Raw genomic sequence first — 143,529 nt, 5'->3', positions numbered from 1 at the left:
AATTCTCCATTACGCAAGTGCTGTTTGGTGCTAGTCGGTGCGCAATAAATCAGTGCTTACAGAGTGTTTAGACAGCTCGATCTCAAACATAGTATTTACATTAGGCCACCGGCCTATTAGAAGTATAGAAGTATAATGCGTGCTCTCCGACTTTTTGACATTATATCCATTTTCTCAAAACTGATTAAAAATAAAAATCTGAAATCTTAAAATATTAACTGTCATGTGAATTTATTGGGAGGCGCATACGATCATAATTATCCTTTAGGCCTCTGTGAATATAGTTTTTAAACGTCATAATTTAAGTTAGAAAATGAATAATAATTTTGAGAAAATTCTTCTGACATAATGATCAAGGGGAACATGAGGATAGCCTACCTTTCCAAGCTGTTTTGTTGTGCTAGCCTAAATTCCTGTTAATAATACGTGGGGACGAAATAATTAAAAATAGTGCATGATTTATTGATAAGGAATGCACTATTTAAGATTTCACTTTTGAAGAAAATATTTCCATACATTTGCAAGTATTCCATAATTTCAAATTATTGAGTCGTTTTGATTCTACTGTCGTTTTGATTTAGAACCAGATAATTTTGTAATTATCCATGTACGTTTGCTCATGCACCTTTGATGATACAGGTGCATTGTTTGGGTACTTTTGGATAGGTCTGTAGAACACACTCCCATTGGAATAATAATGAAATTAATGTTACTGTAATCTTCATTATTACTGGATTATCCCTTTCATCGTGTGCCTCAGGGGGCATGAAGGTTTTATCATGTTTACCAACATGCAGGGGCCAAGTTCTTGAGAATGTGTATGGAAGCCCCATGGAGATTTCTCAACTCTACACACACAATGTTGATCTCATGACTCTCATGAGTCTCAATCAACAGAAACGTTGACAAATGTTGGCAAATGATCCATGGGGTTTTTTTTCCAAACAGGCACTGGATAATGGGGATAAACTGGATTTGGGGCAGCCGTGGCCTAGTGGTTAGTGCTTCGGACTTGTAACCGGAGGGTTGCCGGTTCGAACCCCGACCAGTAGGCACGGCTGAAGTGCCCTTGAGCAAGGCACCTAACCCCTCACTGCTCCCCGAGCGCCGCTCTTGTTGCAGGCAGCTCACTGTGCCGGGATTAGTGTGTGCTTCACCTCGCTGAGTGTGTTTCACTAATTCACGGATGAGACCAAATTTCCCTCACGGGATCAAAAGAGTATATATACTATACTTATACTAATGATGCTGGGAGGAAAACATCATGCTCCTCCCCTCTCATGCTACTGAGGCACGTGTTGATTGGCTGGGATTGTCTCAGCTGGAAGTAACCACTGATCTTAAAAACACATGTCACTTATGAAACCATAGTTATTCAGTCCACTTAATTACTGTTTCATAGTCCAACCCTCATGGCAGGTAGAGGAATGGGATTGAAAAAATGGGAATGGAATTGTAGACTGTGCCTTTATTGGCAGTCTTGATGTGTCCTTACAAAATGGTGAAGCAGAAAACGCATCAGTCCCCACTGCTGAATAATTGAGAGACATTGATTTTACAAAATGGAAATGGTCTTGGAAAGCAGTGCTCCCCAGACCAGGCCGCCCACAGAACATGCAGTGCTGGGACACTAATGGTCTGCTGTGCTGGGTGAGTGTTAGGGGTGTTGCCAGACCAGTAATGATGCTCCTAGCTGCTTGGAAATCACAAGTTTCCCTGGATACATTAAATATTACTGATGAAACTGGGAGTCCACAAGCAACATTAAATCCACTGCATGGCAACCTGAATGTTCAAAGAGAATCCTCCTCTTTTTCAATCTTGTGAGAAAAACACATCTCCAACAGGACCTAATGTTTTCAATTGTCATACATCATGTTACTGTCTCCCAAACAAAGGGCCATGATACTTCTGATTAGTCCAAACCCTGCAGCAGTAATCCTACTACAGGAACCTGTAATACTAGGTAAGCAGATCTCAGAGGCTTCATAATCCTGGGTCTGAAAGCTGGCTTGGCCGTTTTTCACCAAAATATTGGATTGTTCATTTTGAACAAGTTAGGAATGCATTTGCTCAAGAATTACTCAGATTTAAGACACCACAAAATGTCACTGTACTGTACATGACTTAAACACTCTTTCTCTATTTTCATGCTTCCTACTGTACACGATTTCATGTCACTTTGTATTTTTAATTTCAACCAACTTCTTATAGATCTCCCTTTCATTGCAAGTAAAACAATTTGAGCTGTACATAATATGAAATTGTTATGACTGTCATTATTTAGTATTATATTTATAAGTACCATTTTGTGCTGGTAAGCACAATATTTATTAACCCTCATAGGGTGTTCGTTTTTTTTTGTTACACAGGAGGTGCTACTGGGTCTAGTGGACCCATTGCATTTTAGGCCTTTTAATTCAACATAATCAAACTTTTTTTTTTTTTTAAATACTCACTAGATGGTTACTTCATCCCAATTGCAAGTAATATAAACAACACATATGTTAAATGTGTTGCCTTTACCTTTGTGAAATCACAATTATGAATAGAAGTGCCACTCGTTTTTGTTTATTTTTGTATTAAAATATAACAAAATAAGGAAATGCATCATAAAACAGGCATAACTGGAAAATAATCAACAATTGTACAAATGAAACAAGTTTTATTTATTTGAATTTTATTAGAAATGGAACATACTCAATAACATCTGTCTGAACAACACATTGAAGCCATTGAACATGGCAATTTTATACCAGACTATACCACACATGAGGGGCAGAGTCTCACTGTGTGTGTATTGCATATGTATTTTTTGATAGGGATGGCATGAAAAGGTAAAAAGAAGAATTGATGTCTTGTGCATGGAGTGACTGCCAAGCATGTAGGTCCTGGTAGCATCTGAATCACATTGGTAGCCATGCAGTGGGGTTCATTTCTTGAGCAGGAAGACCATTCAATTCTACCATTTTTTGAAATCCATATGTTGTCATTTGCAAGATACTGACAATCTAGTCCAATGTCCGGCTGCTCAATGGCTGGTTCGATGGCTGGCTCCTCAACGGCTGGTCCTGCGGCTTGCTGCTCATCGGCTGGTCCTGGGGCTCGCTTGTGTTTCGGAGCTGGCTGACAGGCTGGTCCTATGGCTGGCTGCTCACGATCTGGTCTTGAGGCCTGCTTGCGTTTTGAAGCTGACTGACAAGCTGGTCCTGTGGCTTGCTGCTTATTGGCCGGTCCTGGGACTGGCTGCTGGTGGGCTGGTCCTGAGGTTCGCTTGCGTTTCGATGTAGGCTGACGGGGTAGTCCTACAGCTAGCTGCTCACGGGTTGGTCTTGGGGCTGGCTGCTTGCGGGCTGGTCCTGCCTGCTCACAGGATGATCCTGGGGCTAGCTGCTTACGGGATGGTCCCGGCTGCTCACAGGCTGGTCCTGGCTGATTGCGGGCTGGTCCTGCCTGCACACGGGATGGTCCTGGGGCTGGCTGCTCGCAGGCTTGTCCTGGCTGCTGAAGGGCTAGTCCTGAGGCTCTTTTACGTTTCGGAGCTGGCTGATGCTTATCCTCCTCTTCAAACTCAGTGTCGCTCTGAATTTTCAGAAATGTTATCCTCATTTCTTTGAAACTATTTGCTCTGCATCACCATCAAAACCCTCTGACGCACACACACACAGGACCTGATTTCCACACTTTAACTAGTTCAGGGTCCAGTGTAGTGTTAATTTCGTCAGACGAGACGAGAGGAAATATGTTAGATCAATCGACCTTTTTTTCATGACTAAGGCGAGGCGATGGCGAGGCGTCAGTAATGTCCTGAAACACTGACTAAGACTATCTTAAGATGCATTATTGTTGACCTAAAAAAAGACGAGACTAAAATGTTTTTGCATGAAATAAAAACTAAGATAAAATCTCCCTTCATGTTAGCCTACAAAATGAGAAGACAGAATATCTAGCTGTTACGTTTTCAAAATATTCGAATGAGTTCATACATAACAGCTTTCCTGTAGGCTAGTCTACGTGCTGCTGCTGCAACCCTGTGGCTGCAACACGAAACTACATGGAACAAGAACACTGGAGATTTCTGCCAGAGTTAGCAAGCTAACTACCTAAGCTGTATGCCACAATACTACATACCCAGAAGTTGGCCTTCTCTCATACAAATTAACATCCCCAGAATGTCCATACGAAAATGTTCAGCATGTAATGTCAACTATTCATCTAGTTAGACTGATGATGCAAAGTTTGCTAGCAAGTAAGCTAATATAGAAAGTTAAGCTAGCAAGTTAGCTATGGCTAAGATGGAGAGTCTGTTTGGGGGAATGTGTTGTGTTTGTAAGCTATATAAGCCATCTAGCTTGGCCGAGTAAAAACATTAATAGTTTGGCCCTCGACAGTGTTTCTCAAACTATTTCAGTTTCAGGACCACTTAACTAACCCTAGCTAAAAAAAAAAAAAAAAAAAAAAATTAGACCTACTTCAACAGTAGCCTATAATTAGTCTATAGGCCTACTCACTGAACCACCTTGCTTATTGTCTTTGCACTTTGCTTATTGTGTCAGAGGATTCATTCTGTATGATTTAAACTGGCATATCTTACATAGACAGTGTTGCAGAACTGTTTGGATTTAACTACAAGTTATTTGGCAAACAACTCATCTATATTATATTTTACCACGTCTGCTCGCGGACCACTTGGGATAGCTTGCAAACCACCAGTGATCCCGGACCACACTTTGAGAAACACTGGTCTACTGAATATGACAGTGGTCCAGTCAAATCTTTACTGTCTATTGTCAAATCCCAGCCGAGCTATAACTGTAACTTCGACTTACCTGTGCATGTAAACATACTGACTGACAAAAAATCAGAATGAGTAATTATAACAGACGAGTAGCCCTGTGGACACACAATATTGTTGGAAAATTGAGATGTGTGAAACACTAATGGTAATCAGAAATAATTTGTTATAAAAAAAAGACTAAAATGTGTTGACTAAAACTGACTAAGACTAAGATACCTTTAGTTTTCTTTTGACAAAAACTAGACTAAAATGACGAGACTTTTAGTCGACTAAAACTTGACTAACAAAAATGATATTTGAATGACTAAATATGACAAAGACTAAAAAGGACATTTCGTCACAAGACTAAGACTATGACTAAATTAAAAATAGGTGACAAAATTAACACTAGTCCAGTGGACCCGAACATCCTGTGTGTAATATAAATGTGAAGGGGGTATGCAGGGGGTTCATTGAAAATGTTTTCTGATTTATGTTCCTCATAGAAAATGAGCCAAGGCCAATGAATCTTAGTTTAAAAAAATAATTATTTGTATCATTTTTATTAAGCTAAAAACTGAAACAGACCCGAACACCTTATAAGGGTTAATTGGCACAAGGCTCAATGTTTAGATAGGGGCACAGATTTTACAAATTTGTAAACGCATAACGCAAGTGTTGAGGTCTCTGTCAATGCTAATTTAAAAAACTATCCCCATAATGTTGTGGCCTGTTGATATTAGTAACAGTGTTTGATGTCAAGACTACCTATGCATGACTGGTTTCTAAAAGCCTGGGTAATGTTGAGAGCACAGCATCTTGCCTTGGCTCTCCCTTCAAGCACTTTTTGATCTTAGATCTGTGTCCCACACCAACAATCAATAGTGAGGGCACAGAAACTCACATTTGTGCATGTGTACGTGTGTGTGTGAGAAGAAGTGGAAACTGGGCACTGGGCGTATACTTGTATGGATCTTTACTTCAATTACAAAAAGTTTATTAATATTAACACTGTACAGCAAAAGCCAGTTTATTTTCATGAATCCATTAAAATCTTGTAGTTGATCTTAAAGTCATCATATACCTGTCCAGTTAGCTCACTTGAATAATGGCATGAAAAGGCACAGAAAAAACTGGATATTATTAAAAAATTAAATTATTAAAAACTCCCTGAAAGAAATAATTAGGAGTACTAAGTAGATATACATAACCAACCACCCCAAACCATTTGAATTCATCTTTAGAGGAACATTTAGCATGCAATTCGTGTTTATTTAAAGGGACTCAGATAATTTAAAAATCAAATTTGCACCAAGTTTTACCTCAAACGTAGGCCTAATCACCAATTCTATCAGTTTGCTGTCACAGTGTTGGCATGTAGTTTGTCATATGCAGTAAATTGTCTTTACTAGTGTTGTAATGCCAACCAAATCAATTCAAAAACACATCTTGAATTATCGACTATATATATGCAGAGTAAAAAAATAGTGTAAATGTAACTCCCGCCCATCTCTTTAAAGAAAAGGGGCTTGAAAAACACACTTGCATGTATTTTGCTTGCCATTTATAAAGAACAATCATTTAAACCTTCTTAAAACGTCTTATTTATTTAAGTTTCATGATGTTTCAGAGGAGATCTGAGTTGCATTGTATTATAATGCACTGATTTATTGCATTGCAAAATGTAATTCCCTATGATGTGTGTGTGCATCAGGGAAATAAAGTTGTAACTTTGCATTTAAGTAGTCTGAACTTCTCCTAAAAAAAGCAAAGAAAGAAAGGAAGAAAAACGCATGCACTCCAAAGAAATCGCAGGTTTAGAGGGTGAGGGGGAGAGTGGCTGAGGAGTCCATCATGGCTCCAAAATTTGAGGTCAGGGGTCATTTAACTTACTGTTCGCAAGAAAGCAAAACAAAAACACTGGGTCCAGTGTGATGGGTGGGAAAGCTTTTGAGTCCAGTGTGTCCCATCTGGTGTGTGTGAACATCCACTCATGGTTCTCAGAACACCAGCCTGCTGACAGTGTTGAAGCCTCCTCCTCCTCCTCCGCCGCCGCCTCCTCCTCCACCTGACGGGCCGCAGCTCCCGGGGGGTTCGTTGTCGTCTGAGCCGTTGGGCTTGAATGAGCAGGAGGCCGAGGCGGCCTGCAAGGCTCGTGTGCGTGCGGTCAGCTCCTGCTCCTGCGGACAACCAGAAGACAAGCTACTGAGGCCAGCCGCAAAGGGAGTCGGCACATTGATATTTTGTCTTGACCACTGAGTAGGGATGTAACGGTATGAAAATTTAACCTCACGGTTATAGTGACCAAAATTATCATGGTTTTCGGTATCATCACGGTATTTCTAAAAGTGTGTTCAATATGTTCAGAAAGCACTGATGGGCCTACACAAGCTGAAATAGTTTCAAAAAGTGTCCCGTTCACTTTTTTCTTCATGTTTAATTGGCTATGTGCTTATAGCTTAACTTACCCTACCATAACTTGGAGATTGCTATTTCTGTTATTTGGATGTAATGAGAGACCAAAGTAAGTGTTCAAAATAAAACTTTAGGCTATTATATTCTCCTCATAACGTGAGTGGAGTGGATTTAATGTGGACGCGAACATAAAAAGACGCAGATTGGCTACATGATACAGTGCACGTTTTGCGGTGAAAAAGTTCCGCCTTTTAAAATCAGGAGTAGCCTAATCCGAATCGTGGTTAAAACCATCAATTAGACAACAGAATCAGTAGGGTGCCAGTTTTGTTCCATTGTACCAGGCCTACTGTATGTCAAAAGCAGGCTCAGATGAAGCTGGGAAGGATTAAACACACGGTCTCCACACCGCGGTAATCAAGAGTGATAATCATGATATTTGAAATGAAAACGGTAATTATTAATCGTCAACATTTTTATCGCGGTTTACCATTATACCGGTAATCGTTACATCCCTACCACTGAGATCTATATAGTATAGATGAGGTGGTGAGAACTTAAGGCTCAATATGAACAGTGGCAGAGTTACAACTGCATAAGAACTGGTTTAAACAGTAGCCAAAACATGACTGTCAACTGGTGTCAATGAATGATGAACAGAGCTCCAACTCTTAAAAGGATATTCTAAGCATTCTTCTATGGTAACCAAAGAGCACAATTTTACAAATTCAGCATCTTGTTTTTGATAAGATGCCACCAATAGTATATAGTGTTAATTTTGTCACCTATTTTTAATTTAGTCATAGTCTTAGTCTTGTGACGAAATGTCCTTTTTAGCCTTTGTCATATTTAGTCATTCAAATATCATTTTTGTTAGTCAAGTCTAAAGACTAAAAGTCTCGTCATTTTAGTCTAGTTTTAGTCAAAAGAAAACTAAAGGTATCTTAGTCTTAGTCCGTTTTAGTCAACACATTTTAGTCTTTTTTTTTTTAAAACAAATTATTTCTGATTACCATTTGAGTCAAATAGTGTTTCACACATCTCAATTTTCCAACAATATTGTGTGTCCACAGGGCTACTGCGTCTGTTATAATTACTCATTCTGATTTTTTTGTCAGTCCGTATGTTTACATGCACAGGTAAGTCGAGCTACAGTTATAGCTTCGGCTGGGATTTGACCATAGACAGTAAAAGATTTGACTGGACCACTGTCATATTAAGTAGGCCAGTGTTTCTCAAAGTGTGGTCCGGGGGATCACCAAGTGGTCCCATGAGCAGGCGTGGTAAAATATAATATAGATGAGTTGTTTGCCAAATAACTTGTAGTTAATTCCAAACAGTTCTGCAACACTGTCTATGTAAGATATGCCAGTTTAAATCATACAGAATGAATCCTCTGACACAATAAGCAAAGTGCAAAGACAATAAGCAAAGTGGTTCAGTGAGTAGGCCTATAGACTAATTATAGGCTACTGTTGAAGTAGGTCTAATCTTTTTTTTTTTTTTTTTTAGCTAGGGTTAGTTAAGTGGTCCTGAAACTGAAATAGTTTGAGAAACACTGTCGTAGGGCCAATGTATTAATGTTTTACTCCGCCTCGCTAGATGGCGATATGTAAAACACAACACATTCCCCAAACAGACTCTCCATCTTAGCCATAGCTAACTTGCTAGCGAACTTTCTATATTAGCTTACTTGCTAGCAAACTTTGCATCATCAGTCTAACTAGAAGAATAGTTGACATTACATGCTGAACATTTTAATTATGGACATTCTGGGGATGTTAATTTGTATGAGAGAAGCTTCAACTTCTGGGTATGTAGCATTGTGGCATAAAGCTTAGGTTGCTAACTCTGGCAGAAATCTCCAGTGTTCTTGTTTAGTGTTGCAGCCACAGGGTTGCAGCAGCAGCAGCAGACTAGCCTACAGGAAAGCTGTTAGCATGATGAACATTATATTTTACATGAATATTTTGAAAACGTAACAGCTAGATATTCTGTCTTCTCATTTTGTAGACGAACATGAAGGGAGATTTTATCTTAGTTTTTATTTCATGCAAAACATTTTAATCTCGTCTTTTTTCGTCAACAATAATGCATCTTAAGATTGTCCTGAAACACTGACTAAGACTTTACTGACGTCTCGTCATCGTCTCGTCTTAGTCATGAAAAAAAAGGTCGTTGACGAACATATTTCCTCTCGTCTCGTCTGACGAAATTAACACTAATAGTATACACACAAATCCATCCACACTGCACTTTCCAACTGCCTGAACGCAGAAACACTAGCCCCTAGCATCATCTTGGGGTAGATGCACTACACTGACATGATCCAATCTTGCAAGGCAGTCTTATTATCATCATGAAGTTTGGCCCATATAATATCCAACTTGGTCAAGGATAACCAGCTTTTGGAAAAAAAAAAACGGGGAGCTGCTAAATGACTTGTAAAACAGCATAAATTCAATCATTTTCCCAATTTCTCAGTCACTGACAACTGACACCCACACAACTGGACAAATATTTGTCCAATTGCACTGATGTAGAGGAGCATGTTGGGTGTTAAGTCAGGACATTTCAGCGGCTCTGGCCGGGTCCTGAGTAGCGACCGCTCACCTGCAGGTAGAGTTTGTTGTCTTTGGTGATGGCGTCCATCAACTCCTTCTGGAGCGGGGGTTCAACGCCAGGCCTCAGGCCGTTGGTGGGGACCCCACTGCCTTGGGGCACCTCGCTGGAGCCCTGTTTCCGGTAGATGAGCACGTAGGCTGTGTCCTTCGGGAAGCGGCTGGTAACGTTCTGCACCGAATTGAAGGTTGTGAAGGTCACCCTGCTGTCATTGAACAGGATCCAGTCCCTGGCCGACGGGTCGTGTGACCCCTCCACCTTGCCACTGCCCGAGGCCAGTTCGGATTGGCTGGTGCAGCCGAGTCCTTCCTGTTCACCGCTGGAAGGCGTGAGGTGATTGGCTGTGCAGGGGGAGCTGTCCTCGTAATCGACGGCGCTCATGTTTCTGCCGTACGTGTAGTAGTGGCCGCTCTCAGAGGAAATCCCCGAGTGCATCACAACGGAGGTCAGAACGTAAGAAAAAGTCTGCACCTCGGTTTTGCTCTCGTCGTCTTCTCTTGGCGCGTCCATCACGGGTGCTCCTCTGTTGACGTTCCCGCGCGTCTTCCTCACCCCGGGTCTCCCCCATTCGTCCTCCTCTCTGCGATGGCTTGAGCTTCTTGGCCTGGTTCTCTCCGCTGTCAGGCGAGCGTGTGGCGGTCAGCACGCAGCGCGAGGGTGCCGCTGCCGGCGCCGTCTCCTGTTGGTGCCGAGGAGTAGGCTGTGCGTGCTCCAGGTGGACAGGCAGGCGCATGCACAGCGGAACGCGCACGTCGTCCACAATCTTGCGGCGTAGCTGGCGCGCGGCATCGTACGAGAAGCGCAGCAGCGTGAGGATGAGGTACTCGGGCGCCGCCACCACACGCACGCCCCGCTCGGCACGCTGCAGCGAGCCACACCGCTCGCAGAAGTAGCAGTTCTCCTCCTCCAGGATCTCCGGCGCCAGCAGATAGTCCACCAGGTCGGGCAGCGCAAGCGGTGGCCCGGTCCGCACCGGAGGTGGGGGGCTGTGACGGCCGGCGCCAGGTCCGACCCCCGCCCCAGCGGGCCTATCCCAGGGTGACACGTCTCGCCGGGCCGCTATTGACGCCGGCCAGCATTGCGGCTGTGCTGGGGGCTGATCCCAAGGGCAGAAGGGCCAGCTTTATCAGTCAGTAAATGGCCTCCTCGGACAATACTGTGGCAGCTGGCGCAGCTTAATGCCCAGTGGGACAAGCGTCCGCCAAACATGCGCTCCACCAGGGTCGGCCCGTCGGTCACCGGACCGCCATCAGGGGCAGCGTGGGGGGTTTGCGCAGCACCAGCGTCTTGAGTGAAGCTAATGGACTGCTCAGCACCAGCGTCTTGAATGGAGCTAATGGACTGGTCAGCACAGCGGTCTTGGTGGAGCTAAGGGACTGGGCACAAGCACCAGCTGCCTTGGTGGAGCCAAGGGACTGCCCCCGGTGGGGCTGTAATGACGGCGCCAGGTCGACCCGTCCAGCGTGGCGGGGCCTATCTCCAGTAAACGCGGTCGCCGCCGCCATTGGCCATTGACGCCGCCGCATTGCGGGCTGTGCTGGGGCTGATCCTGGGGCGGGCAGAAGGCCAGCGAGAGGTCAGTAAATGGCTCCTCCTTCTCGGACACACTGTGGCAGCGAAGCGAATCACCGTGGACAAAGCGTCCACCAGCGCTAAACATCGCAGCTCCACCAGAATTGACCCGTCCCGGTCACGGACGCCATCAGGGGTCGGCGTGGGGGGGCAGCGTGGGGGGTTTGCGCAGCACCAGCGTCTTGAGTGAAGCTAATGGACTGCTCAGCACCAGCGTCTTGAATGGAGCTAATGGACTGGTCAGCACCAGCGTCTTGGGTGGAGCTAAGGGACTGGTCAGCACCAGCGTCTTGGGTGGAGTTAAGGGACTGATCAGATGGAGAGACCTCACTGTGCTTTGGCTTAGCCTCTGCCAGGGCTCGAAGTGCTTTCTCTTCCTCATGTAACCTGCATACAAAGACACAACCAGATACAACCACCATCGATAAAATGAACATACATTGCATTTGGGCTATTACTACTGCTGATCTTCAAGTGGCCTGCTTCACAAGTCTGCCATTTACTGACAATCTGACAGCTAATGTTGCTTTCCGTTTACAAGCTCTTATTGTCTGGTGTGTTGGAGGCTCTCATGGCAGCGTGTTTGTGGTTACCGGTCTAAAAGGAAGCGCAAGTACTCAGAGCAGTCCTGCTGAGAGCCCACAGTAAACCAGGGAGGGCGGGAGGCCTCAAAGAAATTCCTGGGTGCGTATGCCGCTCTCTGTGGGAGAGGAAAGAGAAAAGGTGAAATACCTGCTGTTTCTTTCAGCAGTTTATACAGAGAATGGCTCCAAATATCACTCTGGAACTCTATAGTGAAAGGTTTTAGGTGTAAAAGCTCTGACTTTTATTTGTCAGGGAAAAAAATAGATATGTATTGATAATGTTTTGAGCAATACTGTGTGTCACCTGTGTGTGAGCCAGAAACGCAAACAGGAGCTGCAGTTTCTTCATCAAAGTATTGCTGCCGTTCAGCTGCAGTGATAACACATGCCGCCTGAAACTGGAGAGAGAGAGGGAGATTATGAGTGCAGTGCCAGAAAGTCTTCATGAGCAATGGCCTTCTATGGCAGGAGAGTGGCCATTGATCCTGATCCTGCTTTGACCCAACGGTACTCACTCGGTGGCCATGAAGAGGGTCTGGATGACGCTGTTCATGTAGCAGGTGTTGCCCAGGTTCACCAGGCCCGTCTTCCCTGTCTCAGACTTCCCAGCCAGCTGCATTAGGCCCGGGGCAAACAAGTTGGACTGGGATGTCCAGGCACTTTGGTTCAGGATCAGCTTGATCTTCTCCTCACTTGGCTTAGGTAGGTCCTAAACAGAACAAGCAACAGTCTCCATTGTATTTTTTTTTTTTTTTTTTTTTTTTTTCAATAAGATGTGTTCCATGGATCTGGCCATTTCAACGCACTGGCAAAATCTGGCTTTAAATTGCTGGCTTTCTAAGTGAATGTGCACTTTTTTGGTCAACACATAATTTTTTAACATGCTTCAAAGTACAGTAGATTTATTTCATGATCTTTAGTTTCCTTACTTTAATGGCTTCCAGGATGCTGTCGTAGAGATCTGGAAAGCCAGAATACTGGTACATCATGCAGTGGATGAGCTCCGTAAACTGTAGAAGGAAGGCCTTACTAGTTGGCAGGCCATCACCGCGCAGGCTCTGAACCAGCTGGACAACATGGGGCACCACCTAGGACACGGTCCAAGAACACACACATCAACTAAATGCTGGATGTTCATTCATCAATTTTCTATTTTCAACAGTAGACAACAACTAACAGTCTCAAATCTAAAGACAATTGGCCCACAGGATTTTAGAGATTTGCTATCTGCACTAAGGCAGTTTAACTACGTGCAGGTGAAGTATTGCACTGCACTTTTGTGTCACGAGTGTATGTGATATATAACTGAAGTGTAGAGGTGTTCGCACATCTATACCGATTCTACAGGTGCTGGATACTAGAAATACTGAGTAAAACAAAAGAAAAGATATCCGCACACTGTTTCTAAAGCTCCCAGGTTAATGGTGGGTGATACTTGAGCTTTAGAAACAGTGTATGTGATATATAACCAGTCTGTGCACACAGAGATAGAAAAAGAGATCAGTGTTTCCTTTCCTTACGTTGAATTTGGGACGGTGGCCCGCCATGGCAAAACGAATGCCGCCATGGTATCCGAATTAAGGAAGACGCACAATGTAGTTACGGTTGCCTTTTAAATGATCGTGCTGATGTATCCTCTCCCGCTGACTATTGCAATTTAACAATAAGTAGAACTAGTCATAAGTTCTTATAGACCGTCCAGTTTCACTCCACATATTCCGCAGTGTTTCCTCTTCATTTTGTAGCGGTGGCCACTGCTTCAGAATTAGGGCTGGTGCACAATATTGTCCGGGTGCATGGTAGGCTATCAGTGCCCTCACTGGGCCCTCACTGTGGTGCTCACATCCTCAGTCAATCAGAGGTACCTGTCTAGTTTTATTCCATAAATATAATGTTTTTATAGACGTGAGTGGCATACGCTGTCAAGAGCATCTATTTACTATACCATAGGCTTATATCTGTCAACATTGCAAAAACTACAGAGGTCTCTCTGCTGAGTGTTGCACACTCAATCGGGATTCAGTGCAGGTAAAAGGTATCGACTTGTAGGCTAGTAACAAAGGTAAAACGGGATTATAGCAACTTTTGTGTTTTAGTGTTTTCTCATTGTCAACGTGAACTATGATGATGTCCATGTTTAGTATGTTTTTTAATTTAGTCAAGCAGCAACATGTGGTTAATACATGGGATAACGTGACATGAGTAAGACAGAAGATGGGCCTGTCTTTAGGAGCCTAGTCCTGAATCCGGGGCCTCTCAAATAACGTTAAAATGGTGTGATTGAAAAAAAAAAAATCCCAGGGCAGACACCCCCCGGACCCCCTGTGTTATTATTATTAGGCTATAGGTCCAAATTAAGCTGTAGGTCCTGAGTAGTCTAAGCCTAAGTTTTTTTTTTTTTTTTTAATGCAGTGTAATTTGTGAAAGAGCCATTGTGTTGTGTGTAAATAGAGACAGACTGACCTGCCCCCACTGCTAAAAAAAATCTAGAGGAGAAACACTGATTGCTCACCAGGTGGAAAGCCTCTGGGGAGTGTTGGAAACTCAGGAGCATGTGGGACAGAACCACCAGAGCCCCCTGCCGCACGATGGGGTACCACAGACGATTGAAGACCTACACACACACACACACACACACACACACACACACACACACACACAGAGAATAAATACATACACATTAAACAAACATTGCCTATTAGTAAGAGGAGAAAACAAAAAACAAAATCATCGACATAAATGGAAATCTGAGCACTTTCTATAGGCAGAACCTTCACCTGGACATATTCACTTTAAAAACATTAATTTATCAGTACAACCATCATGTCTTAAGCAAACATCCTGAAATTGAAAAAAAAATGAGGAGCAATAAGTACAGACTCTCTCAAGCGCACACACACCAGTTCAATTTTGAGCAAGGTGACGTCTATGAGGATAGTGAACTTCTGCACTGAGGCCAGTCCCTTCAGTAGAGCGATGACCCAGGTATCAACATGGTTAGCGAGGGGCCAGGACAACCAGTCAATCATCCTACGGGACAGAAAGAATGAATGTCATATGTGGTGAAGACCATTACTATCACAATAAACAGTGCACTTACAGGCCAAAGCAGTCACCACACTAACACAGCCAAAGCGACAACTGACCTATGAACCCAGTGACCTGGACATTCTGCCCTGTCTGTTGAGCAAAAAAACCCTCACAAAGAAAAGCCATGCGCACAGTCACAGTGCCACTGTGGAAACAAACAACCTCTGGTTCGAGCAAAACACCTGACAAATGACCATAGACCTTAACACAGAATCTGAAACAGTGTTAACACTGTTGATGAAGAGGGAGAGAAAAAAAATGCAAAAACAGGCATTTGCTCATTTTGGCAACAAGCCACAACAAAAACACACCCACACACACCTGCAGAGGGCCTTGGTCATGCTGGCGTCTTTGACGTTGTGGTCAGTGGTGAGGCTCTTGATGAGCACGGCGATCATCTGCAGGGGGATGTGCTGCACCAGGCTGGCCAGAGAGATGGACGGCTCAAATGCAGGGTCTGCAGCGTAACGGGGATAACGGACACAATTGGGAAGGATGACTTACAGTTGTAGTGGCCTGTAGAGTGTGTATAGATGTTTGTGTGTGTGTGGGGGGGGGGGGGGGGGTCCTCTAACCTGTGGAGGAGATGATGGCAAACACCTCCTGCAGAGAGGGCAGCAGGGCCGCAGGCTCGGCCTTCCAGATGCCCTGCAGCAGCTCGCTGACGCGGTTCACCTGCGCCACAAACTCCCTCAGGTCCTTCTCCTGGCTGGTGGTGCACTGGAAGTGGCTCATGGTGCGCACCAGCTGCTGGCAGAACAGCGCCCCCTGGCCCTTGTCACGGGGAACGCACTGTGGGAAGTCAGCGAGCAGCGCCGCTAGGCGGGCGCATAGCACGGGCTTGGGCCGCTCGCAGACCAGGCGCAGGACCTCCGTCTGGAGCGCTGCCGCCACCTCCAGCACAGCCGGGCAGCTGATGAGCAGGCGAAGGCAGCCGTGGAGGAAGTCGATGAGCGCCGGGTGGTGCCGGTCCAGGGGCCCATAGCCTTGCTGCAGCAGGCCCAGAACAAAGTCCTTGCTGACAAAGCGGGCAAATTCATCGCGGTGGTAGCGTGCATATGCTTCCTGAACCTGTCAGCCACACAGAAAAAAACAAACATCTCATCTCAACTCTCACATATCACATGAGCTGATGCTTCACTGGCAGAGAAGTGATCCCAAATGACACATAGGCTAACCACGATAGCCTTCCTTTTTCACAATCATAAAGCACTTTACCATGACTGAAAACTTGAAACATGTCACACATAGGTGGCAAGAGGAATAGTATTTTGCTTTAAGAGAGGGTGAGTGCATACCTGTTGCCCTGTCTGTCTCTGGAAAGCATCCTCGCCAAGCAGGATGAGGCGTGTTGTGAGGGCATAGAGTGCATGACACTGCTCCTCTGTCACCTCTTTCTCTGCCGCTTCCACCACCTTGCGCACTATGGCCCGCTTGACTGGCAGCGGGTGTGAGGAGGTCACGAGTGCCTCCAGGATCTTGTCCATGGTGATGGTGATGACAAGCCTCTAGAGAACAGCGCCAGTGTGGAGGCACATGAGAGAAACCTCACCTAGATATGATAGGGCAGAAAAGGTGAAGTGTAGTCAACATAGTCTGCCAACATACACAGTCAAGATAAATAAGATTCCTTAAGAGCCACAAACCATCCAAAAATGTGTGTGTGTGTGACAGAAGACAAATTGACTTGGCAATGCACTGAACAATAATGAGCTTATTACTTGAAAACTGATAAAGTGGTTTGCATTTGACAACAGTAAACAACATTTGTGACGTGCATCAGTCCCTCATACAACACTGAGTAACGTGAATCCAGACATTCCCCTTGATATGGACATATCGCATATGTGCTTCACTAAGCAAGGCACAACTACAGTCGCACTGGCGAAGCAATTATATCCGATGCCGAAAAAAAGAGTAAGTTACATGGCCATGGTGTATTCAATGTCGGTTTCTGAATCTGTTCAATAACGTTAGCCAAGTAGCTTTTCTGGTAGCCCAACAATAACTCTTTTTTTAAGGAAAGGGCAGCTGTTTCCCCACACTCAGCTCTAATTTCACGTCAAAAATATTAATTACCATGTATTGTCATTAAATCAACCACGCGGTATTTCCCGGTGACATTTTCAGTGTTTGTTATACCAAAGACCATTGATTACTAACCCTCTCTGGTTATACGTTAGCATGCTAGCTAGCTATGCTATCCTGCTAAATTACATCGAAGAGATGAGTACTGTATCGATAACGTTGATTTTTCGCTGAACTGAACACAACTACCAAGTTGAAAACAAACAAAATCTGTTGCTTTCTTAACGCGTTGACAATGTCAAAACCAATCAAATCAAAACTCAAATTCTTTAAATTAAGATTGCCTCGTCTGGTAAGTAAGTTCTATCACAGCTCAGAGGCGAAACAAAGCAGGCCATGGATGCCACTGACTTAGCAAAAAAAAAAAAAAAGCTTCCCCTCACTTGTGCCAATTCACGACTCATACTTACCAACATCTGCAATTTTCAAGACGTTTAAATGTTGTGTTAAACGACCATTGTACCGTCTTGAACGATGGATTGATATTTAACTTGCTGTTTTAATTTCTGTCAGTAGAATCGTCTGAATTTAACCATGGGCTCAGTAGAACCTGACGTCACTTACGGGGTCCATTGCTTGTCACTCAGGACCTCAGATTAGGACCTTTCTTTAATGCCGTTATGAAACGTCGCATTCTGGGTTCAACAATAGCAGGTTAAACTAAATCCTACAAAGAGTATGAATACCGAAATTAACCAAATTTAAAGCAACTAGATTTATGATAAGTATATATGATTAGACTACCTGATGTGGATTTTACCAAGAATTTATTGACTGTCCTCTGTGTTTTATGAGCTGGGGAGGTCTGAGGGGTATTCGTGGTTTGGGGACAAACGCTATGATGCGTCCGAGCAAACATTGCAACTCCATTAGGACAAATGAGCGTCTGGCAATGCTGCGCCGGACGCCGGACAGGGCGTTTAAATCATAATGTGGAACCAATAGCAGGTTAAACTAAACAAAGAGTACGAATACCGAAATTAACCAAATTTAAAGCAACTACATTTATGATAAGTATATATGATTAGACTACCTGATGTGGATCTGGTGGAACTCTCGGTTCGCGAACATTCTAATCACATATTTGTGACCGTAGCCTACTCCTCAACAGGTTAATAGCAAAAGTGCATTCTGAGAATGAGCCCCATTTAGTTAGTGTCAGAGTGACACCTGCATTACTATAGTACTGACAACCACAACTCAGAAGTGTCAAGCTCAACTTCTCGAAGTGTCTTAGCTTGATATACACAATTAAGTCATGTCTTGCAGTGACGCAGGGCACTTTCTGCCGTTAGTCCGGGGACTTTCCCCTAAGCTGAGTTATAGAAACTACGTTCTCCGACTGTAGCTTAGTTAGCAGATCTTCAGAATACCCGTATGACTAGAGGACATGGCAGCTCTTTAAACCACCCGAAATGCAAATACATCTTAACAATGGTGGTTTAAAAATGTACTTTAATTATTTTTTGTTTCAGACATTGTTATCCCGATGTAAAAGTACGCCTATAAACAAAATAATTTGTACAGTATTCGTCGTGTTAAAAAAAGGTTTAGTCTCTTTAGAGTTTCTCTTAGTGCGTTTAAATAGTGACGTCATTGTTACTTCCGGGGTTGTTGTTTTTTTACCCGTGTCACGGTAGGCTATTACTTTTTCGTTGGTCATTAATTCGAATAGGCCTACACTTTGATATCTAAAAGATGAATACATTCATTTGGAAAATCTCATTTGAAAAGTCCAACCCATTTCAAGAGGCTATAGCTAAACACTGACATTTAGCTCTCAATCTAAAACATTTTCCTCTGAATAACATGCAGAAAACAGGGCTTTAAAAAAATAGATAGCCTAATACATTAATAATTCAGAAAAACAGCTCTGTTTTTCTTAAATAATGTTTTTTTTACATTACAGTTTTTCTTGATCGCTTTACAGTTTTTCCTTGATCGCTTTGATGCTTGTGTCAACTCTGACCTCACGTTTAGTTAACACCCATGTCTGAACAAAAGCAGTCTGGCCAAAATGACACATCTTTATGGAGTCAAAATAGGGTCTTTAATATTGAGCTTGTGTAAAGCTGTTCACATGTGTAATAAAGTTTTGCAGCTGTGCAAAAGGAGTTCTGTATGTGCAAAGACATTTCGTACCGGTAGAAATAAAATAAATAAAATAAAATATTTTGTACATGTGTGAAAAAATTTTACCTGCACAGACAAATAAAAATAGACAAATTTCATTGAACTACGTATCATTTTTCATCTAAATAGACCTACAGTAAACACCTTTTGTACTGTTTTCTTCACCAAATAGGCAATACAGTACTTTGTCTGAATGTGCATTACATCCATACTTGCAAATACCAACACAGAACAGACATGGCATCTCTTATAATAATAATAATAAAAATAATAATAATAATAATAATGATAATAAGCTTTATTTGTATAGCACCTTTCATACACAGAATGCAGCTCAAAGTGCTTTACATTTGGAGCATATGCAGCTAACACACGACCAAATGGCAACGTTGCCTATAAATTGCAATTTGGTCATGGCGACATTACTTTCTGGCAACAACGCCATGACCAAATTGCCTGCAGGAAGTTGCCATTAAGTAAACAAATTACGTTGCCGCAACGTAGTGGCTTGGTAATTTTGATAACGTTGCCTCTTGGTACTGTGAGTGACGTTGCCACAACGTTGCCTACAGGAAGTTGCCATTAAGTAAACAAATTACATTGCCGCAACGTAGTGCCTTGGTAATTTTGCTAACTTTGCCACTTGGTAACGCAAGTAATGTTGTGGCAACGGAGTGTTGTGGTCATTTACTTACCGTGATACGTCAAACTTCAGAATTACACCAGTATTAAAGGCTGTTTCCATGTCCAGCACAAATGTTAGGTTTGAATGCTATGCTGGATATGTATGACAATTTCTAGTGTAGAATTTGTATTTCCATTTTATAGTGACAATAAAGGGCTCACCTTCAGACAGCAAAGCAAAACCCATAGGCCAACATGCTATCAAGTCAAACTATCTTCGAGCCGGAAAAATTAACCACTGGTTTGTATTGTTTATTCACTACCTAGGGATGACTCAATTCCCACAGAAACTATTTGTGCTCAACTAAGATTAATCCAGAACTACATAACAATTCTCAGTTCCACAAACTCTGACCCAGTTGAAAAAATAGCAATGACATATATTCAGATACAGAATTGATGAAGCATTTATTTTAAATGCATATACAGGGACCACATAAATAAATCACAACGACAATTCTTTCTATTAAAACAACATTTGAAGTCAAATTCATGCGTTTCACAAATTGAAGTGATGTACTAACAAACCACATTGTCGGGTAGGCATTGGTCACCCAGTACAGAGCATGAAGGCCTTGGAGTGGCTGAGGTGGAGAGTAGCTACAACAGTGACTGCTAATCAGAATCCAATCCTAATGTTAAAGCTGTCTAGTGCAATTTTGATCTCCCTCTTGTTATCCAATTACTGGCCACAATAACAGTCTTTTCTCCCAAAAACTCCACAATACTAATTTTGTAATCAAACACAGAGAAGTTAATTACAGTAAAAAATATTGTGTCTGTATGAAAAATTGCAGTGATAATACTCTGATGAGAGCACAAATGACAACATACTGCAATGTCATGAAGAATGGCCATGAAGATTATTTTTCCCTAACAGGAATCTTGATTGCACTTTGTTTCAATCACCTCAAAACAGTCATTGATCTTGAATTTTAGTACTCCGACTAATGTTGAATACATGCTAAAATCCTTTACGTCAATCATGTCACAAATTCTATGCAAGTTCTGCAAAACACCATTGCTGTTGTGAGGTTTTTTAAATTTGTTTTGTTTTTGTTTTCCATTTCAGAGGACAGCTACTGGCCACTCAACAACCCCACACAGAGGGCAAAATAAAAAAAGTTTATATTTTACAAAGGACCAAGACCACCAAAAAAGATGACTACACAGCATAAACTCACCTGCATACCCTACAACTTGTAGGTCCAAGGTCCTAGGTCAAGCTAAGCCTTATAAACACAATTTCCCACAGACCTCCATCAAAACACACAAAGTAGCACACAGAATAGCACTACATAGAAAGTAAGTTAACCCATCAAATGCTTCCACTTGAACAGGTAGACTAGGAATAATGGCCTGACAAGAAATGCGTTGAACAAGCTGGTGGCTGTATGGACAAGGCTTGAGGTGCAGCACAAATGAAATACAGCCATGGGTATATCATTTACTAATCACACTCTCACGCAGGACATTTTGCCCAATTAACAGAACTATATAAGATGCTATTTCAAAATACTATCGGAAACGACAAACAAAGACTGTGGTCGGCATCTCCCATTTAAAACAGTGATTCACAAGGCATATAAGGGACAGGGAAACACTAGACCCAAAAGGTAACTGCCCCCCAGTTTTCTATCAAGCTGAAGTTGTCCTTAAGCCGCAGAGGGGCTGGTTCTGCTGTTGCAGCTGAGTTAGGGTTGTCAAGATGTCCTTTTGCCTCCAGTCCTCTTTAAAATGGTGGATCCCAGCATCCTCAGTTCGGTTCCTGGAAATAAAAAGGGGAAAAAAAAGGTAAGAATTTCTTACTTTCTGTTCACATACATATATTATGCTGACAAACAGTTTAATAAAATATCCAGTGAAATGAAAAAGTGTGTGAGGGCAGCTATAAAAGAACTATAAAAGAAAGTGTCTAGCTGGCTTTGACAAATTGGTCTTGTTTTTATGCCTGTAACTCACAGATGAGTTGTGACCAAGTAATCTCCATGCTTGGTCACAACTGAATGGTTCAAAATAGAATAATAAACAGACTAAATTAACATACAAATTAATATATAGTAATAAAAATATATAAGAGGGGGGAGCATTAACCCTTTGAGACCTTGAATTTGTTATACATCCTATATCTTGTTTTTGTTTATTTTTCAGGACAGTCAGGGATTTGTACCCATCTGGGAAAATATAATGCATAGTCTCTTATGTCAGCCTTATCAAGAGAAACCATTTGTGTTTTCATGTCAGTAGAAATAAACAGGAAGCATGTCAGTAGAAATAACTTTTCATATTTACGTGGGATAGATTGGAATCTTGAAATATAAACGTGGTTGTAGGGAGGGAATGTGCTATTTTGGAATTTTACCCGGATACAACGAATAGCCTATTTTTTTATTGGATGTCGGTGGCTATTTATTTTTTGATTTGTCTGGTGAGTGGTGTGCTAGTTCTGAACCCTGCGAGAAATCCTCTTGTAGGCCTATCCCTGCGTCTCCTCTAGGCTACTAATTATGCAGATACCTTGACATCCCTAGTAATATTTCTGCGTGAGAAATGCAAGGTGTGACGTGTGAGCGTGTGAACTTGTTGAATTGCGTGAGACTTGAGAACCCTGCTTCAACTTTGAAGTGGTGATCATACAAATTATTAATGTTACTGCCCCTTTAAGATGCCTTCCTAGCCACGAGCTAGTATGAGTTAGACGCGAGCAAGTTCACCTAACGGAAAAAAACGAAAAGACGCAAAATCATTCATCGTGGGACAACATGCAGCACCAAACTATATAGGAATTAAACACCTTCACGTCTTTTCTATCACCAAACCGAGTCTGTTCTATCACATCTAAGCGACAATTTCGTGGTGCTTTCAATAGTATTGAAGACTGTTTTGGTGAGTTTCACTTTATTTCCTAAAGTGTAGGCTATCTGTAATAGCCTACTGAGTTCAATGACGATATTACAGAACATTCTAGCTTCTACTTTTGGCATCGCCAGCTAGAACTATGTGGCACAATTTGCATATGTGTAACACGCTTCCACCTAATTTCTGCGCCAGCAAAATTTTGTGTTCAGGGCTCAACATTAACTTTCTGAAGTAGCAGCTACTTGCCAACTGGGCATCCAGACATGGGCTTTTGGATACCGCTGTCTCGATATCCGGCGAAATATTCTTTGGACGGCGCCATTGACCGATTACCGGCCCCCAAATACACCGCTGTCTCGCTATCTGGCAAAAGATTCTTTGGACGCCACTATTTATGGATTCCGGCTCCCATTGACTTACACTGAACACATGTAAACAAAACGTCAATTATGTGCTCAAACTAACGCCGCTGACTTATGAAAACAACCATTCCACTTTGATACGAAACTACATAATTGTACAACATTTATACAAAAAAAATCACAGAATTTGGATCAAGTAGCCAAATGTGGAGAAATGTTACGCAAAGTGTCAACCCCTAACAATGTGCCCATTGCCCAAATGTATGGTCGACTAATGTCGAATGTCAGAGTAATGACATTGAAAAAGGTAACTTCATGATACACTTCAATTTATAAAGGTACGAAGTATAAAAAGAAAAACACAATTTATCAGATGGATTACCCAAATAATTTTTCATTTATTCGAGGGCACATCAATTCCCAGAACTATAATGGGTGTTAAATATTTAACAACCACTAGATGGCAGCATGACACAGCACATAAAGTACACATACGTGTCGCAGAGACCTGAAGGATGGCGTGGTTGAATATCCACTTCTCCTGCACTTCGGGTGTAATAGCGGGTGAATTGTATGACCACCAGATGACGCCATTTCACTGCACCTCGGGCCTAATAGCTGCTGTAACTTCGTTTAAGTAATAAGCCTCGAGGAGCCGACGGTTACACTTGTTTTAGGGGCGTTGTGCTGCGCAAGCCGGGTAGGCTACAGAAGAAGCCAATAGGCTACAGTCGCGTGTGTTTGTGGTGATTTATTCCATGTATTAACAAAATAATAATGTAACATTAAAGAAATAGCCTACATAGATAAAAAAAAAAACTAAACTAGATGTACCGCATAGCGCTACAAAATATGACCGCCGCTCAGTCCTGTACATCCGTTCCGCGAAAATAAATCACACTTCAATTTGTCTCCATATTTTACTCCATCCCCACTCTTGAAACTTTTGTGTATGCTTGTTTGGCATGCCTGAGTGTGTGTGCTGGCTGCACAGAAAGTAGCCTACTGGTGCTGAAAAGGTGAATAGATTGTAGAATAGCCAAAGAAGATGTAGCATTGTTATAAAACCTTTAAAATCTCAAAACAATCACAAGTAGGGCAGTTCATCACAGTTCATCCTTTGCAACTGGATTGATGAAAGGTCACTTACACCTGTAGGCTACATTGTATTTGAGAAAAGCAAAAGGTATCAGCATAATGTTATTTATTTATTTATAAACAAAAACATCTCTGTCAGTTCCATGCCGTTTTCAACAGCTATCAAAAACAAAGGTCATTTTTGGATGGATGGATTTTTTGTGAATGTTTCTTCTTCTACATAAGATTTTAGTCATCTTTAGTTCATGTAATACTTTATTGTCAATGCACAAATTAAGTAACAGTAGTCTGAAACGTTATTGTTAATGCACAAATTATGTAACAGTAGTCTGAAACGAAATGCTGTTTTACATCTAACCAGTGGTGCAAATAACTGACGTGTCCAAATGGGCAAAGTTAAAGTTGAAGTCCAAAGTTGAAGAGCTGTTGTCAGTTATTGTTCGTGCAAATATAGGCTGATTCATGTTCCCTTGCATTGTGTAACTGAGGTCCATGGCTAGTCTGGCTTTCACCAGACCAAGCTCAATCTTTTAAGAAATCAAAAAATAAATAGCGGGCAGATCAGGCTGGGTTCACCCAGCCTAGTCCATAGGCACCCGATATTGTTTAATTTTCCGATTGAGATATCCACGCTCTGGCTATTCTAAATGCAAAAATGCATCAGGGAGTTATGACAAAACTGTAACTAACAAACTAGATCCTAATAGAAAGCTGTTATCTTCCCTAAGCTACAGGTAGGCTTATAAGGTAGGCCTATTTACAACATAAATTGTCAATAGGCTATGCTGGCGACACAAATAAAATCTCCTTTGGAAACCAATGGCTTACGCCTTACAGTATCAAGCGGACTTAAACTGCTATATTGTGGCGAAAAGTTGTAATAAAATTCACGCAGCTTCATGAGTCAAGGAAAGCGCGAATGAAGTAGCCACTTCTAAATGGGACCCACTACCAGAGGTGGAAAGTAACGAAATACATTTACTCACGTTACTGTATTGAGTAGTTTTTCTATGTATTTTGTGTTTTTTAAGTAGCTAATAAAATTGGTATTTAAAATTTTACTTGATTACATTTTGAGTGAAGTATTGTACTTCGCTACATCAAAAATCCCATCCGTTAAGACTAACGAAAACAGAAAGGGAGAGAAAAAAATTGCACCCTAAACCACTAGCCTAGTGATAATGATCAGCATGTAGCCTACAACAGGACATGAATCAAGCTGGCACCATGCAGTCTTTCTGAAAGTGATGGAGATGGAGTTGGATCACGAGATGCATCAGATTACATGTGCAGCCTAACCTATGAAAGTGTAGGCTATTTTCCGCTATTTCAATGGGTTGTCTCAGTTCGTTTTAACACTAATGATTGCGGAGATATTCAAGCAAACACCATGGGATTTCGTGTTTTGACGTTTGTGCTCACCTTTCTTTGGTAAGAAGATTATTAGCAGTTGTTTCCCCTCATTTTGATGTCTCTCTTTTTCCTGTTTTGGCCTTTGTTTTTTTGGTAACCTGACTTGGCTTTCTTGGAGAAAGACATTGCACCAGCAGCACAACAATTAGCGGTCTAGCCTACTACTAGCGATGCTCAACTAATGAACTAAAGATAGATTATCTTATGAATCGGTCAGGCAGACTAAACCATTTAGCTCTTTAGCAAGGGTGAGTGAGAGTGACCTTAGACAGTTTTCGCTATGTTTTGTATACAAAATCCAGTCAGTCAAACTTTAAATTTCGTCTGACATTCATTTTGACATTTAATTTGGAAGTTAAAATATTCAGGTAAAATAAATATATGGTGAAAATATTGAACGCTTACATTTTTCTTTTTAGTAATTAGCCTAAACTTCCAGTGAGTCTATTCAAAATTTTCACCACACATTATATTAACACACATATAAAAAAATCCAAACATAAGAGTTATGTACGAAGCCCCGGATATGTCATGGGGAAAAAAAAAATAAGTTGTGGCCACAAAATAGCAATTCGTTCCCACAAAGTACTAATTTGTGGCCACGAAATATTAATTCGTTCCCACGAAATAGTAATTCGTTCCCACGAAATAGTAATTTGTGGCCACGAAATATGTATAGTCTAACGTGCACTGGACAGCTGGGTGAGCAAATCGAGTGCCAGTAGAAGCCTGTCGTGTCTTTTCTCATCACTCCCCACCAGCTCTCAATTCTCTGGTTTGCAGTAGGGTACAACCGGGACGATTGAAACGAAACACACGGTTTTCTCCGAGTGCAACGATGATATACAGACATCATTTGGACAAAACATAGAGCATATTAACCTCCGTTGCTCAGCCAAATGCCATCCTGTTACGTCCTGTTATCACGGAGTGACAGGCGATAAACGATTTCTGATGGTCACCAGTTTACTTCATTAGCGGTTTATTTTTTTGATTATTAAAGAGTGTTTTTCATTTAAAGGTTTGACTTCATGCTTATTCAGTAGAGCATTAGTGCTCTCCCCAATCCCAGACGTTCACATTGCATGTTTGTTTGTAATGGATGCAAAACAGCCTATAATGCTAAATGTCTATGGGTGTTTTGATTGATCCTAGTAAGTTTATCTGTAGGAGCCACCGTGGGGCATCTGATTAAAATGCAGACATGATGTACAGGTCCAGAGTATTTATTGAAACTTGTGGAATTTACAGTGGAGAGGTTATTGTCTTATGGAGCTTCACAATTGTGCTTGGGATTGTAGATGACAGTAGTTCTGACATTAAAGTTGTGGTTTCTACAAGTAAAACAAATGCAACAGTGCCTCTTAGAAGCGTATGCATGGTGACTACAATATTAATAGCTAAGCATGGCTAATCATACACTGACACACATGGAGAATAGCTTAACAGACACTACTACATGAAATTACCAAATATCCATTTAAATCTAGACATACACGTTATATTACACCGTTATAGACACCAAATAATCAAATTAGAAACATAATCTCCGTCTTACACGGCAGGAAAAGTGACTAATTATAAGTTAACTTAACCGCGGTAGCGCGGTACACATGGTGCACGCTATAAACGCAAACGCTGGCAAATATGCGGTTATTAACAATGACATTCTACAAACGAACATTAAACAAGTCCTGCACAAACAAGAAATGCCAACACTTACGGTTTCTGAACACACAAACGGCACAAACAGTCCACAGAACAGAAGGGGTTCCTTTAAAATCTCTGCCTCCCCATCCACTGGTCTGTGCATGCAACCCTCTGACTCGCACTCCAATTAACTGCACAAGTGTAGCCACAAGGGCTGCACGCACAGGACGCATCGATGGCCAGCAGGAGGCTACCTGGTCATGTGAACAGTCTCTAGTCCTTCACAACAGCCGCCCCCAAACTGGTCACTGGTCCAGTTTGTCCTCATCTGAAGGACGCGACGGGACGGGGCGGGAGTCCAGGTCTGGGACGGCAGGCAGTGGGATGAGTCGGGCCACCGGCCTGATGTAGTGCCTGTCTTTGACGTTGACCTCTGCTGTCCGGATGCGGCCATCGGTTCCGGGAAGTACCTTGGTGATCCGGCCCACAGGCCAGAGGGCTCTGGGCAGCAGGGGGTCTACCACCATGACGATGTCTCCAGGCTGATGAGCTGGCGTGTCCTTATGCCACTTAGCCCGGGTCTGGAGTGTTGGGAGGTAGTGGCGAATGAAATGAGCCCAGAACTGATCAGCAAGGATTTGAGAGTGCTTCCATCTTTTCCTGCTTAGGAGCTCTGACTCTTCATAAACAGCTTGGGGCAGGGACGGGTCTAGCCGCCCCATCAGCAACAAGTTTGGGGTTACAGGGTCTGCGTCCGCCACATCACCGGACACATATCCAAGTGGCTTGGAATTTAAGATTCCCTCCACCTCTTCTGGTATAGCGTGTGGTTGCACAGTGGCGTACAGGGCAGCTTTAACTGATCTTATTTCTCTCTCCCAAATGCCACCGAAGTGAGGTGCACTGGGGGGGGTTGAACTTGAAGCTGATCTGGTGCTGTGACAACTGCTCTTTCAGGTCAGGATGCAAGGCTTGGAAGGCCTCACGAAGCTCTCGATCTCCGCCCTTGAAATTTGTGCCCTGATCTGATTGGATTTCTGATGGCTTCCCTCTTCTGGCGATGAATCGACGCAAGGCCATCAGAAACGCGTCAGAGTCCAGACTTGTAAGAACATCAATGTGGACTGCCTTTGTTGTCAAACACTTGAACAGTATTCCCCACCTTTTCTCAGAGCGCCGTCCAACTTTGATTGTGAACGGCCCGAAACAGTCAACTCCTGTGGAGTAAAAGGGGGGCTTAAACAAGCGCAGTCTGGCTTCAGGGAGGTCTGACATGAGGGGGACTTTGAGCTCTCCACCGCTTGCATTCTGGACAGAACTGTTGATGTCGTTTAACAGCCTCGCGGCCATGTAATATCCAGAATCTCCTCCTAAGCTCGGCAAAGAGGCGCTCTGTGCCAGGGTGCCTTAGGTCTTCATCCACGTCATGCACTACAAGTCTTGTGATCTTATGTGCTGGATCTAGCACCACTGGATGGACCGTTTCTGGTTCCAGGTCTTGGCTGCGGCGAAGACGGCCTCCAACTCTTATCAGTCCAGTAGCCTGGTCCAACTCTGGAGAAAGTGTGAGCAACCTATTGGTAGATGTCAAGGGTTTACCAGCAGATAGGAGGGCGTACTCTTCTCCAAAGCTGTCCTGCTGCGCTCGTTGGAGTATTTCCATCTCTATTGCCCCATAGTCCTCTGCTGTTGGACTGCTTTGACCTGCGGCCGCCCCATGGCGAGAAAGTGCAACCGCATGGACCAGATCTCGGAATGATGAGAACTGCTCTAGGTCAGGGAGGGCTTGAGGCGCAGTAGTGGTGACCAGGCTACAGAACATCGTTTTCCGTGTCTCTGCTTCGTCGTCTGCTACAGCCACTGAAGGCTTTGTGGGCCAATACTCAGGTGACTGCAACAGGAATGGTGGTCCATCCTTCCATCGGCCATCCTCCGCTATTTCCATCAAGGTCTTGCCACGAGTGATGTCATCTGCAGGGTTGTTACTGGTATCGACATAGCGCCAAGAGCATTCACTCGTCAGTTCTTGGATCTCAGCCACTCTTGTGCCAACGAACACTTTAAACCTGCATGACTCTGACTGGATCCAGGTCAGGACAGTTGTGGAGTCTGATCAGAGGTTGACATCATGGAGAGGCAAGGTGAGCTCCCTTCGGAGCAGAGTGGCTACTTGGGCTCCTGTCAGCGCTGCGCAAAGTTCCAAGAGTGGCATAGACTGTTGCTTCTTAGGAGCCACTCTGGAACGTGCTGTGAGGAATGACGTCTCCACATGTCCATCTCGACCCTCAGTGCGTAGGTAAGCAACAGCGCCATAAGCACGCTCGGAGGCATCACAGAAGATGTGAACTGTTCTGGTGCAAGCCTCTCTGTCCATCTGAGGGCTCACATAGCAGCGTGGCAGGGATATCTGAGGCAGTCGCTGTAACTCTTCCTGCCACTCTGTCCACATCAGCAGGGCGTCTTCAGGCAACGCTGGGTCATCCCAGTCCCTTGCTTTGCTCCACAGGCACTGGACTAAGACTTTAGCCCTTGTGGTGAAGGGAATGATGAATCCCAGCGGGTCGTAGAGGCTAGCTAGCACCCGATAGATGTTTCTCATCGTTGGTACTTCGTGGCCAAGCAGACAACATTTATAGCCGAGGGTGTCAGAGTGGCAGAACCACCGTAGGCCTAGTGCTAGCTCCTGAGGATCAGTCTCGGTGGCGTTCAGCCACAACTCGTTTCTTTCTGACCTTAGGTCCTTGGGAAGGTGGCCGATGGTCTCAGGAGTGTTGCTTGCCCACTGGCGCAGCTGAAATCCTCCCTCTGCCAGGAGGGGCTGCAGTTTGTCCACCAGTGACTTTGCTTCATCCACATTTTGCACGCTTCGGAGGCAGTTGTCCACGTAGAAACATCTTTCCACAGCTACACGGACGTCTTCCTCAGGCTGACTGTGGTCGCTCACATGTTTCAGCAGTGCAAATGTGGCGCAGCACGGGCTACATGTAGTCCCAAATGGAAGAACCTGCCATTCGTATATGCTGAGGGGGGTGTCTTTCTGCAAGTCCATCCACAGGAACCGGAGTAGTGCTTTGTCTTGGGGCAGCAACCTCACCTGGTGGAACATTCCCTTTATATCGCTACTGATAGCGATGGAATGCTCGCGAAATCTCAGGAGCACACCGAGCAGGCTGGAAGTCAAGGTTGGGCCAGGGAGGAGCAGGTCATTCAGATTGGCTCCATTATGTGCAAAGGAGCAATTAAACACGATACGGTTCTTCCCATTGTGAGCTACCTTATGGTGAGGGATGAACCAGGACTCACCATTACTGCTCACCTCTTCTTCCTTGACTTTCACGATGTACCCTGCTCGTTCCAGCTTTTCTATCTCCTCACGGTAGGCAGCTGCCCGCTCTGGGTCCTTTGCCAAGCGACGTTTGGTGTTGCGCAGTAGGGGGAGAACTGCCTCCTTACAAGCCTGCAGCTTGGGCATATTATTGACTCTCAGCAACGGTGTAGCATAGCGCTGTGTCCCCTCCACATCTACTCGCACAGTTTTCTGCTCCAGCAGGGCAATGGCCTCCTTATCCTGGCGTGACCGAGTCACAAGCTTCTCGCTCCTGTATGGTAGAACATCTAATTGCCAAAGCCTTTCAACATTCTGGAACAGCTCAGTGGAGGGTGAAAGGGTGGACACATGAAAACACTGGCTTGACTGAAGCTGCTGCTGAACTAACCTGGTTGGCCCCTGCAATGTCCATCCAAGTTTTGTATTCACGGCCGCTGGTCCACCAGAGGGACCTAGTCGTACAAGCTCAATGGGCGTAATAAGCTCGGGGTAGTCTGAACCAATCAAGATGACTGGGTGGACCCGGTTGAGGTGTTCGATCGGCAGCCCTTTGAGGTGTTTGTACTTTTGCTGCAGTGCCTTCACAGGATAAGTATGCTCTGCTAGGCCTAATGGCTCTGCTGTGAAGGCTCCACGGATCCTGAATACTCTGTTTGGCTGGCAGACACGGGATAGGGAGAATGATACAGAATGACCCTGTATGACTTTCCCCTCCTGGCGCACTGTTCTCAGGGCTAGGCCTTCTAGTATGCCGTGCAGCTTCAGTGTTCGTGCAGCTGTAGCGAGGAGAATCGTGCGCTCAGAGCCATCGTCCAATATGGCGTATGCCTCCATGCTTTCCTTTCCATTGCGCAGGATTACTTTGCTCACCTTCAGCATCACCGGACTGCCACCTGACCGTCGATCGAGGTAGAACACATCACTTGGCTTAGTGACTGCATTGCTGCTCTCATCAGAGGGTGGCCTGGCATTGACATCATGCAGAATCTCCAGATGCCTCCCTTTAAACTTCTTGCAGGTGGTCTTGAGGCGACACTGCGAAGCTTGATGGGCACGCCCACATCGCCAGCACTTTCTGTTTGCCGATATCCAACTCCTCTTCTGTTCAGTGGTCAGCTGGCTGAAGTTGGAGCACTGACTCAGGTAATGCTGATCATTGGAACAGTAAGAGCAGTAGGCCTGTCGCTCACCTTGCTTGCTGCTGGGTGCCGGGGGTTTCTCACTTACAGCTGTGCTGACTTGCTCGGCCCCATGGAGAACACTGGTGGCACGGTTGGACTTTGGCTCCCTTCGCTTCTCCTTCTTGGAGTCGTCAGCAGCCCCAATCACGCTGAGTGTTTCAAACACAGTCTCCTGCATTTTCAGCTCGAAATCTAACCACTCAGCAAAATGGTGCAGGGTGGGGATGCGGATGTTCTTAGGGTACAGGTAACGCTTGAATTGCGCTCTCAGGTCTTGTGGCAGCTTCAGCAGCAATCTCGTCACGTGAGACCCACATTGCATCTCGATCTGACCACTCTCACCTAATTGGTCAAGCATCCCATGTAAAGCCCTGACGCGAAGTGCAAACCTCTTGAACGCACCAGTGTCATTAGCGCGGATATTGGCAGCATCCATCATTTCAGCGATATGTCGCAGGGCTAATTGGTGAGGCTGTCCATAGTGGTCAGTGAGGGATGCCATAGTGTCTGAATATGGCCTCTTGGAGTTGGTATAAGAATCTGCAATAAGCAGAGCTTCTTCAAATTTCAAATGATCCACTAATATTTGATATTTAAATCGCTCTGTTGCATCATCAGGCAATAGGATATCCAGTGCTGTCTTGAGCCTATTGAACTCTCTGGGGTCAGGTTTCGTGAAATGGGGAATCTTAGGCTTAGGTCCGCGGTACACCCGCTCTTGCTGGTAATCTCTGGGGTGTTGGGCTTGACCTGAAGGCATAGGCCGTCCTCTGTGTGATGGCGCATTACTGACTGAATCCCATTCAGAACCTGGGTCTGGCTCACAGTACTCTGGCGTGACAAGTCGTCGGTGCTGTGGTGGCATTCCCATCCTCTGCATGTGCTCTGTGAGCTCATCTACCACATCACTGTAGTTCCTTGAGGGGTGCGTGGGCTGAGCAGGCCCAACAACTGGATGTGGTGGCGGAGGGGGAAAGTATGGCTCCTCTTTCATAGCACCATAGGGCCCAGCAGGAGGCTGTGATGGTGGTAAGAGAGGCACCTCTGTCTTCTCCTCTTTAAGCTCACCATCTTGTGCACCGGTGTACTGCGCCTGTAATGGTGGTGGAGGTGGTAATGTTAAGCTTATATTTCTTAGGAATGGTTGAGGGGGAGCATAGTGGTCCACAGCAGGTGGGGGAGGAGGAGGAGGCAGTGTTTCGAGTTCTGAAGCTCGGGTGTTTATTTGTTGCTGCATCTGAATGACTGTGTGATGTAGCTTCTGATTATCCTCTTGCAACTGTCTAAGCGCATCCAATATTACAGATGTAGCCTCTGGGGCTGCTGCAGCAGGGTAGGCTGGAGTGCTCTGGTACAGTGGTCTGAATAGCCCAGGCCGGTTTGGGCTTCTTGAGGCGGCACCGGCATAATCAGACTGCTGTGTGGGTAAGTAGAGAGCAAGAGGGTCCATCTCGGCTGCCCTCTCCGCGCCTCTGTCTTGGACTCCAGCTACTCGGGGGGGAAGGAGGAGGATACTGACCATAATTTGGAAACTCAACATCATAGTCATTGAGCCACGCTGGTGGCCTCCTCTCACGCCTTGGCCTAACATCTGCTGGATGGCTGGGTTGATCAGTGTACTGGACTAATCATGGACTAATTTACACGGCAACTTCTCTTCCCGGGTTTCGGCACCATTTGTTTTGATTGATCCTAGTAAGTTTATCTGTAGGAGCCACCGTGGGGCATCTGATTAAAATGCAGACATGATGTACAGGTCCAGAGTATTTTTTGAAACTTGTGGAATTTACAGTGCAGAGGTTATTGTCTTATGGAGCTTCACAATTGTGCTTGGGATTGTAGATGACAGTAGTTCTGACATTAAAGTTGTGGTTTCTACAAGTATAACAAATGCAACAGTGCCTCTTAGAAGCGTATGCATGGTGACTACAATATTAATAGCTAAGCATAGCAAATCATACACTGACACACATGGAGAATAGCTTAACAGACACTACTACATGAAATTACCAAATATCCATTTAAATCTAGACATACACGTTATATTACAACGTTATAGACACCAAATTATCAAATTAGAAACATAATCTCCGTCTTACACGGCAGGAAAAGTTACTAATTATAAGTTAACTTAATCAAGGTAGCCCGGGTACACGTGGTGCACGCTATAAACGCAAACGCTGGCAAATATGCGGTTATTAACAATGACATTCTACAAACGAACATTAAACAAGTCCTGCTCAAACAAGAAATGCCAACACTTACGGTTTCTGAACACACAAACGGCACAAACAGTCCACAGAACAGAAGGGGTTCCTTTCAAATCTCTGCCTCCCCATCCACTGGTCTGTGCATGCAACCCTCTGACTCGCACTCCAATTAACTGCACAAGTGTAGCCACAAGGGCTGCACACACAGGACGCATCGATGGCCAGCAGGAGGCTACCTGGTCATGTGAACAGTCTCTAGTCCTTCACAACAATGGGGGAACAATTGAAACACCTATTTCATTTGTCCCGACCAGGCAGTAAACCCCATTTATTCTAAGTCAATGCACACGTATCTGTGTTTATACTATATTTTATGCAGGTGAGACATGGAAAAGCAGTTTTAGAAAGATGCAAATATATTTGGGGCTATCAGGTAGGGGGTCGAGTTTTGCAATGTTAACCTATGGAGACTGACGGCCTGTGGGTCATGAAGGACACTTATTTGGATGTGTGGTGGCTTCAACCACATAAAAACAGAGTGAAATAACATTTTGTACTATAGAAACATTATATAATTCGAAACATGCATTATTCTAGCTATATTAATGGCATAGTGCATGCTATTTCCATAACCGCGAAATACGTGAATCACCATGACGGCAATGAGTTGTTAACAGACATGAACCAAGACATATAACCCAGCAGCAATCTATCTAAAATAACACATACTTGAAGTACAATTCATGGTATGTTGTCAAATATTTAAGTTGTGGGAAGTTTACATAATTTAAGCTGTATGTTTCATTCGTTCCCCATGCTGTTTGTCCCAGCCAGGAGGAACGAATGAAACATAACGCACGTTCGACTTCTCCTTAAATAACTCTTGAACAGTTTTATTCAGAGCTGTAAATGCAACTGTATTTGACAGGACAGATGTCGGTTGCAAATTGACAAAATATTAACTTTCAGTGTTTTATAATGTCTTTGTAAATTACGTTTCATTAAAAAGTGTTTCATTTGTCCCGGTTCTCCATCAGCCTCGGCGTTGCTGCTGACCGTCCATCTATCTCGGCACAGGTCCTCGGGTCAGCGCACCTCTGCGACGCGACGTTTTACAAAAAATAGAAGTGCCAGAGATATGATTTCATCAGCGCGCGGCGTATGCAAATAATAACAAAGAAATGGAACAGTGGGATGTGTGGGTAGAAGGCGTGAGATGAGATGAGGATGGGGAAAAAGTGAGAGTGAGGAGGAGGAGGGGGGGGGATGAAGATTCCCCTCCAGCTATCTGATGCATGTTTTAATGGAAATTTTCACGGCCGCCTTATAAAAAAACGCAATTGAGAGACACGTTCAAGTCGTACCTACGCCGGTGCAGCGACCTGGCAATAATAATAATAATAATAATAATAATAATAATAATAATAATAATAATAAAGCTTTATTTGTATAGCACCTTTCATACACAGAATGCAGCTCAAAGTGCTTTACATTTGAAGCATGTAACACAATAATAGTCAGTCAGTCATTATCAATCACTTTTCTTTGCTGTTTATGATCTACTCAGCAACATATCAAAAATATAGAAAATGACGTCATAAGACTGGCAGCCTTAGCCCTCTTACCCCCCACAAGCACGCCATATGGCAACTGTGGCAAGGAAAAACTCCCATATTCCAGGAAGAAACCTTGAGCAGAACCTGACTTAATAGGGGGAGCCCATCTGCTTCTGGCTGGCTGCGCCCTCCAATAGTAGCAGATGTAGAATAATCTGAAAATGTAGTCTACAGGATAAGATGAGTTAACTAAAAGCTTTCCTGTACAGGTATGTTTTCAGATCTTTTTTAAAAATATTTACTGAACTTCGCCTGCTTGATGTACAGAGGCAGGGTGTTCCATAGTTTGGGGGCATAATGGATAAACGCAGCTTCTCCACTTTGTTTGTGGAGCACTTTGGGTACGATTAAAAGATTAGAATTGGATGATCTAAGTTTCCTTTGTGGTTGATAAGATATTAAAAGCTCAGAGATATATGAAGGTGCTATGCCATTCAGAGCTTTGTAAGTAATTAACATAACCTTAAAATCAATTCTATAGGAAATAGGGAGCCAGTGCAGTTCAGCCAACACAGGGGTGATGTGTTCTCTCTTCTTAGTCTTAGTTAAAAGTCTAGCCAAGAGTTCTGTATGAGTGCCAATTTCTTTAGATGTTTTTGGGAAGACCAGTGAAAAGTGCATTGCAGTAGTCTAACCTGCTAGTGATAAAGGCGTGAATTAGTTTTTCTGCATCTTGTTGAGTTAAAAGGGCCGCACTTTGGCAATGTTTCTCAAGTGGAAATAGGCTGTCTGAGTAACTTTACTGATATGGGGCTTAAAACTTAACTCTGCATCTAAGATGACACGGAGGCTTGTTACTTTTGGTTTGACCTGGTGTGCCAAGTTCCCCAGATTACTAAGAATAATATCTCGCTTTAGTTTTTGTCCAACCAGAAGTACCTCTGTTTTGTCATCATTTAGTTTCAAAAGTTTTTGCTCATCCACTGATTAATGGAGGTTAGGCATGCAGTGAGGGAGCAAAGGCCATCTAAGTTAGTTGGCTCCACAGAAAGATACAATTGGGTATCATCTATGTAGCTGTGGAAGTTTACATTATGTTGACTTATGACGTTTCCCAATGGAAGCATATATAGAGAAAATAGCAGGGGACCAAGGCAGCTCCCTGGGCCACACCAAAAGGCAAGTCATGTTTTCAGATACATGATCTCCTAGACTGATATAAAAATCTCTGCCAGTAATGTAGGTTTGAAACCAGTTTAGAGCATTATCAGAGAGACCCACCCATTTCTTAGTAAGGCGGTGAATTAGGATGCTATGATCAATGGTGTCAAATGCAGCACTCAAATCCAGAAGAATAAGGATTGAGACTTTGTTTGAGTCGGTAGCTAGTCTGAGATCATTGACTATTTTTACTAGAGCCGTTTCTGTGCTGTGGTTTGATCTAAAACCTGATTGGAATTTTTCAAGGATACTGTTTTCGTTGAGGAAGGTATTTAACTGATTACAAACAACTTTTTTCAAGTACTTTGCTCAAAAATGATAGATTTGATATAGGCCTGTAGTTGCTCAGATTGGTATGGTCAAGATTTGACTTTTTAAGTAAAGGTTTCACAACAGCGGTTTTAAAAGCAGTTGGAAATATACCTGTTTCTAACGAGGTATTTATTACCTTGAGAAAAAGGGAGCTAAGCCATCATATACTTTTTTTGAGGAATGTAGTAGGGATTGGATCTAAAACACATGTTGAGGAGCCGGTTTTATAATTTTACCAAGCTCAGATTGAGTAATAGTGCTAAAGGACCTTAATTTTGGGGGCTGTTTTGGGTGTACTATCAAACATATTACTTGTGTTACCAATAGCCTCCCTTATAGAAATGACTTTGTTTTTGAAGAAGTCTGCAAATTCTTCATCTTAGAGAGGATGCCTGACTGAGTGTATCAAAAGGTGTTTGATGCAATAGCCTATCAATGGTAGAGAACAACACCCTAGAGTTTCCACTGTTTTCAGCAATTACCTTAGAGAAGTGGTTCCTCCTCTCATTCGAATAGCTCTATTATAATTTGCAATTTTTTCTTTTAGAATGGCACGGTGAACCTGTAACTTAGTTTTTCTCCATGTTCTCTCAGCTTTCCTACATGATCTTTTTAGATCATGGATATTTTCGCTCATCCAAGGTGTCAGTTTGCTACAGGGCCTTTTTTAGTCTTTAAGGGTGCCAAGCAGAGCCCTAATTCACGATTGAGAGCCTCTACCATTTGATCAATGGGATGATGTAAAATATCTAAATTTATGGAGTCTATAAGAGCTATGAACTGCTGTTCTGCTCTAATGTCCAAGAGTCACGATTTGATTGCAATTTCGGAGGAATTTTTGGAGTATGTAGTACTAGATTAAAAGATACACAATGATGATCAGACATATTTATATCATTTACTGATAAGTCTGTGACTTCTATCCCTCTAGAAATGACTAGATCGAGGGTGTTGCCAAGGTTGTGGGTGGGTCCTGTAACATGCTGCTTTAGCTCTAAACTGTCCAACACATTAAGGAACTTACTGGCTTTAGCATCAGTTGTCTTATTGACATGAATATTGAAGTCGCCATTTACAATTATCCGATCATAGCTAGTGATGATGAGCGACATAAGTTCAGAAAACTGGTCGAGAAAGCCAGTCCATAGTTTAGGAGGGCGGTATAAGGTTAATAGAAGTACAGCTGGGTCAGCCTTCAGAGTGAGGGCAATATACTCAAAGGAAGCGAATTCGCCAAAGTTGACTCGTGTGCAACTATATTTGTTTGATAGTCTGTGGAGATGCCTCTCGCTAATAATGAATCTCTCCAATGCCAGGCTTTTCAAAATGTCTTTGTATTTCATTCCCAGCCTAAAATGTCTTTGTATTTCATTCCCAGCCTAAAATAGCACTCTACCATACTATCCCTGTCCATTGTGTGACAGTGACTGTTCCTGTTTGAGGAGTTGCGCTTGATTTGCTCATCCAGCTGTCCAGTGCACAGCCTATAGGCCTACCTATTTCGTGGGAACTAATTAATATTTCGTGGCCACAAATTAGTACTTTGTGGGAACGAATTGCTATTTCGTGGCCACAACTTATTATTTTGTGGGAACGAATTGCTATTTCGTGGCCACAACTTACTATTTTTTTTCCCCATGACATATCCGGGGCTCCGTAGTTATGTGTAATAAAGTGGAATGAAAAAGTATTGAACGTGCCTACTGAAATTTCTTCAATACTTTGTGGAAAAGCCTTTGTTTGTAATGACAGCTTCAAGACATACCTGTATGACAAAAACTTATTAATTTGCAGTATCAGGTATGATTTTGGCCCATTGTTCTAAACAGATTCCAGGGGTCCCTCTTGTGAATCCTGATCTTTAGTTACTTCCAGAACTGTTTAATTAAATTGAATTGAATTGGCTGCCTTCAATTCTTTCTGGAGCTTTCTCCGAGTGGTCCTTGGCTCTTGGAATTGACTATCCTTCTGACTCCCTGGTCAGAAATATTATTGAGGAGATCCTGTGCATGGCCGGTTGATGATGCAGTGATGTTCCTTCCACTTGCAGATAATGGCTCCCATGCTGCTTACTGGAAGATTCTGAAGTTTTGAAATGCATCTGTAACCAGTTTCATTGATATGTTTTGCAACAATAAGGTTGCAAAGGTCTTGGGAGAGCTTTTTGCTTATATCCATCATGAAATGTTTCTTGTGTGACACCTTGGTAATGAAAAACATTTTTATAGCCCATCAATATGTAGGCTACTAACCAAGCTTATATTCATTTGCACAGATATAAAGGATAACTACTCTCTAACTAGTTACAGAATCCAGCTCGTTCCTTCCCTTTATAGTGCTTTTCTTAGCGTGTTCAATACTTTTTCCCTGTGTTATTCCACTTCATGACTCTACTTATGGACTCATGAGCGAAGCTAGCGAAGCGGTCATATAGGGATTGTCAAAGTTTTTTTTTTTTTTTTTTTTTTCAAGTATAATCTGAGTAAGATTCCAATATGGCCATTATGTGTAAGAAAATAAGCCAATTATTCTATATTTTGGTTAATTGAAGTAACTACCTACATCATCAATACATTCTTATTCTACCTTCTTCTCTTTCTGAGCAAACTTTAACTCTTACTATACACTGCTCAAAAAATTATACACTTTAAAAAATAAAACACATCAGATCTCAATGGGGAAAAAACATCACGCTGGATATCTACATTACATTTGGCTGACGCATTTTTAGCGACTTACAACCTGGCAATTTAAAAAGGTAGAGTACAATAGGGAAAAGTGCATCAGTGAGTGCTGTTATATAGTCAAGTCAGGTGGTAAGTGCTAGAATTAGCTAGTTGTAAGTAGTGCTATGAGAGGAGATATTCTCTGAAGAGCTGGGTCTTCAGGAGTTTTTTGAAGATGGAGAGGGATGTCCCTGCTCTAGTAGCGCGTTCTACCAATGAGGAACAACAGAAAAAAGTTTGGATTGACCTGAGCGTACCGGTGGCAGAGCTAGACAATGTTTGTCTGAAGAGCGCAACGGTCAGGGGGTAGCATATATGCCTGTATGAGGGCATTCGAGTAGGTGGGAGCAGTAGGTTTAGCTGGGAGGACCAGCAGTTTGGTTTTTGAGAGGTTTAGCTGGAGGTGGTGTGCCTTCATCCATGTAGATATGTCTGAGAGGCAATCCGAGATCCGTGCCGAGACCAAGGGGTCATCAGGTGGAAAGAACAGATAAAGCTGTGTGTCATCTGCATAGCAGTGGTATGAAAAGCTGTGCGAATGGATAAACTGTCCAAAAGAAGTGGTGTGGATGGCAAAGAGAAGGGGGCCCAGTACTGAGCCCAGGGGGACCCCTATGGTGGGAGGCTAAGGTGCAGACAGCTGTCCAAGCCACGATACGATAAACGAGCATCCTGTGAGGTAAGATTCAAACTGATATGGACTGGGTAATATGTTAGGAACAAAAGGATGCCACTTTGTTATTTGGGAATGAAAATGATCAATCCACAGAGGACTGAATTCAAAGACCCCTGAAATCTAAGTGGAAAAAATTATGCGGCAAGCTCGTCCATTTTGCTTGAATATCAGCACAGCAACTGATGATGGTACTCAGAAGTTCATATGGCCCTGACATGCTTGATGGCATCGGGGCATGCTCCTAATGAAACGGCAGATGATGTCCTGGGGGATCTGCTCCCAGATGTGGACATGGCCATCACTGAGCTCCCTGAGAGTCGGTGGTGCAACCTGTTGGATGGACCAAAATATAATCTCCCAGCATGTGTTCAATCGGATTTAATTCAGGGGAGTGTGGGGGGACAGTCAAAGGTATCATTGCCTTCATCCTCTAGGAACTGCCTGCACATTCTCACTACATGTGTCCAGCCATTGCTGTGCACCAGGAGGAACCCAGGGCCCACTGCATCAGTACAGGGTCAGACAATGGGTCTGAAGTTTTCATCCTGATGCCTAAGAGCAGTGAGGGTGCAGTTGTCTTGCCCGTAGAGGTGTGTGCGTCCTTCCAAGGATATCCCTCCCCAGACCATCACTGGCCCACCACCAAACCAGTCATGCTGAATGATGTTGCAGGCAGCATTACATTCTCCAAGACATTTTCAGACGTCACATGTGCTCAGGGTGAACCTGGTCTCATTTGTGAAAAGCACAGGGTCAATGGTGAACCTGCCAATTTTTTATTCTATGGCAAATGCCAATTGAGCTGCACGGTGCTGGGCAGTGAGCATAGGTCCTTCCAGAGGCCATCGGGCCCTCAGGCCACCTTCATGAAGTCTGACAGTGTGGTCAGAGACGTTCACACCAGCGGCCTGGAGGAGGTCATTTGGTAGGGCTCTGGCAGGGCTCCTACTGTTTGTTGTTGCACAAAGGAGCAGACAGTGTTGTGCCAGATCACAGCTTTTCTGAACTAGTTCAAGTTCAGTTCATACATGCTCAAAGTGAACAGTTCACGTTCAAAGTTCACAATTTTAATTCTGAACTAGTTCAAAGTTCAGTTCATTTGACTTTTTTCGTGAGATATTCAAAGAAATACTTTTTTTCACACTACGAGCTAGAAATCACTACGTTCTTTGAAGCTGCTGATTACATTTGCTCATGACACTGCAATTGTGGTTTTTTTACCAGTTGATGAAACTTGCAGCAGTACAGACAAGGTAGACCAGTCTCCGTGCCATCACTTCCACTAGCCTTTTTTTTTTTATTGCAGCGCTTTCTCTCACTCTTGTCATTGGTCTGTCTCTCTCTCTCTCTCTCTCTCGCTCCTCCAGCCCTCCGTGCTCTCGTCGTTGCCTGCTGCTCGCTACGGCGTTGCTATGCTTACCCGGCTCTGCTGCAATTCATCACGGTAACGCGTTGTCGGGAAGCCAGTATGCTATTCAACTATTCTCAGCCGGACACTACATTGCCCGCAATGCATTGCGCACACAATGTCAAAAACATTTCTGTTCTGTGATGCATGATTTAAGCGGCACCAGCGAGAATATCCCCCCTTGGGGATCAATAAAGTATCTATCTATCTATCTATCTATCTAATAAATATTGAAAGTTATGTAGCCTACAAACACCTGTCTGTTCTACTCATTTCAACTGGCTACTCAAAACTGCTCAAAAAATCCAAAATCTTTGACATATAGCAACTTTTTTTTTTGTAACAGTAACGCAAATAGTTACTTTCCCATATTCGTAACCACTTTAACTTTTAAAAAAATCAATAGGTATTTGTCATTTTTCTCTTATGTAAAGTCAGTGGCAGATCCAGAGATTTTTTTTCCTGTTTTGATGTTACAGGAGGGGGCCACAGACATGATTCAAAACTTAAAGTTCTATGGATTCCATTGAATGTTTGCTTTACTGTTTTATTTAGGCTATTTTTACCATACTATGAAAACTTCCCCATTTCTGTATCACTTTATCTCTCTCTCTCTCTCTCTCTCTCTCTCTTTAGCTGTAAGATAGGGAACATAAAAAAGTATAATTATACATAACAAAGAAAGAACCCAGGATTTATGGGCAATTGTTTTTAGCAGGTTACGAAATATCTCTATTTGACTAAAACTCCCATTTTAAGAGAGAATAAGAATGTTTTTTACAGTTTTGGAGGGCTATCATTTTATCTTTGTTATCCCCCTTTGTTCTCTTTTAGTTCTCTTACATGTGTTGGATATTACATGTATTGGACTTTTTAAGAAAAAAAAATGCTGGTGGGAGTTAAAAGACTAAGTCTGTCTGAGGTGTTTATAAGGAATCAAAATCTGACAAGGATATATTGCTTTCTGGACATGGCAATTGCATAACATTTAATGGGCATCTTCCTTGCCATCCAAACATGTGCCACAATAAGTTTCAACAAATTATACTCTATGGTTCAAGAGATATAGCTATTTGATGTGTGTGTTAGAGGTTACATGAAATCCCTATTTGGCTACTTTTTAATTTTTCACTAAATAAAGTGATCTACAGAGGAGGGAACTAGATGATACTTATAGGATTTGTTAACCATATCAGCAGGTGTTGAAAAGAACCTCTTCACAAATATTTTAATGTTATTCTGCTGTGGAATATCTTAAAACAAAATAATAGGGATTTCCTGTAACTTCATGAAATATTGCATATGCAGGATATAGTTTAATGCATTTTTAAACAAATTCCACTCAGTTCTCTGCAATGCAACATGAGCTATTTGGATATGTGATGGATTTTGTGATAATTGCTTGCACTGTGCTAATTTGCTTTAATTAAGCAATAAATAGGGATTCCTTGTAACCTAACTTAGGGTTAAGATTTTGAAAGGTACAGTACATGGGTCTGGACAAAATCAGACATTAGGTTTATATTAGGGGAGTCTGAGATGAGTTAACATGTAAAAAGTGTTTGTACAGAGACAACATTTTTGGAGCAATTGACCAATTAAGTGTTCTCCGAGGAATGGTCAGAGAGAGAAGTTTAAGGTCTTTTGTATGAGTGAGGTATACAAACAAAGCTTTTCATGGACATGAGGGTGGACTATAACTTATTATAGCTTAAATCACACCTACACACTACGAGCATTCCAAAACTATATGATTTAGGCTACTTAGCTAGGGTAGATATGGTGGTTGCTATGCTAAATAAAGTGTTTGCTATGCTGGTTGCTAGGGTAATCATTTTGGTTGAGAATAGGGTCATGGTCGCTAGTTTGTTGATAACACTTTGCACGCTCCATGAGGGTCATGTGCAGAAGGTCTGACTTGAATTTCAGCCTTGTAGCTCCATGTTACCACCCACAACTCCACCTCTGAAGTGGAAGTGGGCAACTTTTTAAAAGTTTTTCCTTCACAGATTTTTTTGTGGGTATCTCAGATATCCCCCACCTTTGGAACAGTTGTCAGGGGACTCAAGGCGGTGCCGTGCGTCTTGGTCCCATCCCTCTAGCACCTAGCGTTACCGTTCCAGAAGAGGGAAACCTTGTACGTTTTGAACCGTTTATCTCCTTCCGGGAATAATCCACCGACTCCAAACTGAGCCTGGCTTGTTTGTGATGTCCCGCTGTTATTCTGATGTCATACTGATCGGACCAGCAAAAGTGAGTTTTTTGGCTAAAAATTGAAAAATGGCTAAATGTTAAATCGCCAAAAAAGTAGTTTTTGCAGGCACAATGCTTTGCGTTACAGCTAGAGAGATGACACTTTGTACACTCCATGAGGGTCATGTGCAGAAGGTCTGACATAGATATAAAAAATAATAATAATAAAAAACTAACTGAATGTATCAAAAGTGTGTTTCCCAATGAGATAACAACGTCCGTTGAGCTAAATCTGTACTCAGTTGTTGAAACGGGGATCCGTGAAATAACCATGGGATATGAGTGTCATTAACTTGAATTGGAGCAAAATCCGTTTGAGTTTCACGGAAATTTCAGTGATTCCGTGGGGCCACCACGGATTTTGAGTTAAGCGTCCGTGACTATTTCACGGATTCCTGTGAGACCAGGTTGCAACCCAGAAATATAGAAAATAACATGTAACACAGTTATTAGAGAAGAGTCAGTCATTCCCCTTTGTTGCTGTGGCCGTTTATGATCCAATCAGCAACATATCAAAAATACTATTATACTACTATAGATATATAAAGGCTTTGCTAACAAATGCTAGGCTAACAAATGTTTAGGCCCCGTTGACTCTAAGCACCCAGCTTTAGCATGTTCTTAGCATATGTCATAATTATTTGACTTTATACACAGACGTTTAAGACTGGCAGCCTTAAAACCCTTTACCCCTACAAGCACGCCAACTGTGGCAAGGAAAAACTCCCATATTCCAGGAAGAAACCTTGAGCAGAACCTGACTTAATAGCAATGCTGCAGCACCCTCAGCACCCCCCTTCCCGCACCCTTGGCCATTGTTAGTCCATGCAGTGCTGCTACTACTTAAGGTATGCACACAATATGGCCTTGAGTATGACATTAAATTTAATGCAAAAAAGAGCAATGTCATGATAGTTAGAAGCAGAGAGGATAAAAAATTGACTTTCCCTGTTTTCTATCTGTGTAATAGCCGACTTGTGGTGTGTAAAGAAGTAAAGTATCTTGGTCATATAATCTCAGATGATCTTAGTGATGATCAATGTATATATCGTAGCTGGGAAGGAATATGTGAAAAATCATGAAGATTGGGCACTTCTGGACAAGTTTTTGATTTTTGGCAGGGTGTTAGGTATAGGCCTAAGGTTTTCAAAAATCCATGGATACAAGTTGGGGTGGCCCCCCTAGTGGCAGTTATCCATAAAATCCAAAATGGCCCCTGAAAAAAGAGAAAAGGTTATATCTCAGCTTCCTTTAGTCTTAAATTGTTGTATAATGTATTTTCTCTACTTTGTTTGATACAAGGAATCCAATTTTGATATGTTCTTCTTATTTTAAGTCCATTTAAATCTAGTATCATAGTCATATTTAGCTCATAAACTGTCAATATCTCTGAAAATATCTGAAAAAGTCACATTGAAATATTACTCAGGTCCCTAGACCCATATTTTACCTCAAGGTATGCTTTTCTTTGTTGATTGGACAGGTCATTATCACTATAGTGTCAAAAATCACATGTTGTGACCAAAAGGACCATTGTTGAGGCCTTAAATAAACACAAATTCAGAATTATGCCACAGTGAAAAGTTACAGTATAGGCTTTTCACCATGTTAAGGATCAATATTATATTTTAGTCAAATAACACAAAAAAACAATTTATACTTAAACCATAGACTTTCTAATGAGGAGACACAGCACTCAAAAAATCCTCCATAGAAATGCATGAGCTTAGTTTGTAACGGCAATATGGCAGTTGTCTACGCAAATCACACCCCTTCCGCGGCAAAATATTGACATGTGAATACATTGAACCAATCATGTGCTGTGTTGTGAATACATTGAGCCAATAATGTGGTGTGTTGTGGTGTGTTCGCCAAACGAACGTCCAATCAACGTTGGTTTTGAGGCGGGTTTAGGTGTGACGCAACGAGAAGCTACTGTTCAATCTAAACAACATGGCGACTTCCACGGATGAGATGAGCATAGCTATCATTAAAGTTTTATCCGAATATATTTTAGTATTCCTGGGGAAGCTAGGAGTCTCTGCAATGTAGCTATGGAGGAAGGAAGGACACAGACATCCTCCACGGCCAATTCAAGTTAGTGTTTGGTAGCACTGAATCTTAAATCTACTTAATGAGAAGAAATATGCTTTCTTCATATGTGTAGCCTACCATGAAAACTTGGTGGGGGATTGTCGTTGATGAGGTTAATGTCACATACAAATAGTAAGTTTAAAAACGTTAGCTACTTATGTAACTTGTATGTTAAAAGATGGCATTAGAAGAACGCTTCATTTATCTGATTGGTTGATTTGGACCGACCAACATAGGTGGTGATAGACAGATGGTATCCAATCAGCTAACCAGTATTTTCGCCCCTTTCCCAAACATTCTCCAACAGAAAGTTCCCAGATGGATATGCGGAGCACTGGCGGAGTCAGGTTGACGGGTCTGACGGAGTCCTCTCCAAAACCCCAGAGATTCCAGACACCAGTGAGTGGGGTTGGGAATGGAATGACAGAACCAAAGTCTGGGTGCCATATTGGACAGATCTGGAAGATGCTTGACAGAAGACAGATCTTGAATTTCCCCTTGGGGATCAATAAAGTATCTATCTATCTATCTAGATGCCAGCAAGGGATGCTCACTCCTCTACTGTAGCTGTGTGGTAGCCTGTATGGGTCCTGGTAAGTGCCACTGCACTGGTAAGTGCTTTTTTTGTGTGTGTTATTTGACTAAAATATAATATTGATCCTTAACATGGTGAAAAGCCTAATATAACTTTTCACTTTGGCATAGTTCTGAAGTTGTGTTTATTTAAGGCCTCAACAATGGTCCTTTTGGTCACAACATGTGATTTTTGACACTATAGTGATAGTGACCAGTCCAATCAACAAAGAAAAGCATACCTTGGAGGTAAAAATATGGGTCTAGGGACCTGAGTATTTCAATGTGACTTTTTCAGAGATATTGACAGTTTATGAGCTAAATATGACTATAATACTACATGGAAATGGACTTAAAATAAGAAGAACATATCAAAATTGGATTCCTTGTATCAAACAAAGTAGAGAAAATACATTATACAACAATTTAAGACTAAAGGAAGCTGAGATATAACCTTTTCTCTTTTCGGCGGGGGCCATTTTGGATTTTATGGATAACTGCCACTAGGGGGGCCACCCCAACTTGTATCCATGGATTTTTGAAAACCTTAGGCCTATACCTAACACCCTGACTTGTCCACAATCTTCATGAATTGCATCCTAGATATCGTCAACGCTGCAAATTATATGCCCAGGCTAACATGTTACTACGCAAGTTCAGTGTGCTCTTCTAATGTCAACTGCTCTTTGTTTAAAGCCTTTTGTACACCTATGTATACTGCTCATCTTTGGTGTAGATATAAGAAAAGCAGCTTGCAGAAGCTTAAAGTTGCCTACAATGACACTATGAGATTGCTGATGCAGCTACCTAGATGGTTTAGTGCCAGCTACTTGTTTGTCTTCTCCAATGTGCCAACCTGTGAGGCAGTCCTTAGAAATGTAATGTACAAATTCATGTGCCGCCTGGATCTCTCACACAATAGTATTATTGAAGCTCTAGTGAACCCAGCCAAGAGCTCTTTGAGGTACTCCTCTAAGCTTAGGAGGCATTGGAGAGAATGCCTATATGTTTGATGTTTGGTTTTGTCTTGTTGTCTTGATGGCTTGTTTTGTTTTGTTGTCTTGATGGTTTGTTTTTTCTTGTTTTCTTGTCTTTTGTCTTCTTGTTTTTAAATCTATTTATTCTGTCTGATTTTTATTCTCTGCTATGGACATTGTACTAGTGTCTGTGATAAATAAAGAATTGATTAGGAATGATTTCGGACTTCGACGCAATCGGATAACACTACGACCAATGTGTACTGTCCTCCAACGTTGCAGCGCTGTCTTCATCAGTTTAGCTGGTTCCCCGGAATGTTTGGGTAAAAGTAACGTGCATCATTGCTCTTTGCCAGAGTGTCTCGCAGAGACAATTCCATTGTGCTCTCGCGAGAACTCTGGATTTCCAGGGTATAGTTTTGGGGCATAATGGATAAAAGCAGCTTCTCCGCTTTGCTTGTGGAGCACTTTGGGTACAATTAAAAATTGGAAGATCTAAGTTTCCTTTGTGGTTGATAAGATATTAAAAGCTCAGAGATGTATGCAGAGCTTTGTAAGTAATTAACATAACATTAAAATCAATTCTATAGGAAACAGGGAGCCAGTGCAGTTCAGCCAACACAGGGGTGATGTGTTCTCTCTTCTTGGTCTTAGTTAAAAGTCTAGCCGCAGAGTTCTGTATGAGTGCCAATTTCTTCATATGTTTTTTGTGAAGACCAGTGAAAAGTGCATTGCAGTAGTCTAACCTGCTAGTGATAAAGGCATGAATTAGTTTTTTTGCATCTTGTTGAGTTAAAAAGGACCGCACTTTGGCAATGTTTCTCAGGTGGAAATAGGCTATTTACTGATATGGGGCTTAAAACTTAACGATGACACCGAGGCTTGTTACTTTTTGGTTTGACCTGGTGTACCAAGTTCCACAGATTACTAAAAACAATGTCTCGCTTTGGTTTTGGTCCAACCAAAAGTACCTCTGTTTTGTCATCATTTAGTTTAAAAAATGTTTTGCTCATCCACTGATTCATGGAGGTTAGGCATGCAGTGAGGGAGCAAAGGCCACCTGGGTTAGTTGCCTCTACAGAAATATACAATTGGGCATCATCTGCATAGCTGTGGAAGTTTACATTATGCTGACTTATGATGTTTCCTAACGGAAGCATAATAAATAATAAAAGAGCAAGGCAGCTCCCTTGGGCCACACCGAAAGGCAAGTCATGTTTTAGGCTACAGACACATGATCTCCTAGACCTAGACTAATATAAAAATCTGCCAGTAATGTAGGTTTGAAACCAGTTTAGAACATTATCAGAGAGACCCACCCACTTCACAAGGCGGTGAATTAGAATGCTATGATCAATGGTGTCAAATGCCGCACTCAAATCTAGAAGAATAAGGATTGAGACTTTGTTTGAGTCAGTAGCCAGTCTAAGATCATTGACTATTTTTACTAGCCGTTTCAGTGCTGTGATTTGATCTAAAACCTGATTGGAATTTTTCAAGGATATGTTTACGTTGAGGAAGGTATTTAACTGATTACAAACAACTTTTTGTACTTTGCTCTGGAACGGTAGGTTTGATATAGGCCTGTAGTTGCTCAGGATAGTATGGTCAAGAATCGACTTTTTAAGTAAAGGTTTCACAACAGCAGTTTTAAAAGCTGTTGGAAATATACCTGTTTCTAATGAGGTATTTATTATCTTGAGAATAAAGGGAGCTAAGCTATTATATATACGTTTTTGAGGAATCTAGTAGGGATTGGATCCAAAGCACATAAGGAGCCGGTTTGAGTTATAATTTTACTAAAATTGAGTAATAGTGCTAAAGAATCTTAATTTTGGGGGGCTGTTTTTGGGTGTACTATCAAACATATTACCTATGTTACCAATAGCCTCCGTTATAGAAATGACTTTGTTTTTGAAGAAGTCTGCAAATTCTTCACATCTTAGAGAGGATGCCTGACTGAGTGTATCAAAAGGTGTTTGATGCAGTAGCCTATCAATGGTGGAGAACAACACCCTAGAGTTTCCACTATTTTCAGCAATTACCTTAGAAGTGGTTCCTTCTCTCATTCGGAGTAGCTCTATTATAATTTGCTATTTTTTTCTTTTCTTTTTTTGGCACGGTGAACCTGTAATTTAGGAGTTCGGATGATTCTAAGGGCCCAACACTGACAGGGAGCCCAGAATTGTCTGTCATAGGGCCCAAATTTTCTAGCAATGCCCCTGGGGCATGGTGCTTATTTATCAACTAGTGGTTACCCATGAAAACAAAAACTATGGTCAAACTATAGTGATAAACCATGATAGGTTACCCAAAAAAACGAAAAACCATGGTTCATTTTCGTAAGGGTCATGTAATCTTACCGTAAAGTGTTACTGAATATTTCAATGATATTATGTACTATAGATGAGAAAATCCCCAAACCTTTGCAATTTCATGTTGCATGTTTCATGTTGAAGCATTATTATTATATTGTTTCATTATTTGCCCATGCACACAGGTTTACAGAAAGTGATAAATACCTCCACACCTTTCCTTCTGAAAGACTCTGGCTCTCTGGGATTCTCTTTTTATCAGCCAGTTATTCTAAGTAGTTGTGAAATGTTCCTCCTTTTCAGCTTTTACAGCATTTTGTTGCCCCCGTCCCAACTTTTTTGAGACGTGTTGCTGGCATCAAATTCAAAATGTGCTTTTATTTCCCATGAAATAGGCTGGTCAAATGTATCATTTTTCCAGCTAAATGGTTTTGAGATTTGCAAATGATCACATTCTCTTTTTATTGGTATTACCACAATGTCCCAATTGTTTTGGAATTGGTGTTGCTCTGCCTCACCGAAAGCAAAGTCATTCTTGAGTTGGAATCAATCAAAAAACTGTCTATCAAAAAACATATAGCCGGTACAAACACCATCAGCCCTGAACACCAACAAATATAGATTTTATGTAACAGATAGACTACAACCAGATGCACTGCTAAATCCTTGAAACCAATTGGTTAGAAATAGAATGTTGATTCTTTCTAGTCAGTTATCAGCTATCTGTTATACATTTTGGAGGCAACCGTGGCCTACTGGTTAGCGCTTCGGACTTGTTACCGGAGGGTTGCCAGTTCGAACCCCGACCAGTAGGCACGGTTGAAGTGCCCTTGAGGAAGGCACCTAACCCCTCACTGCTCCCGAGCGCCGCTGTTGTAGCAGGCAGCTCACTGCGCTGGGATTAGTGTGTGCTTCACCTCACTGTGTGTTCACTGTGTGCTGTGTTTCACTAATTCACGATTGGGTTAAATGCAGAGACCAAATTTTCCTCACGGGATCAAAAGAGTATATATACTTATACTTACTTATACATAACACACACAAATCAAATGGCCACATTGGGATTTCAACTTTATTGCTAAAACTTGGCAGAAACCATAAATTCAGCTCAAGGTTTTTTCTTTGAAACAAAGATGGGTCCAATGGTTGTTTCTCCCCAAAGTTCACCTGGACAGTAAAGGAAGCGGGTAAGTAAAAAATGCAGCATACCAGACTAAATTTGAAAATTTTACACACAGACACAGACACTCACCTTGAGCAGGCCTATATTGATTCTGATTAAACTTTCCACCTCCAACACCTCCTCCTCCACCTCCTCCTCCACCTCCTGCACCACCTCCTCCTCCACCTCCTCCTACACCACCTCCTCCTCCACCTCCTCCTCCTACACCTCCTCCTCCACCTCCTCCTCCTACACCTCCTCCTCCACCTCCTCCTCCACCTCCTCCAACACCTCCTCCGCCTCCTCCACCACAGCTTGAATCACAGCAGCTGCACACCTCATTAGATCCTCCTGCAGCTACCCATCTGCAAACAAAAGACCAAGTTGTCTTTTGTGTTTTAAACTATCACTGACTATGCCAGTATTTGGCTCGTGTTCAGTAGTAGACATACCCTCCGCCTCGAAGGTAGGAACAGGCCTTGTGTTGGTAATCGTTTGGGACAATGGCAGCAGTGGCTTTAAGTGTGCATGTAATGTACACCTGTAAATGAAAACCTAATTTTAGTGTCCATAATAATGTGATTGGGGTTTGGGGGTGCTTATATAAATATATCGGTAACATTTTATAATAAATACACACAATTCATAATTTATTAAGCCTTTGTTACTTATTAGTTAATGGTTTGTTCATCATTAGTAATTTATTGTTCATACATAATTTGTCAATAAATAATTTGTTCACACAGTTATAAATGGTTTGTTCATAGTAAATAAGCCATCATTTAACAGTTGTTACATACATATGCACTAATGATTAGTTAGGATGTGGATACATGTTTTATAAACCACTTCCTAATACTATAATTCATGACTAACTCAGGAGTTACAAGTGGTTGGTTAATGATATTTTGTGAGCTTATCTAAAGTGAGGACTTTCTATGCCTTGCAACACATTTTCAAATAAGTTGTAAAGATTACATTCACATTCATTAATTTAGCAGACAAGCGAGGTAGGCCTACACATGCCAATTAAATTAAAGGCCATTGACACAACAGTGACAGCCGGGAAATGAACCCCCAACTTTTCAGGCTACTGCATGTCCAGCTCTTTATCCACTACACTACCTTGGCCCAGATAAAAACACCTACAACCATCCAAGACTGTCTGTTTTCTTCTACTACACACTGTTAAGCATTTATGAAACGTCTGTAAACTATTATTAAATGCTGTATTCTTTGCATGTAAAGCATTATTCCTACATTATTTCTCATCAAGTTTACACACAGTTAAAAATGGTTTGTTCATTGTAAACACGCACATATATTATATTTTTGAATTTACTGTTGTAGTACCACTGGGCAGAGGTAGTGTAGTTGATTAAGAGCATGGTTAGCATGCAGTAACCCATAAAGTTGAGGGTTCAAGCCCCGGCTTCCATCAATGTGCCTTTGCCCTTTTCATTGACATGTGTAAGTCGCTTTGGATGAAAATGTCTACTAAATGAATAAATGTAAACTTTATAACTCATTTGTAAATGCGTTGCAAGGCATAAAACGTCCTCACTTTAGATGAGCACACAAAATTTAATTATATAAGTACTTGTAGCTCCTGAGTAAATCATGAATAATAGTATTAGGAAGTGGTTTCCTCACCCTAACTAATCATTAGTGCATGTGTATGTAACATCTGTTAAATAATGGAAATATTACTTCATCAACAAAATATTATTGCATCATTTATGAAGTATTAATCATTTATAAACATATTTTAGATATAGGCTTATTTACTATGAACAAACCATGTATAACTGTGTGAACAAATGCTTTACTGATGATAAATTATGGATGAACAATAAATTACTAATGATGAACAAACCATTAATTAATAAGTAACAAAGGCTTAATAAATGATGAATTGTGTATAGTTATTATAAAGTGTTACCAATATATCCAGTGTTTTTATGTGTCCTCAAGCCCACCATGATGGCATTGCAGTTTTACTGGCTTTGACTTACCATGCTAGTATCTTGGAATTTGAAGGCTTCTAGCATGAATTGAAGTTTGTCATCTACAGAGCGCTGCTGAAATCGTGAGCTGGAGCCTGTGATCTTGGCATCAGTCATACACCTGCAGAAACATTACTCCTAAATAAATCACCTGCATAAAGGTAAAAGCCATCACTGCATATTTCAGATGGCCTCTGTCAGATGTGACGTGACAACACATTAAGGGGGCAATTTGCCACTTATAAAACATGAGGTGCACTACGTAAAAGCGTTTTAAATTTAAAGCGCTCAGGGCGCCTTCGCAAAAACGCGAGGTGCAGCAGGCGTACAAAATGTGAGGTGCTCTGGTTACATAAATAGTGCACAAAATGCTTTCTGTCAATAGAAAACAATCATATCCTGTCTAATCAACCCCTAAACAAAGGTGTAAAAAACTTAGTTGACCAACTAAGTACACTGGCAAAGCAACAGTAACAGTTCTCTCTTACCCATAGTTCTCAATGAAATTGTAGTTGGGTACAGAGTTGGGATTTTCAGATGCACTAGCCACACAGTTGTCCACATACACACGAAGGGGAACGTGGTAGAACTGCCTGACAGAGGCTTCAATGTAGATCATGTCACCCAAATAGAACTTGGTTGTCTCTCTTATCCCTACAAAGTTTTCTGTTGGGAAAAAAGTGGATTCAGTCAATCTGAAGATGACTTCCTTAGCTTCTCACTATAGGTTCTGGGGGTGCTGAATTTATATTTTTTCAAAACCATAATGTTTTTTAGAATATTTGTAATTTTCTTTCTGTTGGAAATGTTCTGTGAACTATCTAGATAGAATTGTGAAATATTTCTCACCCATCATGAGTCTCAGAGAGAAGAGGAAGATCTCATCTCCAGTCAGAATGGCAGAGAACGGCACCCAGACAGGATGCAAGACATCACTGCTTACATTATGATTCCTGAAATTTGGGAAATAAGTACATGTTTAGCTGATCTTCAGTGAATTATCCTGTTCTTTTTCACAAGGACATCATATCAAAATATGTAGTAGAATGTGGTACTTAAAACAGGCATTGCTATGCTGCCCTACCTCTGATAGTGGCATGCAACACCAACTACGGCGCCATCAGCACGTATAATGCTAGTGCCTGTTAATGGTCGTGGCGCGTATATAATGGTGAAGGTGTAGATCAACTCCTTGTCCGTTGTCTGTGAAAAAAGAACATCTTAAAGCATTTTTGTCTTTCAAAGGATAGCAAAGATAAAATATCTGATGTTACACGACTTACTGTCAGAACAGCGCCGCAGGAATGCAGTTCAGACTGGAGAAGCAGTCTGTTAGTGCTAACATCTTGTCCTGCCACTGCGCAGCCTCCGAGTGTTATATCTGCTGGGTTGATCAGATGGCCATGTTTGTAAAAGTCCATGTCCACCTCCACAAGCACTTGCTTCTCCTCACACTGAATCTTAATGCTGTTGGGAGTGGAGGGGGTCCTGAGTTCCACCATGGTGCCGGTTTCCGAAGGCACCACTACTTCTGGGAATTTCCATGTCATGGGTCTTAACGACAAACTTGGCTTGACCTGATCTTGGATAGGCTTGATCTGATCTTGGTTAGGCCTGGCCGGAAATGGGTTAGGCTTGGCCGGATATTGGTTAGGCTTGGTATTCGTGGTAGGAGGTCTTATGCCCTGGACATTCTGTTTCGGGATATTCTGATACTGAGCTTCAGACAGACTGGCCAGTGCATTAAGCACCAGCAGCCCAACAGCAATCAGCTTTAGCCTCATGCTGCCAACTTAGAGAGACATCCAGATTTTGTAGCAGCTCATTTTATACCTGAGGAAGATAAATAAAGTCCACCCTTTCTACCCTTTCAAGGGTAGTATTGCACACTGATTACACAAGGACAAGATGACACATGCAACCCATAAATGCGATGGCCTTTACTGACTATCAGGCAGTAAACCATTTTGTTAAACATCTCTAATGTGCTGTGTGTGAATGGAAAAAAAAGTCAAATAGCCCACTGATAAAAGACAACCCAATACAATAATACCTAAAACTCACCGAGTCCCTAGAGATTGAACAGAAACATTTGGGAAAGGCAGTCCAGAAAATACTGAAGTAGCCTATTTCACTGAGCAGCCAACATTCCAATATATATATATATTAGACAAAACACGATTCAGCTATTCTAAGGGAGAGCTTCCTAGTGGATTTTTCTTATTTTAAATATTTCCATTAAGCACCATTTATGTTAGCACTAGTTCAGTCAGCAATGATGGTTAAAAATTATTTTAATTGACAGGTTATCAAATCTATGTTGAAAAAAGCTGGCACAAGTGTTTCCTATGGGTATTTTTTCTCTGATTGTTTGTATTGGCTTGTTACTTTATTTGGGCGGAGAACGTGCTGAGCAGGAGGGCATGGCCACCTCTTTGGTTATGACATTATGACATTGTCAGTCCAGTTTCCAGGACATCATCCCATAGATATTTGTTTGCATGCAGGATTGCTTATCTATTTGACTCTGGACACAATATCACATGTCACCTCACTGACCAACTCATGGTAACTTTTAATGGCTCACATCAACCCTGATAGCAGAGTGAAAATGTTTATCTAGGGTATGGAAGACGGAGGAACTGTGGCAAATATCTTATGAACAACAATAGTCTCAAGGCTAACTTATAATGTCTACTTTATAATAGGTCCTAACTAAGTATAAATAACTAAAAGAATGCACACCCTCTGAGGTGCTGGCAAGGGAAAATAAACTAAGAAAAACTTGGTCACTGCACTCTATCTTTTTTTGGGGGCCAAGCAGCGAAGCTGTGAGGCAACCATTGTGTTTGTTAGTTTTCTTATTGGGGGCCTAGCAGCAAAGCTGCGAGGCAACCCATAGTGATTCTATGTGTTCTTATTGGGGGCCAAGCAGCGAAGCTGCGAGGCAACCCATAATGATTCTATGTGTTCTTCTTATTATTATTATAACGAAACACTCATTTGCCATTGAACTATACAGTAAAAAGTTGGGAAATTTGGCACATTGATTTGGTATAGTCATATGATTAATTTCACTAAGTTTCTTGTCAAGTGCTCTAGCGCCCCCAATCTGTCAGATTTTGCATTACATCTATGCGCTTAAAGCAGTGGTCCCCAAACTACGGCCCGCCACCTCATTTTGGGTGGCCCCCCAAAACATGTCCGTGGTATATAGCATCTGGCCCGCATGGGAGTACGACATCGTCAAACTATAACTTCCGTAATTTCCCCCATTCATTCTCTATGGCGAGTCTTAACAGTACACATGTAATACTCTTTTTGTCCACTGGTGGTTGTTTTGGCGCTGTTTTGCGCTTGCCATCGAAAACGGAATGAAACGTAGGCCTACCTGCAAACAATGCAAGAGGCTGACTGCATTAGTGCTCAAAGTATTCTAGAAGTGTATCAATTAATTTTTAATAACTAAGTCAAGTTTTTTCCCATATGTCCCATATTTCTGGGACTTTCTGGGATAATTATTTCTATTTTTTATTCACTCGTTCAAATGTTCATACAAATTCACAAGTTCTCATCAGTTGAGTGAAAGTGGTCATTTCAGATGTTTTTGCCTGCACTTCATAAAACTCCCATAGTTTGAGAACTTCAAATTATTTGTAGGATATTGCTTGTTCACAACTTAAGCTGTGTATGCAAATACACAGAGTTCAGAGTTCACACATTTTGGATAAAATACACTTTTGGGACTCCCTGCTAATACTTTTGGGAATGTTAAAGTCTTTTTATTAGAATTATTTCATTTGAGCTACATTTTACACTGATATGGCATGATGGCAATATAAACACAACTAATAATGGTATTAAATTGCAGTAGCCTATGATTAAATGTAATGGAATATTTAGACTGCTGTTGTTCACAGCACTAAGCTATTTATGTTTACTAATATACTCCGAATCTCTGGCCCTCTCTTAGAGCCAGGCATAGTGAGCTGGCCCTTGGAAGAAAAAGTTGGGGACCACTGGCTTAAAGTTTTAACCATACAAATTGAGGTATACTTGGAATCCTTGGATGAGGCCGAACTCAATGCACCCCATGACGTCAATTTCCACCATATTGGATCTTCCGCCATATTGTATTTCATCAAAAACACTTAAAAGGCATCAAAGGTCATAAAGTTTCTCCGATTTTCACGAAACTTGACGCAGACGATCAGACCATGACTCATAAACACATTGCTTTTTGGAGACATATTCAAAACCGGTTGCCTGTGACGACCAATCAAGTTTGCCGGCGAAGCCGCCAAACAGGAAGTGAAGTGATATCAGCAAGGCTTTCGCGTATCAACACCAAACTCAGTACAGGGTCTCAGGACCCAATTAGGAGGAGGCTCAATAAATTTGATGGCTTTTGACCTATAGGTGGCACTATAATCACAAGAAGTGGTCTCATATTTCAGCAATGCTTTCACATATTGAAACCAAACTTAGTATATGGACTTGGGACCTCATCCTGAGGACAGACAATAATTCTAGCAACCTTTGACCAGTAGGGGTGCTATAATTTGCAAAACTTTCTCATATCAACACCAAACTTGGTATGTGAACTCGTGACTACAACCTGAGGATGCACAATACATTTGGTGACTTTTGACCACTAGGGGTGCTATAATTATCAACACTTTCTCGTATAGACACCAAACTTGGTATGTGGACTTGTGACCACATCCTGAGGATGCACAATCAATTTTGCGACCTTTGACCACTGGGGGTGCTATAATTTGCGACACTTTCTCGTATCGACACCAAACTTGGTACAAGGACTCGGGACCACATCCTGAAGACGCTCAATATATTTAGTGATATTTGACCACTAGAGGCACTATAATTATCAACACTTTCTCGTATCGACACCAAACTTGGTATGTGGACTCGTGACTACAACCTGAGGACGCACAATCCATTTGGTGATGTTTGAGGTATGCGTATGTGTTGGGGGCTATTGGGGTGTGTGGGATCTCGGCAAGGCTTTCACGTATCAAAACCAAACTCAGTACTTGGGCTCAGGACCCAATTAGGAGGAGGCACAATAAATAAGATGACTTTTGACCAATAGGTGGCGCTGTAATAAGCAAAATTACGTTTTGGCCTGTAATGGGTGATGTGTTTGGAATTAAAACATATTAGTGATGTCTATTAATTCTTTGGGAGGTCCTTAAGCTGACAGATGGCAATTTGTGACGTTAGCATAATTAATCCTACCGCCATATTGGATTTCATCAAAAACACTAAAAAGTTTTCACAGGTCACAAAGTTCATCCGATTTTCACGAAACTTGGCACAGACGATCTTCGGACCATAACTCACAAACGCATTGCTTTTTGGACCCATATTCTAAACAGGTCACCCGTGACAACCAGTCAAATTTGGCGGCAAAGCCGCCAAACAGGAAGTGAACTCAGATTCCGGCAAGGCTTTTAAGTATCAAAACCAAACTCAGTACATGGGCTTAGGACCCAATTAGGAGGAGGCTCAATGAATTTGATGACTCTTGACCACTATGGGGGCGCTATAATCACAGGAAGTAGGCTCCTATCTCAGCAACAGTTTCACGTGTGAAAACCAAACTTGGTACTTGGACTTGGGACCCCATCCTGAAGATGCACAATCAATTTGGTGTCTTTTGACCACTAGGGGGGCGCTATAATCACAGGAAGTCGGCTCATATCTCAGCAACAATTTCATGTATCAAAACCAAACTTGGTATATGTACTTGGGACTCCACGGTGAGGATGCACAATACGTTTGGTGTACTTTGACCACTAGGGGCGCTATAATTAGCAAGAGTTTCTCGTATGAACACCAAACTTGGTACGTGGACTCGTGAACACATCCTGAGGACCTACAATAAATTTGGTGATGATTGAACACTAGGGGTGCTATAATTAACAACACTTTCACCTATCAAAACCAAACTTGGTATGTGGACACAATCAATTTGTTGTGCTTTGACCACTAGTGGCACTATAATCACAGGAAGTAGGGTCATATTTCAGCAATACTTTCGTATAGAAACCAAATTTAGTATATGGACTTGGGACCCTATTTTGACGACACACAATAAATTTACCAACTTTCGACCACTAGGGGGCTGCTAGAGTGACGGGGTTTTAGCTCATATATCAGCAATGCTTTCACGTAGGGAAACGAACTTGGTTCATAGACTTGGGACCACATCCTGTGAACGCACAATAAATGAAGTGACCATTGACCAGAACTTGGAGTTTGGAGAAATGGGAAGCAGAGGACTAATACAATGACAGAACTTTGAGTTTGGAGAAATGGGAAGCCGAGGACATATACGATGAAAGAACTTGGAGTTTAGAGAAATGGAAAGCAAAGTACATATACAATGACAGAACTTTGAAAGCAGAGGACAGATACAATGACAGAACTTTGAAAGCAGAGGACAGATATAATAAAAGAATGACTTTGGAGAAACATTTGTGCTCAGGTGTCTATGATCTGTTGATCCAGCACTGACTAGGGACGCCATAACTCAGTATCCTGATGGCTTGTGGATAGAAACTGTCACAATGTCTTATGTAACAACCATGAATTCCATGACAACTCATGCTTATTTGCTTGGCCCCCTCATTGCTGCTTGCAGCTATATTTATTATTATTATAACGAAACGCTCATTTGCCATTGAACCATACAGTAAAAAGTTGGGAAATTTGGCACATTGATTCGGTATAGTCATACGATTAATTTCACTAAGTTTCATGTCAAGTGCTCTAGCGCCACCAATGTGTCAGATTTTACATTACATCTATGCACTTAACATGTCAACCATACAAATTGAGGTATACTTGGAATCCTTGGATGAGACCGAATTTCCGCCATGTTGGATCTTCCGCCATATTGTATTTCATCAAAAACACTTAAAAGGAATCAAAGGTCATAAAGTTTGTCCGATTTTAACGAAACTTGACGCAGGTGATCTTCAGATCATGACTCACAAATGCATTGCTTTTTGGTGCCATATTCAAAACCTGTTGCCCGTCGTGACCAATCAAGTTTGGCGGCGAAGTAAGTGAAGAGATATCAGCAAGGCTTTCATGTATCAAAACCAAACTTAATGCATGGGGTCAGGACCCAATAAGGAGGAGGCTCAATAAATTTGATGACTTTTGAACAATAGGTGGCGCTATAATTAGCAAAATTAAGTTTTGGCCTGTAATGAGTGATGTCTTTGGAATTAAAACTTACTAGTAGTGTCTGTTAATGTTAATGTACTAGTGGTGTCTGTGGGAGATCCTAAGGCCCGACAGATGTGAATTTGTGATGTCAACGTAATTGATCCGGCTGCCATATTGGATTTAATCAAAAACACCTAAAAGTTTTCAAAGGTCACAAAGTTTATCTGATTTTCACGAAACTTGACGCAGATGATCGTCAGACCATGACTCATAAACGCATTCCTTTTTGGAGCCATATTCAAAACCTGTCGCCCGTCACGACCAATCAACAGGAAGTGAAGTGATATCTCAGCAAGGCTTTTGTGTATCAACACAAAACTCAGTACATGGTCTCAGGACCCAATTAGGAGAAGGCTCAAGAAATTTGGTGCATTTTGACCACTGTGTGGCGCTATAATCACAGAAAGTATAGTCATATTTCAGCAACGCTTTGACATATAAAAACCAAAGTCTGTACATGGGGTCAGGACCCAATAAGGCTGAGGCTCAATAAATGTAATGACCTTTGACCACTAGGGGGGCGCTGTAATCACAGGAAGTGGGCTCATATTTAAGCAATGCTTTCACGTATCGAAACCAAACTTAGTATATGGACTTGGAACGTTATCCTGAGGACACAAAATACATTTGGTGACTTTCAACCACTAGGGCGGCGCTAGAGTAACAGAAGATTAGGTGATATCTCAGCAATGCTTTCACGTATCAAAACCAAACTTGGTTTATGGACTCAGGACCACATCCTAAGGAGACACAATAATTTTAGCAACCTTTGACCACTAGGGGTGCTATAATTTGCTACACTTTCTCGTATCGACACCAAACTTGGTACATGGACTCGGGACCACATCCTGAAAGCGCTCAATATATTTAGTGACCTTTGACCACTAGAGGCGCTATAATTATCAACACTTTGTCATATCAACACCAAACTTGTTATGTGGACTTGTGACTACAACCTGAGGACGCACAATCAATTTGGTGATGTTTGAGGTATGCGTATGTGTGGGGGGCTATTGGGGTGTGTGGGAAAGGAGGTTTATCCGTGTATATGTGTGTGTGTGGGACGGGGGGGTTAATTGGGAGTGTGTATAATGTAACAACATTGGGTTGCCATGACAACTCCTGCTCAACTGCTTGGCCCCCACATTGCTGCTTGCAGCTATATTTTTTCCTATTATTATTATTATTATTGGGGGCCAAGCAGCGAAGCTGCGTGGCAACCCATAGTGATTCTACCTTTTCCTATTATTATTGGGGGCCAAGCAGCGAATCTGCGAGGCACCATTAGTGATTCTACATAGTCTTATTATTGGGGGCCAAGCAGCGAAGCTGCGCGGCAACCCATAGTGATTCTAACTTATTCTTATTATTATTATTGGGGGCCAAGCAGCGAAGCTGCGATAGCCTGGTAAACCAGACCCTGGAATCTTTCAGATTAAGGGTCTGGCCACGAGTAATGAAAATGGCCCAATTCGAGGGGCGGCACCAAGCATGCATTTGAAACTCTCACTGCACGCAGTTGGATAACGCTACGACCAATCACAACAATTCATCAGTGTCAGTCATCAGTGTAGCTCGCCTTTGTCCCGCCTACACCGATTTGATTGGTCCCTCTCGCTCGAGAGATAGAAGAAATTTGGATCATTGCTCGTGGCCAGAGTATCTTGCGTGCACAATTCAATAGTGATTCTACGTGTTCTAACGAAACGCTCATTTGCCATTGAACCATACAGTAAAAAGTTGGGAAATTTGGCACATTGATTCGGTATAGTCATATGATTAATTTTATTAAGTTTCATGTCAAGTGCTCTAGCGCCACCATTGTGTCAGATTTTGCATTACATCTATGTGCTTAACATTTCAACCATACAAATTGAGGTATACTTGGAATCCTTGGATGAGACCGAACTCGACGCACCCCATGACGTCAATTTCCGCCATGTTGGATCTTCCGCCATATTGTATTTCATCAAAAACACTTAAAAGTAATCAAAGGTCATAAAATTTGTCCGATTTTCATGAAACTTGACGCAGATGATCTTCAGACCATGACTCACAAATGCATTGCTTTTTGGAGCCATTTTCAAAACCCGTCGGCCGTCGTGACCAATCAAGTTTGCCGGCAAAGCCGCCAAACAGGAAGTGAAGTAATATCTCAGCAATGCTTTCATGTATCAAAACCAAACTCAGTGCATGGGGTCCGGACCCAATAAATTTGATGACTTTTGAACAATAGATGGCGCTATAATTAGCAAAATTAAGTTTTGACCTGTAATGAGTGATGTGTTTGTAATTAAAACTTATTATTGGTGTCTGTTAATGTTAATGTTAATGTACTAGTGGTGTCTGTGGGAGATCCTAAGGATGTGAAAGATGTGAATTTGTGATGTCAACGTAATTGATCCGGCTGCCATATTGGATTTAATCAAAAACACCTAAAAGTTTTCAAAGGTCACAAAGTTTATCCGATTTTCACGAAACTTGACGCAGATGATCGTCAGACCATGACTCATAAACGCATTACGCCAAACAGGAAGTGAGCTCATATCTCAGCAACCCTTGCATGTATCAAAGCCAAAATTGGTGCATGGATTCAGGGGGACGCTCAAGAAATCTGGTGACCTTTGACCTCTAGGGGGCACTGTAATTTAGAAAAATGCCTTTTGGCCTGTAGCTGCTCTTGTGCTTAGAATTAAAACGCACTAGTGGTGTCAGGTAATACTGTTGGAGGTCCTTAGGCCGACCCAAGCGAACTTGTGATGTCATCGTAATTGAATTGGCCGCCATATTGGATTTAATCAAAAACACGTACAAGTTTTCGCAGGTCACAAATTTCAGCGGATCCTCAGCAAAATTGGCAGAGACCATCTTCAGACCATAACCTATCAATATATTGCTTTCTGGAACAATTGGCAAAAGCATTCGCTCGTAACAGCCAATCGAAATTGGTGGCGAAGCCGCCAAACAGGAAGTGAGCTCATATCTCAACAACCCTGCCATGTATCATAACCAAACTTACTACATATACTACTGGGGGAAGCAGTGACAATACTCAGCTCTGTTTCAGCCCTACAAAATCAATTATGTTTTGATGTGAAACTTGTTGAAAGTGTTGATGGCGGGTATCTGCTGAGTTCAATCTTGTCACTGTGGCTACTCTGGCCTATTCTGCTTGGCCCCCTCATTGCTGCTTGCAGCTATATTTATTATTATATTGTTTCTCATTTTCGAATGTACACTTAAATCTGCACAAAGTCCTTGAGGTGAAAGTGCTGTGGAGAAATTGCAGGATTGTTTGGCTCTGCCACCTAACCACGCCCAGTTTACCTGCTGGAAAACCCTGTAGCTCCGGAGCAGGGGCTCAGACCAGGATAAATTGTTTGCTCGCCCTCAGTTCACTCTTTTGTTCATCTCAACCCAGCACTCCAGTGTGTCCTGCTTTGTGTGCATCTTTGAGTTAACGTAAGTCATCACTTTAATGAACCTCACTATGACTTTTGTGATGTTTATCAGTTTGTAGAGTAGCTCTGCCATCATGTGTAAAGTTAAGGTCTTTGTTTGTTGGTTTGGTGTGTTGGAGTCCCATGTGAGAGATGATTAGATGATGTTGGTTGACTTGGGATGTCAAGTATTGTTTAGTTGTACCTTATATAGCCATATGATTTCAGTTTATTGTTGTGAGTTGGGATCTGTACTGATTTACCCCATTTCACTGATTACTCCATTTTCTGTTTGTTTCCTCTTTGATGCAGCACACATACAAGTAAAGAACAAAAGAACAGATGAATTGAAACTCAAATAAAGTTCACTTGTGTTGCAATCAAACCTGCCATCTCCGTGTCATCACTCCATACCATTGAGCCTTCTGACCGAGGCTCTGCCTGCTCGCCACACACTCACTTCTACCTCAACCCACACGCCCCTACAGTTCCTTCAGTTGGGTTGTGGAGGTTAGCATACTAGAATAGAATACTGTTAGAATACTGTTAGGTTGTGGAGGTTAGCACACTATTAACGTTACAGCTACTAGTCAGGACTTGTCGTGCAAGGCAAGTATAACTGTATAATTATAGGATGTTCATCTTATTGACTCCAACACAGAACCCACCCCCACCCCCTTCACCTACCACCACAAATACAATTAAATTCTGTGGGAAACACTGCCTTCCATTATCAGACCTTTCATCTTATCCACGACAAATGCATAGTCCTGTAGAATAGAGTATTGTTAGAATAACATTGGGTTGTAGAGATTAGCACACTAGAATAGAGTATTATTAAAATACTATTGGATTGTGGAGATTAGCACACTAGAATAGAGTACTGTTAGAATACTGTTGGGTTGTGGAGGTAAGCACACTGGAATAGAGTATTGTTAGAAAACTATTGGCTTGTGGAGATTAGCACACTAGAATAGAGTACTGTTAGAATACTGTTGGGTTGTGGAGGTTAGCACACTATAACGTTACAGCAGAGGGTAATCCTAATTTTATGGATCAAATTTATTCCAATCCAACTCAAAAGTTTTGAACAACACAAAGGTTTTATCCAGATCAAAACCAAGAATAGATTATGTGATCAAATCCAATTTCAGGATCCTTGTTTCCCTTTGAACAACCCATTTTCAAGATTTAAAAATCCGATAGCCGAAATCCGGTTACCGAAATCCGATAACTGAAATCCAGTCACGTTTTTTTGAACAATTGGGCCCAAACAATCAAAGCATATGTAAACTAAAAAGCTATGCTACCTCATGTTCATTTTGCTCGGACCCCGTTAAATCACCGCTTGCGGTTATATTTATTATTAAAATTTAACATCTATCCTCTGCCATTGAAGTCTATGGCAGCCCATAGACTTCAATGACCAATTTGGGACAGTCCCATGATTCATTTCACCAAGTTTCAAGTTGGCACCTCGAGCGCTCTAGTGCCACTAACAGGCCAAAGTTGGATGTGCATTCACGCACGTAACTTTTGACCCATATGCCCGATTGTCAAAAATGAGGTATCTTTGGAATCCTTGGACCAAGCCGAGTTCAAGCCACCCTATGACGACATTTTCCACCATGATGGATTTTCCGCCATATTGGATTTTAGTGAAAGAAACTAAAACTTCACAGGTCACAAATTTTGTCCGATCGTCACCAAACTTGACACACATGATCTTCAGACCAAGCCTCACAAAAGTTGTGGTGTTTTGTCTTCGGAACTATAACCGTTCACCCGTAATATCCAATCGAAATTTGCGGCGAAGCCGCCAAACAGGAAGTGAGATCATATCTCAACAACCCTTGCATGTATCAGAGCCAAACTTGTTGTATGGCCTCAGGACCAATCAGGGGGATGCTCAAGAAATTTGGTGACCTTTGGCTTCTAGGGGCGCTGTAATTAAGAAACATACCTTTTGGCCTGTAGCTGTTGTTGTGTTTGGAATTAAAATGTACTAGTGGTGTCTGGTAATACTGTTGGAGGTCCTTAGGCAGACCCAGGCCAACTTGTGATGTCATCGTAATTGATTCGGCCGCCAAGTTAGATTTAATCAAAAACATCAAAAAGTTTTCACAGGACGTAAATTTCATCTGATCTTCACCAACATTGGCACAGACCATCTTCAGACCATAACCTATCAATATATTGCTCTCTGGAACAATTGACAAAAGCATTCACCCGTAACAGCCAATCGAAATTGGTGGCGAAGCCGCTAAACAGGAAGTGAGCTCATATCTCAGCAACCCTGCCATGTATCATAACCAAACTTACTACATATATTCATGACCCCATTAGGAGGACGCTCAAAAAATTTGGTGACCTTTGACCTGTAGGGGGTGCTGCAATTAGCAATATTGCATTTTGATCTGTAGTTGCTGATGTGTTTTATCAATCTTTTATTTTTTGATGTGAAACTGATGACAACATGTTCCATCCAGTTAATTCTAATGCGTGCGTGCAAGGGCAGGGCAGGACGGGGTGGGACGGGCTGGAGTGATTAGGTGGGGGGGGGCTGGTTGGCGGAGGCGGTGGCAATACTCAGCCCTGTTTCAGCCCTGTTGATCCCGGGTGTCTGCTGAGTTCTATCTTGTTACCGTTGCTACTCCGGCCTATTCTGCTTGGCTCCCTCATTCATACTTTGCAGTCACGTGATTACCATGGATACCTGGCGGGCAAGAAACGCTAACAAAATGGCGACGAACAGTGGCCAGCCAGGGTAATTGCAGATTTCCAATACTACAATCAATTAACTATTTAGACCATATGTCACCAAATGTTCAAATAGATATCAAGAAAAGATTAACATACTCGGAATGTGTGATCCATAACGTTACGCAGCACCCGCTGATGTTTTCATTGCTTTGAAGCTGGCAAAGTCTCTACCAGACTTGGAGTTTGGAGATATTTACATATCTTATAGAGAATCCGTCACCTTACACCGAACAAAAAATAAAAGCCTACAAAAGTACAGATAGCTATCTTTTTATCAAGAGTGGATGGGTTAACAACGCTGTCGTATGGGAGGTGAAAAACAGGAATATCTTCATAAAAGGTGAGTGTCTTTTTCGATACTAGTTAGCTAGCTAACGTTATCTGTTTGCTAATGTTTGCATGTTTGTAGCTATAAGTTACACAAAGTGACATCTGTTCCATCGTGTGATGAAGTCTTCATCTGAATATGTACACCCTGCCTGCCGGCGAATGACAGCTTGATAAGTAGTTAAAAAAAAAACGTATGCCAACTGTATCATATATTGCTAGCAGGATGTCAACATTGTAGCCTACCTGCTTATCCACTCCACATAGCATTAGACAACAGACAAGAGCAGTTGGGGCAGCGAAATGCATATAATCCTGTTAGCAATCTTTTAGGTTGTAATGTAGTAGTAATAAGTGTACGATAGTATGCATGCAAAGTAACTAAGTAATAAGTAGACGCAGTACAACAGTAACGTGTCATTCATTCACCATGTACTCTTCTTCTCATATCATATCAAATCACGAACAGATGATAACGCGTTCTCGCCACCTACTGGCGAACGTGTAAGCACGTTTAGTTAAGATTACACGATTGACATGAAACATAACATCAGCGAATCATAAATCTCAAATGATCCATTATGTCAACTGTCTCTATGACCGGACCGTCACTTAAGTGAAACCCAGCTGGACGCACAGCTTGCAGTTAGTCTGATTTGTCTACCCACGTGATGCCACATGTAAACACATATGGTAACCTAATTAAAAAAAGGAAAGAAATGTGTAGCTTTAAAAAAATATCTGTTGTAGGCTACTGTGCTTGTGAATGATTTACTTTATCTAACTAAAACCTTTTTCTATGTGTAACCTAAAACCCCCTAAACCTCACTCCCGATCCGGGTCACGGCACCAATGTAACCTGCGTTGTGTTGAACCTGCGCGATTCAGCCCTGCACACGCCCGGACTCGAACCCGCGAAACAGCAGCACCTCGGATCGGGAGGCAGCTAGCTGGCATCCGTTACATATGTTAGGTACATCATTCCTACAGCTTGAATGAATCGCCTCTGACAACTTGGTTTGCTGTGAAAAAGGGGGCACTGATTCGGTTTGGCCACTGCACCTGTATGGCCGGGTTAGGTGAAGTGTGCTCACATGTAGTGTACATCAGGAATCTGTAAGAGACTGTACATGCACAGAAGTTTAGTTTACATTTTAGTATATATTAGGACACACATAGATTGGCTCCAAAACACTATATCCTCCATTTTAATAAATATTTTTTAATGATTATTTTGTTTTCGTAACTGTAATTGGGTAATTGTTATTTACTCAATCAAAACAACACAACTGCACTCAGGGCAGATGTACGTACATTTGCGAACGTAGCGTTATCAGCGCCATGGACACACCGCAGATTGCGAGCGCTTCCGTTTCCGTCGTATTTATCAATCGTTCAATCCTTAGTGTAAACTGCGCCTTTCTCTGCCCTTCTCCGCCCATAAACGCAATTTACGAACGTCCACAACTGAATGGCAGCCTACAAAGCGCCAGTTGAATGAAGTTAACTGATGACAACATTAAAAAGAATCAAACGTTTAGCGATCATGAAATAATACCATACATGATAAGATGTCAACAAGCAGGGAGATAATGAAGATCAGTAGTTCTACTCAAACTACTTGTGCACGTAGGCTATGGAAGATTGGTCAAATCTAGCAAGTAGGAAAGTTTAAGTGAATGGCGTGAAAGTGAAAGTAAGACATCACGAAAGGCCAACGAAAGTTAAGGTTGCTTTTGGTAGTACAAAAACTGGTGTTCTAAATAGCGATTCTGTTGTCTTTGAAAGGTTCTCTTATTGACGCATTGAACTGCAATGTGGATTAACACCTGCTTTTACAAGGCGGAAGTATTTAGGCGCAGAATAGACGATGGCTTTCAGGAGCAGTCTTTGTACATACCGCTGAATACATAACTAGGCACTCTTTACTCTTCCCTCCCATCTTTTACGCTAAACTCCCACTTTCCCCTGATCCTCTCATGAATGCATATGCATGACATGACAATCGCAATCTGCCACTTTCAGCTCCCGCGACAGGCAGTTTAGCTTTTATCATTGCGGCCTGTTTGTACATACCTCGCAATGATTTTACACGCACATTGCGAAACAAATACGCCTGAAATGGGCGCAAAAGCGTTAGTACATCTGGCCCTCAGTGTTCTGCAAACTGATCAAATATACTTACTGTTAATCAGAACGTTCATCGTTCCTTTCACTGTGTATGCTTGGTGTTAAGGATGTTTGGTGTTAAGCCTAGATTTGAAACTGACTATAGTTGGGGCATTTTGGATATCACCAAGAAGGTGGTTCCAAAGCTGCTCCACCATGTTTAGTTCTAATAGTGGGTTTTACCAACAAGTATTTCTCCTGAGACCTGAGACACCTGGAAGGTGTATGATGCTGAAGCATGTCTGATAGAATTAGGTCTCTAATTAGGTTTAGTGATTTATAAACAAGCAGTGGTGCTTTAAAGTCACTTCTGTGAATTACTGCGAGCCAGTGCAGGGACTTAAGTATTGGAGTAATGTGGTCAGTTCTTAGTGTTTGTGGGAACCCTATGGCTACTGCATTTAAAAAGGAAACTTATTTGTTTCTTGTTTTTTTCTGCCTTTAATCTAACCCATCATAGGTTATGTTTTAGACATTAAACTAATCTAAAGACATTAGTTGTATTGCTTATTTAATCAGTACAACAGTTTACAGCTATGCTAACATAATTGTAAAAGAGTTTTCTAATGATCAATTGGCCTTTTACCATGTTAAACTAAGATTAGCAAGCACAACATGCAACTAACACAGGACAGATGGTTGCAGTAAATACTGCATTAAAAAGCAGCCATTTCCTGATACAATAGTAATTTTCAAACTGAACAATGTACTGTATCTATGATTTGTTTGTTTTTTAATGTCCAACATGTGTGTGGGTATAGGCAATTAGTATGGGCCGGGTACACTTGCAAGGAGACTTTGTGCACATCCCAGGTGCTGATCAAAAAAGTCAAGTTTTGTGAAAAAAGTTTGCACACTCCTTGGTATTCTTTTTCGATATCCTTTTTTTAGTTTATTTTCTCATTTGGCAGATAACGTACGGTATACATTTCTTTCTTTCTTCACTTACACACAAAAACTATGTGGTACTGTTTTAGATTTGGACAAGTTCTGCATACTGAAGTACGAGGAATAAAAACAATCAGTCACTATTTTCATAGGGTCAAGCTTTAATTGAATCCAAAATCTGTTTTGAACAGGTGTAACTCATACATCTGCTGTCCCCAGTTCTCTGATGAATACATCAGGCTTTGATCCTAACTGCCCCACTTGACACAATAACAGCAGCTTCCTCCTGCTTCACTGCAGAAACATCCCTCTCTGCAGAGATGAAGAAAAGCAAACCATTGGTTAACACAGAAGAATAGATTAAAGCTACATTGTGTAATTTCATGGGTTAATTCTTGGGGGAAATTTTGCCATTTAGCGGTGAGATGGTATATTACAACACTGCAAGCACGATTTACTAGCTACGGAAGCCTAGCATACGTTAAGATATCATACACTTCTTTATCAAGTAGAGTTGAAAGAAAAAAAATGTTTTTGTTAACAATCGACCCAAAATATTACACAATGTAGTTTTAACCATTGGTCACCATTGGTTAACACAGAAGAATAGGGGCAACTTCTCTATTACTGTCAGGGAATACTCACTGAATCGGCTACACAATGGCTCACAAGAGGCTCCTGCTGAAGGCTGGCACACAGAGATTTTACAGTGAATGTACACCTGAACACAGACAAAACAAACAGGCACAGGAATCAGCCACACCAATCAAACCGCCTTTCAGAGTAAAGTGTATTAGCAGTGCCGTCATAAAAAACATTACCATTTCCTGCGGGGGGGAATTGAACTGCATGTCAACAAATGTGAACATTTTTAGGATAAAACGCCTGTAGTGGGAAGGGAAGTTAACATCTTGCGAGATTGGCACCAAGGTGGTTAGATAACGATCATCCATGTAGGGGCATCTGCAGAGAGACTTGGGGTTACAGATTGATCTATTCACTTATATTCACTGTGCACGTAGCCTGCAGCTGACCATGGAAGAGGTCATATCTAGTGGGTCTAATTCCAGCCGTTGGCTCCTTACCCTTCCACTAAAAGGTCCCACTGTGGCATGCTAGTGGATTCGTGATAGGGTGTCGTCCAGCAGTTGCCCAGGGTTAGAACAATGTTTGGATCTGTCCTCTCCAGGAGGCGCACCTCAACGTATACAGGATCTCGCAGAACTTTAGTGACTGGGTAGTCACTTTGAGAGTAGTATGATGTGTAGGCCACTGACTCTGCAGAAGAAAAGACAGTTGTAGCAAAAGAGTCTCACAATCTGGTGTGCTGCGGATAAGAGTGATTGGGACAGTTCAGCATACCTTCCACGCATCCCTTTGTGGCACATACACCATTGCCCAGTCTGAGCTCCACTCTGATAGGCCCTGGCTGATCCACTCCAAAAGGAGGGGGAACAGAGAGGACCTCAACTAGCAATGCCTTCACTGATAGGCCGGTGTAACGACATTGGAGTGACACCCTAAAGCCAAAGGAAACACAGATTAGCAAACAGAAAAAGAAAACGTAAGTCAACTGCATGTACTGTCCACTCACTCATAAAAACTGTCTCTTGTGATGGAGCCCCGGGGTCCAATGCCAACTTCGTATGAGGAGGTCATTTGGTTCTCGTAGATCACTTGGTCATTCTCCTCCTGCGAACAGAAATATTGCACACATTCCTTATTCTCCCTGTGATAAATGTAACATTTAGCACATGATGATCATCACTGTTGAGGCAGACCCACCCTCATGCGAGTACCACAGGCTGTTGCTGTAAATTGGTAGATGGCAAAGCCAGAGTTGGAGTCCACAGGGCGACAACTGGGTTCACCCGAACCACCCAGGAAGATGACCGAGTTCAGATTTAGGCGAGGCAAGGTGACTTCCTTGGCGACCACAAGAATGATCTGAGCATCCAGGGTGCAATGCAGAGTCACTGAGAATCAAGTAAAACAGAGCAAAGCAAAAACATAAAAATAAAATCAAAACAAGTATACTCCAAGTGGCTACAAGCTTAACCTTCTAACACTGTTCCGGTCAAAAATGACCGATTTACTCATTCCCTGTACCATAAATATGGCATTTTTCATCAGATTGCCTCAAGATCTTATGATATCCTTCACAAAAGGCTTTTGAACATATAGAATTTATTTTGACTACTTTCTTTGAATTTTCAGTGATTTATTCAACGTAGAAACACTTTTTTTTGTTTACGGTCAAAAATGACCGCCATAGGAAATTAATGGGAAAGAGTATACATTTCATCCAGGAGATAAAATATATCTCCTTACACACACTCCTACAACATACCACCAATGTTCCCACACACATGCATGCATGCACACACAGAAGCACACACACACAAACAGACACACATACAGTACACAGACATGTACACCCACTCACAGACACACACACACACACACTCAGTACATGTTGTCAGTTCATGTTGTCATGTTGCCACTTGTACGTGTGAACCACCAATGTCCGCACAGGCATTCACGCACATACGTGAATAGGGGTGAACAGAAACACACCCACCCACACACCCATAAACAGACACACACACATGTACACCCACTCACACACACATAACACACAGTTCATGTTGTCATGTTGCCAGGTGCGCATGTAAACCACCAATGTTCGCACACACAGGCATGCATGCACACACAGAAACACACCCCCCACACACACACACACACAAACAGACACATACTGTACACACACATGTACACACACACACACACACACACACTCACACAGTCCATGTTGTGATGTTGCCACATGTGCAGGAAAACCACCAATGCACACACATGCATTTTTCACACATGGAAACACTCACACCCACACACACAAACTCTCTCTCTCTCACACACACACACACACACACACACACAGTACATGTTGTCAGTTCATGTTGTCATGTTGCCACTGTGTATGTGAACCACTGTGTCCGCATACATTCACGCACATACAGAAACACACACACACAAACACACGTGATGTAGATGTTAATGTTCTAATAAGGGTCTGTTTACAATAATGTTCTATTAAATAATACTTTTTGTCATGGTATTGGTATTTAAGAGCAGTTAAAACTGTTCGGTCAAATTTGACCGCGAACAGTAAATTAAGGGGGGTAGCAACGAACAGTGTTTAAAGGTTAAATAAAGAAATATAAATAAAAAGATGCAAACAAACCTACCTGTGTTCCCGTAATAGCACTGAATACCATCAAAGCAACAGTTCATTTTCTGACACTCTGCAGCACTGGTACCAGATAAACCACATTGTATTCTGTCAGAATCCAGTACGTTGCATATATTGATCTGCATTGGAGGATCCCTGGGTTTTTGAGGTGGTGTAGCTGGCCTTTGAGCTGGAATCTGCGGACTTTGAGCTGGCTTTTGAGCTGGAGTCTGCGGAATTTGAGCTGGCCTTTGAGCTGGAGTCTGCGGAATTTGAGCTGGCCATTGAGCTGGCCTTGGAGGTGGCCTTTGAGCTGGAGTCTGCGGAATCACCTCTGGCGTTTTCTGTGGAGGTTGGCGTGGGGTTTGGAGGTTTTTAATGGACGAGGACGAAATTATTGGTGTCCAATGCGGTGACAATGCACTGGTCCCCAGCCACAGTGCCACAAGCATAACGCCAAAGCAACACAGCTGCTTCTCTAGAGCCATGGCTGCCCTTACCAAATTTCAGCCACTACCAGTGAACCAGGGTCTATTTTATGCCTTAGTAGAGGAGTGACAGAGTTCCAAACCCCCCCGTAATTTAATTGGTTAGCTCCTCCTCAGGGCAGTGATGTCATGCTGCAATTTAGGCAAGATATCTCATGGCACAGAAAAGTTGAAAAGAGGAGATAGTGTAGAGTGGCATCAACTGTCTAAATCATTAACAAAACATCCCAGAAATGACACAACACATCATTTATTGTGTTAACTTATTGTTGATAGTTTCTCGTGGAGATTCAACCAACATTTGTACAGAATGTCCTGACAAGGTTGTGTTAACCTGACATTGGGAATGACATCCAAAGGTGGTTCAATTACCTCATGCGAGTTGAGTTCATATCAGTTCAGGATTAAACAGTTACATTTTGTCAGTGCCGGTTGAGACCTCCATGGGGCCCTAGGCAAAAGTAAAATCCTGCTAAGGGGCCCTCCTACCTGAACTCTGAGGGCCAAAATGTAATCATTTATTTAAATATATATATATATGCCTGTTTGCTTTTGATGTTTGCTGTTACAAAAAATAACTGCAGTTCAGTTATAGTAGGCTATACAGTGCAGTAGCCTAGTATTTTCATGTCCAAAATATTGCATTTTTGTAGTAAATTACAGTACTATGCAGTACAATGTCATTTTTGTGTCCAAAATACTGCAAGAACTGTAAATAGTATTTGTAAGTATTTCCTCCAAAACTGCGGTTTCGATAATCAGAGTAGGAGGCACCAGAGAGATACACATGGTTTGGTTACAAAAGGATTTGAATCCTTTTCAAATTTTGAAAAGCCTATAGGCCTATATGTTATAATGATCTAAACCAGGGGCTCCCAAACTTTTCCATGACAAGGCCCCCCAAATACCACTAGGTTCTGGCCAAGGACCCCCTTGATGTACGGCAAATTTAAAAATACATTAAGCTAATCCTAATAATTATTTTAGCCACAAGCACTTTGTGATGGAGCATACAGTGTGTAAAAATTACATTTGGGGCTTTCTGCTATATGAGAGCTATCACTCTACTATTATTCCCAGTCATTATCATGGAAAATAATGTTCAGAGATGCAAAAAAAATATTATAATGGCATTGTATAACAACCCTCATAGTAATAGGTATATTTAACATTTTTCAAATGCTTTTATTTTTCCTTCCAACTAGCTGAGGCCCCCCTGGCACCCCACTTTAAAAACCACTGATCTAAACAGCTATCCCTTTAAGTGATCGGTGCTACTGTAGTCTAAATGCCACCAATATGTACTCATATGTTGTATTTCAAACATGTAATCCTGTTTCATGCCTTCTGTTACTTCCCAACATGGATGTAGAGCAATGGTAAATCCAAGAACAATTTTCAGGTGTTTGAAGTCAGACCATATTCCTTTTTTCGTAACCCAATCTAATTAACAAGTGTGCATGTTCTTGCAACTTTGTCATTTAGCTATAGGAACATGCATGTCCAGTAAAATGTCCTAATTTCCATCAAATAAGCCATTTTGTAATGCCCCCATTATAATACAGAAATGTTTTCTTAATGATCATCATGGGTCCGTGTAACGCTTTGCAGTGCTTTGTTCTATTTGCTCCATCCATCTGATCCAAATAAAAAATGTGTTCAATAATCCAATTTTCATTTTTTTTAACTGGTCAGCAAATAGATAATTGCTGCTATTTTCTAAATGTGTTATTAGTCACGCAAGATAAAGAAAAAAAAAACAAAACTGGATTGGAAACAAAAGTAAAATTCAGTTAATATTGGATTTTTGCCTTTTTTGACCGTTTTTGTTGGGGTGAACCACAAGTGTAGGGGGGTGACCTGATACATATTGGCGCGCGGTGTTGATGATCACATTTTATCAGCGGATGTAGAGATGGAGGGCTATCAAACACAGTTCAGCTTGCATCAAGGTGCCAAGCGATTGATAATGTCAGCTCGAGATCAGAACTTCAGAGGGAGACATTGCTGCATCCTGATATAGGCTACGTGTGTAGAATGTTCATGTTCTGGGAGGCTTTGGAGACCTACATGATCCAATGGACTTGAGCCGTAGTAGCCTATAGCAATGTAGGCTATTTGCTGTTGAAATTAATACATGGATAAACTGATAAATTAGGCATACTCACTGTTGTGTCTTCGTTTAGCCTAATGAAACCTGGTCTAGCGTAAAGTGTTAAATAAGCAAAAATGTCCCATGTCAAACAGTGCTTGGGGTAGCCTGTATCTACTGACGTCGATGGCAAAGCATTCTGCTTGGGGGAATTATTTGCTATGGCTATGGTATTCAAATATACTGTAGATATGTTCAACATAGGCTGAAAGTTATGTTTAACGTGCCATCTCCCAAAAATCGGTGAAGTTTTAGTTATTAATCTCTAAAGTAATGAGTCAAAATCACGCACAACTTCAGGAGGCGCTCTCTTCCACCATCTAGCCTGGCCCAACTAGATGCTGTTCTCCCCCCGGTGCTCATGGTTCAGTCCAACCAAAAGCTCAAAAAAGGAAAATTAGGGGCCGTTTATACGAGAACGATTGCGAAGGAAGACGACAAAATATTTTATCATAAGTGCCTTTCGCTTTACAATGGCCCACCCCCGGGCCATCGGGCTTGAAGACGAAAAATCTGAAGACTCCTTCCAGAGTGTAGAGTTTTGAAGACGACCGGTTATGCGTCTCGCCTAAACGGCTAAACCAAAGATCCTTGATTACCTCTCTGGCTAAACTGTCAAATTAGAATGTCTGCGCCGCGGACGCACCGGGATCTATCACACCACCACCCAGCGGTCTAGAATGCATATCCAATCGAATATCACATACTCTTGCGTCTTCATATAAACAAAGATTTCCCCCTGAGAATGCTCGTCTAAACGCGAATAAAAAAAATTAAGACGCGACGCCACTTCTGCATCTTCTCTTTTCATCGTCACCGTATAAACGTAGCCTTAGAAAATTGACGCATCATTTCAATGTTTAACTTCTCAACAGAAAACCGTAACTGTGCTCAATTGAAAATCAAAATATGCAACAATCCCATTTACTGTGCCGTCCTAAAGAATGGATAACGGATTTTAAGCCTATTTTTATATTTTTTCATGTGAATTCTGCAAATAGAACATAGCACTGCGAAGCGTTACACGGACCATCATGATATTTGAATCCATTTGGGTTGTTTCATCCATGTTCCATGTACAATAGAACACAAAACATCAATACATATCTGGTTGGTGATTTTTACTCACTGAATACACAAACATAACACCAACAATAGAAATAAATTGATTTATTGTTAACTTCACATGTGCCACTGTCACTATAAGGTTGGTTTATGACTCTCTGGTAAATCTACAACAAATTTCTGGGATCATCTTTGTTATCCGTGTTCCCTTATCTTGCACTCAAGATTGTTGTTTTTTTTTTAATGCTTTATTTCTGTATGTTTAAGTGTGAAATTCTTAGTTCAGATCAGTTCAGCGGAGTAGTGCAACGATGACTCATCTTTGTAGGTAGAATTCCCTGGTAAGTCTGGAGATAATGCAGGGCATTTGTTTTTTTCCATGACTCTCCTTTTCACCAGTTTGAGAATGGAAGCTTGTGGCCACATGGCAACTGACCCTGGTCAGGATTTTGGTTAATTCCAGCCGCCTATGTCGAGTCAGCATGTCGCACAGACAGCTGATGAAAACAGATCCATGCAACTGATGTCTCCAAGAGAAGTAGCCTTAGGAGGAAAATTCAGTAGTAAAGTAAATTTATTTCTGTGCTAACCGTAATGTCTGTCTTTTAGACAGTTTGCAGACTACTAGCTTTGAATACATGAAGACAAGGCCTTGTCCATATAGTGCAATAATGCTTATTGGAAATGTAGCCTGGGAGTAAACCGACTGTGACTATTAGACATTTCTGACATGTCTGTCTGGCTCACCTGGGCTTGTTGAGTGGCAGCACAGAAAATCCTCCTCTAGGGCCTCTGACACCCCCGCAAACTCCTCTTCCTCCTCAAGTTCCACAGAGTCTGTTTCCACACCAGAGTCCATCAGCTGTCCCCTGCAAGCCTTCCAAAGAGACACAAACATTTCGCAATGGGACAGGGCAGTCTACCTCACAGAGCAGGGGTCACTGTGACCTACAGCAAATACACAATGTACACAGACAGATATACAAGTTAATGCACTCTTCGTAGTGGGATTATTAACTGTTTGTCAGCACAGACCATTCCCCAGAGACTGGGGTTCTTCTAAGCACAGGCAGGGTGTTAAGTGTGTTTTTAAAAATGGTGTGTGTGTGTGTGTGGGGTGCCAGAGGTCCGAGGTCGTTTTTTCCTAATGCTGTTTTGTCTGAAGATGACAGAGTTTTTCCTGAGACTGACTGACTTTTAGGCTACTCCAATTCTTTCACACAAACTCGCGTCACAGACCTACGTCACACACCACTTGGAGGTGCAAACAATCAGAGTTTTGGTTGATTTGACCATCAGTTAACTTCGAAACAGGCATTTTACTATGGATAGACAATAGAAATACATCATAGGAGTGATTAACATCAAAAAATCTAGACTGGAGTAACTCAATATTTGACACCTCCGATATGTTTAGTGTTCTAAAGACGTCAAATAGCCCGTTTTCGTTACCAAATTGATAGCCAAGGAGCCAGAAGTGAATACGCATGTATGGCTACAAAATCTGTGCCTTCATTTTACAACTAAACACGAGAAAAAGCTTTTATGACCCTTGAGCCAGCTCCTTATGTGATCTCAATGGCAATGCAGCGTTTGTTTGCACCTCCAAAAGCATGGCGTACCTGGTTACCTCCCAAAAACGCCCACAAATAGGCCTACCCGTATGTTTGTGTGAAAGAATAGGTGTGTTCGACTTGATGCAGATCTGTGGGTGCAGATCTGACTTGATGTGATGCATGCTGGGTTGAACACAATGCATACTGGGATGGACGCAATGCTTACTGGTTAGAAAATCCTGTCCAACTTCTGTCAGCCGGGGAGGAGAAGGAGTTAAGTCATTTAGAGACGAGTGACCGTCGCAGGAAGTGCATCATAACAAAGGGACACCAGACCCTCTTGTAACAGCTGTTTTACTCGGTGATACTGCAGACTCGTAAAAATAGTTAGAACATAAGGCAGAAAAACGACAAGTTTCCTCATGCTGCTTCCTTATGTTGGAATGTGCAAAAATGTACAAACAATTAAGAGGATGCCTTCTTGTATGTGATTTCGCAACAGTGATACTGCAAACATGCTGATAGCCTATTGTTGATTTTATGCTGTAGTGTAGTCCTAAAGCATGTCACACAGTAGCCTAGCCTACAGAAAACACTTAATTGATATGATATAATGATAACTTGTTAAATGTATGCCTACAATGGTTTATTAAACATCATATTCATTTATTTCGTCAGTCATCATGTTCATGTTAATGAATAGGAAGGACATTTAAATCATAGCCATAAACCAAAATTTTGCGCAATATCTGGCGTGAGTCACGAGCTCCTCACAGCTGACTCTGGCAGATCACGTGGACAGTCAGTCGCGATCGGTTATTTAATAAATACATGTGAATTACGAATAATAATAAAAAGCGTCTACCTAATGTGACTATTTTTATATAAACTGTAAAAGAAAATATGTGTTTTCCCGCTGTATTCTCCATAAAGAGTAAAGTAAATTATGTACTTATTTCTGGAATTAACATCACTTCCTGGACTCGTCTGAGGCTGGTCTGTATGGTCTGAGGTCTCTCATAGGCTTGTTCGTCTTCATGCAGATCCGTGCAGATCTGACTTGATGCATGCTGGGTTGAACACAATGCATACTGGGATGGACGCAATGCTTTCTGGTTTGAAATCCTGTCCAACTTCTGTCAGCTGGGGAGGGACTTACCACCGTGTCACCATGTCACATGACCGTAAAATATTGCAGGAGTCTTAGCCTGCAGACAGATCTTGCAGTTGCCATGACGTCAGTTCAAAGACGTGATATGGCCATTTGGGAGGAATCTCCTCATGACTATTTTGACGGGGGTCTCATGCTGCTTCCTTATGTTGGAATATGCGAAAATGAACAGAAATCGAAGGGATACCTTCTTATATGTGATTTCTGCAACAATGGGAGGCTAGCCTACTGAAAACGTTCTGTTATTTTCTGCTGTTGGTTAAATAGATAGACACACATATAGGGAAAACACTTGATATTGAATTTATGTGCTACAAAGCAGGCCTGTTAACTGTATGACAACAGTGGTTTATTTAAACTACATCATAAGAATTTATTTCGTCAGTCATCATGCTCATTTTAATGAGTAAGAATGAAAGTTATGCTGTATTTATTGCAAACAAAATTCCGCAACATCTCCTGCGATGTCTCCCGCGGCCGCGAGTCACGTCAGGCAGACTGTAGCCTGTATGTCCAGGATGAGCTGCCGTCTGTTGTAGCTCCTCCTGGCTAGCCTCTGAAGATCACGTTGACGTAGAAAGCCAGACAAGTCAGACGCAGTTGATCTCAAACAAACTAACATAATCGAAGAAGAAGTGGGCTTATTTCCTTATTTCTATGAATGGAAGAAGAAGAAGCAGTCATGGCTGTAATGTCTTGTTGACATCTAAAATAACTAAAACTCAGGGACACCGTGTGGTTTATTAGACTCTCACGTTATCAACTGGCTTGATCTCTGTTTCCTAGCCTACATAAATTAGTAGGCCTACTAGCGACATCTACAGGAAACGTCATTCAAAATGGTGTTGGCTGTAATCGAAAAAATCAAAGCAACATTGAATCATCAGGCGTGTTCATCTTCATGCAGATCTGCATGAAGACGAACACGCCTATCAATTCTTGGGCTGCAGCATTAAAAAGACGATTAAAAACTCCTTAGCCCTCTGGCTGCTCTGACATGGTGCTAATTACAAGTTAACAGTTAACAGGTGCTATGTGATTTGATGATTTGAACAACAACACACTCTGCTCCCGCCTAAAGTGGGACGCGGGCCTAATTTGCATAGCAATACAGATATCTCTAACGTTATTTCGCCTAGTCAAAACTCTAATTCAAGATATCTATAATTACATTTTGACTAGGCAGAATGAAAGTTATAGATATCTCCAATTTCAGATATCTCTAATCAAAACTCATTCAAGATATCTATAACCTAATAATAGATATATACAATCAAATTATGACTATCCCTAACTCCAGTTTGAGATATCTACAACGTCATTTTGACAAGTCATAATTCCAGTTACAGATATCTACAATGTCATTTTGCCTAGTCAAAAGTTCATTCAAGATATCTGAAAAAGAACTGTAGATATCTTGAATTGAGGTGAATTAAAGATATATTTATGACTAGTCAGAATCAAATTGTAGATATCTCTAACTGGAATTACAGATATCTACAATTCAATTGCAGATATCCGTAATTCACATAGTGGATATCTGCAACTGAATTAGCCTGACGAGCCAGACCCACATTAAAATGTAGGGTCTGGGCACTCACCGTTCACAGTGCTCAGTCCGAGGGGCGGGATAATCGGTTGTCTTTCAAATTCCCTCTGCACGCAATAGGACAGCGCTGAGTCCCATGCGTTTTCCCACCAGCGGAGCTAGTTGGCTAGCTCAAACTTTTGCCAACTTAAAACAAGCTTAACTCGTGTCACACTGTTGGCCAACAGCAACATCCATCTTCTTTGTTTTCAAGTAGCAGGGAATTCAAGCCAAACCGTTGCAACTCTGCCATCAATCTAACGACTCTATACACGAGCTCACAAGCCAACGGAGAGTTGCTAGACTAGCCCTGGAAGCAAATGTAATTTGCTTCCGCTAGGGTGTGTCTAGATTTCTAGGCTACAACTGAATTGTAGATATCCGTAATGATAAACCCCATAGAAATGAATGGCAAATGTGGCGTCATTTGTCCTAGGAAGAATGTCTTTGTGGATATCTAAAATGTTCGTTTTGACTAGGCAAAACTGAATTACAGATATCTGCAATACATATCCAGTCTAGCGGTTAAATGTTAAAATGGCTTGCCATAGGCAAGGCAACTGCAAGATCTGTCTCTAGCACACACTAGCAGGCTAACCTAGCGTTCATGGGCTTCGGAAAAACCTTTTTCTCAGTGAAAACATCATTCCGCGTCATTCACGTCACATAATGTGTGAGTCAGAGGTCGGAAACTGGGGCTAGATTTTGTTAACAGAGTTGCCCAGTTAGGGACTCGTCATCACTTTTGTTGTCACGTTGTAGTTCGTTTGTAGTCCATGTGGCCTTTCATGTCCAACAGTTTTAATGTGAACTTGGGAATTTGCCGTTTTTGTCACTTGAAAGCTGCATATCTTTCACAAGCGTCACCCTCCCCGGCTGACAGAAGTCGGACAGGATTTCTAACCAGTGCCAGAGCCCGTTTACGGAGAGCCGGATCACTCCCTATTAACTCCATTGTACCTGCAATCTGTTGCAGTTCCGCTAGGGTCGATCACGAATAAGTGCAAAAACAATGGGGGTCTATGGAGCTAGACGGCTAAATGTGTCTCTTTCACCTGGTTGTCGTTGAAAAATCGAATATTTGATTGTGGTTTCTGCAAGCTCAATATGGATTATAGGTCAAAAGTTGAATGAACGGGTACTTACGTCCTTTTGATTTGTTACAGGTTGGGTCGTTGTTGCCCACAACACACTAGCTTTCTGCTAATTATTATTTCTTATTTCTTCATTGTATGTGCCTTCTTATATTTACTTTTTATATTGTTTACTTGAATGTTATGTTCGTCTGTGGACCTAATTGGTAAAATATGTCTTGTCTCCACCGTGGGATAGTAGGAAACGCAATTTCGATCTCTTTGTATGTCTTGACATGTGAAGAAATTGACAATAAAGCAGACTTTGACTTTGACTTTAATGAATGACGTCATTGACGCATTTGAAAGGCTTTTTAGAACAAATAAGTGACTCAAAAAATATAATACTCAGCGGTGTGTATTTTCTCTGCCCCCTCTTTCGCATTCAACATTCAAATTTCTGGGCAAAAAATGATATCCCGAGAAAAGTGGATTTGAGGGGTACAGCTCCATAGACCTCCATTCATTCTGCACTTATTCGTGAGCGCCCTCATGTGGAACCAGAAGAGGAACTGCAACCAGTTCAGAAACCGGAAGTTTCCCGAGAGTGGCGGTTCTCCCCTTATTAGACATTAGGCGTTCTCGTCTTCATGCAGTTCTGTGCAGATCTGACTTGATGTGATGCATGCTGGGTTGAACACAATGGAGCTCTCCATTGTGTTTAACCCAGCATGCATCACATCAAGTCAGATCTGCATGAAGACGAACACGCCTATTCTCTGCCAGTGCATTGCGTCCATCCCAGTATGCATTGTGTTCAACCCAGCATGCATCACATCAGATCTGCATTAAGACGAACAAGCCTAATGCCGATTCACCTGTGACCTCATGCCTATTCGTTTGAGTCTGACACCTGAGTCTGAGATCTGAGGATGTCCTAAAATGAACACCGTAGCGTAGGATAGCCTACTCCTGTGTTTCCTCGCTTATCCGGCCTTCCACCTCCCTCCTCTCTCCTTGGTCTTGCCTCCTTGCAATTAGACCTCTAAAGTTCGCCTACAAAAAAGAATCAAAGCTGCCCATCTTTGTCCACATAAGGAGATCCGGGTGTTAATTGAAGCTAAACTACCTACGGTAAGTTGCTTTGCAAGTTAGCTCTGGGGTAGGAAAAATCTAAGTTTGCTGTCTTAACGTAGGCCTACCGAAGATCACAGGAGCCACTTGAAGGCAGAGGGAAAAAATAGGCGTGTTTGTCTTCATGCAGATCTGTGCAGATCTGACTTGATGTGATGCATGCTGGGTTGAACACAATGGAGCTCTCTCTAGTGTGTTGAGCAAACCGTCTGCATTCGGGCAGAACTGCGTGTGCACAAGGCTTCATGAATCACATGAGACACACAACCCTCGTTCCAGCTGCGAGATGATTGGCACATGTATTCACAACATAGGCCTACCACATGATTGGCATAATGTATTCACATGTCAACTTTTGTCGGCGGAAGGGGCGGAGTATGTGTAGACGACTGCCATGTTTGCGTTACAAACTAACCCCATACATTTCTTTGGGAGATTCATTGAATGTTGTGTCTCCTCATTAGAAAGTCTCTGAGTGTACAGAAGTAGGCTAATCGAGACAGGGTGTACATTTTTCATGGCCACGAGATGGCGCCATGGCACTGAACTTCGGTTGGTGTGAGTAAGCAGTGAAATGGTGCCATCTGGTGGCCATGAAATATTTAATGTCTAGTTGTTGGTCTGCGTATTTATTTATCTGTATATCAGTATACGTATCTACCTGGCTGTGTGTGTTTGTCTTGTGTGTTGTCATCCATCCATCCATCTATCCATCCTTACCTGTATGAAGAAGAGTTTGGGCTTGCCCTGGAGGCTGTGGCAGTGGTGGGAGGTGAGGGTGGAGGCAAGGCTCTGGATGGAGATATAGGCTCCGTCAGCCCCCATCAGCAGCCCCTGGTCTCCATGACTCAGCAGCACACACACAAAGCAGGACATCTTACTATGGTCCTCCACAGACTCTGCAAGACCACACAGATCACAGGTGCTAGAACACACACATACGTGTGTGGACACACGCACGCACGCACACAAATTAACTCACCATTTATCCCCCACACACACACACACACTTTAACCCCTGTCTAAGGGGTCCACCAATGTGACGAGTGAACCTGTCTCCAAGAAATGCAAATGGAACAATGCCAGACCCGAATGAAAATTGTGAAACAGTAAATGTGAAAACTAACTACTTGTGATGGTTCCTCCAGTCTAGTCTTTGGTAACAGAAAAATCTCTAAGGCAATGTAATTTTACAGTCATTGACCAAATTTGGTTCCTAAAGGACATAACTAAGGACACAAGTCTGTAGGGATAGTGCAGGGAGTGTGAGAGGGCCCTCTACTGGAAATCAAATGTATTCTAAGTATTGACTCCGACTTACCTTTTCAGGAAACAAATTTTCCTAAAAAGGTCATTTCAGGCTCCATCATCAGAGTCCTAGCAGTACCACAGGGTCCTGAGTAAACCCAAGTCCCAGAATGCACCCTTTCCCCCAAAGACAATGTGTTATGGCTATGCCAGGTGGGCTATACCTTCCTGAAGAACGCGTCTCATGTCAGCTGCACATAGATCTTTCTCCATCCGCACGCTGAAGCCCAGCATTCGGAATGTCATCCTCAGTGTGTTACCATCCACCTCTGTGCCAAACCTCCGTGACTGACCTTACAGGAATGAACAGTGGGCACACATTGGTTCTCTGACTCTTTTCACTTGTTTTCTGTGCATTTTGTTTTAATGAATTTCATCAAACTATATAGTAGATGTTTTGGATTGTGCAGTTTAGTTGGGCAACATTAAGAGCAATGTTGCCAGGCCACTTCATGTTGAGAGCAACATTTTTCAGTCATCAGTGGGTAACTTGTTGCAATTATCCAGTCATTGTCAACATTGCTGAAAACATTATTCCATATCATTACTATTATAGTCCTAATGTTAAATGTTGATAATATTAATTGTTGAGAAATTTAGTCAAATCTAGACAAACTACTTTATCTCCTAGATGTCTTCTGGATGTTTCATATGCTAAAATATTTCTTACAGTTAATGCAGTAAAATGACTCTACTCACCATTGAAATGTTCATTGTTTATTATGAGGCATCTACCTATGTGTTTGTGCTCTCTGCTGTACTCAAAAGACAAGTCCATCATTCCATGCCTGTGAAAACATGCAGACAGGTTCTTCATTTTCTCATACAGTTCATGCTGTGCAGAAGAACACAGCTTGGCTATTCAAATGGATTGTTCATAATTGCCAGCACAGGAAATGTTAAATCCAGTGGGTGTAAAATTATAAATTGAGAGATAAAGGAAGACAAGATATTCTGCTGTTGTCTGATATGAACCAAAAACTGAATGTTAAAATTACAAATTACTTTCTTGCCACACAGCTTACAAACAACAAGCCACTGTGAGTTGTCTTGCAATCTTACATTCCCCAATTCAACAGCATGTCAGCTTGTGACTGATTCCATTGTTTTTAAACACTCAGACTTACTACTTATCCCCCGCACACAGACACAAACTTAGAAACACAAATATTCAGTACTTGCCTTATTGTGTCTGCGTTTTCCGTTGTCATGTCTTTTTCTTGAAGACCCAAACAGCCTCTGACTTCAGCCGGAAAGCATCCTCTTATACTTTCACTTTCATGGCAAGCCAATACAGGGTATCATATAAAAACCTCTTTAGGTTATCAGAACTATGGTTAATGTTTACCAGTAAATTATTGCAGTGGCAGGCTATCAGTGGGGTTATCCTGTTTGCTGTCTAAAAGTGCAAAGTGTAATTTGGTTCACTATGCACACCTTGTTCATCTATGCATAATAACTAGGCTGTATATGGTCTTTGCCACACTCCCTCCACAGAAGCTAATGCAACCCTGCACTTGCCCCTGCTTCTGCATACCACAGACAAAGAGAAACATGCAACACAGTGCTTTTTCCATTTATCATAAGTAAATTTCACTTATACTGTAATTGAGGCAACAGTTCCAATGAATGCAGCTATTTCTGATGTTTATTCTTTAGCAAAGACAAGTACCATGTATTTGTAATATGGGTGGTGACAGAAAGTATTGACATCTGCATTAACATCTGTATTAAATAAATAAAAATATGACCTACTATAACAGATAAAAACAGTATATTAATCAGTGAGATATCTAACCTGAACGTTTTTCACAATCTACCAACAGGTTGAAAACAGTCACACATTGAAATAAAAGGAATATTCTGTCCCTATTTTGTCATATGAAACTTCACAAAAGTGGTGCACTCACAGTTTTTTTTTTATTTCAACGGCTAGTTTTCACTCCCAATAAAAAGATACAATATTAAATGTCAATTTCACATTTTTGTTTTAAATTTCATTTTTAAAAATGTAAATATCCCATAGTTGCACATATGGTGCATAGTGCATGACTGCATAAAAAAATCAAATAACAGCACATTTCAATCTTCCTTTCTAGCTGGTAGGACATGGCCTTTTCAAAATCCCTTGAATGTATGCTGCTGGTGGCAAAGTTCACACCACGTCTACTATAACACAGTCACATCTGCTGGGCGTTATGACTGGTTTTCTGGTCCTCTCCAATTCTCTATAGACACACTGATTGTCCTCCTTATGTGAAACAAGAACTTGAGTTGGATGGGAATGTCTCTTGCATGTTAAGGCTCTGTAAGGAACACTTGGGATGTCTGTGGATTGATTTCCGCTGAGGATATCCTGTGTCTGTTTAACCAACAAATAATCATATATCTAGAGGCACAGTTTACAGCTGGACTGAAATAAAAAAAGTGAACCATTGGAATAAACTGCGTTTGACAGCACAGCAACAAGTCACTGAAAAAAAATCTATTTTGCCTGAGGAACCAGAGCAGTGATTAGGTGTTTGGTTAAAGGTGCCCTGAGCACTTGTGTTCACACCCATCTTAGGAAGGTGGTGAGGCCTTTAACTACATCATTACATATTTAAAGTACAAACTCACATTAGCAACACCTGCATAATGCTAATACATGACCAGCTAACACTGTCTGACATTCAGGGTTCCTACACATTTTCCATTTCAAAATTCCATACTTTTTCCCTACTCAAATTTCAAAAAAATTTCTGACCATATTCTCGACATTGCGGCAACTTCTGGTTTGGGATAACTCGGTGAAAACAAAGGTATGGACAACTGAAGTGAAATAAAAAATGACACTTAATATTCGTCCATTTAGCTGGGTCATTTTTAGTTGTATCTTGATGATGGGGACTGACAGTTAAGCTACACAACAGTAGGAATGGTTCATTATGACCTGAGTGAAGTGATTAGTACTGCAAATGCAATAGTCTGGAAACACAAATATTTATCCATACCCTTCTTTCTTTTTTCCATACTTATCCAGACCTGGAAATAACTAAAATCAAATTCCATACTTTTCCAGGTTTTCCATACTGCGTAGGAACCCTGGACATTTCATTTCAGTCAGACAATACAAAACCCCTGCCATCTCGTGTGGCTACTGAGGCAAAAGCACATTTTCTTAAGGAAAGTATAACTTTAGATTATGCGCTGCACGATTAACCAGAAAGATTCAAGCCTGCATGTGGTCATTGGCCATGATAAGCAAAAGTAGGGTATTAATGGCCAATAATATTTTTTTTTTAGTGCAGTGTACACCTAGTGCATTACATGCTAAACATTATTAAGAAACAGATTCTCTGAGTGCAATAGGCCATTATACAGGGTGCACTAAATCCCACTTAAAGAACAAACAATGGAAAAATGCCAACCAAAACAATGTTTACAGACTGGCTCCTGAATTAGTCTAGTCCACTGGTACAGGAATACTAGAGGTTACACTTCCAACTGTGATAATGGTAAGAATAACTGAATATTCATGATTGAATGTTCAAAGTTGAAGTAGAGACAGACAGAGAGAGAGAGAGAGAGACACACACACACACACTTTGCTGAAAAATAAAGAAATAATAATCCCTTTAAATTACATTGCAATGTAGAAATTGTGCTGTTGCAACCTGTTGTGTCCATGTAGTTCATGGAAAAATATTTTGACAGAAGCATCTAGTATCTTGAAAGTGTAGGGCTACTACGCAGCCTCAACCTGAAACCTAAGTATCGTACCACTGACGAATACCCAGAGTTATCTTACAAAAAGCCTTATTGATCTCAGAATGTGGTATACAAGATTTCCGAATGGCAGAAAAATGTAGCAACACATGTGACAAAAAGAGATTGTGTAAACGGTCAACAGGAAATAAATACATAAAAAAAAACAGTAACACCCAAAGAGAAAGAGCCAAACTTCTGAACCCTTTAAGATGTGAAGTACATCTCTTTGGTTAGCATCGACACAATGCAGGGGATCTGCTTTTTGGCATCAAAGCCGGGCATGTTGGAGACAGATTCAAAGTCCAGTGCCACCTTGTGGTTGACACGGGTCATGATGTGCATGAGCTCCAGCTCTCTGCCGTACTTGGTAAACATCTCACAAAGGGACTGCATGAACCAGGAACCTGTTGTAGTGTTCCTCCAGGAATAATAACCTGTGAGAATAACAGGTGGAAGGTGAGAGAGAAAGAAACGGTGTGTGTGTGTGTGTGTGTGTGTGTGTGTACACGAGTGAGAAAGCTATTGTGACAACATACTCAACAAACACAAACAGGCAAGGTTTTCACAGGTCTTGCTTGATACGTTGTGTATATGTGATCTTGTACATCTCACAGAAACTGAGCTCCTTTTAATAGCCACAAACTAATTTGCCTATACATTCCTCTGGATCTCAGCTCATTCAGTTCAAACGATCAGTTTGAGGGATTTTGAGGGTAGTGAATGGACAAACTCGGTGAGGATGAAGCTATGGGAGAGCATGTACCTGGTGCAGTAGAAAAGGCATACATGAAGTCAGCCTCCACAGGGATTCTCTCTGGGGAATCATTGCTGTCCACCTCGATCCCTCCATCCAGGTCAGTTCCTCTGCATGCCTGTGGGAAGGACACACACACACGTGCATAAACCATCCATTTCACCTTGTATAGCACTTCTCATGGTTTCTCACAGGCACACATACCGTATGTGTGGTGTGCACTGCACATATGTATTATACAAAAAGCAGAACGTGATCTCTATTTTGTGTCTCCTGGCCTTAGCCACAGATCTCATTTTCGATCAGTTGAACAGGACATGTCACACGCCTAACTCATCTCTAGTCATAAGCTTCCTGTGGCTGCCCACATCAAAGCTGGTGCTTGTCAACAGTCATCAACTTAACAGCCTCCTCTTGCTTGAAAACTCTCCTTCAGTTCTACAGTCCAACTTAACTACTTCTGTCACTACTTCTGTGCATCAGGCAGTGACTGATGGTCCCAACGCCATACAGAAACTAGATGTGCCGCATAGCGGTACATAACATTGCAATGGTACGGTGCTGCGTGTGCTGTCCAAATTCTGAACAAAAATATGTTCTAAAGCCACATTCATCATCATAATTATTCTCTACAAGGTCACAGACTTGTGCACACTTTGTCACTAAGACAAGATTGCAACAACTGACAAAGTATTATTTGGTGACACCTAAATGCATTGCAGAAGTATACTTCTTCCATTATACAGAAGTATACTTCTTCTATTATACACACTACTCTGCTGCATGCCTATATTTTTACCATAGTGTGCCATTGTGTGTTTAATTCCTCAAATATACACACACTCTAAATAGTCTTTAGTTTTGGCATGGCTTGTGGTTTCTTTGTCCCAGCCAGTACAGGGACTAGAGAGTATAAGCCATCATCACATAACAGGAGGGGCAGTGCTTTAGTGGTGCTGAAGTGTTGTACCTGAATGAAGAAGAGTTTGGGCTTGCCCACCAGAGATGTGCAGCGGTCCCCCCTAAACAGGCTGGTGAGAGTCTTCATCTCCACAGAACGGTCCGTGCCGAAAAACACGCCCTCGTCCCCGTGGCTCAGGAGCACACACACAAATGAGGCACAGTGACGGTGATCGTCCTTGGCAACTGTTCCAGAATTAATAATAAAGAATAATGTCAAAATGCTCAGTCAAATGAAACGGTTTAAAACTGAATGAACAGACATGCAGCACTCATTATATAAGTAAATACAGGTACACTTGACACTCAACAAACTGGTTCTTGCTAATGCTTTTCACACAGGAAACTGCAGATAGGAGTCATGTGTCAGTTTCAATTGTTCATTTGTTCAATTGTTAAATTGTTCATCCTGTGGTAGAGGTGTGGAAAATGTTGAGTACTTCTTCAGATGTATCGGTCAAAACACCTCATAACTTCCATATCTGAATTGTCATGCTTTTAAAACAAGCCTGTCAATTAAAAATACAACAATAATACCTCAATCTTTGCAATGTGGAAATACTTCCATAACATCAGTGGCAGACTCCTGTCTCGGTCATGCTCAACAAACAACCTGAAGAAGTAGTTTCCCTCCCTAAGCTATTCAGTTCTTCAATGCAACACAGGTGGCGGCTTGAAATTGTTTATTAGGCATGCATGACACTGGCCTGGAAATATCCAGACTTTCGTACGTATATTTCATTTGTCTGGCCACTTTCCATTGCCAAGCGTTAACTTCCTTGAAGGCGAGTACTCTGTTGAAGTTTAAAACTACTGGATCTGCCCAGAGCCACTCTGGATCTCCCATAACCAATCGCTAATCGCTCGGGTCGCGGACGTATGTCTGGCTCAAACTAAGCGCCGCGACCTCAACGTCATTGTTCTCAGCTATTCCCTCTGTTCGCTGATTGGACCTGCAGATTTTTGCAGGAGAAAACCCACGAATATACCGCAGACCCAGACAACGTACTGAAGGGAAATTAAAATTGAGCAGAAGTACGTAAGAGGGCGGAGTCAGGCTAGCATGACCCCGCCTATCTGTCCCAGCCTTTGTCCCTCTGCCTTGCCAAATCACATCTAGACGGGCAGTTACATTAGCCTCTATGCACAATCATCAAAAACAAAACACAAAGACGCCAACAGTTTTGGTCTCTGTGTTTTTTAGGCCTAATTTCCATTAATTTCACAGCTGTAATTGCATGTGTCCTTGTTTGCATGTGTCAAATAATATGTGATTACCTGCAGTTAAGACCTGTACAATCTGATCCACAGTCTGGTCATTGAACACCTTCACTTTGTAACCAAGTTTTCCAAACACCTTCATGGCATTTCCTGCATCCACGTCTGTGCCATTCCGCACATTCATGCCTTTAGGGAAAAGAACACAGACAAAACCTCTTAAGTCAAAAGGTGATCACTCACACATGCATGCCTGCACCTATTCACACTCACACACAATCGCTTGACATCTGACAGTGTTGTCAGCAGCTTGTTCTTTAAACTATTAATTTAACACCAGTCTACAAACCACTTCCAGTCTCCCCTGAGTGATTTTTTTAAAGAAACTCCCTTGTGTTTCTCTATAGCCTTCAAGCAATTTTTCTTTATAGCCTTAAATTTTTAAGATTTATCTTGCAATTTTATACTATTATTAGTATCATCGTCCGGTTCCGGCGCCGACGAGAGCATGTCGAGGTAGCTCCATGTCTTTTTACCATCTTTTGTTTACTTTTTACTAAGCAACTTTTTTGGATTACGCACTTTGAGGAGTGTTTTTATTCTATCCTATGGATATGGATCTATTACAGTGCTCCAGCGGCAGCAAACTTGTGTACACAAGGAATCAGCTGCTTGCAATACGACGGAATGCTGGTAGGGTTCAGTGTAGCTCGTTTGGACAGAGACAATAAACTTTCTGGCAAAAAGAAGGGAGGCGGACTGGTGCTGTACATTAACAATAGATGGTGCAATCCCGGACATGTTACAGTGAAGGAGACTGTATGCTGTAAAGATGTGGAGTTACTAGCGGTCAGTCTATGACCATACTACATGCCGAGGGAGTTCTCGCACGCCATTGTTGTTTGTGTTTACGTTCCGCCTCAAGCCCTCCCAGACACAGCGTGTGACGTCATTCACTCTACAGTCACTAGGCTCCAAACTCAGCACAGTGATGCCTTCTTTGCGATCTCTGGTGATTTCAACCACATTAAACTGGATTCCACCCTCACAAACTTTTACCAGTTTGTTGACTGCCCAACTAGGAAAAACAGGACAATAGACCTCATGTATGCAAACGTGAGGGATGCTTACAGTGCCACCCCCCTTCCCCCACTGGGGAAGTCGGACCATAACCTCATTCATCTTCAGCCAATGTACAAGCCAATGTACAAGCCAATAGTTCAGAGGCTACCAGTTGCCACGCGCACCTTCAGGATGTGGACACCAGAAGCGGAAGAGGCTTTGAGAGACTGCTTTGAGTCCACTGACTGGAGTATGCTACTGAATGGAGAGGACTTAGTCAGTAGTGCAATGTGTGACCTCCTCTATCTGAACTTCTATATGGACATTGTTGTTCCCACAAGGACTGTACGCTGCTATCCAAATAACAAGCTTGGATAACCAGTAATGTCAAGACCCTTCTCAATAGGAAAAGATGGCGTTTAAGGAGGTGGACATGGCAGAGCTGAGGCGAGAACAGGGGGAACTCAAGAATAAGCTGAAAGAGGCTAAGGAGGACTACAGAAGGAAGATGGAACAGAAGTTGCAAGAAAACAACATGAAGGAGGTGTGGGACTGTATGAAATCCATCACTGGCCTTAAGAAGAGCAGCAGCTCTGTGGAGGGAGACCTGGATCAGACACACAGACGCCATCAGACACACAGACCCCAGATGCACTCCCCCCTCCCCTCCCCCCCTCCACCATCACTGCAGATCAGGCTATCGCACCTCTCCCCCACATGGTGACCACGAGCAGTGCGGCAAAAATGGCCTCAGTCAACGGCCATCAGTCTCTAGCCACACGACAACCCTCTCAGAAGCACCCCTCCCCCATCATTACAGCTTCTGAAGTAAGTCATCTTTTAAAAAAACGTCATCCTCGTAAGGCAGCCGGGACTGACAAGACTGTGTCCAAGACTACTCAAGGCCTGTGCTGCTGAACTGGGGGAGCCACTGAAGCACATCTTCAACTGGAGTCTACGTCTCGGACAAGTTCCAACACTGTGGAAGAAATCATGTCTCACCCCCCTCCCTAAGAAGCCACACCCCAGTGAGCTTAATGACTTCAGGCCTGTCGCTGTAACATCACATGTGATGAAGACACTGGAGCGACTGGTCTTAGGTCTGCTCACACCCCAGGTACGGCATGCTCTAGACCCGTTACAGTTTGCATACCAGGAAAAAGCGGGTGTGGACGATGCAATCATTTATCTTCTACACAGGACACATTCTCACCTAGACAAGGGGAAAAGTGCTGTGAGAATCATGTTCTTTGATTTCTCAAGTGCTTTTAACACCATCCAACCCTTTCAGACTGGGAGACAAGCTCTTGCAGATGGGTGTGGACGCTCACCTGGTAACCTGGATTACCTGGATCTACATTATACTTTACGCTCCTATTTGTCCATATTATTTATGCTGGTCTCTAGACCTTATTATTGCACTGTTGCACTACTTTTTGCACCTTCACCATGACATTCACTCTCTTGAGCACCTTACCATGCACACATAACTAAAGGACTACTGTTGGACTACTTTTTGCACCTTCACCATGACACTCACTCTCTTGAGCACCTTACCATACACACAGAACTACAGGCCCCGTCACTACAAGCGTCTCATGCTTGATCACCCTCAAGCACACTGGATTTTTTACATTTAATTTATATAGTATATTTAGTTTTGTTAGTTTTTCTTATCTCCTACTGTCTCTATTGTACAGTGGAGTTTGGTTATATGTTTATACTTATATTTACCATTTCTGCTGTAAGTGATGTCTGTATGCTACTGAGACCCCCTGAATTTCCCCTTGGGGATCAATAAAGTATGTATGTATGTATGTATGTATGTATGTATGTGTGTCCTCGGTATTTTTTTTGTTTCGTTTCATTTATTAAGTAGGCTACAAATAGGCCTAGCCGACGAGACAATTATCTTTCGCATCAACGGACCCTGCTCCATCAGACCTGTTGTCCAGCACATCTCACAGATGCTCAATTAGATTGAGATCTGTGGAATTTGAAAGGCCAAGTCAACACCTTGAACTCGTTGTTGTGTTCCTCAAACCATTTTTTCTTTGTGGCAGGGCACATTATGCTACTGAAAGAGGCTACTGCCATCAGGGAATACTTTTTCCATGAAAGGGTGTACATGGTCTGAAGCCATGCTTAGGTAGGTGGTACATGTAAAAGTAACATCCACATGAATAGCCGGACCCAAGGTTTCCGAGCAGAACAATGCCCAAAGCATCACAGTGCCTCGCCAGTTTGCCTTCTTTCCATACTGCATACTGGTGCTATGTGTTGCCCAGGTAAACAATGTGCACGCACACATCTGGCCATCCACGTGATGTAAAAGAAAACGTGATTAATCAGGCCTGGCCCCCTTTTTCCATTGCTCCGTGGTCCAGTTCTGATGCTCATGCGCCCATTGCTCCGTGGTCCAGTTCTGATGCTCATGCGCCCATTGTGGCCACTTTCGGCAATGGACAGGGGTCAACATGGGCAGCCTGACTGTACTGTGTCTGTGCAGCTCCATACACAACTTATTGTGATGCACCGTGTGTTCTAACACCTTTCTATCAGGACCAGCATTAACTATTTCAGCAACTTGAGCTACAGTATCTTGTCTGTTGGATCGGGCCACACGGACAAGCCTTCTCTCCCCACCTGCATCAATTATCCTTGGCCGCCCATGACCCTGTTGACGGTTCACCGTTTTTCCTTCCTTGGACCACTTTTGACGCTCCTGACCTTCTGCAGACCGGGAACGCCCCACAAGAGATGGAGATTTGGAAATGCTTTGACCCAATCGTCTAGCCAGCACAATTTGGCAATGACAACTCTCTGCGCCATTTAAATCTTCAAGTTCAAGTGAACCATAGAAAATGTCGCTTACCTGTGCAGCGGTCAAAATTCTTGTTGTTAATGATGATGCAGTGACCCATACTGGGGAAGTTGAGGCTGTAGCGGAAGGAGTGGGACTTGGGCTTGGCATCAACCTGCATAGACTCTGAAGAACCAGCTGCCCCTTGTGCTCTGGAAAGATTTCAGTTTGGGACAAGAGAGAGAAGCACAAATATGGTGTGTATGGGAAAGTGTAATATCTTATGTACATTACATCTGATGGGCGGGCTGACTAGACAAGCATCTTGGTAACATGGTCAGAAATGTTTAAGGTGGACCAAATCATGGTCATCAAGTCATTAAATAACCAGCTTGTGACAATCAGGCAGCTACATGCCATGAAGTTAATACTGGGGCTGGCAGCGTTGGGATAACTGGGCTTGTGTCAAGAGCAAGCATTCAGTGGAAGTCAAGTGACCATGTGCATACTGGACATGAACTGATTTCTTCCACTTGGCAACTATCCAAGTAGTGCTTTCAGGACATGCACACAACACTAATAGGCTAAAGTGTTTGGTTCAATTAGTAGGCTAAAGTGTTTGGTTCAATTAGTAGGCTAGCCTAATGTCCAGACAAAGAACATGCAACTTAGGCAACAACGGAAACAAAACCACTGAGCAAAGGACACTTTTCCAAAGACCAGCGGTTTCACGCATGATACACACTCGTTTACAATAATAAATTGGCTAAATAGGCTAATAAAACATGCATCCTATATACTTCATAAAGATGGAAGACCTAAGTGTAGGACAAACATTGCATCAGCTAGGAGACCTGCATGGTAACAGAATATCGACTTACCCGGATTCATCTCCACGTCTGGCGTCAACGCAATCCCCATTTGCTCCGTTTGTACTGTTCGTTTCCACGCCAGACATGATAAGCAAACAGTACCGCAGCCAAATTGAATGAAACTGTAACGAGGAAAGGGAAACCTACGTTTATAGACCAAATCGTAGAGTCCAAGGCAGAATTATGGCTTTTCCGAATTCCTAATGTATAGCCATCCACTCCTCCACAGGTCTGTTTCTTTGTTGCTGAATAGTGTTGGGGTTAACCAATGAGAGCGTTCCGTGAGAAAAACAAGTACGATGATGTCACACTGTATAATACACAAAGGCTTAAGGATGGCTGTACGATAAATGACTAAGAAGATAAATCTATATTAAGATGATGGAGAGAAGTAAAATGTAGAAAGGGGGAAGACATGTTGACGCAGTAACAAAAGAGATGAAGCCACCGACACAGCCTTATGCAAATGTGTGGTGATGAACAGGCTACAAAAGTCTGCTACAACACATCGGTTAGGTTAAGTTAGTGCAGTGCAGCAGTCAGAGTTTCTCCAGCCCAGTCAACGCCCGATTCAAAACCGTTTTCATGCTGCAAAAGTTCAGCATTTCAGACGCACAACACACACAAATTACGCTCATTGGATTGTTCCAACCGTGGGGTCTCTTTGTTAAAATAAATGTTCATCATGCACATAAAAGGCATGCATTTGTTGTCAGGTCAGGAACAAATGTCCCAGCCAGACTATTAATTAAAAGACAGTAGACAACACTTACAAGTTGGTGGTCAAGCAAATAAAACACGAGTGTGACTGTAGCCTGTAGATGCGAACACAACCGAAGCACAAACTTCACAGACCGTAAAAGGCAGGAAGCCACCAGACCCTGAAGAGAGAGAGCACTGTTCCGCCTTCAGTTCAGTCTACGATTCCCAGAATCCTTTGCTTTATTTACGTCTGATGGGCTACTAAACATTCTCTGGCTGCTGCTTCAGGCGGGAGTTGCAGTGGCAATGTCAACTGTTTGCGATTTCTAAGTCTACTCTAAAGTACATTTTCCGTCAAAGTATGGTGAAATTTCGCTATTCTTTTGTATGAATTCAGTCACACCTGTATATTTCGGGAGTCGGGACATGTTAGGCCATCTTCAAGATTCGCCCAGTGGCTGGCTGGCTGGCTGTCAAAGTTAGCTGAAAGGAACCTGTTAACGAAGGTAGCAGAGAGCAATTTGCGCTTTTCACGAACATATATATATATATGTATAAAAATTATAATTTATCTGATAACGATTGAGTTGGACTTTCATGTAATAAAACGTAACCACTACCATAGGCTAGGCAGGTTATAATGCTCAGTACGCCGCCTTTAAGCTAGCCTGCCAGATTTTCTGTGTTGAGAACAGAAAATCTGGTCAATTAGTCTCGCTGAGACTAATTGACACAAACAGCTTAGTTTCAATACAAATCTTAAAATCAAGCAACGCGTTTTACACACTTTTATAAGTATTTAATCCTTGCATTAATACAGCAAAATATCAGAAAGGTGGCAAACCAATTTCCTGAGAAGATGAGAAAGAGAGAGTGGGGAGACAGATTGAGACAGGTGGAGAAGCTGGCTCATTCTTATCAACAGAGCCCCCTCTCCTCCCAGTACCAACCCCGATTGGCCCGGCCGTCCCAGCCCTCCCCAGTGTGGCATCTTTTCCACCGGCAAAGCCCTGCCCTGGTCTTCGCACAGACCTGCAAAGAGGTTGGTGTATGCATGCACTTTAGGATACAGAAGTGAGGGATGGTCTTGGGCTAGTGCCATCTGGTTTTATTTATCCTACCAGTGCACTGATTTTAATGGCACGGGAAGCCCACACCAGCCTAGCCTAACACAAATAACTTGGTTAGGCTAGTCTAGTTGTTTCAGTTCCTCTCCCCTACACCAGGGGTTTTCATCCAGTGGTCCCAGACAATGCATTCATAGGTTCTGCTCTATTGTGTTACATTCTCCAAATGTAACTTAAGGCACTTTGAGCTGCATTCTGTGTATGAAAGGTGTTATACAAATAAAGCTTATTATTATTAGGTTCAATGTATCACTGTATGTTATTCAGTTGTGGTCATCATTTAGCTTCCTTTGTCAGAATGGTGGTCCTTGGGTCACAATTAGTTGAAAACCCCTGCCATACACATTGGTATGCCATCCCAGTGTCGGTCATATATTGAAAGACAGCGTATCTGTTCCTTTTTCTTGTCTTGGTGTGAAGGATGTCCATGTGTTTGCTCTCGAGCGAGAAGGTGGTGGTTGCATGGGCCAGAGGATCTACCTGGTGACCAGTTACACTGAGCTGTGGCACTACTACAGGTAAAGATCACATAAGACCTCAGGGCATGGTGAAGGGAGGAAATATTAATTCACATTTGAATGGACAGAGCTGTGGAAGTTTACACATGCTTTTTGAATTTGACCCAATGTGGTTGAACTGTGTATTATTGTATGTGCTCACTGGTTTTGCTTAGGAGTACTGACCAAGAACATGTCACATTGCCTCCTTGCCAATGTACCCTGTAAAACCCCTTTCCCATTCAAACAGGACCTATAGACGGTCACTTATGCACTGCTATGAGGTGATCCCAGAGGGAGCTGTGTGTAAACTCTACTTTGACCTGGAGTTCCAGAGAGCATGGAACCCTGGCCTCAATGGGGAAACTATGGTGGCTCGCTTAATTCAGGTATATACTCTACTGTTTCTCTGCTGGATGTCACCCATACTGGGAAATAAGGCTATGTGACTTGTTTTGAGGTAGAGTAAGGGTCATAAGGGTTATTATCGCAATCATTTTCACCAAATCCAGTTAATACTGATGGTGCTGCCACTGCTACTAATACTACGATGACTATTATTATTACTACGATTATGACTATTTACTTTTAACAGCAGAGGATTTTGAAATTTAATTCTTAAGACAAGATTTCAAACATGTGTCAAATAGTGTTTTAATGTTTTAACACTGCAACAGCCAAAGGTCCATCATACCCTCAAATATAACAAAGAGGAAGGGTATGTAAAGCTTTGTAAGTTGTTAAAGACCCATATTGTTGGTTGGGTTGTCTGGTTGGTTGAAAATATGTAAAAAGTCTGAAATGTGTGGTGCCTACATTACATTAGATTCCATTCCATTGTTTCCAATACAACCCCGCACACCAGCATCAAACTTAACTGCGTCCGCTGTGACAAGTACGATTCAGTTCTATCTGCTGTCCCATCGTGCTGCACAACGCTGTTGCCTTGCATCCTGTTACAACATTCCAATTGAAAAAAATGTAGTCCAATTGATTTTGTTTCGCTAAGGCTTGCACCTATCTATCTATCTGCTCGCATTCATGCAATTAGGACACGGTGTTAGGCTACAACAGAAAAGGTTAATGTTCAGAGTGTTTCCTGTCCAGAGTGTTTTCTATGCTTTTATATACTGGATGTCTCTTCTCTCGATGCCAGAATTTTAAAGATCCTGTAAACCCCAACCGGAGATTTGTTTGGAAACACCTAGGTTGGAAAACTACAAGCAGTGTGAAGAATCCGCTTTCTGCTGTAGATTAGCACAAAATGCATATTTTGTTCACTTAACAGAGGTGTTTTCACTAATTACAGTCTGTTCTGTTATCCGAAGTCTTCTTCTTCTTCTTATTACAGTGCATGAAAATGCACTGTACTGTTATTCCAAGGCTTTTTCTTCTTCTTCTTCTTCTTCTTCTTATTCTTCTTCTTCTAATGCAGTTAATGCAGCTTAAACCGTGTAACGTAGAAACTTCATTCAAACTATGTTACGTAGGTCTTACTTAGGACATGTGGGCTTTGTATTTTTCAACTTTGTAACCTTTATACTTTTTAAACTATTAATTAAAAACTAGTCAAAATTTCCCCATAGACTTAACATGGGCTGATGACATCACAATAGAGCCGTTAAGCAATTAGAATCCTATGGCAGGTGTTCGGGCCACCTGGACCAACTGCCAGTCTCAGGCTTTAAGCATACAAACTGGCCCTATTAAGACTACACATCCTGTTCAACTGCTTCCTCTGCCAAAAACTGTTTCAAAATAAAAGTCCTCACTACAATATTTCACTGTTAAACAATTTAACGCTTTAAACTACTGAACTTTTTAACTGTTCAGCCATTGTAACTGTTACTTGTCATCAACTATGACTCCTACCCACTGTAGCTAGTTAGCTAAGTTAGCTAAGTAACATGGTTAGCATAGTTAGCATGCTAGCATGTTAGCACGCTAGTTAGCATTTTTAGCAAAACTGCTAAAAATGATTAGTTAAGTTAGCTAAGTCACATGGTTAGCATAGTTAGCAGGCTAGCATGTTAGCATGCTAGTTAGCATTTTTAGCAAAACTACTAAAAATGATTAGCTAAGTTAGCTAAGTCACATGGTTAGCATAGTTAGCATGCTAGCATGTTAGCATGCTAGTTAGCATTTTTAGCAAAACTACTTATAATGATTAGCTAAGTTAGCTAAGTCACATGGTTAGTAAAGTTAGCATGTTAGCATGCTAGCATGTTAGCATGCTAGTTAGCATTTTTAGCAAAACTACTTATAATGATTAGCTAAGTTAGCTAAGTCACATGGTTAGCAAAGTTAGCATGCTAGCATGTTAGCATGCTAGTTAGCATTTTTAGCAAAACTGCTAAAAATGATTAGCTAAGTTAGCTAAGTCACATGGTTAGCATACTTAGCATTTTAACATTGTTAGCATGCTAGTTAGCATACTTGGTTAACATTATTATCTTTGTTAACATAGTTAGCATAACTGCTAGCAAACATTAGAGCCATTCCAAGTGTCAGTTATCGTCAACTATCTACCTAAATAATTTAACCATTTAAACTATACACTTATTTAACTGTTCAGTCATTCCAACTATATTAAACCTCATCTACCTAGCAACCAATATAGTTTGTTTTTACTCTGTATGATATTTTACATCATATTTTTGCATTTTCATGCACTGTATTTCCTTCAGGAAATGCTTTTCTAGTTATTATTATTCTTCCCACCAAATTTCTGCGTCTAATTCAGCTTCAACCGTTTAACGTAGAAACTTTGTTCAAACTTTGTAACATAGGTCTTGAAAAGGACACTTGAGGAATGTATTTTTCACTTTTGTAAACTTTATACTTTTTGAGATATTAACAAAAACAAGCTTATTTTTCCCCATAGACTTTGCATTAGCACTATGACATCACAATGGACTAATTAACTTGATTTGCACCTGTATCAACTTCCAGCTGCTCACTACTAGGACCCATCAAAGGGCCAGTTAAACTGATCAGCACCTCTATCAACTGCTTTCTGCTTAACTAGGCCGATTCTCTGTGTCTCTCCATTCTACAAGGATATAAGGCACATTCCATCCAACTTTCTATCCATTCATCCTCTTCAAACCATTCACTCATCCACCCATTAAACCATCCATCAACATCCATTAAACAATCTGCCTATCAACATCCATTCAACTTTCTGTCTATCAACATCCATTACACTATCTACATTCAACTTTTAAACTATATACTCTGTCTCAGGCTTTAAGCATACAATCTGGCTCTCTTAAGACTACTATTTCCTCCTTCCCACAACTGTTTCAAAATAAATGTCCTCACTACAATAATTCACTATTAAATAATTTAACTATTTAAACTACTCAACTATTTAACTGTTCAGCCATTTCAACTGTCAGTTGTTATCAACTATGACTCCTGCCAACTGTTTCCAAATAAAAGTTTGTTTGCCATTTTATGTTAATATACAGTATGTTTATATTTTCATGCACTGGTCATTTCCTCGAAATTACATTTTCTAGTTAGCTCATTTATTTCCGGCTGAAGAGTTAATGAGGCTGAAGTGCTAATGAGGATCAGCTGGTTTAGAGAACGGTTTGAACAATATACATTAGGACAGCTGAGAGAGGTGGCACCTTTTCCCAGATTGGGCATGGCTTCAGCACAGTCCAAGGACCTGCCCACAGCATTTTAGAAGAAAATGTACAGGTCATTTTTTCATAATTTTGAAACCTAATTTAATATACTTTGCAATCTTTTTATTCATTCAGATTTGTCTTGGTGTGGTGTGAAACTCAGAACGCACATTTATTTTTTTAGTGGGTCACAGTCCCACAAAGTTGGCAGGAAGCATCACCAGCATAAACTCAGCTACTAAAATGTCAAGACAACATCAAATTGGCCTTTATCCAGGTGAATAGAACGCCTGTGTTTGTGTCCCCTCCCAACAGTATGTGTGTAAGAAGCTGCATGAGGCCTATGGGTTGAAATGCTCCAGCAGTGATGTGCTGAATTTGGACTCCAGCACAGAAGACAAGTTCAGCCGCCACCTGATCTTCCAGCTCCCTAATGCCACATTCAGGGACAACAGTCATGTTGGTAACGTTATAACATTTTACATTTCAAGTCACAATATATTCACAATAGGATTTCAGCTTATGGTAATATAAAAACAATGATTGCATGAAACAATCATTGCGGTACATCAGGCACTACACCTTCATACAACCCGTGCTGACTGTTCTTATCATCTAATTCAAGAGCTATTACCACCTTTCTGTAGCTTTCATTGCGACAACAAGGTATCATACTGAGTCATGTTCCGTCCTTATGTGTGTTTTACTGCCACTGTGTTTTACCACAGGTCGTTTCATTCATGCTATCCTTACACCGGTGAAAAACAGCAACCACCCAGAGGGGAGCTCTACCACCTGTACCAGTGAAGGGTAAAGCTGTAATTTTTTTAACGTAATATAATAGAGATACTGACATAAAATTCAACATAAATGCATGTCTTATGCTGCTCCTTCACCATCATCCCATGGTGTTTTATGGAAAGTGAATTGTTAAGTGTAGCACAGGTTTACAGAAGTTTACAGCATCTCAATCCAATGGAATCAATCCACCCTGTAATGCAGAAACGCAGCATTTTACGTACACACCTTAGAGATGGTATTTTTGCAGTATACATTGTATAATATGGGTCAATGACACATACAAATTGTCAATAGGCCAAATTGAAAAATAAGAATTTCTGTTGCAATTGATCAAACATTAAAGGAGAATTCCGGTGTGATATTGACCTAAAGTGTATTGAAACATGATACCGAGTGTGAACGTATGTCTCATAGCCCATCTCGGCTTGTCCCCTGCACTCCAAAATCTGGCGCTAGTTAGCCGATGCTACCAACAGCTTTTTCAATAGTGGTGCTTGCATCGGGACTAGCCATGCAAATAAATCACTGTTTTACACCCATTTACGAGGCTCAGTGTATCTCCACACTTCATTGGTAGACTTCCGAGGGCCCTGACATTTAAAACGAGACATTGAGAACTTTAAAAAAGCACTGGTAGTTTACTTACAAGACGATTTATACAGACAGTATCTTCACGAAGTTTAGCGTTTGCAGCCATCTTGAATTTAGTCCGCGATAAAGTCGAACACGCAAAGTAAGAATGAACAGGTATGATAAGGGATCAGATTCCAAAAATAATTCAGTGGAAATGCATGGATTCCAGTTTCTTCCAGTAGCAGCAACTGTAAACTGTAAGTAAACTACCAGTGCTTTTCTCAATTCTCAATTCAAAGTTCTCAATGTCTCGTTTTAAATGTCAGGGCCCTCGGAAGTCTACCAATGAAGTGTGGAGATACATTGAGCCTCGTAAATGGGTGTAAAACAGTGATTTATTTGCATGGCTAGCCCGATGCGAAGCACCACTATTGAAAAAAAGCTGTTGGTAGCATCGGCTAACTAGCGCCAGATTTTGGAGTGCAGGGGACAAGCCGAGATGGGCTATGAGACATACGTTCACACTCGGTATCATGTTTCAATACACTTTAGGTCAATATCACACCGGAATTCTCCTTTAAGAATGGTAGGTACACAAAAATGTTGGCCTGTGGTCCTGCTGTTGTTGCTCTGCCTCACCAGTTGCATCTACAACCCCAAAACAGAAAAAGTTGGGACATTGTGGGACACAAACGTGAATAAAAACAGAATGTAATAATCTGCAAATCTCTTAAACTTATATTTAGTTGCAAAAAGGACACAGACAACATATCAAATGTTGAAAATGACAAATTTGACTATTTTGTGGAAAATATATGCTAATTTCGAATTTGATACCAGCAACATGTTTCAAAAAAAGTTGGGACGGGGTAATAAAATGCTGGAAAAGTTGTGTAAGATAAAGAAAACAAAGGGAAGAATGTTTCGCAACTACCGGTAATTAGGGTAAGTGGCAACACGATTGGGTATGAAAAAGAGCATCCCAGAGAGACAGGGAAGTAAAGATGTAGGGGTAAACTTGTGTAAACTTATGTGCACAAATGATGAAACAATGACATTTTAATGCTTCTTAACATGATATTGTGAAGTATTTGGGGAGTTAATCATCTACAGGACATAATATTATTAAAACATTCAGAGAATCCAGAGAAATCTTTGCAAACAAGGGAAAGAGCTGAAAAACACATTGGATGGCCGTGGTCTTTTGGACCTCAGATGGCATTGCATCAATACCAGACCTGTTTCCAGACCTGTCATTGTATGAGCTCAGGAAAACCTCTGATAACCACTGTCTATGTGCACAGTTTAATATCAATTCAAAAACTGCAGCCAACATTGTAACAGCTAAAATTGTATTGAGACATGATACAGAAAATACCACCCTCTTATCTGGGCCTGGGCTTGTTTAAAATTGACTGAGGTAACGTGGAAAAAGGTCCTGTGGTTAGACCAATCAAAGTTTGCCATTCTTTTTGGAAATCATGGACTCATCTGGGCTAAAGAGGAGAGGGCCTATCCAAGTATCCAACCTATCCAACTTGTTTTAGTGCTCAGTTAGAAACCCAACATCTATGACGGTGTGGACGAGCCTAAGTGCCTACAGCATGGGCATCTTGCACATTTGGCAAAGCACAATCAATTCTGAATGATGTATACAGGTTTTGAGCAACATATACTGCCATCCAGGCAATGTCTTTTCCAGGGACGACCTTGAATACAATGCCAAAATGAATTCTGCACATATTTAAATAGTATTTCTCCATAGAGGAAGAGTCCAGGTGCTAAGATGGCCTGTCTGCCGTCCAGATTTGTCAAATTAGCTGCATAATGGAATGAAAAGCATGACTAAGAATACCCCATACAGTTGAGCAACTGAAATCCTATATTGGGGAGTAATGGGACAAAATTTCATTCTCAAAACTGTAGCAAATGGTCTCCTCAGTTCATTAACATTTACAGAATTTTGTTAAATGAAGAGGTGAAGCAGCACAGTGGTAAACATGCTCACGTCCCAACTTTTTTTTAAACATGTTGCTGGCATTAAATTCAAAATTAACATATATTTCCATGAAATAGTCCAAATTTTCATTTTCAACATTTGATATGTTGTCTATGTCCATTTTGCTGCTAAATATGGGTTTACGAGACTTGTATATTATCACATTCTGTTTTTATTTGCATTTTACACAACGTCCCAACTTTTTCTGTTTTGGGGTTGTATATCAGCTGTAAGGCCAGGAAACCCCCCTGCTGAAACCTTCCCCTCCTCCTGTTTCTCTTCCTGTTTTGATTTTGGCCATGCATTGTTTTGAGGCTTCCTTCTGATGGTATTTTGCACCTGTTCCTATTGTGGCAATATACTGCATTTGCAGTTGCATGATTGATGCGTGACCCATGGTTGTGCGCTGCAGTGCAGACTGTAAATAATGCAGTGTTTATTTGTGCTGGTGTGAGATTGCTGAGTCTGACATGTGATCTGCTTACTGCAGTATAGACCCACTCACTGCCATGGAGTATATTCCCAACACGGACAGAGGCATGCTGGGAAGTCCGCAGCCCAAGAGGCAAAAGCATGGGGAGGATGACCTCAGCTTTCTGTCGGTGAAAAACAAAGAGGGACAGATTCAGCTGTTTGTTGACCTCGGTGTGCATTTTAACTCGTTATACATTTGACATTTTACATCATCAGGATTTTTTTCAGCATTCAGAATTTTAGTCTTAATTGAAACATAGATTGAAAAAGCTTGCTGTGAAACTGCAGGTTTATAGATTCTGACAGTAGAAGAGTTTAGAGTCTGACAGTTGTATTTATACTTTAGATACTGTAGATTTTTTGCAACAGACTACTGTTTTGTGCATTTGGTTGTAGGGGTCTATACCAAGAACAGAAACTTTAGGCTATACAAGTCGTCAAAGCTGGGGAAGAATGCAGCCCTCGTAGTTGCCGAGGACAACCAGTTTATTCCAAAACCTGACAGGCATCTTACTATGGAGGAGAACATCTTTCAGGCATCTTTGATCAGCAATGTGAGGTACCTGATCCTGTTGGCATGGATACAGTCATCACCCACCTTTTATAAACATTTACGTTCACAAATTAAGCAAATCTCCAGTTTGAAACCTAGAGACTTAGCTAACCTTTGATAAGAGCTGAATATCTTTGAGCCCCAGCTGTCCCAGATAGCCCTCTCACATAGGCCTCCAGACACTTCTGCTAACAGCTGTTATTGTGTGTGTGTGTGTGTGTGTGTGTGTGTGTGTGTGTGTGTGTGTGTGTGTGTGTGTGTGTGTGTGGTGAAAGAGAAGGTCTGGGTGTGTCAACTTAAAGCAAGTTGCTGCAAGTCGGCAGTGTTTATTTGGAAGGACATGTGACTGCCTGGCATTCCTTCTGCTTGGATTGCATTAAATCCAGCCACAGACTACAACACAGACACAGACTAACATACTCTCATAGCAGCTCTACACCACCTCCCGTTGGATAGATTAAGTAACAGTAAGCAGTAAGGAATGACTCTAATGGAAGCTTATCGGCCGCACTTTTCTATATAAAGTTTTTTTCTCTAACTAAATAAGGGAAATGCCTCACTGAGCATAAGCAGAAGTTTCTCATAGAGGCAGTATACTTGTTTCTAACACTGACACAGAATAAGAAGTCTGCTATAAATAGAAGAACTAACACCCAGTGAAAAGCAGGTGAATTGACAGAGAAATGGAAATTGAGCGTTCAAAATATTAAAGTGTTCTCTTGCCTTTTGTTTAGTTTTGACAAAGCAAACCTTCAAAGAAAGCCTGTGCATCTGAAAGCTAATTTTGACTTCTTTCTGGCCATAGTTACACAGGGCAAAGGATTTTGACGTGGGACGCCTCCGAGTTGGGAAATCCCAAAGGGCCTCGGCCAGAGGGCTCCTCCAGAGCACACGCCAGCCCAGGTACTGGAGCAGAGTCCATCACTGACACGACTGCATTGAACTCAGTGGTAGTTGTTAGAGGGTAGGGTGGTGTAAACTAATACTCCTGAAATTCTAGAAAGAGTTGCATAAGTAATGGTATAACAACCAACAGCTTCAGGCACTGTCAAAGATATACCGTACTGTAAGCGTTCAGCAACATTAATGTTTCACTTTGAATGGGACATCTATTCTTTATCTTTATAAAATATATTTATTATAAAATTGGGTGACACTTTACTTGACAGTATCGACATAAGAGTGACATGACACTGTCATGAACACATGACAGTGTTATGACACATGAACCCTAACCCTAACGCTAATCCTAACCCTAACTCTAACCCTAAACCTAACCCTAACTTATTATGACAAAAACCGAATGTCACTTAATAACAGAAGCGTTGTGTCATAAACTTGTTTATGACACATTCATGACAGTGTCATATCACTCTTATGTTGATACTGTCAAGTAAAGTGCAACCTAAAATTGTTTCTTGGATTCACGTAACATTCATCCACCATTGTGTGCATGGAGAAGCAACCTACCACCAAACACTTACATTTTCCTCTCCTGATCAACCTCGTGTTTCATCAGATTGTGTTGGAGGCTACCAGTACTCCCCCTACAGAGAAGTGGATGACTTTGTGTTGACACTGGTGTGCAAAGATAACATCAAAGGAAGTAAGTATCTAGAGCTGCACACTTTCCTGAAATTATTAGGTTGGTTTAATCAGGACATGCTGTTCTCATTTGTATACATTATTTTTGAATAGCTGTGACATGCAGTTGTGGCAGTTTGATTGTCACTGCACCCTTTTGCTCAGGTATACGGCAGTGGAACTACTTTGTGTCAGAGCAGCTGCTAGTCTATGACATTCTGCACTACCGCTGGTGCTACAACGTGGGGCGCTTTCACAAGAGCAACAACATCATGTGAGTATTGCCTGCCAAGAGGACCTCCATTTCATACCTACACTCAGTCTGCTCCCTAGACTCTTTATGGCTACATGCTAACAATCAGCTTTGTCTTTTCAGATTATTACTATTATAACAGGTTGTGATCGACTATGCTCTGTAATGAAATGTGTCCCTTAGAATATCAAAAGAGAACACAGCAAATACGACAATTATGGCTTCTGGAAAATGTTTTCTCACACAGCTCAAGCAAGCTCTCAGTCAACCTCACTCATTCACACTCAATGTGTGAACAAAACAAGTGTGATGTCCCACAGGCGCATTTAATGTCCTTGCACACACACTGCACACGTACCAAGCGCCACCCGGTCTCTCCAAACACAAACAAGCAAAACTTGGCGACAAAATGTGAACAAAAGGATCCACGGTCAAGTCCAATCCAACTGAAGAAGCAAAATAAAAATAAAATCTCCAAACAAAAAGGAAAAATAACCAAAGCCTTCAATGAAAAAATAACCCCAGCCATAAAAACCTTAAAGGATACTTGTCATTGGTGTCAACCGCAGTTCCACACACAGCTGACAATTGACTGACAGGTCAACTATGTCAGCTGATGGCTCTGACAATCAGCTGACTCCCTTGACATGCCACTGTCATCAACCTCCCCAATAGTAAACAAAAGAACACATCCAAAATAAACATTCATGATTCACACGTAGGACTGCAGACAAGGACATGGATGGAAACAAGAATGTGGAGTGCACTTAGTTGGATGTTCAATTTAAATTACATCATGATGTTTAAAGTGACTCCTAAATACACATATGTGGTGGTGCTACAACATGACCCATCACTTTGATTAGTAATTCACAGATAGTTCTTGCCCTCTGACCTTGGTTTGACCTTTACAGGATCCTAGTGGATCTGAGAGAGGAGGTGTGGTATCAGAAGTGCTACGACCCAGAGTGCAGGAGACAGAACTACAGATCCTCCAGTAGGTCCCTACAGCCAAACAGTCCACTTAATGGTCCATTAAAGGCTAGCGGATTTTGTTTTTTCCCCACTTACTGAAGAACAACTGTGAAATATTTATTCTCCTTCTGCCTCAGATTACCCACTGCCAGAAGATATCTGCATCAGTCATCTACTCAAAGAGGTCAGACACACTGCCCAAACATCACACTGAGCATGTAGCTATAATCCAGTGCAATTATTAGATGCTTAGAATGTGTTTTGTCATTTAGTATGTCAAATGCCTGTAGTCTGTGATGAACTTGCTCAAGTACTTTAGCTTTCCTGTTGAATACTCGTTTAAGGTCAGACAACTAACCTAAACCACTGCAGCTACTACTTCCTAGTGTGCCTCTCAGTCTGATGTGGTATTTACCATAGATATTAGAAAGCTAGATACCGCATTGGGCTCGAGTTCTATTAGGTGGCATACGTAAACGTGGCCGCCATATTGCTGGGGGCAACACGTTTACTGTCTATGGGCAACACTTGCAGCAATCAGATACACCTGTTTGATTTTCAGTCAGAGTCACATGCTTCTCCATTGACCTTATTGATTGCCGCCACCAAGATGGCGACGATCCTATTTACATACGTTCGGGAGCCCAATGCGGTATCTAGCTTTCTAATATCTATGGTATTTACTGCGCAATGTAGACTTTCTTGTTGAAATTAGTGTGGGTCAGTCTCACGTCAAGTGATATCACTACCTTTCCATAGCTGGTCTCTCTTTGGCCACAGCTTTTTTTTTGTGAATAACAGTTTTTTATTTTTTGAATACAGACAAATCCAAATACAACCTAACCAAAACACATCACATCCTACATCCTAACCAAAACACATCACCACAAACAAAATCACCTTGGTTGCACAAAGATGTAGTCCACATATAAGATGTCTTGTGTTAGGAAGAACTGACCACAGCTTTGACTGATTGGTGTCACGTGACACACGTCATTCAGGATGAGGACCAGCTGTATCTGGTGGATGACGAAGGGAACATTGAGCTCAGCCAGAGACCATGTCCTGAGGCATCACCAGAAGGGGGCAAACCGGAGAGCAGTGGCCAGGTGGGAGACAGCGCAGGCTGGGGAGACTGGGCTGAGGATGACCCCTGTTACCTAGAGGCCCTGGAGGAGGTGGAGAGGAGCAGTGAGGAGGTGTCTGATGAGCTGCTGCTCATGGCAGCAGATGATTGGGAGAACAGCTCATGACAACGGAGACAAGCCCATGGGCACAGACTGAGAAACTGGGGCCATACAAATCCAGTCCGTTGTCTTTATCTCTATCAAAAAGAGTGACAATGTTATGGGGCAGAAACTTATTTAATGTTTATTTAGAAGTGCAATAACTGTTAAGCAAGTGTGAATCAATAAGTAATAAGCTTGCATCAATAATTCTGACAGAATGTTGGAGATTTTTCCATTGGAGTGGTTTTAAAATTCATTTAAGTTGATGAAAAAATATCACCACATAACATCTTAAGAGCACACGCATAGAATAGAGTGAATTAAAAGAGGCCAGGCCAATGTCAAATACACACAAAATAGTGTTTATTTGGTATACCTTGAAATATGGAAATATATGCATCTTACATTTGTACAAAAATGTGATAGACCAAGACATTAAAATTTGACATGTCCTTGTTCCAGGAGATGCGAGTTTAGGTTTTCACTGCCTCTGTTCCACGGACTCCTCCCCCTCTAACTCATTGTACAACCATTTCCCATCATGCTGTGCTTCTCACATTTTTTTCCAGTTGTCCAAGTTTGTCACAGCTACATTTAAATGCTTGGCATCGAAAGCTCAATTCCGACCATATATAAATGGCTGTTGTTCCTGATTTAATTATTTTAGAATAATTTAAACAAAGGCTAGCTGACATTAACATTCAGCATTGGTGTCCATTATGCTTGCAGTGGGCATCAGGCTGTACAAACCCAGTCAGCCCTCGTACAATTGTTTATGAAGCTCTTTGAGAATGGCTTGGATCTGATGTTGAAACTCTGGGACACGTTTTCATGAAGACATTTCATTTTGTCATAAACTCCCTTTGTGCTTTCTGGGTCACTTACGCCTCAATAATTTAGATAGTCTTTGAAGGTCACTTGGAGACTGGACATTACAGGCACAAGAGAACAGATAGTGCTAATACTACTGAGCAGCCATCTAATATTAGTGCTGGTCACATTTACAGTCTAGTAAATATGATCACATTCCTTTGAAGGGAAAGGTTATTATAATTCTATTCTGAAGTCCTGTTGAAAAGAGGACTACATCTATCAGAGATCAGAGTCTTATGATCAGAGTCTTAAGTAATCCATTGAACTTAACTTGAATTTTGCATACTTATGACTTGTTTACTATTGACACTAAATTCCCCAAATGAATCACCTGAAGTGCCAGGTATAAAGAAATTGTTGGTATGAGGATATAGCCTAGAAATCTAGACGCACCCTAGCAGCAGCAAATTAGATTTGCTGCCAGGGCTAGTCTAGCAACTCTCCGTTGGCTTGTGAGCTCGAAAAATTAAACTTCTATCAGGCCAATCAAATCGTATATAGAGTCGTTAGGTGGGCTTAACATAATGATTGATGGCAGAGTTGCAACGGTTTGACTTGAATTCCCTGCTACTTGAAAACAAATAAGATGGATGTTGCTAGTGGCGAACAGTGTGACACGAGTTAAGCTTTTATTAAGTTGGCAAAAGTTTGAACTGGCCAACTAGCTCCGCTGGCCTATTGCGTGCAGAGGGAATTTGAAAGACAACCGATTATCCCGCCCCTCGGACTGAGCACTGCGAACGGTCAGTGTCCAGACCCTACATTTTAATGTGGGTCTGGCTCGTCAGGCTAATGAGGATATGGATGCTACGAGGAATTTGTGTACATTTAAAAGTCAACAGAACCTCGGCATCATAAACTGAACGCATAAGAGTAAAAATCACCGTTTGGTGCCTCTTCTATGCCTGCTCTGCGTTCAGCTGTTCACCCTATACCTGATCTGTCTATGACTTTTACATCTTTACATCCAGATCTTTCATAAATAGCTCAAAAACAACATAGAACATTTAAATAGATAGCTATATACACAATAACTTCTCAACTGAAATGCATGATTCTTGTAACAAACGGATATGTCTTTCTTCAAATTCACTCCCATGTCACATTCTTACTGAAGTCTTCAGCATGGCGGTGCTGAGTCCGGGTCACAAACCCCTTCTCCTGAGAGGACTGAGGGTGAGGCGTGGGGTTGATGGGAGATGGTCACTCTAAGGCTGGAGGCTTTGCCACTGACTTTGAACATGTGTGGAGCTTTGTCCCACATGGCTAAGGCATAAGGTTATCCATTGTCTGTTAAAACAGCAAGCTGGGTGCTTATCATCAGCATACAGACCAGGATACTTGAAAGCCCCCAAAAAACGCTCTTTGTGTTACTCAGATTGAAATTATCGTGATTACTAGTAGATTATTCATTGAGATGGTGCAGGTCATCTGATGCTTGGTCACTGGTGTCCATGTGATAGACATACACAACAGGAGTCAGGCTATGGCTTCTGTTTGAGTGTGGCCCTTTTTGTCTGTTTTGGTTGCACACTTCTCTTTTCCAACATGTCTTCTTCCTCCTCCTTGTGTGGTAAAGTGGGGTCACATTTTGATGCGGGCATAGAGTTGGTCAATCTGCTCTCTGAAGTGGTTCTTCAGCTCCGTCCTCTTGGCCTTCAACGTCGGAGTCAGCAGGCCGTTTTGGACAGAGAACATCTCTGGGTGTAGTGCAATGTCCCTTACCTGGTCACACACACAAACACAAACACACGAAAAGACACACACTGTCATACCAAAGCTTAAGGGGCTTAAAACTTTAAAAAAAAAACTCTTAAAAAAGAGATTCAGGCTGCCAAGCCATCAGTCTCAGAGAGTACCTGACTACACGATGAAGCTTGTATGCTATTTAATGTGGAATATCAATAATCAGTCTTGCAAAGGACAATTAAAAAATTGACTATCAATCTATCCCAGTTTTGCTTCGGGCAAGTCACCTGCTCAAAGGACTTAAGGCCCCCTTCTTTGCCCAACCGGACAATGTCCTCCAGTATGGCGTTCTTCAGATCCTGCACGGAAACATAGTAGGCATCAGACGTCTGTGGATTTAGCTAATCTCAAATCAGTAAGGCTGACTCACAAAATGTCTCAGAAAGGAAGTGTGAAACAGAATGTATGGTAGACTAGACAGTAAGTTCCTAATGCTATTGATGATGCACAGCACTGATCACTATAAAGGATATCATGATTTGTGAGTGTGTGTGTGCATGTGGTCGTTCACCTTGTTCTTGCACATCTCGGTGTATGAGCCCTCGATACCCCTCTTTTTTGCCCACCCAGGCAGAAAATCAGGATCTGGCACGACAACGCCCACAAGACAAGCCTGTGTATGGAAAAAAGACCATCAGTTCTCAAGCTGTTCTATGACTACATGAGCAGACCAGGCTCATCCACCCACACCAGTCATCCTGCTGCGGCTCACCTGAAGACTGTCTCCATGCACAAATATCTGGGCCACGGGGTCGCTGCGGGTGTAGATGTTTTCGATCTTCTCGGGGGCAATGTACTCCCCTTGGGCCAGCTTAAAGATGTGTTTCTTCCTGTCGATGATTTTCAGAGTGCCATTCTGCAGCACAGAAGAACAAAGGCAGGCTGTGAGCTGTGCACTTTTATTTGGGATAGTGTATTACAAGCATGGAAAGGCTACTGAAATTCAGTCATTACATTAACTTCTGAACTGTGACGATCCCATGATCTTGGCACTATAACTAACTGGGGTAAAGGATTTAACAAAACAAAAATGCATACACTAACTAATTTCCATAATGGTCAGAGAGATTAGATTATGAGAAACTAGCAAGTGGCACTGGCAGTATTGAAACAGACTAGGGTGATGTTGACACTGTTTGCCTCACCGGTAGCCATTTGCCAATGTCGCCTGTATGAAGCCAGCCATCTTTATCTATTGCCTCAGCAGTCTTCTCTGGGTCATTCAGGTAACCCTGGAACACGTTTGGTCCTTTAACACACACCTAGAGGCACAGAAACACACACACACACATATACACTTAAGCAGATGCATGTACACATTCAAACGTCACATGAGAATCCTTTTAATGATGTCTCTCACCTCTCCCTCTCCTTTGGCTGCTAGGTAGTTCATCTCAGAGATATCCACAAGCTTAATCAGGTTGCAAGGCAGAGGTGCACCCACATGACCTGCAGAATCAGATACAGGGCTTTCTTTACAACACTATACTGTACGTATCAGAGTGTACACTGTTCCTGCACATGACTTGGATGTGATCAAATATGTCAGATGCAAACACTCACTCATTCTCATTCTCTCTCTCTCTCTCTCTCTCTCACTCACACACACAAACAGACACACAAATACATTTCCTGTGTCCATACCTGCTGTCCAGTCACCAGGTATGGACATGGAGCATCCTGCAGTGCATTCAGTCTGGCCATAACCTTCATAGAACTGGCAGAGGGAGAACACATACCATCAGAGAGCTCAAACACATCTCCTGACAGATGTTGTCATGATGCAGCATGATTCAGAGAACTGAATCATCAAACAAGGGGTCAGGTTTGTCACTATTCACAGACGTGACAGAGATGGTTTTTATAAATGTTTTCCATATTTTTATATATCTTCTATGTTTTTTTAATTAGACCTTCAGAAGTGTGTCATTGTTTTATTCCATTTTAGCAGAGTAATAGCCAGGAAAGCCAGCCCGAATTTAGCCCCGCCCACAAAATTATATTGACAGCGCAATAACTAAAACAAAAAATAACAAACAAATACAAAACGACCAGAAAACAATGCATTTGTGGAGAAGAAGGATGGTTTGAGTGTTCTTCCTACAGGATTCAATTTCACGGTAAGCTATTTTGTTGCTCTGATTGGTCTATCCAATTGAGTGCAGAGGCATTTTCCCCCCCTGTATCGGTTGAAACATGCCCCATAATCACGTCCCAATGGAGCAGTATACGACTCAAATCCAGACTAAAATTGAGTATGACGGCGTCAGGCCAGCAAAGTGACCCTATACAAACACATTTATTCACAAACAAGCATTAGTGTTGAAGCCAGACTCCAAATGGTGTCTATAATAGTCAAGAGGGGTAAAGAATTAGGATTTGGCAGGCCAGGGGCAAAAGAGGCGTAAAGGATCAATCAACTGGCCTAATTTTCAGTAATCTGGTTTCAATATCCGCCTGATAAACAATGGGGCCTGCTTTTCTCAGAGTTCTCTGGGGATATAAGCGCTGGGCCATGCTCACCTGGCACCCGAGGGCGGCGCGCAGGAATGTGAGGACCGTGGGAGATACCGGAGCGGCTCCAGTGATCATGAGACGCACCCGACCACCCAGACTGGCCTGAGGAGGGCAGCAGAGAGGGAGGCATGAGGGATTTAAACTGGTGATGTAAAACAGGCTTAAATCACTTATTGCCTATACAGCCCTACAGAAATCATTATCATCATCTTGACAAGGACATGGTTTACTTGATTTTTAAAGCATTTCCTGTGGATTTCTCTAGGCTATTATCATGGTCCAGAGTCATTTTGTTGACTACCAGTCTACCTGGACTTTGCTGAAAATGAGCGTATCCCACATGCTGTCCTTCCTGACCACTCCACTCTTCATCTCTGCCTCCTTCCTCCTGGAGGCAAAGTCCAGCAGCCACCTCTTCAGTGGAGTGTTGGCCTGCCCAAATATCTGATACACACACGCACACACAAACAATCCATGATTCAACATAATATATTAATATATCAGGATTGCGACATATAAAGAAATTCTCAAAATCTGTGCAGATTTAGCATAGTCTGTTGCTGTTTGTTCATCTCAACTAGGCTAAGGAGCAACTTATTTATACGTCTGTCATTTTCTGTATTCACATGATCTGAATCGTGGCTTCAAGGGTCACCCACTTTGTCGAACATCCGGTTGAGCAGACGGGGCACTACAGGGAATACGGTTGGCTGCAGGGTCTTCAGGTCGTCCATCAGCAGCCGAATGTCCCCCTGGAAGTAGCCGATCCGTGCCCCGTGGATAAGGATGACTCCCTGGTCATTAAGCCAAAGGACAATGAGGAGCAAATACATGCTGATTGGGAACAAGATTTACATCTGGATATTTACACATACACTGTGTGAACTGCACAATCACACACTAATCAAGTGTCATTATAGCTAAAAAGGACCAGATAAATGGTTTGTATAGAAGCAGCATGCCAATGTTTCATTCAAAGGTTAGAATCAGCTCACACCAATTAACTAAAACATTTTACAGATAGTTGTTATAAATATACTTGGGAAAAAAGCACATACCTCTACCACTCTCTCAAACATGTGAGCTAGAGGCAAATAGGACATGTGAATGTCACTCTGGTTCAGCATGCTGTGCACCTGGAGGAGACACACAAGAAAACACACACAGCCACACCGCAAGCGAAGACATGCCGTCAAACTGGAGGCCTACCTCCACCACCCTCTCAAACATGTGAGCCAGAGGCAGGAAGGAGATGAGAACGTCCTGATTGGAGGGCCTCAATACACCCTAACCCAGAGGGCACACCGCAGAACCAGGAAGCAGACAGGAAATGGAGAGGAGAGAAAGACAACGGGAGAGTCAACAATGTGTAGAGGAGAGGAGAAGAGAGAAGAGAAAAGAGAAGAGGAAAGGAGAGGAGAGAATGAGTGTATGAGTATGTGACTGAGCACAAAAGAGGACAAGGCCTGACTGCGGCAAGATAAAAGGAGGAGGTGGAAAATGATGAGAGAGAAAAGACATAAAAAGCAGCAACTCCATTCAAAGCAGTGAGTGAATGGCTCCCATGTTTTATCTTTCCTTTAAAAAGAAAAAGCTATTTTGCCAACAATGAGGATGTAGGAGGATGAGGGTAAGGACCCCTCTCTCCCTCACGCCTCATTTCCTGATAACTGTTTGATAGCCTTTGCTGGAGCCATTTGTTGTTTTGTTTGTTTTTCCCCACAGCAAGACAACAGAGACTCAGGGGCAAGCTGGGAGGCATACAGATAGCCACGGCCGGTGGTCTGGATGGACCTCCCTACATAAAAGAAGGCATTGAGAAGAGGATGCTGTGTGTGTTTGTGTGTGGGTGTGTGTGTGTGCTTGTTTGTGGTTGTGCATGTAGCTAGTGGACAGGACTGAGAGAGTAATGAGTTGAGAGGATGCATGTCGATGTGATAAGAGGAGGCCTGGTCTTCCCGTCACGTACAAAACCCCCATTGATTCCAGGCCAGTGATGACGCTCTTTCAGAAAGGAGGAATGTATTTCAACTGATCATCATCATCATAATCATCATCATCATCATCATTATCAGTACAGTCATTCAGTCAGCTTGATGCATTTTCTGGTTTATGCTGCCATTGCAGGAGTTACATGTGTGCTGTAACTTATAGTAAGCTCTTTTCCACTTTAACAGCAGTGGTGCGAATGCAACTACTTATTTACATAACTGACTTTGTGCATAACCATGCCCATGACATGTCCTCCCAGTCAGAATTATGTATGACTACACACTAATATGCTTCTATAAAAAACAAGTGTAACTGATTAGAGGCCCTTTAGAAAATCTGTATCATTGTAAATGAAGATTTTCTCTCTACCCCAGAGGCTAGGCATTAGCGGAGTGTTGGTGCAGAGGCTAAGCATTAGCGGAGTGTTGGTGCAACGAGTTGAGCTCACCTCTGTGACTCTAATGAAAGCAGCACAGTTGGCCACCACGTTTCCGTGCGTGAGCATGCCGCCCTTCGGGTTTCCTGCACAAGGGAGGAAGAAGCAGCGGTTCAGATTACCTCTGAGCTCAAGCCAAACTCAGTTATCAGGGGAAGCATTCGACAGTGTAGCGGAGTTTAGGAGGGACAGAGACATTGTTAAATGCTTGATTGTTTGTGTGTGACTTCTTGAGCATGTGGTCTTTGAACATGAGTTGGGAGTGTGTGAGTGAGCAATGGTGGGAGGAAGCCAATGATCAAGTGGAGCAGTTCTGGTTGTAAAAGGGTGTTTTATGTCTTTGCTTCCTAAACCAGAAGTGAATGTCTACCTTCTATTTCACACATCTTCCACTCACACACAATGCTAGCTATGTCTTTCACTGTGTGAGACAGACAGACAGACAGACAGAGAGCACATATTGGATTACCTGTAGTTCCACTGGTGAAGCAGATTATGGCCAGATCCTCGGGTTTCGGGGGCTGTGGAGAGGAGCGACATAAAGACAAGTTAGAGCTGGACCTTAATGGGTCCCATATGCAGAGCAGTGCTATGGGCTGCTTGCAGCCGGCCTACTCACCAGAGGCTTCTTCTGGTTGGCCTTGCCCAGTACCTAGGGAGAGAATGCAGAGGAAACGCACACATGTGAAATCTGTTGGACTAAATGGTGGAGAGAACACTTTAAATACAGTTCACATGGAAAAGAACATTGCTGGCTGGAAAGCACCTTTTCAGGCCAGAGAGTCTAAATGTCTCCCAGCTTGGGGAAACAATCAATTACCTGATTATGTCTGCGAGAAACCACAATCGGAGCTGCCATCAAAGACTAGTGGTTGCTAAGTAACTGGTGCACAGTTTTGAGGAGTGTGTAAGAGAAAGCTGTGGATGTGATGCACTGCTAAGTAATACAAGCTTCACAATCATTTAAAACATCACAGCAAAAAGGTTTGTTAATGCAACTACTATTTCCAGCGTATCTACACTTAATGTATCTCGTTTTAATACTGAGAGGCATTGTCCTCATGCCAGTCATAATTAAAGTATGTTTTCAAGTGGACTTGAAATGAGCTTGTTTCAAGTGGACTTGGAAATGAGCTTGTTTTTAATAAAGTAGGTGCTGAAAGAACTGCAGAATTAGCAACTGCTGCACTCCACCCTGTATTAAAAAGGAAAGCCAATATCAGTGCTGAGTGACAGATCTTGAATTGGGGAAGTTAGGTAACGACGTCTCTGGAGATCTCACAGAGGTCATTTGACGGGCCGCCCCTCACCACTAGGTCCTTGAGGCTGAGGATCTCAATGCCACAGGTCTGTCCACGGGACACCAGCTCGCTATCGAAGGCCTCCATCAGTGCGATGGTGCGGACGGTGTGCTTGCGGCTCGATACGCAGTCCAGGATCAGACGTGCCTTGTCAGCCACATCACAGATGACCGTGGAGATGGAGGCTGGAGAAAAGGCATTTGTGTTACACAAGGCAAAAGCGGGAGGTGTTTTTTATCCTGTAGTTATGGTCAGGATATTTCTATCTGGAAAAACTTCAATCACAGAATATATTACAATAGAAAACATCATGCACATAGAGAGAAGCAAATGTCAGCCTTTGAAAACACCTGGTCTCCCTTTCTATCATTTTTAAATTCAACAAAACCATAACCCCAAACTCTCCCCCCTTTTCCTTGCCCCCTTCTCTGTCTTTATCTATCTGTCTATTTGTTTGATTGATTTGATTTGTTGATTGTTTGATTAATTAATCAATTGATTGATTAAACTTAATTTATTTTATTTAACCTTATTTCCTCCTTTCCCCCCTACATTCACCACTTTACATATAGACACACACTAGCAACACCCAAACATAGCATGTTACCAAAGCCCTTTACCGTGACCACTCACAGACCTTTCCATTCAATTACAAAAAAACTGAGTCCCATCCTGTCAGCTGTCATCGTCCTGTCCCTCTGCGTGTCTATCTGTCTGTATGTCTGTCTGCGTGTCTGTCTGTCTGTATGTCTGTTTGTTTGTCTGTCTATCTGTCTCACTTGTCTACGTTACCTTATTGCGTTTCATGTGTTTTTATGTTTCAATTCACGTGGTGAGGTAGGACAATTGTATTTGCACTTTGAAAAATATGTTACTTAAATAAAAATAAAGTTGTCCTCCGAAGAGGGGGGGTGGTGGTGGGCAAAAAAAAAAAAAAAAAAGATATTTCTATCTGACTATCCCCATCCTCTATTTGGAGGCCTGGTTGAAACTGATGACATGATTTCATATTAGTTCTAAATTTGAAATTCAAATACAAATTCTCCTAATTGAAAAAAAAAAAAAAAAAATCAATCAGGTCGTGTTAAAAAGGTTCCTATGGCACACGGGCTAGTGAGAGATTGGAAAGGGATGGGTCAACAGTAAGAGGATGTGTTTGGGTGTCAGGGGGTCTTACATACTGTGTGAATGAGAAATACTAATACTGGCTTCAGGTCGAGACATGGTGATCTTATTGGGGAAGTATTGCTAAATGTGATTACTGTCTATTGATATAACACATTTAAATGAATTCCTCTTGAGCAGAGACAAATGTTTGTCCTGAGTTTACATAATTTGTTCTGAGAGAGTTATTTCATTCTTAATTAGCTAGAATTGAGGCATGCATAACATCTCATCCCAGAACAACCTTGGTTAAAAAAAACGTTGGTTGCTTACAGAACACGCAGATCTGTCAGTCTTAATACTTCATACCAGTTGGTTGTGTCTTAAAATCCCTCTACAGACCTACCCTTCTCAATGATGTAGTCAATCGCCTCTGTGCCCAGTGTGTCGTAGAGGGGAACGGCTACCAGGGAGTATGTGTAGCACGCCAGCTCTGAAATCGTCCACTGCAGAGGAACAACATTAGGTCAGATGACTACAGAGTGCAAGTCACAGGTCCATACCATTATTTCTTCGATCACATGACACAGCAATCACATGACACAGCAGCTGGACACTAGACCACAAATATGTCATGTGTCACAACTACGGTCTAATGCCATGTCTGCCATGTGAATGTGGTTCAGTCTTTAATATATTCACTGGTTGAGGTTCTCTCTATTTTATACAGTCTAGGAGTTCATTACATTTCGGTTATTTCCCATAGTAACTGGATGTTAATGTCTGGCATGTCTAAATGCGCTCTCATCTAGACACCTCATGTAAACGTCACAAGAAAACTCAGCTGGCATAGCAGAACGCCTGCTAAACCTATGACTTGCAGTCAGCCCTCACCTCTGGCCGATTTTGCGCAAAGATGCCGACATTACTGTCCCCACTCTGTGAGTGACCTCTGTGGACGAGCGCAGAGCCTATATTCTCAGCCATCTCTTGTACCTGCACAGGTGAGACATGGAGAGGACACTGTGTTAGGGGCATTCAGTGACTCACCTGACAGCGGCTACTGTATGGACAAGGTATGGACAAGACTTTACCTCCTTATAGGAGAGCCATTCATAAGGCTGGTTGGGTTTTCTGGAACCCAGGCAAGGCCCATTATCTGGAGGAAAACAGAGGCATTTTACCCATTATTTTCTTCCACTTGAGACTTTCAAACTCTGGAGAAAGATCTATGGACCTCTGTAATATTTGATTAAGGCAGCCTGATAAAGTGATGAGTATAAATACTTCAAATAATAAGGTGTTCTCATGAGAGTGAATAATTCTTAATGGTTCAAAATGTAAGTTCTACTTACTAGATACCCTCACTCCTCGTGTGAACACTTCGTACATCGTGCGTGCGTCTTCATAGTAACAAGTCATCAATTCTTTGCCCTCATCCAGTAGAACAGAGCGTCTGACATGCTCGTCTCCCTGCCAACACAAACATGCACATGTCTGTGAATAGTGTCTCGCCCCAGGTAGAATGTGATGGCATAATGGTCTATGCATGTCGTCACGATAGTGTGAATCTAAGGAACAGAAAGGATGAAGAAATGAAAACTTCTAACAGGCTCCAGGAACCATAGACTGCAGCAGCAATATGTGCTCAGAGGAGGTGGATTGATGAATCCCTGATTAGGCTCTGCACTGAATATATACTCATAGTTACTGTGAAGAATTGTAATGGATGGCTCTCACTGATGGGTTGAGTTTCAGTTGGCCTTCAGTTGGTCCCACCAAACTAAAATCAAATTGATGTATTGTAATAACATTGAACAACACTTAATAATATGGAGCTGTCACAACTAGTTTTAAACAATACTAGTTAGATAGAACAGTAATTCGACACATTCATGAATGCATGGACCAGCACCATATAGTAACAGTACATGCCAAATAGTCTTTCAAAAGCCACTAAGTCATGCTTACTAAAAACCTTTAAGGGGCACATACCAGACTGGATGCTTTAAACAGGAAATAAGTCACTCTCGCTTCCTGTGGCAATGTACACATACACGCACACACTCACACACACACACACACACACACACACACACACACACACACACACACACTGTGCACATGTTGTGTCAGTATGTGTGAGTTGCTGGTTCTTGTCTGGTTGGTCTAGTTCTGATCTACGGTAACCTTTTTCAACATCAACATGAAACCGTTTGCAAGTATATTGTCTAAGTGCAAACTCCACTAAATTCCTGCCATAACCTTCTTCTATAATGTCCTCCTGGGTTAAATTAACTAGGTCATCTCAGGTGAGGTCCAATCCAGCTATTAGCCCGGTCAGCCTAACACGGTCACATCTCACAAGTCCACACACCGCAGCAGCACACCCTACCACAAACTCACGACAACTGCAGGTGTTTTGGCGTCCATTTAATGACGCAACAATGCCAGAACACCTCAAGCAATAACCTCTGACAGACAAGCAGTTGCCATGCCACCCATTCCCCCCCTCCCCCATGGAGAGACACAGAGAGAGAGAGAGAGAGAGAGAGAGAGAGAGAGTCTGTCTGTCTCCATGACAACTGTGCTTTGAGGAGCAGGTCTTGTGATAGACCCATAAGAGGAACTTGACTAATAGCCGACAGCTACAGTTTGTGATTGGACGCCACAGATCGCCTGTTTTGGAGCGGTCTGAGTTTTTGCATAACACTGTGACTGCAACAGGTCCGGTGCAGATGACTCCATCATCTGTTTCTGATCAGCAGGGGAGCGGGGCTGATGTCATCTGCTCAGTGACTGGGCGGCAAAGGAATCAATTGGACACAACGTCGGTGAAACAACACAGATGGCCTTTCCCTTGTGATGTTAGTGCAGTTAAAGGAGTCAAGCAAAAAGCACAACTAGCCAAGGCGCAATAAGCTCCTCTGCATATGTGAATGGGTGTGCCTGATAATTCCATACTTGAGCATAATGTTGTACATTTTTTATTTAATGAAGAGATGCCTGTGAGTACCTGTGAGCAGTTTGAATATGCAAGTACTGTGTATATAAGTGTGTGTGTGTGTGTGTGTGTGTGTGTGTGTGTGTATCCACTATATTGATCTTTATATTGATCTATGGAGAGAACGTCAGAATATCTTCACCTCTGTGTTTGCCTATCTGACTATGTACAGATTTCATTTTAGCTTTCTCCTGTGCATGGTCAAGATTAAGTTTGTTTCTGTCAGCAAATGTTTATTATTTCAGCTAGTGTGTATGTATGCCTCTGAGCCTATACAGTATATATAGTTTTGAAGTCTCTATGTGTATCTATGTGGCTCCTCTTCTGCTCTCCTCCACCTGCAGGCCCGCCGTGTTCTGGCCCTCTGGTCCGTGTGTCACCGGGAGTGATCCCCCAGTCCCTACATCAGGTCAGCTCTGCAGCAGCTGCCACTGCCCTGCATCTGTCACCACCAAACACTTCTGGGACCGCAGCCAGCGGCCTCCGCCATGATTCCACTACCTCCCAACACACACACACGCGCACACCCACACACACCCTACTTCCGGAGACCATCTCCCCACCCCTTTCATTCCCATTCAAAAGGACACACATGTCTGTGGACCGTAAAAAGGTAATAATGCTTTCCTTTCTTTAACACAGTGTGTTAGGATTGGAGATGAGGCTCTTGGAACAGGGCAAAGAAAAATACTTCTCAGAGAAGATAGAAGTGAAATAAAGAGAAAGAGAGAGAGAGAGAGAGAGAAAACAAGAGGGAGAGATAAGTCATTCAATCAGGAGTTTGCTCCACAATGGATATATGCATACAACAACGTGGCTATATGACCCCAAGCAACACAGAAAATGAGAGGGCTGGACAAACAGCGCAGGGAGGACCAGGCCAGCTCTCAGAGTGGGCATTGTCGCCCAAGACAAAGACAACACCAAGCAGAACAAAAGGAACACAAAGATTGTTTTTGTGTGCGCTTGTTTTAGGGGAACAAATCTCACTAAGGTCAAGTTCTACTGTACCACCAAAAAACAACAGACTTCTTTTGTTGTAGGGAAGCAGTTGTCTAACAAGACACATACAGAACAGTAGCACGCCTACAAGCTTTCAGAAGACATTAAGTCAGACGCCCACTTACACCACTAGAGGAGCACACACACACACACACACACAATCTCTATCCAAGCTCGATCTAGGCATCCAGACACCCACACACCGGCACCAACATGTATGGAAACACACACACACACACAAAACACACACACACACACACAAACACCCACCCACACACACACAGTTACAAGTCCAGGCACATAGCAGATGCGGTCTGTAGGTATGTGCTGTTGGCTCAGAGGAGCAGACTGTTGTTAAAAGTAGGCCAGAGGCTCAATGGCGAGAGCAGCTGTAGCCTATAGTCCATATTTAACCTGTAGATTTTTTAGCTATTGTCTCTTTCACACACACCCTCTCACTCTGTCCCCCTCAACACACTATCAGAGTCACACACTTGCCTCACGTTTTATATTCATGCTAATATTATGAGAGCAATTCATAATAATTATATTGTCTCACCCACAGACAGAATGACATCTCCAGCCTCAGTGATAGAGGGATAGTGAGATGCAGTCGGGTGGGAACCGTGGTTCTACCTGAAATAATCAGGCTCGTTCAGGAACACCTGGAACAGCCATACAAGCAGTACCTACTGGAGGTGTTTAAACATTTAAACACAGGTAACATTATCATAACAGTCACCCAACTCGATCCTAAAAATCGAAAAGAACCCTAGAAAGTCTAAATGGGCAATATAATATTCAGCACATTTAATACTGGAAAAGACAGCCATAAGGAGAAGATTTAGGGCAATATGGATGGCAATATGAAACCGTGGTTAGTGATGAAATCTGCAGTTATGTAACACAGGTCATAGCTTCATAGCTGACTGGAATTTGTTTGTAACACCAACATGGCAGTTGTCTAGATATATCCCGCCTTTTCCTGTAATGTAAGTAACAGGAAACGTTGCCTCCTCATTCACTTGAATAGGAAAAATGTGAATAGGATAGCTTGGTTTTGTTTAGCCTGAAGTCAAAGTTTCCATTTACAATCCAAATACTACTGAATGGGTAATGAATATCATATATGGGCTTGCCAGCCTATTCCCACCCTATGGAGGTGACAAGAGGGCTGACCAAAACTGAAGTTGACATGTCTCAACCCTGTGAAGTACTGGTAAACCGAAGAGGAGAGACAGACGGGATCACTGCCTCATCTGAAGCTTTAGACAGTGTCCTCCAGGGATAGAGGAGCGTCAACAAAACACAGGTGCCAGACACACTCACGCTGCACCCTAATCTTATCTGACAGTAGAACTCTCACACACACACACACACACACACACACACTTTTCCTGAGGCTGAGTGTGCAGTGTTCATTAACTAATGAATGAATTCAGTGATCACTGCAAACTGTGTAATAAATGCTACACATGAAATGTAACTGTCTGGTGCTTTAGAAGGCATGAGGACTAACACTCCAACACTCCTTTGTAACTGGGGACGCATACCCACTCAATGTTTTATACATTTCTTTAGTACATCACCACATTTGTCCACTATCTGCCCCAACTAATGACTTAACTATGGCTTATGCAAGCAGAAACACACTGATGGGATTACTATAGTCTGCCCAGTAAAGTGAAACAACAAGCTTACAAAACAAGCAACGCCTCTCATTTTCAAGGCAGTATTCAGTTTCCTCATTACTGCTCATCGGCCAATTACTTGCCTGTCTACCACCGACACCGGCCTATTTTACAGAAGACAAAACCCTTTTGAGTGCTCCTTTGGAAGGTCGGGCCACTAAGGAGGCAGTGGGGTTGTAGAGCTGGCTGATCAGATCACGACCGCCGTAAGTGCCACATTCTCTCTTACAATCCCCTCACGTGGTCTTTAACTTTCCATCCTTCACTGTCAGGATTGATAGATTCAGGGCACTATTCAACCAACTACAACCTCAGCAAAGACTCCAAAATAATATGGATGACAAGAAGCACATTAATAACAGCACAGCAAACCCCATTTCTGTGCTGACCGTCTTCCACAACAGTGTATAAGGTATTTGGCAAAATAATAATAATAATAATAATACAAATGGCAAGTAGATTTTGATTTTTAGATATTTAAATACTTAACTTGTATGAAAGCCTGCAAAACGTCAAGTTCACAGACCCCTGATTCAGAAAAGCTCACTCTCTGTGATAAGCACCAGTGCTAGATGTAGGTTAGGGACTTGACCACCTTGCACCTCCTCCCCTTTTCCCTTCGCCTGGTTACTTACCGGCACCTCGATGGACTGCATGGCGAGGTCACAGGGCGGCTTGAGGGCTTTGGGCCGTGTGGCGTACCAGTAGGTGGTGACGGCTGCCAGGGCTCCCATGCCCATGAGCGTGTTGGCGGGCAAGCTGCGCACATACTCCCGCACGTCACTGATCTCGGGCATCCGCAGCTGTCTCAGGAGGTCCTGGGCCTGCATGGCGTCTCTGCACTATCTGAAGGAGAGAAAGAGGGAGACAAAAGGAAAGGATGAGAATAAGACACAGAAGGAAGAGGAAGGAAGGGAGGAAGAGGAAGGAAGAGGAATGAATAGGTAGGAGGTAGTAGAGATTTATTTACTATTAACTTACCATACACAAATAACTGTGTATCTGTTCTCTGATTTTTCTAGAATGTTCTAAAACAGAGCAAACTTCCTACTTCCTACTTCCATATACCACAGCTGTAAGCAAACACTAAAACCTTGAGGGACAGGGCAAGCAGGACAGGACAGGGCAGGGCAGAGAGGCAGCTGGGACTGGGGATGACCCACAAAAAAAAACCCTGCAGGCTCATAGGGACACTGAAGTAGTGCCTCGGAGGCTCCCTATTTCCTAAAGCCATCATGACTCATTGCTTAACCGTTTTCTGGAGTTTACTCTGTTTCCTTTCATGACAAACACGGCTGCCTTTCCTGCCCCTGCTGTGCCACTCCCTGACCTGGAGGGCAGGAGTGGAGGGACACACTGGGAGTCTGGCCAGTGGCCACTAACTTGAACTAACTTTACTGGTCAAACAAGATGATCACTAGAACTATATGAGTCGCTTTTACTCAGGACATTTCTTATTACAAGAGGGACTGATGCTTAAAATCAGCATTGTCTCTGTATTGGTTTAGAAATCCCATAATGGCCACAGAAACACAACTGCTTTTTCACCTATGTTTGATTTTCACCCCTAGCTGTTAAGTGTTGTTCTGTGAAGTGTTACACCATGCATCAGAGGCAAGTTACAATTGACGGCAGTTTAAACAAATTACAAGGTTAATTGGTCCTTCATCTATTCAATAAATAATACACGTTCATTTCTATCATTTAATATATTGAGGTACAGATTACTGAATAATGAACAGAACAGGGGGCAGATCTTCAGCAGTACTTTCACCTCTTTAGTAAAGCCAATTGCTGAAAGGATGTCTACTCAAAAGCCTAACACATTAATTATTCAATGAACAATTGTCTACCATAAAGACTACTTCCAATCACTTTGTTATTGTCTGAGTTTAATAGTGAAAGAGGCTTTCATATGAATTACCTATGAATTACCAACCTACCAAAAAATAAAAACGGTTTACAAAATGGGTTTGAAAAACATCTCTTGTAAATGAAAGTAGTAAAAAGTACTGACGTCATCCAATCCTTTTCCAACTAGAGCATTTAAGATTTCTTATATTATAAGATCCTTTTCAAAGTAACACAGTACTGTAGATGAAAACAGAAGTCCAGTGGACTCTTCTCACTAATTAGGTTCTCCTCCCTCACCAGTATTTCTCAGTACACTGGTCAATTTACCCTTGACCTGATCCAAACACTCACAGTTTCACAGCTCACTGAAACCACAAATCCAGACTGAAAACTCCCGAAAAGCAGTTGAGGGTGGCTGATTCAGAAAGCAGAGCCAACAAGAATGTCAGTCTAGCCTCCAGTAGGCCCAAGTAGTGCTTACTGCTTACATGAGCAAAATGAGTCAAAATAAAGATGGTTGAGGCAGGAAACCACAGAATCTGTAAAAGCTCAGTGGTTGAATTTCATCAGCACAACAAGTAATAGTACTAGAAGAAAATCTTCTAGAAAGTGGAACTGGAAATGGTCAAGCAAACTAGCCTCCTACCGACAGAAGACGTGACGAAACAGCATTCTTACTTCAAATGTCCAATGACCCTGTGTGCGTCCAACGAAGCCCCGATGAGAGAAAAAGCAGCGGACAGATAGAATCCTGAGCTTGAGTGTGTAATCACTGCGAGAGAGAAACCGTGTCGGCAGCAGCAGCAGGAGGAGACTGGAGAACAGAGCCCAGTGGCCGGTGGCAGAGCCCACTCCGCTTCTCACGACTATGAATAGCAAGGCACACCCCCCTCCCAAACAGCAACATGAGCATGTGAGTCTCTCTCTCTCTCTCTCGCCACTCTCATGCTCCCTCCCTCTCACTTCCACTCTTCTCTGCCTCTCTAAATAAGAGAGAGAGAGAGAGAGAGAGAGAGAGAGAGAGAAAGAAAGAGAGAGAGGGGGAGATCATGACAGAGAGATTTGCCATTTTTATCTGCATGAATTGCACATAGTATTGGCAGTATCCAGGATGTACAGCCCGCCGGACTTAGAGGTCCAAGGCACCTCAGTGTAACGACCAATCTCTGCCATCTGGCTAGAGCGGAACCTCGGGTGCAGACAGGTTAATGAACTACACCTGTAATCTCAGTCAAACAGGACCGCAGGTGAGCCATTCCACTGTGTGTTGGGGCCCATCTGCGATAAGACTGCCACGCTGCCTGCTAGGTGATAATACCGAGGAAGGAACTGCCAGGGGTTCCAGCGCATGTGTTTACCCAACTTTAACACTGGTCTAACTCTGACCACCTTGGCCACACTCACATGGGCAAACAGGGAAGTGGTCCTTATCCACTACAGGGCTGGATTATGTGGGTAGAGGGTGGCAGGGACACACTGTTCATACACATTTCTCTCTCTCTGTCAACAACGTTCTCATCCAAACTACCCCCTTACCCCTTCTTACACACCATGGCTTTTATGTGTCCAGCGTCCCACTAGTACAGCCATGACTGTGCAAGGATGTGTTACATATGTGTGTGTAAGAAAGTGCTAGAAAGCGTCTCAGTGTGACTATAAGTGTGTGTGTGTGTGTGTGTGGTGTATTAGAGTCTGTCAGCTGGTCCTCAGAGAGACATGCCTCATGGGTCACATGGGTAGGCTCTTGGAGGTTTCCAGGCGAAAGGTAACCCCCCAAGCCTGCTGCTGAGACCCTCCATACTTGGCTTGCAGCGGGTAGGAGCCAATGACAGAGCTGCCCTACCAGTCGCCCCACACTGGTCATCCAAGCAGGCATGCACACACACGCACACACACAATGGGGGAGGGGGGCAGCAAAAGATAAAAGGAGAAGATAAGTGAATTGAGGAAGAATATACAGGATATGGAGCATTAACCATAAGTGAGACAGACCAAGCTACATATATGACAGAGAACACATAGACAGAATGACATGAGATACAGAGTAGTGAGAGTGAGCCATGAAGGCTGCTATGGACCAGCGGCTGTATAGTCACTGGAATGGACAAAATGGTTTCCAAAGGTGGCGAAAAGTAACCGAGGACAGGGCAGAATAGACAGATCTGGAAAGAATGGTACGATAGTGAGCTAAATAAAACCTGGTGCCCTCCAAACAGAAAGCTCTGGAAAAACGTGAGGGAGGGGAGGGGAGAGGAGCAGAAGTTGTTTAGTTGAGAAAACGCTCCAGCTGTGTATGTGACACATGGCAGAACCCACAGAACAGCCTTGAAGAAGCTCAGATCAAATCAAATATGGCTCCTAGAGTCTACACGTAAGGGATAATGTATAGAACGGCGGTTATTATTTTGAAAATAAGTCCCGACAGGGCGAACTGGACCCCGACGCGCAGCGGAGACATTCTTTAGAACACAGCTGATTAACCGTCTGCTTTCATATTTGAATGAAGTTCCAGTCCTTGCGTAGGGATATGAAAGACGTGAAATAGAAGCACAAAGCCCATTTTCCTTGACAGCGGTCTGTTATACTTAGCAACGGTCTGTTATTGAGAATTAGCAGACCACTGAACGTTGGGAAGGCCCATTCAAGTGAATGGAGCATTCTGCAGCATTATGAAGAGCCGTGTAATAAGTTACAATGAGGACCCGGTTCAGATGTGGTAAAAAAAACCCTGAAACAAGACCAACATTTTAATGACATTTGAAAATTGATCCGCGGCCGCCCTGAGTTGCCCATCCTAGATTATACAATGCTGTGACCTGGTGGGATTGTCAATTTAGAATCTGTGTGTGTGTGTGTCAGAGGTGGGCTGGAGGCTTGTTGACCTTACACACTCATTAGCACAACACCGAGCAGGCTGGATTAGCACCAAGGGCCCAACAGAGCTCCGAAAAAAACAGATCTACTCCTAATCCCACACAAGAGGCCTTTTAACCATCAGCCTCTAAGTTGCCTTTATTGCTGACTTCAATGCCTTCATCCCCGCTCAAACATTACCACTGACTAACACGCTGCTGTAAGCTGGCCCATTGCTGGGTAGGCCAACTGGTTTTGGCTTTCTTAATGGCTCAAAAAGAGTAATGGCAATGTCAAGGTCACAGTCTCACTTTTTAATAGTATTGACATTCAGGAGGCAAGACATCAATACCGAAACCTTCAAAGACCTTCCCATCTTAACAGTAATCAGGAAATGAATATGATCTGTGAACGTGTTGCGTTGTACCTCATCTGATGTGTATTCCAAGGGAGGCTCCTAATACGTTTAATTGTGTTGAATAAACAAACAGAATACTGTACCTGATGATGCACAAATGTTATCTAATGTAATGTGAAAGACTAATGCAAACAGCCAGGTTGCCAAGCAGTGAAGACCTATCCATAGCCGAGAGGTGTGTTTCCATACACAAGAGCCATCCAGAGACCACACCTCTGGGGAGCTGTGCACAATGATGGACACAATGAAGGTGTTTACTCTCCTCATTATAGCCTTATGTTCTATTCTGAGATTATCTGTTTAAGTATTGATGAAGAATTGCAATCAGAGGCCAGGTATACACGGCTGATCGATCTGGTGTGAGTGCCATCATGGGTTATTGACACAGACACTTGTGTTATTGACAAGAAATATTGACTTTAGGTTTGCATTGCTGTGCACAGACCTAGTGATTGCTGGCTCGGAGAAGAGAGGTGCATTCACGTCACCCTGATACACGATCATCTTCACGTTGAGCACCTAGGGTACTCCTTCACCCTGATACACTATCACCTCCACGTTGATCACCTAGGGTACTCCTTCATCCTGATACACTATCGTCTCCACGTTGAGCACTTAGGGTACTCCTTCATCCTGATACACCATCACCTCCATGTTGAGCACTTAGGGTACTCCTTCATCCTGATACACTATCGTCTCCACGTTGATCACCTAGGGTACTCCTTCATCCTAGGTACTCCTTCACCCTCTCCTGGGCTCTCCATCGCCTGCATGTCCTCGTGCTCTTTCATGATGCAAAAAGTTCATGTTCATTGTTCACCTTCCTAGTTCATTGTTAGTTTTTCTCTCTTTCAGTCTTACTTTCTATCTCTCACTGCCTGAAATGACCCCCCCACACACACACACACACACACACACACACACACACACACACACACACACCCACACTCACAGTGACCTCTCATTAATCTCCTCCATCTCCATTTCCTATACTCACCGAGTCCCTCGATCTCAACCCCTCCGTCTCCCCTCTGTCTCCCACCCAATTCTGCAATCCATCTTTCTCTCTCACTCCCCTTTCTGGAAGAAAAAGCTGTTTGCCTGACTGCCATTGTCTGGACTATAGCAGCCTTGGCTAACGCACCCGTTGACCCATGAGATAAGGTCAAAATACTACTAGCGTGCGGCATCCCAATCCCACTTGGGGGGATGTGTCTGTGGTCTGTGTGTTGAATGAGTGTGTGGACAGAGGGAATATAGGGCGAAGGTCAAAGTGTTGTCTTACTACAGACACATGACTACAATCCCCACAACTGAGTATGTGTATGTAAGAGGTCCAAAGAGATGTAGGAACATTATCTAATGATGAAACAACTTGCACTTACATGTATGACAAAAATGACAATAGTGAGGATGAAAAAGCACAGTTTATCTTTGGCAGATAGACCCATGTGTCTTGACCGTAACAATGTCTTAAAGGAGAATTCCGGTGTGATATTGACCTAAAGTGTATTGAAACATGATACCGAGTGTGAACGTATGTCTCATAGCCCATCTCGGCTTGTCCCCTGCACTCCATTCCAGTTTCTTCCAGTAGCAGCAACTGGAATACATGCATTTCCACGGAATTATTTTTGGAATCTGATCCCTTATCATACCTGTTCATTCTTACTCGTTGCTCGACTTATCGTGACTAAATTCAAGATGGCTGCAAACGCTAAACTTCGTGAAGATACTGTCTGTATAAATCGTCTTGTAAGTAAACTACCAGTGCTTTTTCAAAGTTCTCAATGTCTCGTTTTAAATGTCGGGGCCCTCGGAAGTCTACCAATGAAGTGTGGAGATACATTGAGCCTCGTAAATGGGTGTAAAACAGTGATTTATTTGCATGGCTAGCCCGATGCCAGGCACCACTATTGAAAAAGCTGTTGGTAGCATCGGCTAACTAGCGCCAGATTTTGGAGTGCAGGGGACAAGCCGAGATGGGCTATGAGACATACGTTCACACTCGGTATCATGTTTCAATACACTTTAGGTCAACATCACACCGGAATTCTCCTTTAAATCACTAATCTTTGCCAAATGTTAGTCAAAAGACCTCATGGAATTCAGGTCGTCTTATGCAATGCTGAACCTTCATCATCACAAATAGCTGCTTCGGGGTATATTGCTGTCCTCTAATACTCCTCTAAAATCCTTAACACACCAGAGAGGACATGAAGCTCTCAGACCGGGAGAAAGGGAAACTGTGGGAGAGAAAAAGAAAGGAGGACTCGTGTTCATTGTTCACCTTCCTAGTTCATCTTTAGTTTTTCTCTCTTTCAATCTTACTTTCCATCTCTCTCTGCCTGGAATGCCAGAATACCATGGGTTAAGTAAATTTACTTACCCCATGGACATATACATTTACTTGTTTTATGTCTTAATTTAAGAAGATTTGGACTTATTTTGAGTCAAATCATTTTATGAGAAAGCTCAAAGTAAGTATATTTTATCTTAATATAAGATTATAACACTTGGTTAGGTTAGATATCAGTTTGTGCAGTATGAAAACCAATACACCTATGTGTTGATTGTTCAGTGGAGGTTAGATCAGAAACAGCATTCTCTGCAAGTTATGTTTTACTTACAATTTTAACCTTGCCAATTTAGCATGTCAGTTGTGACTGAATGGTTTGGTGTTATGGTGTTCCTTGACCCTTGACCTACTTAAGGCTAAGGCCTCTCTCTCTCTCTCTCTCTCGTTTTGTGTGGTCTGTTCTGGCAGCCACCTCTTCCTACTGTCTGTCAGGAGGCTGACTTCCTGTCTGTTTGTGAGTTTGACACTCACTCACTATGCTCACATAGAAACACACACAAATCCTCATCCGCACATCAAGCAGTCATCATTCCCTTGAAAAGAGAATGATGCAAGAGGTCTCACATGCACACAAGCATACAAGGATAGCCTTCATTCACAAAACCAGGACAGATCCCTTATACATTATCACACACACACACACACAATAACATGGGGTGATGTTTAGTAAACAGGGCTGTGATGGTCTGACCTAAGGGCAAGGCAGGGGCCTGTGGCCGACAGTAACCTCCCTCCCCTCTCCATAACAAACAGCAGTCTGTCAGCTGCCCACTGGCCTCCGTCCAGATCCACAGAGAGAGGAGCGAAGGAGAGAGGAGGGGCAGAGAGAGAGAGAGAGAGAGAAATAGATGAGGGAAAACAAGACACTAAGAAGGGGGGAGGCAGTGTGTGTAATAATAACACTCAGAGTGACAGAGGAAAAGGCCAAACAGAAAACAGCTGGTAAACCTCCATTTCCTACTCAGACATCAACACTCCTGTCTGAACCAACTGGTCAGAGGTCTGTTTCACTCCTGGAAAAAGCCAGAGATCAGGAGGATGTGCTGCACTCATGGAGTCCTTCAATGGACATCAGCGGTCACTGTTGAAATTACAGTAAATCAGTCAGTTCCTCAGGGGAGGGGTTGATGGACGTGATAAGACCATGAAAGCCTTTAGTGAGGAGTGCTATTAGGCAGGGGTTCTCGAATTTTTTTGGTTCCAAGGAAAAGTTTCTTGGCTATAGGTCGCAGACCCCACTTTGAGAACCACAGCTATAAGGGATGCTGTAGTGTGTCTCCCCATGTCTCCCTCTTTGATTGTCTAATGTCAGATTCGGCAAAGAAGAGCGGTCAAAGGTTTTAGAGAGCCATTTAGGTACAAGAGGCACAACATGAGTGCGCTTCTGAGCTTGTGTGTGTTTGTGTTCCAGTGTGTGTTCAGGGATGACGGGGAGTAAAAGGTTAGGAAGGGAGGGATGGGGCATGTATGCTCAACAGTGCATTCAATAGTACACACACACACACACACACACACACAATCCATGATTCAACATAAAAAAGTCACACATTTTGCGTAAATATATCAGGCTCATATGTTGAACCACTGCAGACAAAATGCCTGTGGAACAAATCAGTGAGCTCAACTAATTTCCTGTTCCTCTGGTGGCGAAAGCTGCCAGAGGAGACTCTTAGCGGTAGAGGCAGCGTTATAGAGAGCGTGGATGCAGCTGAGCTGGGGTTTTGTGAGAGACAGAAACCCTGAAGGCAATTCCATACCTTAAACATGCTGAAACTATTTGACTTCACCAGGCCCCTCCCCCCAATCCTATCCTCCCTTTTCTTTCCTCTGGAGGACATGGAGTGTCAAGTAGCGAATAGTTTCCATGAAACCAGTATCACATGACAGGATATGTGTACATATGATATGGGAGGAGGAAGGCCTTTGTTGCCAAGGTGCAGGTAGAATTTGTTTTCATCTTAATCCAACACTGGGATTGGGTGCCTGAAGAAGAGATGATATTTGGGGTGGAGCCAGAAATGACTGTGGAAATACTAGAAATACTTGGGCCCAATTTCTGCAGTATTAGCAGATAAGGTGGTGAGGTCCCTTGCTGAGTTAGTGCTGTTCAGAAGTATCGGACACAAGATAGAATCGAGCCATCATCTTTCATACATTAGCAGTACACTGGTTAGTGCATCCTGAAATTGGAACAAAGTACTGTAGGGTGGGTCGTCATGCCAACTAAACCATGTGAGTGCATTTAGCATTTGCCCCAAGAGACTGCTGCTGCCTTTAAGAACTGAACTACAGTACACAGTAAATACAACAATATGTTTACTTATTTAGACAGGCAAGAGTGAATCTGACCTTGGTCATGTCAACCTCTTCAGAGAGACCAAAATTTAAGATCAGTTGGTGCAAGATCATCAAATTCAGTGATTCATGTAAAACTTTGTACAAGATCATGAAATTCAAGGGAAAACAACATGGCCAAACTGCTTCATATTCCACAAATAAATGACAGAATCTGCTGGAAAATACAGCCACAATGGAAAGGAATAGACAAGGCAACTGTTTTCCCCCTGAACTAGTAATGATGGTGGCGAGTCTGGAACACCAGGACAGGCCCGTAGAAGAAAAAGGGTGTACTTGCTTGAAACTGCTATGCTGCCAACATTCTCCAAATTCTTGTTGCCTGACTGAGGCTGCAGAGATGACCAGGGAACCCAGAAAGAGCACATGTGCACTTGGGCACTGGGTGCGTCCATTTGGTCTGGCCCGAGAGACAAAAACCAACCAAACAAAAGCACTATCCTCTCTCTGAATTGAATGAATCAATGTAATGGTCAGTTTGAGGGTTGCCCTGTTGCTGCATTATTCTCATGGAGAACTGGGTAATTTGCTGACACATAGGGCTTACACAAAAGTCTCACTTCAAAGTACTTCAGATTGTGAAAGCTGCTGACCTTGCTGCAAGAGGCCCCCTAAACCACTAACAGATTTGTGCCAGAAGTTAGAGGCTTTGATACATAGGGACACCTGAAGACAGAGGACATAGTGATCTTGTGGCTTGAAAATAACTTCAGCCCTAGTACTGTAAATGGTACCCTGAGGTATATTCTCAAGTTGGGGGGATGTGTGGGTTGGACATTCATCACTGCTCCAAGCAAAAACTCTGGTATCGGCTGCAATGTCTGAGTCTCTCCTGAGAGGTCCAGGGCAATTGTCACCTATAAAATGAATGGTCCTCTACTGCTTACTGACATTAGCTACATTAGCCTGCATCTACTAATATATTAATTAAAATTAGCAATGGAAACAGTGTTCCCCTGTCTCAATTCACCTACAACACTCTGTTGAGAATGGGATCTTCAACAAAGGCTCGACCTTAAAAGAATGTGACATTCGGTAGATCCTGCAGCATTAATTTAGTTATAGCTTGTCGCTCATCAATTAGTACACTCGTGCGACAAGCAAGGGAGCAGCACGCAGTCCTCGTGAAACGACAAGGCGGGATGCCACACAACAATGGACATATTGTAACCCTTTTTAAGCTCGTTGAAATATTAGCTAATTAACTGACAATGGTGTCACTCCAATGCTCTTTTCAAAGCGTGCTGCGAGCCCAGCACGATGACAACCGTTTCCAAACAAAGTTGAGTGTCACACACCAACAATGTCGCCACCCCTTTTCCGTGCTTGTTCTTGGGGGCTTTGTCTGATGGCTTGGGCAGCGCGGCCAAAGCTCGCACGAGTGTGAAATCATGAATGTAACACAGAACTCCATAAACACACATTCGCAGAAAAGACCATTGGCGATGATGGACAGAGTAGGCTACGCGACATTGGTTTTGCATCATGCCTGCACTGCAGACTAGAACGTTGGGGAGGTGGGGGCATCCGGGTGGTAGTAGGCTAGCCTCAGTGCTTCAGAATGAGAACGTCTTATTACTGTAGGCTATGCAAGCAGTGGTTTCTAAATTTATTTGGTGAAGTAGCCTACCGTTATTTTTACAGCAATAGCGGACCGGCCAACCTCCACAGTAACATCTCTGCCATAGTCGAGCGGAAAAATAGTACAAAGTTGCACATCTTTAACAAACACTACCATATAGCCCAACACTACATTTTAAAAATCGGTTACAACATATCTGTTCTCTACTTTCTCTACCAGTCGTCGTAGACAGCTTGTCAATTTCATTCCCAATTCAACTTACGTCAATGCCACTTTAGCTGAAACCACCCCGTGGGTTCTATCAAAGACCATAAAGACAATGAATTACATATTATATTTTACAAACCTGCAAAACCGCTGCGAAGATGAACCATGCAGAAATCTTGAAAGGGATGTGGCGCTTAGTACTCCCCAATTCGTAAACCGGATACGTGGCCAATAGGAGCGGCTGTCAAATATTTTTGACGCCAGACAATGTCAGAAGAGTTATCATTGGACGGCGCTGAGTGAAATTTGAATACATTTAAGCGTGAACTTTGTACACGTATTCACTCAATTAGCATTGTTTTTGGGTGTGAGTGAAAACACTTTACTGCGGCTTGCCAGCGAATGTCATTCGGCCTATTTCTCCACAGATTGAAGGAACATCGTCTGTTTGTCACCTTCTTTTTTACATGGCTTAGGCTACATTATTGGGGTTGCTAGGCTGAATTATAGGCTAAATAGGCCTAGATATGACAGATTGAATAATCTAGAGCCTGTAAAGCAACAGAATTAAGGAATGTGAAATTTGATCAATTAAACTCTGCTATAGTTATGTTTAGATACATAATGTATTAATCGCAAAAGAAATGTTGGCATCCATTAAGTTCCACTATCATAGGAAACTGACGCTGTAAACTGCAGGAGTATGTATCAATATAGGCAATGAAGTTAAAACCTATGTATAGGCTATATCAGTATATGTCCAGGGAGGTAGGGCAAATGCTGAGAAGTTTAAAGTGAATCAAATGTGCGGGTAATAATTACTGTAATAAATAGCGTATAGAATAAGTAAATTCGCAAACAGCAATAGAAAAAAAAAACCAAACGAAACTAAACTGTACAACGTGTTGATAGATGTAAAATGCTGGAAATTAAAGCACACATATATCAAAACAGATTGTGCATAGAGGCTAATGTAGCCAGTAACTGTCTGGCTGAATGTGGTCTGGCACAGAGGTAGGGGAACAGAGGTAGTGTCATACCTTATAGTCAATTTCACTCCACCACTTCTGTCAGGCTGAGGAGTTGAATTTGGAGCAAAAGACTTTCTCTGTCCACTGAGCATAACCGAGGCAGTGTCACTGAGCATGCTTCTCCTGGTGAACGTTGTATGCTGTGGGTGATGGTCATTGCCCATGGTATTCCCTAGGTCCTCTCACTGTGTAACAAAGAGATTGATACATTATTTAATAAATTCACCATGCAATTCTGTAGCCATCAATCTCCACAACCCACAGCATGAAAACACGCATACAATACTCAGTAAAGAAAGTCTGGTCGTGTAACACTACTTTATGCAAAAAGTGGTATACGCCAACTCCTCAATTACACAACAGCTCCCTCTACTGCTAAATCCAAATAATTGCTACAAAGCAATCTAACGGTCCTGTGATGTCATAAGTTTGAATAAAAGACGCATCTGAGGGAAGTCACACCCCTTATTTCACCCACTTAATTCTAAAGCAATCCATACTTTATTACTTTTCCTAAATTCTGAATGCTCTCTCGCTCTATGACAAACCATCAAACATAGACCTAGATTATAAGCTTTAGCACAGGCCAACTTGCGACAATGAACCACATTTTCATCACTGGCGTCCGTTTGAGGAGTAGACCCATTAAATGCGTTTGAAAAGATACTCCCGGACTGAGGGACACAATGAGAGCCGTGTGAAATAATGCAAGACAGACTCACGATGGCGCACAAAGCTCAAGGACCGCGCCAGCAACTGCCCGAGGTCACTGAGGGTCACTGAGCATTGCCTGACAACACATCGACCTGATGCAGATATTTATATATATTTATATATTTGAAATGGCTGCAGTCTTAGCCTACACATGAACGGGATGTCCCAACCACACACACACACACACACACACATATATAACAATGGTTTTAACACCACAAACCTTCGAAGACCAACAAATTATAAATTAAGAATGAGCTATAAGGGGGTTCGTGATTTTTACAAAATAATAGCCTACCGATAGGCCTCTACTACAGGATGTCGCTTGGCTTTGTTACTGAACTTGATTCTTAACTATGGGTCAATACAAACACTCATACTGTTCAAGCGGTATGACAATTAGCTTAATATTCTCTATGAAAACGTCTATAGGAAAATGCATACTGGTAGGCTACGCTACACATATAGCCCAATAAAGGCAACAGCAGAAACTCACGAAAGTTTCAAGAGACCACACTATGATGTTTTTAATGTGCGCAACAACAGGCTAATTGTTACTTTTGTAGGCCTACAAAGCACATGATTAAACAAAATAATGTTGAATTTAGGCCCCACAGAGTAACCTGATGTTGTTCCGTAAAATACTGAAAGGCCCCCTATTCCGTTCCGCGCTTTTCTCCAAACAGCTGACGTATGAAAGAGTGCTGTTTGGAATCCCTCTTACTTTACAAGCGAATAAGGCGAACTGTACTAGTGTAATCAAGGTGACATGCATGACTGCGCTGTTGCTGAGGCCCGCCAGAGTAATTCTCTTTCACATGGTAACTCCTTACAGAGCCGATTAAACTTTCAGGTAGCTGGTCCTCTTTGTAAGTCCACCCATTAAATTAAAGCCCAACACTGATTTGTATAGGCCCACGATTTTGTATTTATATCGTTTTCATGATGGAGGAGACAGGACAACATAAATAACTAAAAGGATTAGGCTACACGTAAATGATGCAGCAATACACCCTGAACGGAGGCTATATGTTTCCTCTTCTTCAATATTGGATACTCAGCCTCCTTAGAGAGCTTTGTGCATTTCCATGTACTTCACTTGAGATAGAAATTCTCAACCTAAAATGTACGTTAATATTATGAATGCATTGAGTAATGTCTGAATAACACTCCATGAATAACGTCACTTTGTAAACGTCTATTATTCTTCTTCGCAATCGTTCATAAGAAGGCTACCTATAGTGTATGTCTTGCACCTGCCAACTGTTTAAATATCATAGGCTGTGTGGTATAGGGTTTTATTGGGTTTGTACTAGTCTAACAATGTTTCAGTGCGGCGAAAATAATCTCTTTGCTGAATGATATATGCACATTTATGCACTTGGGGAACATAATTTAAATGCGTTAATGCCAGTTCCAAATGAATGCAGCTACTGATAGTGAGAATACGTTATTTGTACTCTTAACATTTTTTTAAACGTCAAAACGCACTTTCAGTAATGAATTATATTGATGGATGTTCGCTTTTGGTAAGTTTTTTGTATTGCAGTGAATACTACTTTCAGAGAGATTGAGAGAGCTAATTACAGCAAACGTCTATATTATGTTTAAATGTGATACACTAACTGTGACGCATGAGGACGCACGAGGTTTCCAAATAGTAAAAATATGTTGTAATATCCGTAAACATCTTCAGTCTTATATACAATATGAAATGCATCGACAAAAACACAGACAAACACACAATAACGTCACCTAATGAATACAATAAACGCAGACTGACAGACGACGGATATAGCAGCGAGTTCAGCTGGTGCCTTATGTTGGTTTTAATTGAGACACAATTGCACAAGTTTTCAATAATCCTTAACTTGCTAACTTTAGTCACACTATAAATCTCCAGGAAAACTCATGCAAGACTGCTGGTCCCGTTTCAAGTTTGTATATATTTTAAAATGATGGTAAATTCAACTATAAACTAATGGGATTTAATGGTTTCGTCCAGTTCACTAGTTTTTTTCTTTCCGCGGCCATGAAAAAGTCTCCGTTGCTTTAGATGTCTTTTGAGTCTTTATTCTCTTTTTAAATCTTCACACAATTTTCCTACTCTCCCCGACTCTGCCCAGGATCCGTTATATTTAAACACGGCGAATCTTTAAAGATTAAAACGTTCCCAGTGAAAAAAGCAGACGAGCAAACCATTTTGGCGCATGAAACCGCGTTTGAGACTGTGGGACGGAGCGCACACAATAAACCTGTTGTTAACCTTGCTGTGAAAATATGTTTGAAGAAAACAGCCAATTGTTGTATGAAATGTATTCAAGTATAAAATAATGCCCTTTGTTGAGGGAAAACTTGAGCAATGTGAGGGTACAAAAGTCCCCCTGTGGCACTTGCGTGCTCCCTTTGTGGACTTCGCGCTTTGGCGTCTCCACTTGGCGCATTACCCAGACCCCTTTAAACGCGATTGTTTCTTTCTTTCTAATGACATTTACCGGATCAAAACATGCTGTTAATTCGATCAGAAAGCTTCATCCTTCACAACAATACCAGAATAATTTCTCCCAAAGTTTGTTAAGTTGACCGAAATTAGGCAAATGAATAGAGGTCTCCAGGCTACCCCTTTCGCAGGTGACGGAGAATAATGCGCATTAGAGCCAGCTGCATTCTTCTTTATTTCTCCTCCTTTCTTTCACAGCATTATTAAAATTTAGGCCAATGAAACTATTCATTCATTTCAATAGACATTTTCTTATAGGATAATAGGATACAAATTGAGCCTCTCCAAAAAGAATCCAGTGGTGGGTAACCCTCGTGTGCCAAAGACGCCTGGAGCCTCTGGCTTGGACAGAGGCGAAGCCCGTGTGCCAGGCTCAATCCCACACCTGCCGAGGCCTGGAACAAAAATAGAGAATGTAAACAAAAAGCTTGCCATCTCCCATAAAAGATGGACGTGTCACCAAGTCGTGTGAGAAACGCTGAGAACAAACGGGGGGACTCTATCTCCAAAAGATCTCCCTTGAACTCGGCGGAACAGCCTATTAAAGGCTTACTTAATTACTCTAATGTTACTGGACAGGCCTTAACTCCCAGACGGTGCCTGGATGGAAGTTAAGATAGCTTGCTGGGATTTGTAAACAGGAGATCGTGTGAGAAACGCGAGGTTGGGAGAAAGAGAGCTCTTTTCTCCACGGCTTTGTTTTCCTCGCGCGCACTGCGCCCTGGAGGATCAGGCGGACTCACCGCTCAGTTCGCATTTCCCGCCTGGGTTGTTACTATGCAAATAATATTCTTAAAGTAATCACGTGTCTTTTGAACAGCCACGTGGATTAACAAAGCAGGTCTGCCCCCCTGCTACCCCACAGCTTCAGATTTTTACTATTTCTTTAACTGATCCTAAATGCACACATTTACCCAACGCGCTACTTTTAATCCTATAGAATAATTTATGGCAATGAATGCTTGAACCCCCTCACATGATCGCTTTATAAGGGACGGGCTTGAGTCAGACAACTCAGTCCAGCCACTTAACACCTAGCAGTACACAGAGACAAGACTATCCTGGACAAATATATTTTTGTATTTTCCGCATTTACCAAATGATGGCGTCCAAGATGAAGGATCGCAAAGTAAGTAACATCATGAACCATCTGTGCCTCCTAAATGTTTTGTATGCTTTCTTCACTAAGTTAACTCTCTGTTTT

The 143,529-nt window shown here is 42.2% G+C and overlaps 8 protein-coding genes and 1 long non-coding RNA gene across 15 annotated transcripts in view; 3 read left to right on the top strand and 6 right to left on the bottom strand.

Moving 5' to 3' along the window:
• Positions 1–5,736: 5,736 nt before the first annotated feature.
• Positions 5,737–17,813, bottom strand: usp38 (ubiquitin specific peptidase 38). Its single transcript, XM_048244064.1, is given in 15 exon segments — positions 5,737–6,957; positions 9,806–10,358; positions 10,360–10,910; positions 11,199–11,466; positions 11,513–11,773; positions 11,980–12,086; positions 12,275–12,368; positions 12,486–12,679; positions 12,900–13,058; positions 14,483–14,584; positions 14,871–15,000; positions 15,382–15,517; positions 15,636–16,131; positions 16,359–16,612; positions 17,559–17,813. Coding segments are annotated over 14 exon segments (3,420 nt in total). The 5' UTR covers positions 16,548–16,612; positions 17,559–17,813; the 3' UTR covers positions 5,737–6,777.
• A 4,857-nt stretch (positions 17,814–22,670) lies between these two features.
• LOC125303051 lies at positions 22,671–47,094 on the top strand. The gene is made up of 3 exons (XR_007195008.1): positions 22,671–22,851; positions 46,620–46,711; positions 46,846–47,094. It is a non-coding gene; the product is annotated as an uncharacterized LOC125303051 (long non-coding RNA).
• Positions 47,095–51,231: 4,137 nt separating this feature from the next.
• LOC125307001 (zona pellucida sperm-binding protein 3-like) lies at positions 51,232–55,157 on the bottom strand. Its single transcript, XM_048262698.1, has 9 exons — positions 54,629–55,157; positions 54,430–54,548; positions 54,195–54,298; positions 53,834–54,011; positions 53,355–53,466; positions 51,792–51,880; positions 51,652–51,704; positions 51,430–51,501; positions 51,232–51,344 (listed from the first exon to the last, which is right to left on the bottom strand). The coding sequence occupies exons 1-9, from the start codon at positions 55,127–55,129 to the stop codon at positions 51,286–51,288; spliced, it is 1,287 nt and encodes a 428-aa protein (XP_048118655.1). The 5' UTR covers positions 55,130–55,157; the 3' UTR covers positions 51,232–51,285.
• Positions 55,158–70,335: 15,178 nt separating this feature from the next.
• Positions 70,336–73,966, bottom strand: LOC125305356 (zona pellucida sperm-binding protein 4-like). Its single transcript, XM_048260039.1, has 8 exons — positions 73,441–73,966; positions 71,978–72,168; positions 71,787–71,884; positions 71,555–71,712; positions 71,278–71,470; positions 71,014–71,155; positions 70,838–70,913; positions 70,336–70,504 (listed from the first exon to the last, which is right to left on the bottom strand). The coding sequence occupies exons 1-8, from the start codon at positions 73,910–73,912 to the stop codon at positions 70,428–70,430; spliced, it is 1,407 nt and encodes a 468-aa protein (XP_048115996.1). The 5' UTR covers positions 73,913–73,966; the 3' UTR covers positions 70,336–70,427.
• A 3,204-nt stretch (positions 73,967–77,170) lies between these two features.
• Positions 77,171–86,713, bottom strand: LOC125291398 (caspase-3-like). Of its 2 annotated transcripts, XM_048238148.1 has the most exons (6): positions 86,142–86,713; positions 85,659–85,747; positions 85,124–85,252; positions 84,372–84,550; positions 77,877–78,006; positions 77,171–77,672 (listed from the first exon to the last, which is right to left on the bottom strand). In XM_048238148.1, the coding sequence occupies exons 1-6, from the start codon at positions 86,168–86,170 to the stop codon at positions 77,446–77,448; spliced, it is 783 nt and encodes a 260-aa protein (XP_048094105.1). In that variant the 5' UTR covers positions 86,171–86,713; the 3' UTR covers positions 77,171–77,445. The 2 variants fall into 2 exon arrangements, with proteins under 2 accessions (XP_048094105.1, XP_048094113.1); XM_048238156.1 differs by lacking the exon at positions 86,142–86,713 and having other exon boundaries at positions 85,124–85,247; positions 85,659–85,743.
• A 147-nt stretch (positions 86,714–86,860) lies between these two features.
• On the bottom strand, positions 86,861–97,295 carry casp3a (caspase 3, apoptosis-related cysteine peptidase a). Of its 2 annotated transcripts, none has more exons than XM_048238132.1 (7): positions 97,152–97,295; positions 96,388–96,500; positions 95,579–95,718; positions 91,702–91,830; positions 90,434–90,609; positions 89,473–89,581; positions 86,861–89,143 (listed from the first exon to the last, which is right to left on the bottom strand). In XM_048238132.1, exons 2-7 carry the CDS (start codon positions 96,462–96,464, stop codon positions 88,914–88,916), a joined length of 861 nt encoding a protein of 286 aa, XP_048094089.1. In that variant the 5' UTR covers positions 96,465–96,500; positions 97,152–97,295; the 3' UTR covers positions 86,861–88,913. The 2 variants fall into 2 exon arrangements, with proteins under 2 accessions (XP_048094089.1, XP_048094096.1); XM_048238139.1 differs by having other exon boundaries at positions 96,388–96,623; positions 97,152–97,237.
• A 52-nt stretch (positions 97,296–97,347) lies between these two features.
• On the top strand, positions 97,348–111,247 carry primpol (primase and polymerase (DNA-directed)). 2 transcript variants are annotated; one of them, XM_048238110.1, is made up of 14 exons: positions 97,348–97,586; positions 97,901–98,122; positions 98,628–98,725; positions 98,955–99,093; positions 102,658–102,805; positions 103,071–103,152; positions 106,206–106,360; positions 106,586–106,748; positions 107,548–107,645; positions 108,262–108,348; positions 108,492–108,600; positions 109,494–109,576; positions 109,692–109,738; positions 110,502–111,247. In XM_048238110.1, exons 2-14 carry the CDS (start codon positions 97,940–97,942, stop codon positions 110,805–110,807), a joined length of 1,698 nt encoding a protein of 565 aa, XP_048094067.1. In that variant the 5' UTR covers positions 97,348–97,586; positions 97,901–97,939; the 3' UTR covers positions 110,808–111,247. The 2 variants fall into 2 exon arrangements, with proteins under 2 accessions (XP_048094067.1, XP_048094077.1); XM_048238120.1 differs by having other exon boundaries at positions 97,349–97,586; positions 110,556–111,247.
• A 1,392-nt stretch (positions 111,248–112,639) lies between these two features.
• Positions 112,640–138,295, bottom strand: acsl1a (acyl-CoA synthetase long chain family member 1a). Of its 4 annotated transcripts, none has more exons than XM_048245371.1 (21): positions 138,220–138,295; positions 127,088–127,298; positions 122,111–122,228; positions 121,850–121,914; positions 121,650–121,751; positions 121,162–121,261; positions 119,661–119,836; positions 118,970–119,002; positions 118,820–118,871; positions 118,363–118,436; positions 117,132–117,209; positions 116,582–116,716; positions 116,232–116,366; positions 115,929–116,024; positions 115,050–115,122; positions 114,766–114,854; positions 114,551–114,667; positions 114,118–114,261; positions 113,917–114,018; positions 113,633–113,704; positions 112,640–113,381 (listed from the first exon to the last, which is right to left on the bottom strand). In XM_048245371.1, the coding sequence occupies exons 2-21, from the start codon at positions 127,280–127,282 to the stop codon at positions 113,241–113,243; spliced, it is 2,097 nt and encodes a 698-aa protein (XP_048101328.1). In that variant the 5' UTR covers positions 127,283–127,298; positions 138,220–138,295; the 3' UTR covers positions 112,640–113,240. The 4 variants fall into 4 exon arrangements, with proteins under 4 accessions (XP_048101328.1, XP_048101337.1, XP_048101320.1 ...); XM_048245380.1 differs by lacking the exon at positions 138,220–138,295 and adding an exon at positions 128,953–129,252; XM_048245363.1 differs by lacking the exons at positions 117,132–117,209; positions 138,220–138,295 and adding exons at positions 116,981–117,058; positions 128,985–129,252.
• A 5,061-nt stretch (positions 138,296–143,356) lies between these two features.
• Positions 143,357–143,529, top strand: part of helt (helt bHLH transcription factor) — a 2,257-nt gene continuing 2,084 nt past the window's right edge. Inside the window, exon 1 of the mRNA XM_048259298.1 lies at positions 143,357–143,454. Coding sequence (XP_048115255.1) covers positions 143,425–143,454 — 30 coding nt within the window. The 5' untranslated portion in view covers positions 143,357–143,424. The remainder of the gene's footprint in view (positions 143,455–143,529) is intronic.

Source organism: Alosa alosa, chromosome 1 (assembly GCF_017589495.1).
Source record: "Alosa alosa isolate M-15738 ecotype Scorff River chromosome 1, AALO_Geno_1.1, whole genome shotgun sequence".
NCBI classification, from domain to species: Eukaryota; Metazoa; Chordata; class Actinopteri; order Clupeiformes; family Clupeidae; genus Alosa; species Alosa alosa.
The sequence above is the reverse complement of the archived record's forward strand: the minus strand, read 5'-3'. Positions and strand labels throughout refer to the sequence as shown.

What these genes read in the sequence shown, in the direction of transcription:
- LOC125307001 (XM_048262698.1), bottom strand. Translation starts at nt 55,129, where the DNA reads ATGAGGCTAAAGCTGATTGCTGTTGGGCTGCTGGTGCTTAATGCACTG. An exon ending in GTTGCATGCCACTATCAGAG is followed by an intron (nt 54,299 to 54,429) that starts GTAGGGCAGCAT and finishes CCCAAATTTCAG; the next exon opens with GAATCATAATGTAAGCAGTG. An exon ending in AATTTCATTGAGAACTATGG is followed by an intron (nt 53,467 to 53,833) that starts GTAAGAGAGAAC and finishes ATGTTTCTGCAG; the next exon opens with GTGTATGACTGATGCCAAGA.
- LOC125305356 (XM_048260039.1), bottom strand. Translation starts at nt 73,912, where the DNA reads ATGGCTCTAGAGAAGCAGCTGTGTTGCTTTGGCGTTATGCTTGTGGCA. An exon ending in ACAAGAGACAGTTTTTATGA is followed by an intron (nt 71,713 to 71,786) that starts GTGAGTGGACAG and finishes CTTTGGCTTTAG; the next exon opens with GGTGTCACTCCAATGTCGTT. An exon ending in ATTCCCCCCCGCAGGAAATG is followed by an intron (nt 70,914 to 71,013) that starts GTAATGTTTTTT and finishes GTCTGTGTTCAG; the next exon opens with GTGTACATTCACTGTAAAAT.
- LOC125291398 (XM_048238148.1), bottom strand. Translation starts at nt 86,170, where the DNA reads ATGACAACGGAAAACGCAGACACAATAAG. An exon ending in GAAAACGCAGACACAATAAG is followed by an intron (nt 85,748 to 86,141) that starts GCAAGTACTGAA and finishes ATGTTTTCACAG; the next exon opens with GCATGGAATGATGGACTTGT. An exon ending in CCAAACTCTTCTTCATACAG is followed by an intron (nt 78,007 to 84,371) that starts GTAAGGATGGAT and finishes TCTCTTTGGAAG; the next exon opens with GCTTGCAGGGGACAGCTGAT.
- casp3a (XM_048238132.1), bottom strand. Translation starts at nt 96,464, where the DNA reads ATGTCTGGCGTGGAAACGAACAGTACAAACGGAGCAAATGGGGATTGC. An exon ending in AGACGTGGAGATGAATCCGG is followed by an intron (nt 95,719 to 96,387) that starts GTAAGTCGATAT and finishes AAATCTTTCCAG; the next exon opens with AGCACAAGGGGCAGCTGGTT. An exon ending in CCAAACTCTTCTTCATTCAG is followed by an intron (nt 89,582 to 90,433) that starts GTACAACACTTC and finishes TCCTTCCCACAG; the next exon opens with GCATGCAGAGGAACTGACCT.
- primpol (XM_048238110.1), top strand. Translation starts at nt 97,940, where the DNA reads ATGAGAAAGAGAGAGTGGGGAGACAGATTGAGACAGGTGGAGAAGCTG. An exon ending in TCTTTGATCAGCAATGTGAG is followed by an intron (nt 106,749 to 107,547) that starts GTACCTGATCCT and finishes TTCTGGCCATAG; the next exon opens with TTACACAGGGCAAAGGATTT. An exon ending in ACAGAACTACAGATCCTCCA is followed by an intron (nt 109,577 to 109,691) that starts GTAGGTCCCTAC and finishes CTTCTGCCTCAG; the next exon opens with ATTACCCACTGCCAGAAGAT.
- acsl1a (XM_048245371.1), bottom strand. Translation starts at nt 127,282, where the DNA reads ATGCAGGCCCAGGACCTCCTGAGACAGCTGCGGATGCCCGAGATCAGT. An exon ending in TGTTTGAGAGGGTGGTGGAG is followed by an intron (nt 116,717 to 117,131) that starts GTAGGCCTCCAG and finishes CTTAATGACCAG; the next exon opens with GGAGTCATCCTTATCCACGG. An exon ending in ACCTGGTGACTGGACAGCAG is followed by an intron (nt 114,855 to 115,049) that starts GTATGGACACAG and finishes CTGATTCTGCAG; the next exon opens with GTCATGTGGGTGCACCTCTG.